The sequence below is a fragment of the Megascapheus bottae genome, chromosome X (assembly GCF_031878675.1).
Source record: "Megascapheus bottae isolate mThoBot1 chromosome X, mThoBot2.hap1, whole genome shotgun sequence".
Lineage (NCBI taxonomy): Eukaryota > Metazoa > Chordata > Mammalia > Rodentia > Geomyidae > Megascapheus > Megascapheus bottae.
Window position 1 is genome coordinate 36,552,985 of NC_143547.1, and position 119,140 is coordinate 36,672,124.

The window sequence follows — 119,140 nt, forward strand, 5'->3', positions numbered from 1 at the left end:
TATTCAAGTGTGTTTTGCAGTTCTGGTTTAGTAGTCACAAATTTCGTTAGCCTTCATTTATTATAGAAGGATTTTTTGGGGCCGGGAGTTTGGCCTAGTGGTAAAAAAGATAGCTGTGGTACCCATGCCCCCAGAGTCCCACCTGCCTCTAATGGCTCCTATTTGGCATTGCTCAGCAGGGAAATCCCCAGATTCCTACACTGCCAGGAAGCCTTTGTCATCTCAACAACCTCTAAGGACACCTCCACTGGCTGTTAGAAGTTGCCATTGAAAGACCGGAAGTTTGGCCTAGTGGTAGAGTGCTTGCTAGCATGCACCAAGACCAGAGTTTGATTCCTTGGTACCACATACATAGAAAAAGGTGGAAGTGGTGCTGTGGCTCAAGTGGCAGAGTTCTAGCCTTGAGAAAGTCCAAGGACAATGCTCAGACCCTGAGTTCAAGCCCCAGGACTGGCAAAAAGAAGTTGCCATTGTACTCCTCTGTAAGTGAATGCAATGTCTACTACACTAATGCTTCTTCTGTGATTTGGCAGGAGCCAGTACTGTCAGGCTTCCTAAGGCATTGCCCCTGGCACCTGAGCTAACAATATAGCTTTCTACAGTTCAAGCTTCTCTTTGAGGTTCTGATTTTCTTCCCTCCCCTCAGCCACTCTTAGAACTGACTGAAACCCAAATTCAATGGCAAAGTGTCCTGTGATTTGTTAAGCTTGATTGCTTCAGATCCCAGAGTAACTGAGTCTACAACAATATGTTCTCTCAAGAAAATACTTGCTGTTGCACTCCTAGATAAAACCAGTCATATAATGTCTTTCTTCACCAAGGCTAGCCTCCCACACTTTATGTACATGCTGCCTAACAAATCCCTGTACCAAGGTTAATGTCTAAGTGATCTGTGGGCTAGCATTAACAATCCATTTTACCTTGTATTGGAGCCTTCAATTTTCTTTCCCGCAGCTGGAAGAGCCAGCCAGGAACTAGCTCAGAACACCTGGCTGTTTTTCTTCTGCTGGTTTTCTTTCTCTGTAGGTGTCTGCCTTCATGCCACCTTCTTTGTGCTTTCTGCTTCTTTCCTCCTCTTCAGAATGGAGTCTCTTCTATGTCATTAAATTCTTCTCTTTCAAAGAGTAAAAATGGCAGATGCTTCCAATTCCCCATCTTGTCCCTCCTTCTGCATAGTATTTTTGGAAAGCAACTCAGCAGCTTGTTAAATTTTTTTTACTGTCTTGAGGATTAAATTCAGAGCACTGGGCCTGCTAGGCACACACTACACCACTGAGCTATACCCAAAAAGCTAAAAGTCTGTATTAAAATGGAAAAGAACAGTACCCCATGACCAAATAACATACCTTTGAGTGTCCACATAAAGAAATACACCTGGCCACAAAGTGGCCCATACCAGTTTTAGCCCTATAAATGTGAAAAATTAAAGCCACTTTATCCTTTAGGGAAGTAGAAAAATCGATTTAGATTTACACAAATGAAGCAATTCTCTGAAGTGGTTTAAAAGGAATGGTTTTGTTTGCAATGGAAAAAAGAACTCCAAGGCATCTTGTCAAATGAAAAAGACAATTGACCATATAATATGATATGATCCTGTTCCTGCAAAAATTGCAAATTGCACATTATAGTCCATATTTGTTTTATTGTCCTGTATCTGGTTTCTCCATACTTCTCCCTACACACAAACACACACACAAACACACACACACACACACACACACACACACACACACACACACACACACTACTAGTCTACTATTGAGGAAGATTATGGTTAGAATAATCAGGTTGTTTGAATGACTACCATCCCAGTTCACTTCACAATCACAATCAAGCGGAACTAGGAGCCTGCTAGGGGCTCTGCTCAAAAGAAAAAAGAGAAATAGGGGCAGTATAGTTAAAAGATTCTGAAATATAAGGTTGTTTCCTTTAAAGTATTTATTACTAGCTGGGTGCTGGTGGCTCACATCCTAGCAACTGAGGAGGCTAAACTTGAGGATCTTGATTCAAAACCAGCCCATGCATTACAAATCTTTAAGATACCCCCCCACTCTCACTGTCCATCTTTTCCTTTTCCTTTTTCTTTTCTATTTCTTTGACAGTCCGGGGCTTGAACTCAAGGCCTCAGCACTATCCTTGGGCTTTCTTAAGATTAGAGCTCTACCACTTGAGCCACAGCATCACTTCTAGCTTTTCCTATGTATGGGGTACCAAGGAATAGAACCTGGGTCTTCATCCATGTTAGGCAAGCACTCTACCACTAGGCCAAACTTCCGGCCCCCTCCCTCTTTTTCTGTCTCTCATTTTATGTGGCAAAGCTAGGAGTTTAATAGGGAAATAGAAACAGAGTACACCCTTAAGGGAAATGATGGCTTGAGAAATATGGCTCAAAAGCAAGGTTAAATTACAGACAGAAAAACATTTCCTGCTTCCCTGCAGGGATATGGGAGTTAACAACTCCCTGACTCTTATCTCCAACTAGCAAAACACCAGAAATGGAGGTGTAGCTCAAGTGGTAGAACCCCCCCCCGCCATTAGCAAAAAAAAAAACTTAAGGACATGGAACTCTGCATTTAAGCTTCACTACCAGCACAAAAATTAAATATTTTGGCCCCGTAGAGTGCTTGCCTATCATGCTCAAAGACCCAGGTTGGATTCCTTGACACCACATACATAGAAAAAGCTGGAAGTCCCCAACAATAAAAAAAAGCTGGAAGTGGTGCTGTGGCTCAAGTGGTAACCGCGCTAGCCTTCAGAAAGCTCAAGGACATTGCTCAGGCCCTGAGTTCAAGCCAAGACCGGCAAAAAAAATTAAATCTTTTATTACTTGTAGAATGTTATAGAAGTGAAATGATATGTTGCAATACCTAACCAACTATAGTACACTATTTAATCATCTATAACATATTTGATTTATTTTATATAATGCAATAAATATGTGGTTATTGTGATACATTTAGCATAATAATTTTCTGGTTTGCTTTTCTGTAAATTCACTGTTATCATCATCATCCAACTTTATATTTTAGGAGCTTCAGTTATTAAACTGATGTAATTGGAAGCAAGATCATATGATTATATTTACATAATTGGTAGCAACATCCTATGATTATAATATTTGTTGTTGGGACTCTACTACTTAAGCCACGGCTCCATGTCAGTTTTTTTCATATAATTTTTATTGTAATTAATAGAAGGGTTGCATTACATTCGCCAGATGGAAGGTGCATTACTTCACATACATTGATACCCTTTCTCATGTCTTGGTCCCCATTTCCCTCCCCCCCATGTCAGTTTTTTTATGATTAATTGGAGATAAAATTCTCATAGCCAGATGCCAGTGCCTCATGAATATAACCCTACCTACTCAGGAGGGTGAGATCTGAGGATCATGGTTCAAAGCCAGCCTGAGTAGCAAAGTCAATGGGACTATTATCTCCAGAAAACTAGTAACAAAACCAGAAAGAACCGTGGCTCAAGAGGTAGAGTGATAGCATTAATAGAAAAAAAAATCTCAGGGACAGTGCCCAAGCCCCAGGATGGCACAAAAAAGAGTCTCATAGACTTTCTTGCCCAACTGGCTTTGAATCATGATCCTCCGATCTCAATCTCTTGAGAAGCTATGATTGCATTTGTGAGCCACCAGTGCCTGGATGGTAAACACATTTTATTTCTATTTATGATTCCTATTTCCCAGGCAATGGATATTGGTTTGCACTGTTGTGCCAATCAAAACCAGAGGTTTCAAACTCTTAAAGAATTGTAATAATCTCATCATGTACTCTTGTACTTTACTGCACTAACCATGGATATATGTTTGACTTAGTAATAATTTCTTTTCAAGGTGTACTGAAAGATCACAAGTAGTTCCTGTCCCAGAAACCAGGCCAGAGAGTTTATCTTTGTACACATTCTTCAAGGCAGTCACTGGTGACAGAATCACAAGACTGTTTGTCATCTTAGCTCCTTTCTTGCTTGTATTGACCCTCCTCTCTCCTAAGGCTATAGCTACTGCTGCCTATTTGGTGCTTCTAAAGTTGATGTTTCTCATCTAATGTCCCCTTTGGGGCCTACTGGTGCTCTCGTCTGCCTCAAATGTGCTAGGGCATACCAGGGTCTGGTCAACTGTTCAGAACGAACACTGCCTGCAGTGCTCACAGTCCATGTCACCCACCCTTTAGTGTATCCCTTCTGCTCAAATGAATGTTCCATTGTCACATTGGACTAGACTACTAAAACTCAAATTCAAAGATAAAATTGTTAAGGACTTCAAGGCAATGACAGCAGTGTATTAAAGGAAGCCAGGTCAGGCTCAGGCTTAGTGGCTCATGCCTGTAATGCTAGCTACTCAGGAGGCTGAGATCTGAGGATGGCCAGCCAGGGCACTAAAGACCATGAGACTCTTATCTCCAATTAACTACTAGAAAAGCAGAAGTGGCACTGTGGCTCAAGGGGTAGAACAGTAGCCTTGAGCTGAAGAGCTCAAATACAGTGCCCAGGTCCAAGGTCCAACCCTCCCCCCCCTTCCGCCACCGATTAAAAAAAAAGGAAGGCAGAAGCCCCTTTCCCTTATAGGAACAGAGCTCTTACAGGAAGCACGTCTAGGAAGCTGGCTCTTGGAGTAGATTGGTGTTCTTAGCTGACTATCCTACTAGTTTTTATTCTAAGAGGGTACAGGTATATTGTGGGGAAAAAAAGAACCTTGCTGAAGCTAGGTATCCTGATGGCTCATGCCTGTAATCCTAGCTACTCAGGAGGCTGAAATCTAAGGATTAAGATTCTCAGCCAAGGCAGGTAGGAAAGTCTATGAAAGCCTTATGCCCAATACACTACCAAAAGGCTGGAAGTGGAGTTGTGGCTCAAGTGGTAGAATGCTAGCCTTGAGCAAAAGAATGTTGGACATAGCACCCAGGCCATGATTTCGAGTCCCAGGATAGATAGATAGACAGACAGACACACACACACACACACACCTGCCATTGATACTTTCCTCTATAATTGTTGTTTTTTTCCACCAGTGGTATAATCCAGAAGGTTGACTCTGGGCACGCATTACCAGAAGCCCTAGGTTGGATCCATACTACCAATGATGACCTAGAATATGTGAATTCAATTCTTTTTAGTCAGCTTCCTCATCCATACTATGGAGATGGTATTTATACCTACCTCACATCGATGCTAGAACTATTGAGTTAAATGCATGTGAAGAGTTTATAACTAGTAAATATACAATAGAACTACAGATAATGTAATCATTATTTTCTCTTTTGCATTCACTGTCTGTGCTTCCAAGTCTGTTTTGGAGCAAGCCTGTTTCTCATGCAATCATTTTCTTTTTTTTTTTTTTGCCAGTCCTGGGCTTGAGCTCAGGGCCTGAGCACTGTCCTTGGACTTTCTCAAGGCTAGAGCTCTACCACTTGAGCCTCAGCACCACTTCTGGCTTTCTTCTATGTATGTTGTACCGAGGAATTGAACCCGGGTCTTCATGCATGCTAGACAAGCACTTTAACCACTAGGCCAAACTCCCGGCCCCCTCATGCAATCGTTTTCTTTCTTCTACATTTTCCCCGTAACTCATCTTATTGTCATGTTGTTTTTTTTTTTTGTACTCCACTTTAGGCTTCATCTTTGTTTCTGCTCTCAATAGCTAGATTTCTCTGCAGAGAAATGGATTAGAAAAGATCCTGTTAAATTTCATTCTAGGGGGTACAACAGCTGTCAGGAGGAACAGCCTATCAGATTGAAAGCTTACAACATGAATGTATTTAGTGTTAAGTGTATAGTTAAAATTAAATATTTATAGCCATTTCCTGATAGCTCATGCCTGTAACCCTAGCTAGTCTGGAGTCTAAGATCTGAAGGATTTTGTTGTTGTTGTTGTTTGTTTTGCCAGTCCTGGGGTTTGAACTCTGGGCCTGAACACAGTCCCACAACATTTTTTTTTGGGGGGGTGGGTCAGTCATGGGGCTTGAACTTAGTTTGGGCACTGTTCCTGAGCTCTTCAGCTCAAGGCTACTGCCCTACCTACCACAGTGCCACTTTTGGGTTTCTACTGGTTAATTGGAGATGAGTGTCATGGACTTTAGTGCTCAGACTGGCTTTGAACCTCGATCCTTATGTCTCACCCTCTTAAGTTGCTAGAATTACAGGTGTGAGCCACTGTGCCCAGCTAATCCCATAGCTTTTATGTTCCAGGTTAGCACTCTATACTACTTGATCCACAGTGCCACTTCTGGCTTTTTTTTAAACCGGGCCTGGGGCTTGAACTCAGCGCCCAGGTGCTGTCTCTGAACTTTTCTGTTCAAGGCTCTTTACCACTTTGAGCTACAGCTCCACTTCTTGTTTCCTAGTTATTTATTGGAGGTAATAGTCTCACAGATTTTCCTGCCTGGAACGGCTTCGAATTGCGATCTTCAGATCTCAATCTCCTGCATAGCTAGGATTGCAGGCATAAGTCATGGGTACCTGGCAGATCGGAGGATCTTGGTTCAAGGAAACAAGCAGAAAATTTCATGAGACTCTTACCTTCAATAACCAGCAAAAAGCTACAAGTGGAAGTATGGTTCAAGGCAAAGAGCTTTACACAAAACAGTCAAATGAGAAAATGAGGATTCTGAGTTGGAGCCTCAGTATATGAACAAAAATAAATAAATATTTATCCCTGCTAGGTGGAGGTGAATAGTAGAGGATGATTTCCAAGGCAACCTTGGACTATGGAGGCAAATTCAGTGCATCCTAGAAGATACCAATCCATATATCTTCCAGAAACAGGGGTAACAGTCTCTCGACCTTGACAATGGAAGGAATTCCTTTATCAGTAACTGTGACTACTTCAGATTAGCTTTGTATATGTTTTTTTGCTGTATACGATTTTGTTATTTTATGTGTCAATTTTTTATTTTTATTGTTATTATAAAGGTGATATACAGAGAGGTTATAGTTTTATAAGTCAAGAAATGAATAAATTTCTTTTCAGATAACGTAACCCCTTCATTTGCTCTCTCTTTCCTGTATTCAAAACCTTTGCTGACATAAACACAGAACAAATTTGAAATAATGTCTCCTTTTTTATTACCAGTCTGGTTGCTCATACATTTCAGATCACACTCAGGGCTTGACGTTGTTCAGCCTTGTCATTAATTTTACCTTGTCTTCTTCACTATATTGTGTACTCCTGAAGGGTACAAACAGGGTCTCTTACTTATGTCTACAGACTATAATCCAGTCCTCACTTGTACTAGTCTGAGTCTGTCCTTCACTATTTTAGGGTTAGTATACTTTTTTTTAATTAAAGAATTTATTATCGTTGATTTTTACATCATATTTTAAATGACAAGTTTAACAAACAAGTGTTCAAGAAGGGAATCTCTACAATCACTGTGACTTAGTATTTAGAACTTAATCAAAATTAGGCTAAGGGTTTGTATGTCATAGAAACATATTAATTTATGAAATAAAACATTATGTCTATAGAGTCATAGGTTTTTATGTATATAGAGTTATGTTTATATTTCCATTAGGGTCAGTATACTTTTGATTCCTTGGTCCCTTCCCTTCCCTTCCCTTTCCTTCTCCTTCCTTCCCTCCCTCCCTCCCTCTTTCCTTCCTTCCTTCCTTGCTTCCTTCTTTCCTTCCTATCCTCTCTCTCTTTCTCTTTGTATTGTGCCAGTCCTGGAGCTGGAAGTCAGGAAATTGGCTTTGTTCCTTAACTTTCAGCAACAATCCAGGTTTACATTTTTGCTAGACCTGGGGCTTGAACTCAGGATCTGAGCACTATCCTTGGGCTTTCTCATTGGGAGAGCTCTACTACTTGAACCATAGCATAACTTCCAGCTTTTTACATGTATGTGATACCAAGGAATTGAACCCAGGTCTTTATGAATGCTAGGTAAGCACTCTAATACTAGGCCAAACTCCTGGCCCCTACAATCCAGCTTTTTCTTTTACTTTTAGTGTTTTTTTTTTTTTCCTTGGTTGTGGGGCTTGAACTCTAGGGCCCGGGCTCTGTCCATGAACTTTTCAGCTCAAGGCTACGGCCCTACCCCTGGGCCTGGGCATTGTCACTGAGCTCTTTTGATGTATCCCTTGGGCCACCGCAGTTTTCAAGTGGTTAATTGGAGATGAGTCTCTCCGTCTTTAGTACCTGGGTTGGCTTTGAACTGCAGTCCTCTGATCTCAGCCTCCTGAGTAGTTAGTATTACAGGCATGAGCGACTGCACCAGCTACAATCCAGCATTTTCTATAATTTTTATTTTATTTTTATTTTTTGGCCCCCTTCTCTTTCTGGCCCCGCTCGCTCCTGGCCCCGCTCGCTCCGGTCAGGCTCGCTCCCTCAGGCTCCTGGCCCCGCTCGCTCCAGCCCCTTCTCGCTCTGGCCCCGCTCGCTCGGGCCTCGCTGGCTCTGGCTCGGCTCGCTCCCGTACGCTCCGGCCCTGCTCGCTCCGGCCCCGCTCGCTCCGGCCACCACTCGGTTGGGCTCCGCTTGCTTGCTTTCACTCTCTGTCGCTTGTTGCAGTCTCGTCTCTGGCACTTCCGGCTTGGTTGTGTATGTGGGATACCGAGGAATCGAACCCGGGTCCTTGTGCATGCTAGGCAAGCACTTTAACCGCTAGGCCAAACTCCCGGGCCCTAATTTTTATTTTTGTCAGTTATGGGGCTTGGACTCAGGGCCTGGGTGCTGTCCTGAGCTTATTTTGCTCGAGGCTAGTAGTACTCTACCACTTTGAGCCACAGAGCCACTTTCGGTTTTCTGGTGGTTAATTGGAATTAAAAGTCTTACAGATTTTCCTGCTCAGGCAAGCTTTGAACCACAACCCTCAGATCTCAGCCTGCTCAATAGCTAGAGTTACAGGGATGAGCCATCAGTGCCTGCCTCTCTCTCTCTCTCTCTCTCTCTCTCTCTCTCTCTCTCTCTCTCTCTCTCTCTCTCTTTCTCTTTTGGCAGTACTGGAAATTGAATTGAATTCAGGGACTCCTGCTTGCTAGGCAAGTTTTCTAGTATGTTTTGAGCCATGCCCAAAGTCCTGCTTTTCACTTTTTTGTATGTTCTTAGCTAGGTCTTCTTGTTAGCCAAATCACAATTCTTAGGGTATCTTCTTTGAGAGATCTTCATTGGTTACCCTATCTAAATTTCTCTGTTCTCTCTCCAATCATTATCTTATCATTTGTCTTGTTTCCTGATAACACAGTGCAATCAGAAATTAGATTAGTTGATGGGGAAAGAGGGAGACATAGAAGGTATTATTCTGATTAAAATATCACATATGCATTTGCCATACCCAGGACCCGAGTTTCAAGCTAACAGAGGCGTGTGCACACACAGGAACCATGAAACCCTACAGCGTCACTTCTGTTTTTCTAGTAGTAAATTGGAGATAAGAGTCTCACAGACTTTAGTGTCCGGGCTGGCTTTGAACCATGATCTGCAGATCTCAGCTTCCTGGGTAGCTACGATTACAGGTATGAGACACCCACCAGGCTGACAAGGATTAATTCTTATTTAGGGATGGTGACATCCTTGGAAAGAATGTAGAGTGAACACATCAGTAAAATGGCATCATGTGAAGCTGCTCATTCCATGCAAGTTCTGAGATTCTTCATCATGTAAATAATTTCCATATCTCCCTTTTATAATAAACTGATGGTAACTAAAACAACAACAACAGAAAAGGCCAGAAGTTGCACTGTGGCTCAAGTGTTAGAGTGCTATCCATGAATAGAGAGAGTCTCAGGGACATCGCCACCCTGAGTGCAAGCCCCAGGACTGGCAAAAAAAAAAAAAAAGATTGCAAGGCCCTGAGATCAAGCCCCAGTATAATACAAAAAATATTTAAGAAAATCTCTGGAGTTTTAAACTGAACATTAAAGTCTTATAATGGTGCTGTGCCAATAAAGTATGCAAAAGGCTTTGTACAGAGAGGTAAATTGTAAAAATGGTCTTTTGTACTGGTACTAGAGCTTGAATTCAGGGCATTATACTTTCACTTGTCCCTCCCCTCCTCCTCCACCTCAAGATGGAGTTCTACCCCTTGAGCCATACCTTTATTTCTGGGATTTTGCTGGTTAATTAGATATAAACATCTCGTGGATTCACCTTTCTTGGTCATATTTGAACTTGGATCCTCAAATCTCAGCCTCTTGAGTAGCTAGGATTAGAGACATTCAATTTCCAAGTGATGAAATATATTAACCTCTTCACCTGTAACTTGAAATCAAAACTATTAGATTCTGTGGCGTGCTGGAAACTCATGGCTAAAATCCTGCTGCTCAGGAGGACCAACAGTTCTATTTCTCCTCCTCCTCCTCCTCCCCCTCCTCCTCCTCTACACTTAAACTTGGTACCCAATGCTTTTGTTCATTGGCTGGTATTCTAGCAACTAAGCTATGCATGTAATCTCAGGACCACAGTTCTAAACCAGTCAAGACAGAAATATCAAAGATTCTCTTATCTCCAATTAGTGACAAGCTGGAACTGGAGTCATAGTTCAAGTGGTAGAGCCCCAATCTATGAATCTATGAGAAAAATGTAAGAGCTCCAGGTCCTGAAATCAAGCTGTGGTACCAGCTGGACAGGCTCACATGCATGTGTGTGTATGCATGCATGTGTGTGTGCACGCATGCACACGTGCACACACACTAATTTTTTTTTAATATTTTTGCACCAGTACTGAGGCTTTAACTTAGGGACATGATACTGTCCTGGGAGGTTTTTTACTCAGCTGACCACCACAGCTCCACTGCTGATTTGTTGTTGTTTCATTATGTTTTGTTTTGTTAAATGGAGATAGACTCTCACAGACTTTCCTGCCTGGGATGGCTTCAATCCATGATTTTCAGATTTCAGTTACAAGCTACCAACATCCTGCATTAAAACTGTAATCATTTGGGCCAGCAATTTAGCCTAGTGGTAGAGAGCTTGCCTCGCATGCACCAAGACTGGGGTTTAATTCCCTGGTACCACATACAGAGAAAAAGCCAAAAGTGGGGCTGTGGCTCAAGTGGTAGAGCACTAGCCTTGAGAAAGCCTTAGGACTGTGCTCAGGCCCTGAGTTCAAGCCCCAGGACTGAAAAACATGTGGATCAAGGTCAAGGCCAGCTCAAGTATGCAATAAGTCCTTTTTCCAGAATCCTTCTCCTACCCCAACCCCACCCCTATAGAAAAAACTATTGTGCTAATGAGTGCACACCTTTTAACATATTCCAATTCAAAGTTATTCTATTCTTTCCCACCAAACCTGCTTTTCAGCCTCTGAATACTGGCTCAGTCATCAGCCACTATGACATTCAACCCAGAAATAAACTCATATCCTTTTCCCTTATTCACCCAATGTTTTCAATTACTCCACAAATGCCACCTATTCAGCTTCTAAAATATCCAAATTACCTGATGATTTTCTATCCCTTGTGCAACTATTCTGGTTCCATTTCTTTCTTTTTTCCAGATTAGTGAAAGAATATCCTTTCTCCTGTCTCCCTGTGAAACTAAAAACTAAAAAGCTTAAGCTGCAGGGCTTGTCACATGCCATATGGTCATGTGGTTGTATATTTTAAAAATTTGCAAAATATGTTTAAATCTCAGTCGATTAAAACTGAGAGCCTGGTCACTTTTCCCTTGCATTAGGAGGTATCCAAGCTGCCTCAGCTCTTTTTCATCCATTTAATAAGAAGCTGATTGGGGGGGTGCATTTAATTTGGATTTCATGGGATATTTATATGCAGCTTGTATTATTTCTAGTATAGGTCATAGTTATTACCCAGTGGCTTCTAAAAATATCTGACCACCTTTGGCTCTAATCCTGTATTCATACATCTATATTCTTTTCTGTATTCCCTCCCTCACACACAATGTTCTTGGGTTTGTCCTCAGGGCCTGGCTGCTGTTTCTTAGCTTTTTCTTTTCTTTTTTTTTTCTTGCCAGTCCTGGGACTTGAGCTCAGGGCCTGAGCAATGTCCTTGGGCTTTCTCAAGGCTAGAGGTCTACCACTTTAGCCACAGCACCATTTCTGGCTTTTTTTCTATGTATGTGGTACTGAGGAATCAAACCTGGGTCTTCCTGCATGCGAGGCAAGCACGGTACCACTAAGCTAAAGTCCTGGCCCTTCTTAGCTTTTTCATTCAAGGCTAGTGCTCCACCACTTCAAACAGCTTCACTTCTAGCTTTCTACTAGTTAATTGAAGATTAGAGTCTCACAGACTTTTGCTGCCTGGGCTGGCTTTGAACCATGATCCTCAGATCTCAGCCTCCTGAGCAGCTAGGATTGCAGGTATGAAGCACCAGTACCTGCCTTCGTTTTCTTAGAGAAATACTCCGTCCTCACAGTCCCAGAGTATTAAATGTCAGTAAAAGTCAGAGACATTTACTCCTTCTCAAAAGTCTTCAGTGGTTTTTTATTCCTTACAAGATTAAATGTAAACTTAAAAAAAAAGAAAAGAAATAACCAAAGCTGGGCCGGGAGTTTGGCCTAGTGGTTAAAGTGCTTGCCTAGCATGCATGAAGACCCGGGTTTGATTCCTCGGTACCACATACATAGAAAAAAGCTGGAAGTGGTGCTGAGGCTCAAGGGGTAGAGCTCTAGCCTTGAGAAAGTCCAAGGACAGTGCTCAGGCCCTGAGCTCAAGCCCAGGACTGGCAAAAAAAAATAACCTCCATGGCTCCCTGAAATCTTCCTTAGGATAAAAAAACCTGATTCTGAGGTTCACATTTTTTTGCCAGTCCTGGGCTTGGGCTCAGTGCCTGAGCACTGTCCTTGAACTTTCTCAAGACTAGCGCTCTACCACTTGAGCCACAACACCACTCCAGGCTTTTTTCTATGTATGTGATATGGAGGAATCAAACCTGGGTCTTCATGCATGCTGGGCAAGCACTTTACCGCTAGGCCAAACTCTCAGCCAGGTTCACGTTTTTTTCCTTTTCTTTCCATCCTCCTTCCCCTCCCCTTTTTATGATAGTGTCTTGCTACATAACTCAGGCTGGTCTCAAGTTTGTTATCCTCCTTCCTCAGTCTCCTGAGTTTTTCCTTTTCCTTCCACCCCCTCTCTCCCATTAGAACTCAGGATGTGGACTCTGTCCATGAGCTTTTTTCCAACAAAGGCTTGACACTCTACCACTAGAGTCACGTCTCCACTTCTGTCTTCTTGCTCGTTTAGTGGCGATAAGTGTCATGGACTATCCTGCCTAGGCTGGCTCCGAACTGCAATCCTCAGTAGTTATGATTACAATTCTGAGTAGTTAGGATTATAGGCATGAGCCAATGGCACCTAGCCTAATCCTTCTCTTTTAAGAGCGCTCTCATTGATGCTCAGGCTGGCTTAGAACTCCTGCCTTCAAGGAATTCTCCTTGTTCAGCCTTCCAAGTAGCTGGGACTACAGCTGCATACCCCCCATGTCCATCTTATTTTACACTTTATAGGAGGTATCTGTGTGCTTATAGGCCTTGTGTTCTATGTGAATTTTTTTTTCTGTCAGTTGTGGGACTTGAACTCTGGGCCAATTAGGGCAGTGTCCCTGAGTTCTTCAGCTCAAGGTTAGTGTTCTACACTTTGAGCCACAGTGCCACTTCCTCGGCCCTGTGTTCTAATTGTTACTTGTCCACTGCCCTAATTGGTGATTTTCTGCTGTAGCCTTTTTCATCTCTCTGTGCCTAGCCCCTAATCCATGTATGTGGTACCAAGGAATCCAAACCGGGTCTATGTGCATGCTAGGGAATCACTCTGCCACTAGGCCACGTTCTTGGCTTGCTTCCTTCCTTCTTCTTTCCACCTCCCCACCTCTCTCTCTCTCTCTCTCTCCTCCTTTCCCCACTCCTTCCTCTTTCTTCCTCATTCCTTCCCTTCTCCCCATATCTTCCTTGTCTTTCATTCTCCCTTTTCCATCTCTTTTGTGCTAGTGCTGGGTTTGGTACTCAGGTCTTGGTCTCTGTTCTTGAGCTTTTTTGCTCCAGATTAGTTCACTACCATTTGAACGATAGTTCCATTTTTGGCTTTTTTGGAACTTACACGAACTTACATGGTAAGAGCAGCATGGACTTTGCTGCACCGGTTGGCTTTGAACTATGATTCTCAGATCTCAGCCTTCTGAGAAGCTAGGATGACAGGGTGAGCCACTGGTGCCGGTCTCCTTCAGCCTTTTGGGTCAAAGCTGGCAATCTATCATTTGACCATCAGCTCCACTTCCAGCTTTTTGGTGGCTAAGAGGAAATATAGAGACTTTCACACTTTGTTCCAGCCCCTAGCAAAACTTCCTTTATAAGTCTCTCTCTGTGTGTGTGCTGATACTGGGGTTTGAACTCAGGCCTTTGAATTCTCACTTGGGTTTTTTTCCATTCAAGGCTGTTCTACCACTTAAGCCACCCCCGACTTCTGACATTTTTTTGCCAGTCCTGGGCTTGAATTTAGGGCCTGAGCACTGTCCTTGGACTTTCTCAAGGCTAGAGCTCTACCACTTGAGCCTCAGCACCACTTCCGGCTTTTTTCTATGTATGTCGTACGGAGGAATCGAACCCGGGTCTTCGTACATGCTAGGCAAGCACTAGGCCAAACTCCCGGCCCCTTGTGACATTTTTTTAAAAGGTAGGAATCTTTAAGAAAGTGATACATTATAACTAATGACTGGAGAAAGTTCTAGAATGTTCAAGGAAACCAAAGCCATCTTCCAACCTATGAGTAGAGGCTGCATTCCACCTCTCCCTCTCCCTCTCCCTCTCCCCGCACTGAAGCTGTAGAGGGATCAACATCTTGGGAAAGCAGTACGTGAAAAATCCATGAACGTGTGTTTGTCCAGGATTGAACTGACATGTCCAAGGTAAGCAAAGCGTGTTGTGAGACGTGAGCTGTTCTATAGGAGGGACTGGCTGCAGTCGTTGGAGGGGGGGTGGTGGGTGTAGTATGGGGTGCAAGGTTCAACTTCGCAACTCCCAAGTCACAGTCAGCAGCTTTTAAAAATGTGTACTCTCCTTTGGGGATAATCGCAATTTCCCTCACAGCGTGAAGGACAAAACAACTCACGGACCTTTGAAAAGAGCTTTGCTGCGGAAGGGACATAATGAAGGGGAGCGAGCTAGCCTCAGTGAGTATTCCTGCCTCTTTCAGGCTGAAACCCGCCCTAGCGGCCACCCTTTTATTTTGCAGTTTAGAGTCAGAACAATTCACCTGCTCTCACAGGAGGTGGCCTAGAGGGGAGCGAGGGGAGGGGAGGGTGTGCAAGGGGGCGTGTGTTGTATGCGGTGTGTTGTGCGTGTGCGTGTGTGTCTGTCTGGGGGGAGGGAGGTTGCTTAACTCCTTGTTAGCCCGGAGGCGGGGGGAAGAGGGGGAGGGACTGAAGGAGGTGGAGGAAGAAGGGGAGGGAAAAAAGACTGGGAAGTTTCTGGACCCACTCAAAATGGAGCTCAGCCCCTGCCTCGCCTAAGATGGCGGCGTCTCCACCTCCCCACTCAAGATCTCCGGCGGTGATTGGATGCCTTGAAAAGAAGAGCGGGTCCAAAGGTTGGTAAGTTCCACCCCTTCCCCGAGATGTCGCTCCGCCCATTACTGGCGTCACGCGGGAGGCAGCAGCTGGCATTTGTTACCCTCCTCCACCACGCTCACCTCGTCTGCCCGGTCCTCATAAGATGGCGGTTAGCTCGTCTCTCTGAGGTAGCGCTGCCACTCTCAACATGGTACCTGTTTATCCCTTATTTCTCCTCCCCTCTCCGCCTGAACTTCCTCGTTATTTTGAATAAACTTTATTGACTACTTCAAATTGCTTACGGCCGCTGGCGAGCTTCTCGACGACTTTTTGGGACATCCGTGTTGGTTTTTTTCTTCTTGTAATCTGCCGGCTGGTTCATCTCGTTCCTCCATGGTTTTGCTCTTGCTGGCCTCACCAACGACGACGTTTTGCTCGTTCTCTGGGGGCAGCCACTGGACTAGGCCTGGGCTACAGTTGTTCTCGTAGGCCCAAACGGGCAGACTGGGAGAAGTACTGTGGCGAAAGCTGCCCAGAAGCCCCCGTGGGGCAGTGAACACGGCACGACCCCGCGGGGGTCTCTGAGGAAAAAGCCAGCAAGGTTCGCAGCTTTTTAGTGACATTCCCAGAATTCGGCGCGCGCCGCCGCTGGGGCCGGAACTGCCGGGCAAGCGGAGCCTAGGCGGAGGGACGCGCTGGGAGGCGACGCGCTGCCCCTGAGCGAGCCCAGCCGCCCGCGAGTGTCTGCAGCTGAGCTCCGCAGGCAAGAAGAGATCTTTACAGCCTTTGGGTAATGAAGAAGTCTTTATTAGGGGTCGACAACGAGGACATTTCTGGGCAGGTTTGGGGAGCGCCAAGGTTTCTGTCAGCTAGGGAGGCGTAACAAGATTTTCCTTTAAGTTTTTTTTTTAAGGGGGCCGTAAAGGAGAATTAGTCTTGTCAGTTTTGGGGCGGGGGCTGTCTAAGATTACATCGCTGCCAGGTGTATGGGGGGGGCTACCGTGATCAGTTTGCAAGAAACTGCCTGCCATTTCTAAGCGGTGGAAAAAGAAATATTTTGGTTTGCTTTGGTTTTGTTTTTTTAGTTTTGGGAGTGAGGAAATTCTCAGCAGGTAGGGCGGATGGGGGGAAGAGCTTAAGCACCCCCCCTTTTTTTTACATGGAAGGGGTACAAGGAGAATCCTGTTAGCTTTAGAATAAAGGGCGAAATTGTGGGTTCTTTTCGAGTGTCTGTGTATGTGTGTGTTGGGGAGGGGGGAGCAGACGAGACTCCTGACTGGCTGGGGAAAGAGTGCTATCGGGAGTGACGGAGAGGACCATTTAAACTCTCCCGACTCGAGCACCCAACTGTGATTTGAGTTGAGCACCTTAGTCTCGTCTGCCTCCATCCTGAAGGCTCTGAGGTAATTTTCAGGGAACCTCTAAGGTGGTGGCGCTTTTTTTTTTTTTTTTGGCGCGAGAGGTGATGATGGCTGTTTCTAAGGCACCCCCCCCCACGGGTGCGCTCGCACCTCGGTTTTTGTTTTTAAGGCTTTGCTTGGCGTCGTAATAAACAGAACCGGGAGCCCTAGGAGGCAAGAGATCAGAGTTAGGGAGGGTTCACTGACGGATTCAAGCTGCTTTCTGAAAGGTGACTAATATTTTTTGAAGCCTGGAAAGTTGTCACCGACTACTCAACCCCAACGTGGTAGGGGGTGAGGTGAGCACCTCATAGACTGAACCCAATATTTGCCTTTTTTTATGTGCAAGTAATTCTTAACGCTTGCGAACACCTTTCTGGGGTTGTCCACTAAATAGCCTCACCAGCTGTGTTGATTTCCCACCGAGGGAACGTCTTATTTCAGCACTGTGTGTTGATGAGGGCACTGGATGGGATGGGACCATGCACCTTATTCACTCTGTAAAAAGTGCTGTTTATATCCAGCCTTAGAGGGACAACGCTTGCTGCCTCTAGCTGCACTTAACACCGTAAACCTGGCTTACCGCAGAAAGCTCCTGGACCCGCTGAAGATGGCCTCAGTGCCTGTTTATTGTATCTGTCGGCTGCCTTATGATGTGACCCGCTTCATGATAGAGTGTGACACATGCCAGGACTGGTTTCATGGCAGGTAAGAAGACCAAGCTTGAAACAGGATGCACTGACCAGCCATCTTCCCTTGCTCTTTTACTCATCTCTGTTTTAGATTCCTGCTCAAAAACCACCTTCCTTCCCAACTTAATTCCAACCTACCTACCAGACCAGATATTTCCTTTGCACCTTTATAGACCAGCGTTTAGCTGACATTGGCTTCACTGGCTTCTTCTTTTTCAGTTTTCCCTTACATATTTCCTCCTTGGATTTTCTTTTGAAAAAAATAAGCATGTATATTTATGTGCATATATATGTATATATCTGTCTGAATTGATATATATATATATGCATAGAGAACTTTTGTTTTCTGGCAGTTAGGTTGCCTCAAACTCTGATTCTAAGGAACACAGTACTAAGTTTTTGAGATATGTGTCGCATGGGCGTGGATTTCTTTGCTACTTGCTATCAAAGCGGCCTTGGGCAAGTTACTTTGCCTCTTTGAGCCTTTTTGTCTTCAGGTATAAGATAGACCAAATACTTCCTTTCTGACTGTAAAGCACTTTGCAGGGATTCTACAGATGGGGGCAGAGATAGAATAGCATGTTATTTCTACACTATCTGTAGAACCATCCAACTAAACTGAATTAAGCAGAAGCGATATTTGGTAAAACAGCTGGAGTAAAACCACTAATGATTTTTTTTCCAGTTTAACCAAGTGTGCACATAAGCACCTGTCACTCAGGATTCTGGAGAGTTTACTGTGTGGAATAAAACTTAATTTTATCCCCTTATTGGGACTTAACTCTCAGCTGTGGAGAGACAATTGTGAAGGGGATTTGTATGCTAGAATACAATAAAACAATGTCTGGTACCCTCTTCCAGTTATATTTTAGAATTTTCTCTTGTTACTAGTCTTCCAGAGGAACTCTTCCTGTTCTGTGCAAAATTAAGCTAAAGGTGTCTGTGGTTTCAAAGTCCTCAGGAGACTTGAAGTAGGAGGCTTCAAAAGCCATCCTGGGTTACATAGACCCTGTCCCAGAAAACAAAGGATTAAAGGTGTAGCTCAGGTGGTACAGCCTTAATAGTGAGAGTTCCTGAGTTCAAACCTTGGTACCAGCACAAGAAACAATAACAACATTTTTTGCTGAGCACTAGTGGCTTATTCCTATAATCCTGGCTACCCAGGAGGCAGAGATCAGAGGTTTGTAGTTCTAAGCCAGCCCATGAAGAAAAGTCCAAGAGATGCTACTTTTTAACCATAAAAAGCTGGACTATAGGCATGGCTGAAGTGGTAGAATATCAACCATGAATGGGAAAACATATAGTACCTGCCTAAAACGAATACTTTGCCTTGGAAATGAACTGCCCCCATATAGCACATCCAGATTTATATTTAGCTGATTTTTATTGAATATTTATTGTGGGCCAGATACAGACTTTTATTTGGTGCCAAAAGTTAATTACTTAGAGAGTAAAAAGTCTTTTCCTTTGCCCTGAGGATTAAGATGCTTTTAGGATTCCTAGTGCTCAAGTCTTCCTCAGCTTGAAATTTTTCAGAGGCCAAGCACTCCTGTGGCCTACTCCTATGGTCCTAGGTATTCAGGAGTTTGAGAGCTGAACTTTGAAATCAGCCTGGGAAGACACAAATCTGAAATTAACCAGCATAAAAAGCCATCAGTGGAGGTTTGGCTGAAGTGGTAGAGCATCAGCCTTGAGTGAAAAAGCCAACCAAAGCAAAAGGCCTTGAGATCAAGCCTCAGTACCAGCACACGAAACAGTTCTTTCAGTGGTCCACTTAAAAGCTGAAATTCAGATCTTATGTGATGTACTTGCTACTTGTTCCCACTTTTTTTTTCATTTTTCTCTTATTTATTCTGAGACCAGGACTCAAACTTTGAACCTGATGCTTTCACTCATTGGCTAGCTTATTACCAACTGAGCCATGCCTCCAACCCCCGAGTCTTAGTTCTCTTTTTACTTTTTCCTTCTTATCAGAGACTGGGACTCAAAATGGGTACCTGATGCTTTCTTTCACTCATTGACTAGTGTTCTGCCAACTAATCTATGCCTTCAACCCCTCCCTTTTTTGTGTATGTTGATCAAAGGGCTTTAAGTCAGAGCCTGGGGCACTCTCCTTCAGCTGCTTTTCCTCAAGGCTAGTGCTCTACCACTTGGGCCACAACTCCACTTCCACTTTTTGCTGGTTAACTGGCTGGAGATAAGAGTGTCACTTTCGTGCCCTGTTGGCTTTGAATCATAATCCTCAGACCTCATTCTCAGTAGCTGGGATTACAGGTGTGAGCCATTGGTGCCCAGTTTCCTTGTTCTTTACGTCCAGCAAAATAGTTTTATGAAAAAGTTATGCAACTTTTTATCTCTTTGTCTTTGCACATGATATTCCCAGTGGTGTTTTCTTTACATTTCACGGAACATCTCTTATGTAAAACACCCCCTTCCTCTGGGTTCCCATTGCACTTTATGTGTATCCTTATTTTAAAATAATTATTTCACTTATTAATTAATTTATGTAACTGTAACCACTCAGTACATAACCTTTATAATAACCATAAAAATAATTATTTCAGTGGGGCACTGGTGGCTCATGCCTATAATCCTAACTACTTGAGGCTGAGATCTGAGGACCAAGATTCAAATCCAGAGGTAGGAAAGTCTATGAGACTTTCTACATCCCCTTAACCACCAAAAAGGCAAGTGGAGCTATGGCCTACCTTAGGGAAAAAGCTAAATAACAGTCCCTAGTTCCTGAGTTTAAGCCCCAGTACCAGTACACAAAAATTTTTCATATCTGTGCCATTCATTTAGATAGCACTCCCTAAGGGCCAAGATACCATCTATTCATTTTTGGTTTCCTTGTACCCTGGTTCTATGCCAAACATATTAATAGATGCTGAGTATATTTTGAAGTGAATGAATGAATCTTCATAAAAACTATTGCCTGTGACATTTAATTTGTATTCTGCAGAAAGTATGTAAGTGCATACTTGGAAAATGGCCTTCTGCTCATGATATAGGGATCTTAATCCTATACTCTGGGAACAGAGAACAAGAATACTTTCTGAGTACTTACTCTGTCAGACTCCATGATAGGGATTTAGTGTAAATTGTTTATACAGATACATAATCTTGTCCCAAATTAGACTTTTAATTAGACTTTTAAAAATAAAATGTTTTCTTATATTTTCCTGAGACAATTAATTGTAGAAAATACAGAAAAACAATAGAGAAATGGAAATCTCCTATGAATCTACTATCAAAAAATTTTGTTGTATTAGCTTTGATCTTGACTTAAAAACATAAATATAGGGCCTGGAGCATGGCCTAGTGGTAGAGTGCTTGCCTAGCATGCATGAAGTTGTGGATTCAATTCTTAAGTACCACAAACACAGAAAAGACTGTGGTGCTGTGGCTCAAGGGTAGAGGACTAGCCCTGAGAAAGCCCAAGGACAGTACCCAAGCCCTGAGTTCAAACCCCAGGACTGGCATAACAAAACATAAATATAAGCCAGGGACAGGTGGCTCACATCTATAAACCTAGCTTCTCAGGTGGCTGAGATCTCAGAATCCCAGTTGAAAGTAGCCCTGGTATAAAAAGCCTTGAGGCTAATCTCCAGTTAATTAGCAAAAAGTTAGAAGTAGAGTTATTGTTGTGCAAGTATTATAGCACCAGCGAAAAAGTTAAGGGACAGTGTCTAGGCCCTGAGTTCAATCTCCAGTGCTGGCATAAATAAAAAAAGACATTTTAATAGAGATTGTATTATGAGTAACATTTTATAACCCATTTTTATTCCTGTTTAATGTACATGGATATTTTTTACGTCTCCAAATATTCATCTAAACCTGAATTCTGATATCCTGTTGTGTGTATTTGTCACCAGTTACTTGGTCATTTCCTTTATGGCTATTGTACACCTACATATTTTGTATCATTTTATAAATAATGCTTTTGTGATGAAACTTAGAGGATTCTACAAAGATTTTCATCTTGATAGTTTTCTTTAAAACCAAAAGAAAAACATTATGATGATCATCTTTGCACAGTAGGCACTTGACATTTATAAGGAACACCACTGAGATCTTTACAGATTTCAGACTTACAAATATGGAGATATGTTTATGGGTAAGGCCCCTCTTTAGTCACATTGTCCATGGAATATTCTGTGTTTCAATGTATACCCTGACACAAGTAAACTGCCTTAATTTTTTAATGAAAGAAACCATTTAAAATTTTTTTCCTTTGGTGTTTCTATGGGCTTTCAGAGAACAAGGAAACTAGCTGAGAATTAGATCTTTGGTGGGTGGCTGCTCTTGCTTACTCAGTACATTTCTCCCTCCCTCCCTTCCTCCCTCCCTGTCCCCCTCTCTCCTTCTCTCCTTCCTTCCTCCCCCCCCCATCAAGCTTATAGAATTCCATTTAAGTTTATTTAAGAACAATTGAAAATTACTAAGTATTATGGGTTATGGACTTTTCCATAGTTAACACAAGTTTTACATCCATAACTACTGAGTGGTGTTAGAAAATATATTCCCATTTCTGGTAGATTTCTTGTTCCGTTAAGGGATTATGTTGTATAATGCTATCTGGAGAGGTTGTTACAAGGGTGATGACTGACTATTCTATTGCTGATGAGAATCTAGAACTCCTGGAGGCTAAGTGACTTTGTGAATGTGGATTTGAGCTTCTTTTTGTTTGTGTGTGTGTGTGTATGTGTGTGTGTGTGTGTGTGTATGTGTGTATGTATATATGTATATATGTATATGTGTACATACATATGTATTTGTGCAAGTGCCGGTATGGGGGCTTAAACTCAGCCTGGGTGCTGTCTCTTATTTTTTCACTCTACCTCTTGAGCTACAGCTCCAATTCTTACTCTTTAGTGATTAGTTGGAGATGTGTTTCCTGGACTTTCCTGCTTGTTCTACCTTTGAACCTTGATCCTTAGATCTCAGTTTCCTGAGTAGCTGGGATTACAGGTGTGAATCAGCAGTACCCCAGCTTGGTTTAAACTTTGAATTATCCATTTCCAAGAGCCCAGAATCTCAAACACAGGAAAAATATGGTGTAGTTTTCTTTCTCCTGAGAGAGGCTGGGTTTTACAAAAATACAAAAAAAGGGGCCGGGAGTTTGGCCTAGTGGTTAAAGTGCTTGCCTAGCATGCATGAAGACCTGGGTTCGATTCCTTGGTACCACATACATAGAGCTCTAGCCTTGAGAAAATCCAAGGACAGTGCTCAGGCCCTGAGCTCAAGCCCAGGACTGGCCAAAAAAAAAAAAAAACAGAAAACAAACAAAAAAACCAAATATTTATAAAGAAGTTTTTCCACAACTTTTAAACTCACTTGGAAGACCTGTTTTAAGACAGGATAGGTGGACTTAAGCCTTGATGTTTATGATTCAGTATGAGAATGGAGCTTACTTGATTTCTTCCCCTTCTGTGGAGTGTAATAATGTCTGATACTGGGGAAATGAATGAGCTAATATATCATAATTGCATGCCAGTCATTTTTTTGCTAGTCCTGGGCCATGAACTCAAGGTCCTGAGCACTGTCCTTGGGCTTTCTCAAGTCTAGAGCTCCTTCATTTGAGCCACAACACCACTTCTGGCTTTTTTCTATGAATGTGATACCGAGGAATTGAACCCAGGTCTTCATGCATGCTAGGCAAGCACTCTACCACTAGGCCAATCTCCAGGCCCCTTGCCATTCTTAAAGAGCTATTAACTGGCAATTTTTAAAGTGTTACATATTTTATTGAAGTTAACATCCTATAAAGTCATATGCAATAACAAATTCTAAAAATTCTAGACATGCAGTCTGTGTTAAGATACCATTTGACATCTTCAAATGTCAAAAATATACTTTTTGTTTGTGTTGGTACTGGGCCTTGAACTCAGGGGCCTTGCACTGTTATCACTTAGCCTGAGGCTAGCCCTCCACAACTTGAGCCATATCCCCACTCCAAAAATATACTTTTTTGTTACTCACTCAATACTACCACTTGGACCCACCACTTCCTTTCTAGTTTTCTGGTGGTTAATTCGAGATAAAAGTCACATGGACTTTGCTGCTCAGGCTGGCTTTGAACATCAGTTCTCAGATCTTAGCCTCCTGAGTAGCTAGGATTACAGGCATGAACCACTGATTCATGACAAATATTTTGGTTGTAAATTACATCAAAGGTCTTTGGAAAGTCAGATGTACTGTTTACAATTTATGCTAAAAAGCCCTGCTTGTTTGTATGCATCGCAGCACTGTGTGTGTGTGTGTGTATGTGTGTGTATGTGTGTATGTGTGTGTCATGGGGCTTGAACTTGGCCTGGGTGCTATCCCTAAGCTATTCAGCTCAATGCTAGAGCCCTACGCCTGGGTGTTGTCCCCGAGATCTTCTGCTCAAGGCTACCACCGTACCCTTGACCCAAGTCCCACTTCAGTTTTGTAGAGATTAATTGGAGAAAAGAGTCTCAGGTCCTTTTGTGCCCAGGCTGGCTTTGAACCTTGATCCTCTGCCTCCCGAGTAGCTAGGATAGCTAGGATTAGAGGAGTGAGCCACTGGCCCAGCAGCACTCTTTTTTTTTCTTAGTATTTTATTTTATTGTAATTAGTAAAAGGGTTACATGGTATTTGCCAGATAGAAGGTGCATTAATTCACATACATTGACCAGCAGCACTCTTGTATTGATCCTTTTGTTGCAGTTACCCATAGGAGACTCCCATCTTGATTTCTCAGTGTTGAGGATCCATTTTTTTTGTTTTTGTTGGTTATGGGACTTGAACTCTGGCCTGCATGTCCCTGAGCTCTTCAGCTTTAGGCTACCACACCTACCCCTGGAGATACAGCGCCACTTCCTTCTGATTTTCTAGTGGTTAATTAGAGATAAGAATCTCACAGACTTCCAGTTAGAATGACCATGATCAAATAATCCAATAACAGATGCTGGTGCTGGTGGGGATGTGGCCAGGAGGGATCACTACTACACGGTTGGTGGGAGTGCAAACTCTTTCAACCACTATGGAAAGGAGTATGGCAGTTCCTTAAAAGACTAAACATAGAGCTCCCCTATGACCCTGCAATTCCACTCCTTGGCATCTACCCAAAAGTCCAGAAACATACTAAAGTCCAGGACATACTAAATCCACTAGCACAACGATGTTCATTGTAGCACTATTTACCATAGCAAAGACATGGAACCAACCCACATGCTCCTCAGTTGATGAGTGGATCAACAAGATGTGGTATTTATACACAATGGAATTTTATGCTGCTGTCAGAAAGAATGACATTGCCCCATTTGTAAGGAAATGGAAAGACTTAGAAAAAAATCATATTAAGTGAAGTAAGCCAGACTCAAAGGAACATAGGTTCAATGGTTTCCCTCATTTGTCATAATCAGTAGAAACCTTGGGCTCTCCTAGCAGAGATTTACAATAGAACAAAACCTACATACATAAGGCCATGTAGTATGATGCTAAATGCAAGGACGTCAGGATATAGAAACAAAAGCCATATAATGAGTGATTGTTGTCCTTAATGTACTATATTATCTCTCATCTCTTTTGCTGTCCCTTGGTTATCTCATATTGTTACAGTATTTTACCTTGTTAACTTATATATTGTATATATGTGTATTTGGTTATATGAAATCGGATAGGGAAAGGAGGAAAACAGGATGAGGGGTAGGAGTGGGGTGAGGGAAATGGGGACTAAGACATGAGAAAGGGTATCAATGTTTGTGAAGTAATGCACCTTCTATCTGGTGAATATAATGTAACCCTTCTATTTAATACAATTAAAAAATATGGAAAAAGTGAATCTCACAGTCTTTATGCCCGGGCTGGCTTTGAACCTCAGTCCTCAGATCTTGGCCTCTTAAGTAGCTGCGATTATAGGCATGACCAGCCTCGCCAACTTAGGATGCTTTTTTTAAAAATCTGGGACTGGGACTGGAACTTTGTATCTGCTTGCTTTTGCTCAGTGGCTGGCACTCTACCACCTGAGTCATTCCTCCTACCCCTATTTGACTCTTATAGCTGCCTGGGTATAAATGTTCCCATCAATGTCTGCCTTTTTATTCTCTCTGGAGATTCACATCTTCGCTACTTCAGGGATAAAACTCTTAATATCTGTCTTTAAAATGGCATACCTATGACAAAAACTATGTTCAGGGAGGTGATAGAGTTCCAGCCTTGAGTGAAAAGGCCAAGCAAGACTACAAGGCTCTAAGTTCACCATTATGGACTCACAAAAATAACAAACAAATGCTCTTATTTGTTCAGAATCATCAGAAACTAAACTAATTTTGTCTTGGAAGTTACGAGTACCAAATATGGGACCTTGTTTGCACATTCTGCTTCCTCATCCCTGAGTTTTTTAGCTGAATCAGGCACTTCTTAACCACACTGAGTTATGCCCTTGTTCCACTATACCACCTCTGTAAGTGAAGATTTGAGACTCTTGGCTTGGCTGCTCTGGAACATTCTCTGCCCTTAGCTGTAGCTGCCCCACTCATGAGCTTCTGGAAGGCCCAAGTGCAGCTTCTAGTTTTCCAAGCATATTTTTGGGTTGAAACTGGGCTTATGCAATCCATTTTTTCAGCAAATATGTGATTCAGATGTACTCTAACCTTTGAGAACCATTGCTGTGCACTGGTGTTGAAAACTATTTTGCACATATTTGCTGTTCTGGAGTTTTGGCAAAAAATCTCATGCTGTTAAAGTTTTCCTGTTTTTAAAATTAGTATTAACACTGGATCATACATGTTAACCTAACTTCTCAGTAGGCTGAGCCCAGGAATATATCAGTTCAGAGCTACCAAGGTAGAAAATCTGTGATGTTCGGTCTCAAATTAATAAGCAAAGAGCTCAGTCGTAGTGGCTCATGCCCTATAATCCTAGCTACTCAGAAGTCTGAGATCTAAGAATTGTGGTTCAAAGCCAGCTCAGGCAGAAAAGTCCCTGTGATACTCTGTGTCCAATTAAGCACTCAAAAATCAGAAGTGAGCCAGGTGCAATGGCTAACACCTATAATCCTAGCTACTCAGGAGGGTGAGATCTGAGGATCACGGTTCAGACAGAGCCAGCCTGGGCACTAAATACTGTGAAATTCTTATCTCCAATTAACCACTAGAGAACTGGAAGTGGTGCTGTGGCTCCAGGGATAAGGCCGTAGCCTTCAGTTGAAGTGCTTAGGGACAGTGACTAGGCCAAGAGTTCATGCCCCACAACCAAAAAACCCAAAACAAAACAAAAAAACAGAAGTGGAGCTATGGCTCAAGTGGTAGAGTACTAGCCTTGAGAAAAAAAATGTGTCTAGGTCCAGAGTTAAGCCCTATGACCACCACCAACAACAACAAAATTAATGAGCAAAATGTGAGACTTGAGGTAGAGCTAAAATGGTAGTGTACCAGCCATTAGCAAGAGTGTCTAGGGAGAATGCAAGGCCCTAATTTCAAGAACTAGTACCAACAAAAAATGTTGTATGATAAATCCCCAAGGAGGTTGTTGTGATATAATGCTCTGAGTTCAAGCCACAGTACTGGCACCAATATAAAAGAGGCAGGGGAACTGATACATCACCAAAGAGATGTCTATGACATAAATTTAGGTACTGATATGAGGTCTGAGTTCAGATTCTGACTTTTGCTCATTAACAAAGGATTTCATCTTAGGCCTGTTTTACAGAGAATGGTAATAATTTTTTTTTGCCGGTCCTGGGCTTGAGCTCAGGCCCTGAGCACTGTCCTTGGACTTTCTCAAGGCTAGAGCTCTACCACTTGAGCCTCAGCACCACTTCCGGCTTTTTTCTATGTATGTGGTACCAAGGAATCGAACCCGGGTCTTCATGCATGCTAGGCAAGCACTTTAACCACTAGGCCAAATTCCTGGCCGAGAATGGTAATAATTTAAAGTGAGTTCTAGGCCGGGAGTTTGGCCTAGTGGTTAAAGTGCTTGCCTAGCATGCATGAAGACCCAGGTTCGATTCCTCAGTACCACATACATAGAAAAAAGCCGGAAGTGGTGCTGAGGCTCAAGTGGTAGAGCTCTAGCCTTGAGAAAATCCAAGGACAGTGCTCAGGCCCTGAGCTCAAGCCCAGGACTGGCCAAAAAAAATAAAAATAAAAAAAAAATAAAGTGAGTTCTAGTTCTTGTTTGTTTATTTGTTTATTTATTTTTTGTGGGTCATGGGGCTTGAACTCTGCCTGGCCACTGTCCCAGAGCTCTTCAGCTCAAGGCTACCACCCTACCTCTGGGCCTGGGCATTGTCCCTGAGCTTTTCTGCTCAAGTCTACCACCCTACCTTTGAGCTAAGCCCCACTTCCTATTTTCTAGAGGTTAATTGGAGGTAAGAGTCTCAGGTCCTTTTGTGCCCGGGCTGGCTTGATCCTCAGGTCTCAGCCTCCTGAGTAGCTAGGATCACAGGTGTAAGCCACTGCTCCTGGGCTCCTGCTATAGTTCTTGTTTATTAAACATCCTCTAATGTTCCAGTTACCCTGCTAAAATACGATGTCTATCTTTATTCATCTTAGAAATTTCAGATTCATGAATTTTATTAAATAGCTATGCTATTTTTCATTGCATTTGTTTTAATACTTTTTTTTTGCTGGTCCTGGAGCTTGAACTCAGGGCCTGGGCACTGTCCTTAGACATTTTTTTTGCTCAAGGCTAGCGCTCTGCCACTTGAGCCACGGCACCACTTCTGGCTTTTCCTGTCTATGTGGTACAGAGGAATCAAACCTAGGGCTTTGTAGATGGGTAGGCAAGCAATCTACCACTAGGCCATGTTCCCCCCCATCCTTGTAATAGTTTAAACTTTGTAAGAATTAATCACTTAAGTTATCAAATTTACATTAGTATAATAGTTTCTATCCTTTCAACACTGGTAAGCTCTATAATAATATATAATCAAGGACATTAAAAATATGTGCCATGAGTCAAGTGGCTCATGCCTGTAATCCTAGCTATTCAGAAGGTTGAGATCTTAGGATTGTGATTCATAGCCATCCTGGCCAGGAAAGTCTCTGAGATATTTTGTGAGTGTGTGGGTCTTATGGCTTGGACTCTGGGCCTGGGCACTGTCCCTTAGCTTTTCCGCTCAAGGCTACCGCCCTACCCCTGGAACCACAGCACCACTTCCAGTTTTCTGGTGGTTAATTAGAAATAAGAGTCTCACGGACTTTAGTGCCTGGGGTTGGCTTTGAACTGTGATCCTCATATCTTAGCCTCCTGAGTAGTAAGGATTACAGGCATGAGCCACTGCATTCCCAGCTTGTGAGACTATTCTGTCCAATAAATTACTCAGAAAAAGCCAGAAATAATGCTGTCTCAAGTGTTAGAGATCAAGCCTTAAGCACAAAGAGTCTCAGGGACAGTGCTCTGGCCCTGAGTTCAAGTTCCAGGACTGGCAAAGAAAAGAAAAAACTGTCATAGTGGGTGCCAATGGCTCATTCCTGTCATCCTAGCTAATCAGGAGTCTGAGCTGTGACAGTTATGAGGTTAATGAACGTCCCTGAAACCTTTATCTCCCATTAACTACCAAAAGCCACAAGTGGATCTAAAACTAGCTTTAAGCACAAAATCTCAAGGACAGCACCCACGCTTTAAGCAAGTCTCAGGACGGGCACAAAAAAATCTGTGTCTTATGAATTATTGTTGGCAAGCTAGGTATTGGTGGCTCATGCCTGTAATTCTAGCTATTTGGGAGGCTAAGACCTGATATAGTGGTTGAAAGCCAGCCTGAGCAGAAAGCACTGTGAAACTCTCATTAACCACCAGAAAACTGGAAGTGGTACCTTGACTGCAAGTGTTAGAATGCTAGCCTTAAACACAGAGGAGCTCAGGGACAGCACCCAAGCCAATCCTGGGGCTTGAACTCAGGGCCTGAGCACTCTCGTAGGGATTGCTCAAGGCTAGAGCTCTACCCCTTGAGCCACAGCACCACTTCTGGCTTTTTCTATATATGTGGTACTGAGAAATGGAACCTGGGTCTTCATGCATGCTAGGCAATCACTCTACCACTAGGCCATACTCACAGCCAATAATATTTTTTTTTACTTTTTTATGCTAATTCTTTTTAAAAGATATATTATTAATTAATAGAAAGGTTATATTACAATAATAAGTTTTTGATTGCAATACTAAGGTTTATACTCAAGAGACACATACTTGCTAGGTGGGTGCTCTAACAACTGAGCTATATACCCCATAGCCATTTTTTTTGCCCGTCATGGGAACTGAATTCAAGGCCTGGGCACTGTCCTTGGACTTTCTCAAGGCTAGAACCCTTACCACTTCAGCCACAGCACCACTTCCAGCTTTTTGCTATGTATGTGGTACTGAGGAATCGAACCTGGGTCTTCGTGCATGCTGGGCAAGCCCTTTTACTACTAGGCCAAATTCCCGGCCCCATTTTTTACTTTCATTATTTTTGGGGTAGGGGCTAGTAGGTTTTTCCAGGGCTAGTCTCTATAATCCTCTTACCTATGGCATCTTACATAGTTTGCATTGCAGGTGTACTCAATCATACTTGTCTTATTCATTGAGAGGAATCTCAAAGGTTATTTGCCTCAGGTAGGCTTCAAATCCTTAACCTCCAATCTACTTCCTGAGTAGATAGGATTATAGCTATGTACCACCTTGCAGGGTCCCCTCACCCACCTTTTTTTGTCAGCTTTGTTATAGATTTCTCAGTTTTATTTTCCTGTTTTCTTTTTCTTTTTCTTTTCTTTTTTTGCCAGTCTTGGGCTTAAGGGCCTGAGCACTGTCCTTGGATTTTTCTCAAGGCTAGAACTCTACCACTTGAGCCTCAGTACCACTTCTGCCTTTTTCTAAGTATGTGGTACCAAGGAATCGAGACAATCACTCTACCACTAGGCCAAACTCCTGGCCCCTTTTTCTTTTTGTTTCAAACATATCTTTTTTTTTTGCCAGTCCTGGTCTTGGGCTCAGGGCCTTAGCAGTATCCTTGGGTTTTCTCAAGGCTAGAGCTTTACCACTTCAGCCACAGCACCATTTCTGGCTTTTTTTTGTATGTGGTACCAAAGAATCTAACCTGGGTCTTCATGCATGTTAGGCAAGCACTCTACCAAATTCGTGGCACCTCTTTCTTTTGTTTTTTCTTTTTTAATTGTATTTTATTGTCTGGATCCTCTTTTTTTTTTTAGGCTAGGAATTTCTTTAGCCAGCCAGCAACTGCAGATTTCATCTATCTCTACACTTTACTATTTCATTTGTGTCTGCTTTCATTGGGATTGTTTTTCTCTGTTTTATCTAGTTCTTAGATATTTGTGTGTGTTGTGTTTATGTGTTCAGGCCCTGCATGCTGAATGCTGGTACTAAACTACTTGAACCACACCTCTTCCATCTTTTTTCTTTTTCAACAAATATTAAATATTCTTTTAAATTGTCAACTTTCATTTTTTCTTATTATAATGGTGATGCACAAAGGGGTTACAGTTTTATTTTATGTAATGAGTATACTTTCTTTTTGGACAATGTAATCCCTTCCTTCACTCTCTACCACTTTGAGCCACAACCCCACTATTGTTTTTCTGGTGGTTAATTGGAGATGAGTGTCTCTTAGTGTTTTCTGCCTGGACTGGCTTTGCATTGTGATCTGTAGATCTTAGCTTCCTTAGTGGCTTGTATTACAGGTGTGAGCCACCCGCTCCTGGCTTGAATTTTATTTTATAGTCCAGGATTAACCGAAAAGGATGTATATATTTTGTCATTGGGCGGAGTGTTCCATAAATGGCATTAAGTACTATTTGTTTATGATATTTCTGAATTTTCTCAGTTTATTTTTTGTGGGTCATGGGGCTTGAACTCTGGGCCTAGGGCTGCCCTCAGTTCATCAGCTCAAAACAACCACCCTAGCCCTGGGCCTGGGCATTGTCCCTGAGCTCTTTAGCTCAAGGCTACCACCCTTCCCTTGGAGCTACAGCCCTACTTCCCATTTTCTAGTGATCAATTGGAGATAGGAGTCTCATGGTTTTTATTGCCCAGGCAGGCATAGAACCATGATCCTCAGATCTTAGCCTCCTGAGTAGCAAGGATTACAGGTGTGAGCCACTGCCTCCAGCTTTTCTGGTTGTGTGTGTGCGCGCGCGCGTGCGCCTGTGTGTGCCTGTGTGCACATGTGCACATGGCTTAATGATAGTTTATCTTATTTAATTTTTGTTTTGGTGTCATTCCTGGGGCTTCAGTTCAGGGCCTGGGCCCTGTCCCTGAGCTTTTGTGCTTACAGTTAGTGTTCTACCACTTGAGCCACGGAGACATTTCTGGCTTTTTGGTAGTTAATGGAGTCTTACTGTACTGGCCATGAATCTTGATCTTCAGATCTTAGCTTCCTGAGTAGCTAGGATTACATGTGTGAGCCACCAATACCTGGCTTCTATGGTGTCCACCCCTCCCCTTCCTGGGGCTTGAGCTTAGGGCCTGGGCTCTGTCCTTGAGCCTGTTTGTATTCAAGGCTTTCACTCAACTATTTGAGGCACAGTGCCACTGTGCTGGCTTTTTTCTGGGTAGTTTATTGGATATAAAATTCTCATGGATTTTTCTGCCAGGACTGGCTTGGAACCAAGATGCTCAGATCTCATCCTCCCTGAGTAGCTAGGATTATAGGTGTGAGCCACCAGCACCTGCTGAAACTTTCTTTAAATTCTTTTTGTCAGGTGTGGGGCTTGAACTCAGGGCCTGGACACTTTCCCTGAGTTCTCTTCCTCAAGGCTAGCATTTTACCACTTTCAGCCACAGCACCCCTTCAGTTTCTGGTGGTTAATTGTTGGGAGCCAGAGTGGAATCAAACTGTACCTTGATTTGCATCAGACAATGGCTTTATCGTCTTATTGTTTTCTGGCCTTATTCTGTCTAAATGACCTGAGATTTACCATATGAATGTAACACCTGGAAGTTCCCTGGGTCTCAAGGAGGGAAGAAGCGGGAGTGAAAAATAAACGGGGCAGTCTTTACCTGGACTGCAGACATCCCGGACCCGGTGTGTCTGTCTCTCTTCTATTTCTTCCTAGTCCTTGCCCCCTATTTCAGGAACCCCAATCTGCGAACCCTGGTTTGCTGCCGGTTGGCAGTTAATGGGAGATAAGTGTCTCCTACCCATGCTGGCTTTGAACCTTGATCCTCATGTCTCATCCTCCTGAGTAGCTAGGGTTACAATCGTGAGCCACCAATGCCCAGCAATATTTAAATTCTTTTATAAATAGTTCTCCTTTGTACATTGACCAATGATATCTGAGGCATCATTTTTTTGCTTCAGCCATCAAATATCATTTAGAAAACTTAAAAGGATAAAGAAATTATATTGTTCTGATAGTTTTCTGTCTATCCTGAGCTCTTACACAGCTTTCTTGCTGTATTCTTACCTCCAGTCCAGATATTTTGCTGGTTAATTGGAGATAGAGTGAAACTTTTCTTCCTGGACTGGTTTGAACAATGTTTTTCCATGTCTTAACCTTCTTAGTAACTAGGATTATGGGCATGAGCCGTATGCCCTGGGTATCTCCTTGTAGGTTTTTCTTCTTTCATCATTTCCTTTTAGTTGAGAGAGCTAATTTTCCCCATTCCGTAGGATTGATCTATTAACAACAAATATGTTTAGTTCTCTTTTATGTGAGAAAGTCTTCGATCCCCTTGAATTCCTGGAAGATCTTTCCACTTGATATCAATTCTTTTCTTTCAGTACTTGAGTGATGTTTTACTTTCTTTTTGGCTTCCTTGGTTTCTAATAACATTCAAATTGATGTTCTTTAGGTAATACATTATTTTTCACTTAGGAGTTTGTGAAGTCATGTCTTATTATGGATTCATTTAGATTTTTCTTTGTTTTAGTTCTATGGGTTACTGAACTTTTGTAAATTTTGGAAGGAGGGAGGCTGTTCTAGACACCACATGCTAGGCAATGCTCTACTCCAACATTATACATTATTTTTCAGTCTGTTTACTTACTGTTGCTCATATTGGGTTAGTTCATTGATTTCTCTCCAAAAGCGTTTGTAGCCTAGATTGGCCTTAAACTCAGGATCCTTTTGTCATAGCCTCCCAAGTGCTGGATGTAAAAGCATATGCCAACACACCTCTTTTTAATTACTGAATTTTTTTAGATCTAAAACAGTTCTATTGAATTCATATATTTATGTATCTTTTTATTTACGGAAACTTCTGTTCTTTCTGGCATTATCTCTTTTTGAAACAGGGCCTTTCTCTCTCAGCTCCCTAGAGAGTTGGGATTATAAGTGTGCATTGGTATACCTAGCTGGTGCTGCTGCTGCTTTCTTCTTTTTTGTCTTTTGCCTGCCTGCTTGCCGGCCTGCCTTCCCTCCTGCCTGCCTGCCTGCCTGCCTGCCTGCCTGCCTGCCTGCCTGCCTGCCTGCCTGCCTGCCTTCCCTCCTTCCTTCCCTCCTTTTCCTCCCCTTCCTCCCTCTCCACCCTCCCTCCCTTCTCTCCCTCCTTTCTTCCTTTCCTCTTTTTCTCCCTCTCTTTTTCTCTTCCTCTCATTCTCTTTCTCTCTCATTTTTCTCTACTTCAAAGTTTTTTTTTGGTCAGACATGCGACTTGAACTCTGGGACTGGGTGCCATGCCTGAGTTCTTCAGCTCAAAGCTAGTGCTCTACCACTTGAGCCACAGTGCCACTTCTGGTTTCAAAGCTTCCAAGTTTTATTGCAACTCCAAAAGTAGGACTTTCCCACACAGCAGTAATCAATTTGCTTTTCAAGGTAGTTCCTTCTTCCCCTCCTCTACTCTCCCCTCCACTCCAGATTGGGGGGTATGGATATTTCTTTCCTTTTGCTAGGTATCAGCTATTCCCTCTTTCTTTCATTCCCTCTCTTCCCATCACTACCCATGCACTGCTTAGTTCTGTTTCATCAATGTCTAATGCAGTTTCTAGGCCCCGATGCTGAACTTATTCACCTGCTTCCCGCTAATTCTGTGCCATCCTCCTACTTTCCCTCAGGTGTGCTCATGCATACACCACATATAAAGTAAAGATATATTCATCTAAAAACGATATGACAAATTAAGAAGGAGTCCTTTGTTTCCTTATCTTTGTTTTTTTATTCTGTATATTATTTTATGTACCTATGAAGAGGTGCTTAGGTATTACACTCTGGTCAGCACTTTTTCTTTCTGATTATTTGTCTAGTAGGGTTTTGTGTTTTTCCCCAGGCTAGCCAACTGCTCTTCTCTATTTATGTCTCCTGCAAAGCCAGGATGACAGGCATGCCTTTCCCATGAGCTTGTTGTTGACTTGGGGTCTCACTAATTTTGTCAGGGCAAAATTGCCATGTACTTATCTCTGTCTCCTGAGCAGCTGGGGTTATAGATGTGAGCTACCACGCTTGTGTTTGTTTGTTTGTTTTTTGAGATGGTATTACTTTGTAGCCAAAGCTGTCCTCCAACTTGACATCCACCATCCTTCTGTCTCAGCCTCCTAAATGCTGAGATTACCATGTGTCAACCACACCTGGCATTTATGAATGTTTATAGTTGTTCATTGTAGCATTTTTATGAGAAGTTCTTTTAAATGCTTACAAGATAATTCTATTGTGTCATCCCAGTATTGACATTTTTTTTGCCAGACCTGGGGATTGAACTCAGGGCCTGAGCTCTGCCCTTGATCTTTTTCAAGACTAGAGCTCTATCACTTGAACCATAGCACCATTTTCTGACTTTTTTAAATGTATTTGGTACCAAGGAATCAAACCTGGGTCTTCGTGCTTGCTAGACAAGCACTCTACCACTAGGCCACACTCCCAGCCCCTCAGTATTGATATTTGATTTTCTTCACTCATTTAGTTTATGGTTTTCCTTCTTCTTTATTTTCTTATTTAGTTTTATTTTTGGTGTCAGTACTTCAACTTGAGCTGGCCTTTCATTCTCTCTCTCTCTCCTTTTTTATTTTTATTGGCAGTAAAGATCTGGATATTGTCTCTGTGCATTTTTGCTAAAGGTTAATACTTTGCTGCTTGAACCACAGTTCTCTTTTCAGCTTTTTTGATGTTTAATTGGAGATAAGAATCGCACAGATTTTTCTGAGCTGGTTTCACATTTCAGCTTCATTAATAGCTAGGGTTATAGCTTGTTGCCTTTCTCTTTTTCTTAACTTTTTTGTTCAAGTCTGATGTTCTGCTACTGCAGCATACCTCTATTTGTAGGGATTTTTCTGGTTAATTGGAGTTAAGAGTTAGGATTTATCTTACTGGGATGGTTTTAAATCTCAGTCCCCAGATTCTAACCTCTCAAATAACCAGAACTACAAGCATTAGCTATTGATGCCCAGCAAATCTCATTTTATGTGTTCATCTTATGTGTGTGTGAGTGGTGGGAATGTACTGGAGCTGGAACTCAGTGCTTTATGCTCAAGCCCAGAGCTCTTAGGTTACACCTCTAGCTTGCTTTTGATATAAAAAGTGATCAATTATGTCCTGGACTTTTTGAGCATTTTTTTATTTTATTTTGTTTTGTTTTGCCAGTCCTGGGGCTTGAACTCAGGGCCTGAGCACTGTACTTGGGGTTTCTCAGGGCTAGATCTCTACCCCTTGAGCCACAGCACCACTTCTGGCTTTTTCTGTGTATGTGGTACTGAGGAATTGAACCCAGGTCTTCATGAATGCTGGGCAAGCATTCACCTGGCCAAACTTCCAGCCCCAAGGATTATGATAAAAAATACTTTGTATCTTATATGAAACTTTTTTGGCGTATAATCTTTTACTGAAGAACACTATCAACATAAATTTAGTAAAATAAAAAACTGAGAGGATGTATCCGTAACATGTCAAAGTAACAGAAATATGAACATAATATTATTACAGTTAATTTGTTGAGCTTTCTATAGGCAGGAACTAAACACTGTCCTATGTGTTTTCATTTAGTCCTTGACAACCATTTGAAGGAATGTACTATTATTCCTCCTTCATAAACAAGGTATAAGAAAAGGAGGGAAAAGGCTAGTGTCCCAAAGCAATCACATGTCTAAGATTTAATACAATACAGAAAGTGTGATTTCACTGAAATCTGTTGAAAAACGTAAAAGCTTCTCATAATCAAAAGAATGAGATCACTTAAAGCCATTCAGTTGGCAAGAATAAAATGCAGTACTGCTAATAATTGAAAAGACATAAAAGAGACAGTCATATACTATTGGAAATATAGGCAAATACCATTTTAGAGGACCATTTCTTGACCTGTTAACATTTAAAATATACATCCTTGTTCAGATGACATTACTGGAAATCCTCTTTTTTTTTGTTTCTATGGACATTTTTATTTAATACACAATGGATATTTAAGACTTATTGATGAAAAAACATAGGATATAACTTTAATTCCAATTTAAAATTGCTTGTATGCTGGCATGAAAAAATTTAGACATATTGGTTTAAAGGAAATGTATTATTAAAGCTAGTTATACATATTTCTTTTCAGTTTATATTTGCCTGTTACAGAATTTAAACTTATATGGCAATCCTCTTATATGAAACTTTTAATGGCATGTACCATCTGGTAGAATATGAGATATTGCTATGACTATTTGCTTTAGTTGCGTTGTTTTCTTTCTCCCCACCCTTCAGAGCCTTTAGTATACTTTGCCCATAGCACTTTGCAGGCTAAATTGTTACAAGCTGGAGAAGGTAAAGAAAATCAGGGTTTATAAAGTCATCCATGTTTTTGCTTCAAGTGAAACAAGGTTAAAATGAACAGCCTCATTGCTTTTTGTCTTTCGTTCCTTTTTTGTGGGTCATGGGCTTGAACTAGGCCTGGGCACTGCCCCTGAGCTCTTCAGCTCAAGGCTACCGCCCTACCCTTGAGCCAAACCCCACTTTCCATTTTCTAGAGATTAATTGGAGATGAGATTCTCAAGTTCTTTTGTGCCTGGGCTGGCTTTGAACCTTGATCCTCAGATCTCAGTCTCCTGTGTAGCTAGGATTACAGACCTGAGCCACCGTGCGTGCCGGTTCCTTTTGTTTGTTTTTTTGTATTGTTTTTTTAAATATATTTTTATTGTAATTAATAGAAGGGTTACATGATATTTGCCAGATAAATGGTGCCTTAATTCCCACACATTGATACCCTTTCACATGTCATGGTCCCCATTTCCCTTCCCCGCTCCCCCACCCCTCATCTTGTCCCCCCCCCCCCCCCCCGTTCCCTATCCAATTCCTTTTTTTTTTAAAAATCACTCTTTCTGTTTAGCTCAGGACCTTGCTTTTGCTCACCTGATTTATTTGCTTGCCTGCTATTCTACCACTTGAGCCATGCTTCCTGTCTCTTTTTTGTTGCAGGTCCTTGGGCTTGAATTTAGGGCCTGGACACTGTCCCTGAACTTTTGGTTAAGGCTAGCACTTTCCTCCTCAATTATCCTACCCCCCTGGTCCTTAGGGCTTGAACTCAGAGGCTGGGTGCTCTCCCCTGAGCTCGTTTGCTTAGGGCTAGTGTTCTAGTGTTGAGACACACCTCCACTTTCAGCTTTTTGGTAGTTAATTAGAGTCACAGGGCTTTAGGATTATAGACATGAGCCATTTGCACTTGGCATATTCCTCATCTTTTGGGCCCTACTGCAAATATTTCTGTTTAGTTTCATGTGTTCTTGTTTGTTTTTGCATATCTAGATTCCATGTATTAGAAAAAAACATACTATATTTGTCCTTTTTTGTCAGTCGTGGGACTTGAAAGCTGAAACTTGCTCTTCAGCTCAAGGCTACCCACCTTGAGCCACAGCACCACTTCTGGTTAATTGGAGATAAGAGTTCCATGGACTTTGTAGTGCCCTGGCTGGCTTTGAAACTGCAATCCTCAGATTTCAGCCTCCCGAGTAGCTAGGACTACAGGTGTGAGCCACTGTGCTCAGCATATGTATTTGTCTTTTTTTTTTACTTAATATGACAATCTCCATTTCTGTTCATTTTCCACAAAGTACATGATTTCATATCCTTTATGGCAGGATAATACTCTATTTTGTGTGTACACCACATTTTGTTATCCATTCTTCAGTTGATGAGCATTTAGGCTGATTCCATAAGACCTGGAATTTTTTTTTGTGACAGACCTAGGGCTGGAACTGAGGGCCTAGACATAGTCCCTGTGCTTTTCTGCTCATGGCTAGCTGTTTACTACTTGAGCCATAGCTCCACTTCCGCCTTTTTGTGGTTAAGTGGAGATACGTCTCATGAACTTTCCTGCCTAGGCTGGCTTTCAACTTTCAGCAACAGATGTCAGCCTTCTGAGTAGCTAGGATTACACTAGGATTACAGACATGGCCACTGGTTCCCAGGTACGTGCGTGCGTGCGTGCGTGCGTGCGTGCGTGTGTGTGTGTGTGTGTGTGTGTGTGTGTGTGTGTGTGTGGTGGTGGTGGTGTTGTTATTTGTACCTCTACTGGGACTGAACTCTTGGTTGGCTTTTTCCCATTTTGTTTCGCTCACAGCTGGCATTCTGCTTTAGCCATGCTTCCAATTCCTGAACCACACCTTCAGTTCCACTTTTTTTTGCTGATTAATTGAGGATAAGATTTGTCTGCCTATGTTGGCTTCTAACCTCAATCTTCAGATCTCAGACTTCCTGAGTAGCTAGGATTACAGGCAGAAACTACTGACACCTAGTTAAGACCTAAATTTTAATCCTATTTTTCTACTTAGTAGTTTTATATGAATAAGGATTTTTTAAAACTATACTGGGGTTTGAACTCAGGACCACATACCAAATAGACAGGTGTTTTACCATTTTAGCTATGCCCTGAGCCTTAGTTACTAGTTTTGTCACTGTCAATAATTTACATAACCATTCTCACTCAACATTTCTCATGTGTTATGTTAGAATAATATTGGTGATGATAGCTAATATTTATCATGTGTTAGATACTATAACTCATTGCAATGTTAATTGGCTACTATTAATACTTCCATTTCATAGATGGCAAAAACTGAAATATATTGATGCTATGTAAATTGCTCATGTTCACACAGTAAATGGTAGAAGAGTCAACCCCATACAGTTTGGCTCTTAAGCCTCCTTAGGATTATAAGTGTGAGCCACCAGCACCTGGCTAAACATTTTTTTCTTGTGTTTTTGTTTGTATGCTATTTTAACTATGGGCTCTGAACATGTCATGACCTACTGGCCTCAAAATCCTGAGCTGAAGATGTCTTCCTGACTCTGTAAAGTCTAAAGTTATAACCCATATGTTCTGTACCTCCAAATACTAGGCAGAATGTTATGATTTGTTGTGGAGCTGTAACATGATAACTTACATAATTAATGTTTATAGCTCAGTTCTCTTAACTCCTTTTGTACAGGCTTCAGATTTACTCATTCACTTACCAACGTATTTCCCAGATTTGTTTACTTTATAGCTCTTGTGGAATCAGTACTGCTTGCCTCTCTACCTGTGGGATTTTTATTCCATGAAGACAGTATGCGTATATAATCAATACTTGTTGATTTATGTATTCGCTTTGTAATTATTATGTGTTGGACTGTGTGGTACATACTGGAGATAATGCAGTCTTAAGACCTAGAGGTAAAACACTTGTCTTCTTCACTAAGGAAGCAAAACAGTATTTACTACTTTGGGTTCTTGGTGATAATTACTGAGGCAATATATTTAGATGCCTGATACTCATCTGTGCCTCCATCATCTGAGGGATTATCTAGCCTAATACATGTTTCATAAATTGAGTTGAATGGTAAAAAACCAAGACTGAGAATTGGAGGAGGTAATGGTTTTTGCTGAAGAGAATATATGATCTACTACATGTAGTATGGACAGACAGCAAGAAATGAACAATTGATGATCTGCATAGGAGAAGCTGAAATAGGAATATTGTGTATTGGGGAAGACAGGGGTGGCATAGCAGCAGCAAGGAAGAAGAGCCTCAGCAGAAGCCATGTGTGATGAAGATCAGAGGTTAGAATTTTTTTTTCTGTACCCTTCCTGGGGCTTGAATTTAGAGGGGCCTGCACATTGTCCTTGATCTGCTTTATTCAGCTCCACCTCTAACTTTTTTGGTAGTTAATTGGTGGTAGTGTCTCATGGACTTTCCTGCCTGGGCTGGCTTTGAACTGTGATCTTCAGATCTCAGCCTTCTGACTAGGATTACAGGTGTGAGCCACTGGCATCTGGCCCAGCTGGGTTTAAAAAAATGTCCACTCTCCCTCTCCCTCTCCCCCTTCTCCCCTTTCTCCCCCCTCTATCCCCTTCTCTCCCCCCCTCCCCATGCTGGGAATTGAACTTAGGGCTTTATGCATACTAGGCTACTGTTCTACCTCTGAGCCATATGCCAAGCCACAGGCATGTGATCAGTATAGGTGAATAATACTCTACATTTGAGGTTTTAATCCCTGCTGCTGTTGGCCTGAAAGTCTTAATTTTTCTTTTAAATTTGTGGGTTTTTTTTATGTGATCAGACAACAGAATATAGAAAATACAGGAAAATAGAGCCTTGACTCGTTTGTGATCCTAACTTTCATTGCCATTTTGCCTCCCTGAACAGGTTCTTAGTTGGCTGCCTAGGGCACTTGGCTCAGGAAGGTTTTTTTTAAGGGATTCAGGTCCAGTGCAAGTACCTTGTGTACTACGGTGAGGGCCCCAGGGTGCCTGGCAGGGCCTAAATTCACTGCTTAAGCAAATAGCAAATAAAAGCCCATGGTAAGCCACAAGACCATGGATAAAGGAAAAATATTTTTTTTCCTATTTCTGAACAAGTGTTCTTGCTTTCTATTTGCACTAAGCTCTCCAACATGAAGCAGATGCTATGTGAGAGGGGCAGGAGAGGAAGGCAGAGAGGAAAGAGACAAGGCCTTTTCAGAAAAAAGCAGGGAGTCTGTGGGGGGCTGTGGGGCAGGGAGGAGTGTGCACATATGTGTATGCCAGTTCCTGGGGCTTGAACTCAAGGCCTGGGCACTGTGGGATCTTCTTTGCTCAAGGCAATTTTCTACCACTTGAACCATAGCTCTACTTCTGGGTTTTGGTGTTTAGTTGGAGATAATAGAGTCACAGATTTTCCTGTTCAGGGTGGCTTCTGACCTTGATCTCAGCCTTCTGAATATTCGCATTTTTTTTTGCCAGTCCTGGGCTTGAGCTCAGGGCCTGAGCATTGTTCTTGGATTTTCTCAAGGCTAGAGCTCTATCATTTGAGCCTCAGCACAACTTCTGGCTTTTTTCTATGTATGTGATACCAAGGAATTGAACCCAGGTCTTCATGCATGCTAGGCAAGCACTAGGCCAAACTCTCGGCCCCAATATTTACATTTTTTATTAAAGAATGTATTAACGTTAATTTTTACATCATATTTTAAATGACAAGTTTAACAAACAAGTGTTCAAGAAGGGAATCTCTATTTATAATCACTGGAACTTAGTATTTAGAACTTAATCAAAATTAGGCTAAGGGTTTGTATGTCATAGAAACATATTAATTTATGAAATAAAACATTATGTCTATAGAGTCATAGGTTTTTTATTTCTATATAGTTATGTTTATATTTCCATTACCATGTCCATAGCATTGGGTATGCAGATATTGAGTCCTCGCTCTTGTATTCTTTGCAATATTTGCATTTTTTAATAATGACTTTTATTGTAATGTGGAGAAATACTGGATGGGGACATTGTAGAGACCTGGATTCCAGTTGGGAAAGTAGAATAATATTCACAGAGATCATAGTGTCCTGCATTAGGTCAAGGGAAATAAAGATGATAAAAGGATACAGTTGATGGCTAGGAGATACAGTTGATAGGATATCATGTTAACTTGGGTTATAATAACAAACATGTAGTTTTTAGTATGTCCTTGGCAACATTCTAAACTACAAATATATGATGTATATTATATATGATATATAATTCAATTTTCATTTATTGTACAGTTTTAGAGTTTAAGGGCCTTGGGTTTGCTAGTTAAGTAGTGTACCATTTGCGCCACCTATGTCTAGGATTATAGGCATATACCATAATGTCATGCTTGTTTGTTGAGATGGAGTATATTATATATAGTAACTTTTTTCCCTAGGCAGACTTCAAACATGGATCTTCCTATTTTATGCCTCTTGAGTAGCTGGGATTGCACCATGAGCCACTATGCCTGATAGGATAGTTCTATACTTGTAACCACCTTGTGAAGTGTAGTTTTTATCCCCACTTTGCACATGAGCAAATTGAGACTTGAGAAGTTAAGTAATTTGCCCAGGACCCCACAGCTAGTAAGTAGCATAGCCAAAAATGGTATGTCACTAACATCTGAGTTATTAACTTGATGTTAAATAATCTACTTCACAGTATAATGAATGGATATGATGAGAGGTTATTAAAGGATAGTTGCCAGATTTCTGGCCTAAATACCTGGTGACATTATGGTGTCAATTGCTGATGTAGGGAACCTAAGAGAGGGAACAGACTTAAATGGGAGAAAATTGGGTTTGTATGTACTGAAACATACAAATAGTCTATCTAGTAGCAATACTCAGGAGACATTTAGAAGCGTCTGAAACTCAGTTGAAAACTCTTTTTTGGAGTTATACTTGAATACATATAGCTACATGATCCCTAGGGTTGGGATCAGTGAGATGGTTAGAAAGGAGCATCCAGGCAACACTTTTGGATTGGGCAGGAGAAAAAGAGTTCATTGGGAAACACAAGGAGGATCCAGAGACATAAATATGATTGATCATTACATCCCTACCCATAATCCAGTTATTTACTCAGAAAAAGCCAGAATTTTTAACAGGTTACAAACCTTTACTGCATGAGTCTTATTACCTTCCTGATTCATTACTGTCATCCTTGTTCTCCATCCAAAGCAAGCTGCAACTTTTATTAGTTCTTGATTATTCTAGACATGTTCCTGCTGTGGGGTTTTTGTACTTACTGCTCTCTTTAATTGGGATATTGTTCCTTTATATCCACATGGCTTGCTTCCTTACTGCCTTCATATTTTTATTCAGAAATCATTTTGGCTAGGATCATGACTATAATCCTAGCTACCTCAAAGGGTGAGATCTGAATGACTATAGCTGGAAAGTTAACCCAGGCAGAAAAGTTCAGGAGATTATATCTCCAAATGACCAGCAAAAAGCTGACAAAAAAGCTCAAGTGGTTGAGTAAGAGCCAAGGGAGCAAGCTTTGAATTCAAACCCTGATATCAGCTACCCCACACCAGCATAATTTGTCAGTCCTTCTGAATTTAATATTCTATCACAGCAATCATTCTTTTTTGACTCCTATTAGATATATATACTTATATACTGTTACATATAGGTTGAAAATTCCTAAAATGAAATATTTTGAAATCCAGATTTTTGGATTATACGTGCTCAGCCATTAAAGTCTATGCCAGTGTTCCAGAATATGTAATTTGAAACACTTTCATTCCTTAGCATTTCAGTAAAGGGATATTGCAACCAGGGTGTGCATGAATACGTGCATATATATATATATATGTATGTATATACACACACATAGCAAAGATATGGAACCAACCCAAATGTCCCTCAGTTGATAAGTAGATCAACAAGATGTGGTATTTATACACAATGGAATTCTATGCTGCTGTCAGAAAGAACGATATCGCCCCATTTGTAGGGAAATGGTAAGACTTAGAAAAAATCATATTATGTGAAGTAAGCCAGACTCAAAGGAACATAGGCTCAATGGTTTCCCTCATTTGTCATAATCAGTAGAAACCTTGGGCTCTCCTAGCAGAGTTTTGCAATAGAGCAAAACCTAGATACAGAGGCCATATAGTATGACGCTAAATGAAAGGACCTTCAGGATATAAAAACAAAACCCATATAATGAGTGATTGTTGTCCTTAATGTACTGTGTTATCTCTCATCTCTTTTGCTGTCCCTTGGTTATCTCATATTGTTACAGTATTTCACTTTGTTATCTGATATATTGTATATATGTGTATTTGGTTATTTGAAATCAGATAGGGAAGGGAGGAAAAGAAGATAAGGGGTGGGGGTGGGGGGGAAGGAAATGGGGACCAAGACATAAAAATAGATGAAAAAAGAAATATAAATAACCTTGTATAAATCGTGTTTGTTGTTTTTTTCTTTTCCAGTTGTGTTGGTGTGGAAGAAGAGAAGGCAGCTGATATTGATCTCTACCACTGCCCCAATTGTGAGGTCTCACATGGGCCATCTGTCAGTAAGTATACCTTAGGTTTTTCATAAGGTGGTCCAGAGAAGAGGCAATGCAAACTTGATAACTTTTGCCAGAGTGTTTCAATTGTCCATCTTTAGGAAATAGCAAAGGCCTAGGCAGGCCCCATAGGCCACAAGATGCCTCACTTTAAGGGCAGAAGTGCATAGCTTCACTTTCTTCACTTCCTAGAGATTGCCTAGCACACTGGGAACTTAGCTGAATCTGTGAAGGACTTACTGACATCAGATGCTGCAGGGGTAGTTAAATTGGAAGGAAAGCGTCTACTAAGTCTTTTATTTTGGAACCATAGCTCATGGCCATCCTGACTCTCGACCTCATATTATTTTCTGGCTTAGTGAAAAAACGTCGTGGATCTTCAAAAGGACAAGATGCCCAAAGGGGGAAGCCAGTGAAGACTGGGAGCCCTATGTTCATTCGAGAGCTTCGGGGTAGGACTTTTGAGAGGTAAGAATTCCTATCCCAAAGAGGTGATGAATTCTAGGGATTTAGGAGGCTGAAACTCTGCTTTATTTTCCCTCCAGCAGTGCCATTAGGTGCTGCCTCCATTTGGGGACCTCATATGGGCCCTGCAAGTTCTCTCTGGGGTGGGAAATTCTGTTTGGGCCAGTTTGTGAGACATGGTCCCTGGAATTTTACTTCAAGCATATTATGGTCAATTTATAAAGACTGTGAGCCTCCCTTCTCCCTGAGGCTCCCCAGGTCCTTTTTCCAAAGTCAACTACAATATCCCTTCTTTCAAAAATAATTTTTGTATAAGGAAACATATGTTCTTTTTATATATGCAAACATATGTTTCTTTAACTTTTTCATTTTAAGGGTTTTTTTTGGCTATTCCTAAGGTTTGAACACAGGTCCTCTTGATTGCTAGAAAGGCTCTATATCACTTGAACATTCCACAAACCCGTTTTGCACTGATTTTTTTGAGATAGATTCTCCTTTCATGCCTGGACCAACATAGACTGTGATAATTCAAATTGTGCTTTCCCAAATCACTGAGATAACAGGCATGCATCCTTGCTTCAAGCTATTGTGCTTCCTCTATAACTGGAATGGTAGCCCACCCCATCCGCAGCTGGCTTGGAAACACAGTCTTCCTTATCTCTACCTCCTTGTAGGTAGATTGCAGGTGTGAGCCAGGTGTATGCCTGGATCTTTTGCATTTTTTGACACAAAGGAAGACACTGTTCTGAATCTTATTTTTGTATGTGTGCTGGTACTGGGGCTTGAACTGAAGGAGTCTCATCATTGCTCAGCTTTCTTGGTTAGGGCTGGAGCTTTACCACTTGAGTCATACCTCCAGTTCAGCTATTTTTCCTGGTTATTTGGATATATTTTTCTGTCCTGGTTTTGAACCTCAACCTTCAGATCTCAGGCCTTTCTTGAGTAACTTAGGATTATAGCATGAACCATTAGCACTAAGCTTTGCATCTTACTTTTGTTTTAAACCTAAATTATATATACCTATAGATGTTATCCATTCTTTTTCAAGGCTATTCAGCATTACATTGTATGAATAATTAACCAATGCTTTATTGATGAATATTTAATTTTATTCCAATATTTTGCCACTAGGAAAGGCACTGAAGTGCCTTTGTACTTATGTTTTTGTGTATGTGGCAGACACATACATACATGCACATGTACAGACATACTTTTTGCAAGCTATGTCAAAGATGCTTTTTAAATATTTTTAAACATTGCCAATTATTTCTGTAGTGGTTACTATTTCACAGTCCCACAGACAATTTGTGAGGTCCCAATTTTTCTGTATGCTTGCTAACACATTATTTAGTATTCATCTTTTATGTCTCTTCATTGCGATAAGATAAAATCTTATTTGTACTTGCAGTACTATAATTATGAAGAAAATAAATGTTCATATATTCATAATGATCTTTATTCTTTCTTAAGTTTGTTACTGTTACAGCCTTTCTTACAGAATTTTATTTTTTGTGGGTCATGGGGGTCAAACTCTGGACCTGGGCGCTGTCCTTGAGCTCTTCAGCTCAAGGCTACCACCCTACCCCTTAAGCCTTAGCCCCACTTCACGTTTTCTAGAGGTTAATTGGAGACAAGAGTCTCATGTTCTTTGGTGCCTTAGCTGGCTTTGAACAGTGATCCTCAGATCTCAGCCACCTGCCTGGCTATTACAGAAAATTTTTTTTTGCCAGTCCTGTGGCTTGAGCTCAGGGCCTGAGCATTGTCCTTGGACTTTCTCAAGGCTAGCACTCTATCACTTGAGTCACAGCACCATTTCTGGCTTTTTCTATGTATGTGGGATGCTGAGGAATCGAACCCAGGTCTTCGTGCATGCTAGGCAAGCACTCTTACCACTAGGCCAAACTCCCAACCCCTTTTATGTAGTTGAATTTAGTTCTTAGTGTAGTGGCAATTAAGACCTAACTATATCTTGTATATTATATCCTGTGGGCTTTTTTGGGGGAGGGGTCCATTGTGGAGCTTGATCTCTGGGCCTAAGTGCTGTCCCTGAACTCTTAAGCTCAAGGCTAGGGCCCTATCACTTGAGCCACAGTGCCACTTGCTTCTGTATTTTTCTCTATTTTTTTCTAGTCCTGGGGCTTTAACTCCGGGCCTGAACCATGTCCTAAGATTCTTTTGCTCAAAGCTAGCACTATTACCACATGAGCCACAGTGCCACTCCCAACTTTTTCTGTTTATGTGCTACTGAGGAATTGAACTCAAGGCTGCATGCTAGGTAAGCAGTCTACCACTAAGCCTCATTCATAGCCCCTATTTTTTGTAGTCTAATTTTTTTTTGTTCGATTGTGGGGCTTGAACTCTGGGCCTGGGTGTCATCCCCGAGCATTTTAGCTCAAGAGCCACAGCACCACTTTCGGTTTTCTGGTGGTTAATTGGAGATGAGAGTCTCACGGACTTTCTTGTACCCAGGCTGGCTTGAACCGTGATCCTCAGATCTCAGCCTCCTGAGTAGCTAGGATTACAGACGTGAGCTACGAGCACCTGCCTCTAAAATGCTTTAATTTTAATTTTTTAAAATTTTTGCATAAAGGTGATAGACAGAGAGGTTATAGTTATATAAATCAACGAGCGTATATTTCTTTTTGAACAATGACAACCCTTCTCTCACTTTCTTCCAGTTAATGCTTTTATATTTTACCTTTCTTTTTTTTTGCAGGGGAGTGCTGTTCCTGGAGCTTAAACTCAGTGCCTAGGTGCTATGCCTGAGTTTTCTTTTGCTCAAGGTTACCACCCTACCATTTGAGCCATAGTTCTTCTTCTGGCTTTTGGTGCTTAATTAGAACTACGACTTTCACAGATTTTCTTGCCCATGCTGGCTTTGCATTGTGATCCTTGAATGTCGACCCCCTGAGTAGCTTGGATTAACAGGCTTGAGTCATTGACACACAGCTATTTTTAACAATTTAATTTCTGGATCATCTATAATTATATAAAGAGGAAGATAAACATTGAGCTTATTATATTTGTCCCAACAAGACTTTTCAAATACTCTGTGTGTTGAGTATTAAAACTAGGTCCTTCTGCATGCCAAGGAAATGCTCTTGACATTTTAGCCAGTCTACATTTTAGTCAGTTTTTCTCCAGCATAATTTATTTTTAAAAATTTCCATTCTGGTGCTAGGAGTTTGGGCTAGTGGTAGAGTGCTTGCCTAGCATACACAAAAACCCTGGTTCGATTCCTTGGTACCACATACATAGAAAAAAATCTGAAAGTGGTGCTGAGGCTCAAGTGGTAGAGCTCTAGCCTTGAGAAAGCCCAAGGACATTGCTCACGCCCTGAGTTCAAAGCCCAGGACTGGTAAAAAAAATTCCATTCTGTAGTTAACTAAACGTACGTATTGAAGGAGTAGTTATAAATATTGTTATCTTTTAAATCAGTCTTTTTTCTTTTTTGCCAGTCCTAGGCTTGAGCTCAGGGCCTGAGCACTGTCCTTGGACTTTCTCAAGGCTAGAGCTCTACCACTTGAGCCTCAGCACCACTTCCGGCTTTTTTCTATGTATGTGGTACCGAGGAATCGAACCCGGGTCTTCATGTGTGCTAGGCAAGCACTTTAACCACTAGGCCAAACTCCCGGCCCAGTCTTTTTTCTTTTTATTTTGTCAGTCCTAGGGCTTGAACTCAGGGCCTGAGCACTGTCCTTGGGTTTTCTCAAGGCTAGCGCTCTACCACTTGAACCACAGCACAACTTCCAACTTTTTCTGTATATGAGGTATTGAGGAAGCAAATCAGGGTCTTCATGCATGCTAGGCAAGCATTCTACCGCTATGCCAAACTCCCAGCTCCTCTTTTTTCTTTTCTTTTTTGCTAATATTTAATTTGGAAGTGTTCCTCTGGGTTAGACCAGATCAGCCAAACTTGTCAGATATGGTTCTTCTCTCTACGTAGTTTTTTAATGGATTTTTTTTGGTTTGACTGTCCCTGAGCTCTTTAGCTCAAGGCTGCCACCCTACCCTTGAGCCACAGTGCCACTGCTGGTTTTTTGGTGGTTAATTGGAGATAAGAGTCTCATAGACTTTAGTGCCAGGGCTGGCATTGAACTGCAATCCTCAGATCTCAGCATTCTGAGTAGCTAGGAATATATTCATAAGCCACCGCACCCAGCCCATTTTTTTTGTCATCCAGAGATCAGCATCCTATTTGCTGGCTAATACCACCTCTGCCAGTGACCTTGCCTCTTATGTTAGATTGGTAATTTCGTTGCTGGCACATGAGGTTTATACCATTAGTTTGTCAGCCCATATAAAACTTCCTCAGGAAGCGCTACCCCATAAGAGAAAAGCAAACATTAGTAATACCTCTGGCTGGCAGAAACGTAAGCTCATGATTTGTCTTCTGTGTCCCATACAGCTCAGATGAAGTGATTCTGAAGCCCACTGGAAGCCAGCTGACAGTGGAATTTCTGGAAGAGAATAGCTTCAGTGTACCCATCTTGGTGTTGAAGAAGGATGGATTAGGGATGACACTGCCCTCACCATCATTCACTGTGAGAGATGTAGAGCACTATGTTGGTGAGAATACTATAGATTCTCTTAACTGTGACAAATTACATATTCTGTCAGGACTAGGATTACAGGCATGAGCCACCATGCCCAGCTCCAAGTCTCTTTTTCAAGTGTTGTCATTGGGCCTTGAACTTGGTGCTTTTTGCCCATTTGGTGTTTTTGTTCAAGGTTAGTACGCTGCCACCTGAACTATAACTTCCTGAACCATACTTCATTTCTGGCTTTATGCTAGTAAGCAAATCTCAGGGACTTTTCTGACCCAGCTGGCTTTGAACCACAGTCCTCAGATTTCAGTACTCAAAATAGCTTGGTTTGTAGACATGAGATATTGGCACATGATATTTCTCTCCTCTTAATAGGCTACACAAAATTAGGTTGAACCACATTTTTTTAGCCTGAGAAATATTAGGGTTCATGGTCTAATTTTGTCTGTTGAGATAGGAAAGTCTTTGACTCTTAATCTCACATGCTAATTGTCATTTGGACATGAGCTTTGGAGGAGACAGGAAAAGATGAAATATAGAAGGAGGACTCGGGCAGGTAGAATGTACTATGTGAGTCTCTGTCAGATAGTTTCATCGCCTTAGCAGGTCAAGACATTCTACAGTGGTCTGTGGAGAGTATATTTCTTACCCCCTTACATGCAGATACAGTATATGAGGATAGACATTTTGAGTAGAAAGTCATTTTAAGAGACTAGTGAAGGGAGAAGAAAGTCTTCTCAAATTTGTGATACTACTTCGTACCAAGCACAATACCTTTTTTAAAACGTCACTTTTAAAAATTGTCATTCTAAAGGTGTTATACTGAGAGGTTACAGTTTCATAAGTCAGGTAATGAGTGCATTTCATTTGGGACAATATTACCCCTTCCTTCATTCTTTCCAAGTTCAGAAACTATTTCTTCATTTTAGGTTCTGACAAAGAGATTGATGTGATTGATGTGACCCGTCAAGCTGACTGCAAGATGAAGCTTGGTGATTTTGTGAAATATTATTACAGCGGAAAGAGAGAGAAAGTCCTCAATGTCATTAGTTTGGAATTCTCTGATACCAGGTAGGAAGCATGGGTAACAACAAAGCTCAAGAAAGTGAGTGTTGTGATTGATAAAGTAAGTGTATATATTCTTGGGGGATGGGTGGTACTGGGCTTTGAACTTGGGGCCTCACTTACGTTAGCAGACACATACTCTATTATTTACTTGAGCTATGTGTGTAGCCTTTTTTGGCTACTTTTCAGACAGGGTCCTAATGTTTTTGAATGAGGCTCCCTCAGACTTATTTGTCCTCCATAGCTGCAATCATAGGCATGTACAACAATTCCTACCTTGTTGGTTAAGATGAGGTATCACTAACTTTTGGCTCAGGTTGCCCCTCCAACTATAATCCTTCTGTTCCTATCTTCTGCATGCCTGAGATTGCAGGCATGAGTCACTGTGCCCTCCTAATTAATGTATGTTTTGTTCCTTTTTTTCCCCTGGTGGTTTCTTCCTTTGGGATGAGAAACTGGTTTATATTTTCTAGGGTACTTACTAATATAACAACTAAGTCATTTTTTCCTCCTCTAGTATTTAACATTGGACAGATTATACTGTATCTATTTTTGTTCATGTTCTGTGTATGTGGTAATGAGGAATCAAATCCAGGGCTTCATGCATATTAGCAAGCACTCTACCACTAGGCCACACTCTTGGCTCCTCAAGGTGTTTAAAAACTAGTGTATTTATGCGTCACCTCATCCTGAGAATCTATTCTAGGTAGCTTATGCTGAAATGGAACAAAAAGATACAATTAGAACAAGAGGAAATAAAAGTGGGACAATAGGGTTTATCTGGCAGTTGCTGTGCACATAAATAGATGTATGAATCTCTGGATATTTGGAGTATTTTCATTGAATTTCCTCAAGATGGAACAAAGAACAGGGCAATGTGGTAACATTTGTAGTTTTATACAAGAATAAATACAACCAGATGTTTTAATGAAACACTTATTTACCTAGAACTGAATCCAAATAAGTTTCTCCATGTTTCCTCATAAACAAATCTCTATGAGATGAAGATGATACTTATAGTCTAACTGCCTTGTTAATAGATGGGTGCAGTAGAGATTAGATTGGGGCAAGAGTATAAATATTTCTTGGAGGAAATGACTACCTTCTATTGGGAAGAGCTGTGTAGCTGGGAGTTGGTACTTTGGGGAGTGAGTGGAATAAAGATGATAATTAGTCTTACTGAAACAAGTGTCCTGTATGCCTTTGGGGATTCTATGGAGAAACCTTGTTCTATCTTACCTGATTGTTTCTGAAATAGAGGGTATTTTTTATTCAGGTTTCAATTCCCTGTTAGCTGACATTTGCCCTTTGTTTCTTTCTTGCTAGGCTTTCTAACCTTGTGGAGACACCAAAGATTGTTCGCAAACTGTCATGGGTTGAAAACTTGTGGCCGGAAGACTGTGTTTTTGAGAGACCTAATGTGCAGAAATACTGTCTTATGAGTGTGCGTGATAGCTATACCGATTTCCATATTGACTTTGGTGGCACCTCAGTCTGGTACCATGTACTTAAGGTAGGAATGGATATGACTTCTGGAAGCACTCAGACCATGGACCTTTCTGCCCATGGTCTCTGAGTAGCCTACTCGGGTCCATCTGCCTCCAAGATTCTATTTGTGCAACAGTTCTACATAATTAACTCTATTAGGATATCTTACTTGTTAGATGTTTCATATATATTGACTATCTCTATAGTTTTGGTGTTTAATACAGAATTTTAAATTAACAGCAGATATCTTAGATTTTCCCTATTATCTCCTTAGGTGAACCAATTTCTACTTACTAATATTTCTAGAAATATTTACATTAGCAGGATGTGATGCAGTAGCTCACACAAGTAATCCTAGCTACTCAGGAAGCTGAGATCTGAGGATCAGATCTCAGGCACAATAGGACCTGAGACTCTTATCTCCAATTAACCTCTAGACAGGGGAAGTGAGGCTCAAGGGTAGGGTGGTATCCTTGAGCTGAAGAGCTCAGGGACAATGCCCAGGCCCAAGGATAGGGTGGTAGCCTTGAGCTGAAGAGCTCAGGGACAGCACCCAGGCCAAGTTCAAGCCCCATGACCTACCCAAAAAAAAGTTTCACTGACATTCCTGCCTGGGCTGGCCTTGAACCTCAGTCCTCATATCTCAGCCTCCTGAGTAGCTAGGTTAGTAGCCATGAATCCCCAGCACCCGGCAAGGGTCAATACTTTAAATTTTAAATAATTTCATTAATTTTCATGGACAAACTGCAAAAATAATGAGAAACATTTTTTGGATGCCTTTCACCTAGATTCTCTACATTATATATTATTATATTTTCTCTTTCTCTAAAGTAGACAGAAAATAAACGGTTATGTTTCTGAAATATTTGAGAGTGATTTCAGAGTATCTCCTCTGTTGTAGTAATTCATTGTATAGCTCTTTTTAAATTTTTTAAATTTTTTTATTATTAAAGAATTTATTAACATTGATTTTTACATCATATTTCGAATGATGTGTTTAACAAACAAGTATTCAAGAAGGGAATCTCTATGTACAATCACTGGCACTTAGATTTTAAAACATAATTAAAATTAGGCTGAGGGTTTTTATGTCATAGATACATATTAATCTATGTAATAAAATATTCTGTCTATAGGGTCATAAATTATTAGGTCTGTATACTTGTGTTTATATGTACCATGTACATAGCATTGGGTACACAAATATTGAGTCATCGGTCTTGTAATGTTTGGATCTAATAGCCACAGATTAAGGATACTATGTGCCTTTTGTTCCTTTGGTCTTGTTTAAATTTTTTTAATTTTAAATTTTATTTTAATTTTGCTAGTCCTGGGCTTGAACATTGTCCTTGGACTTTCCTCAAGGGTAGCGCTCTACCACTTGAGCCACAGCATCACTTTCAAATTTTTCTATGCATTTGGTACCTAGGAATTGAATCAGGGTCTTTGTGCAGGCTAGGCAAACACTCTACCACAAGGCCAAACTCCCAGCCCTCTTTCTTATTTTATTTTTTGCCAATCCTGGGCATAAGCTCAGGGCCTGAGCACTGTCCTTTGACTTTCTCAAGGATAGAGCTCTACCACTTGAGCCTCAGCACCGCTTTCAGCTTTTTTCTATGTATGTGGTACTGAGGAATCGAACCCAGGTCTTCGTGCATGCTAGGCAAGCACTCTACCACTAGGCCAAACTCTCAGCCCCCAGCCCTCTTTTTATTTTTATTAAGATTTTCTTGTCAAGGCAATATACAGATGGGTTACAGTTACATACATAAGGTAGTGAGTACATTTCTTCTTGAACGTTGCTGTGTCCTTCCATATTTTTTTTGCCAATCTTGGGCTTGAGCTCAGGGCCTGAGCACTGTCCTTGGACTTTCTCAAGGTTAGAGCTCTACTACTTGAGCCTCAGCACCACTTCCGGCTTTTTTCTATGTATGTGGTACTGAGGAATCGAACCCGGGTCTTCATGCATGCTAGGCAAGCACTCCACCACTAGGCCAAACTCCCAGCCCGTCCTTCCACATTTTTCTCCCACTTTCCCTACCCCACCCCCCAAGTTGTGAAGTTTGTATAATTCTTAAAACTGAGATATTTTCTATAAATGCAATAGTTACAAAATCAAGAAGATAACGTTGATATAATGCTATTAACTAATTTATAAAGCTGTCAAATCTCTCCAGTTGTATAGAAAATATTTCCTAGTGTTTTTGTTTTGTTTTGTTTTGGGGGGGGGATAAGGAAGGGCTGGAGCTTGAACTCAGATTTGTGTTTGCCTATGCAAGATGCCTTGCCACTTGAACATGTGCCTCTAATCTGTGTTATTCATTTTCTATGTTGGAATTTATTGTTGTGAAGTATTGACTAAACTATCAAGCTAAGGTGTCATTGTGCTAGTGGATTTTTTTTGTTTCTTTATTTCTCAAATTATCTGCCTGATGAATATCTAGTCAAAACACGATTAGAAAGTAAAATGTTCTTCTAAAAGATAATCACCTAACATATACTGTTTAAGAAATCCTTAGGCGATTACTGAACTTTTAAATTTTTATTAGCTTTGATTTCAAGTCTGAAAAGAACACACTGTAAATGACATTTAAAAGAAAATTCAATTTTCTTCATCAGTAAAGTGGCCTCAAATTTTCCTAGGGCTAGTAATATTGATCTCTCATCTAGGGACCATTTTTCATTTGGCAGAGTATCTAAAATAGTAGTATCTCATGTGCATTTGTCCAAACTTTAATAATTTGTTTCTAGAAATGTTCCTTCCAAATTGCTTTTGTCAGATTTATAGAAATCTAAAAGTGCAAGTGCAAAAACAACAACAACAAGAAGCCTGTTGAAGTTTTTCAAATTCACATAAAAATGATATTTTTTTTGTCAGTTGTGGGGCTTGAACTCTGGTCCTGGGCTGTCTCCCTAAACTCTTCAGCTACTGCCCTACCCCTTGAGCCACCGCACTACTTCTGGTTTTCTGGTGGTTAATTGGAGATAAGAGTCTCAGGTCCTTGGGCATGGAATTTGGCCTAGTGGTAGAATGCTTGCCTAGCATGCACGAAGACCTGGGTTCGATTCCTTGGTACCACATACATAAAAAAAAACCCAGAAGTGGTGCTGAGGCTCAAGTGGAAGAGCTCTAGCCTTGAGAATGTCCAAGGACAGTGCTCAGGCCCTGGGTTCAAGGCCAGGACTGGCAAAAAAAATGTCTCAGGTCCTTTTGTGCTTGGGCTGGCTTTGAACCATGATCCTCAGATCTCAGCCTCCTGAGTAGCTAGGATTACAGGTGTGAGCCACCAGGCAAAAATTTTTATTTTTCATTATTAAGTAGTTGTGCAAAGGAATTGCAATCATAAACATATAAAAATGATTATAGTTTTTTTTTCCTTCGCCAGTCCTGGGGATTGAATTCAGGGCCTGAGCCCTGTTCTTAGGGTTTCTCAGGGCTACAGGTCTACCACTTGAGCCTCAGCACCACTTCTGGGTTTTACTGTGTATGTGGTACAGAAGGATCAAATCAAGGGCTTCATACATGCTAGGCAAGCACTCTACCATTAGGCCTAACTCCTGGCCCCTGATTATAAGTTTAAGAAAGAATTCTGGCATGGATGTGGAACATGGGAAAGAGACTAGGTCTTTTGGAGCCCTTCTGAATAACTTTTCTTGAAACCTTTGGTATTTTGGTCACTTAACTTTCTTTTTATTTCAGGGTGAGAAGATCTTCTACCTGATCCGCCCAACAAAAGTTAATCTGACTCTCTTTGAGTGCTGGAGCAGCTCCTCCAATCAGAATGAGATGTTCTTTGGTGACCAAGTGGAAAAGTGCTACAAATGTTGTGTGAAGCAAGGACAAACACTTTTCATTCCTACAGGTCTTCCTGGGCTTTTCTGGGGGTAGGGAGATTTAGAAGGGTGGAAAGGAGGGAATTTGTGACACTACAGACAACTTTTTCCCATACATTTTTTTAGTTTTTGTTTTGGTGGTAATAAGGTTTGACCTCAGGTCCTAAAACCTGCTGGGCAGGCACTCTACTTCTTGAGCCACACCCCTAGCCATCACATATATATATATATATATATATATATATATATATATATATATATATATATATATGTAGGTATCTCATATCAGCTGAAACTAGATCTCAAGAACATTCATTTGGTGTCTATTGGGTAGCATGGGATCTTAAGGAAGTCACAGAAAGGAAAGCAAGAGAAAGCTTGATGGACCCTTTTGCCCTGGTTGTATAGATCTGGAACTGGACTCTCAGCCCCAAAATTCTAGGGAGAGTAATGGGTAGCTGACTTAGAGTAGGAATGAGGCATGTTTTTCCCCTAATACATGTCTGAGTTTCACACCTAGGGTTCATAAGCCTGATGTGGAGTCTGAGTATATGTGTTTTGAAAAATAGTTGAAATTTTGGCTATGTTCACGAGTCTGTCATAAGCACAGTATTTTTCTCCATATGTTTACGTGTTTTTCAATTTAATCTGAATGTTAAATTTTCTGGAAATGTTTAGTAGAATCCTCTAGTGAAACTGGGCATTGGTATACACTCATAATTCCAGTTACTCGGGAGGCTGAGGCAGGAGGATTTCAAGTTCTAGGCCAGCCTGGAAACATAGTGAGACCCTCATCTCAATGAAAAACTTTTAGCAAGGGGCCTGGAGTTTGGCCTAGTGGTAGAGTGCTTGCCTAGCATGCATGAAGACCCGGGTTCAATTCCTAGGTACCTCATACATAGAAAAAGCCAGAAATGGCCTTGAGAAAGCCCAAGGAGAGCACTCAGGTCCTGAGTTCAAGCCCCAGTACTGGCAGAAAATGAAAGTTGCTAATGAAATATACAGATCTAAAGATTTACTTTTTGGGGAAGTTTAAAAATTATATTTAATTCATTGACTCTTTAAAGTTAACATTATTTCCTATTAGATACAGCAACTTATGCTTTCTGGGAATTGGTCTGTTTTCTTTAATTTTTCAGTACTCGGTATTGAACTCAGGGTCTTACACATACTTGGCACGCATTTGCCATAGTTCCACCCACAGCACTATTTTATTTATATGTATATACTGGATTTGGTGACATATATCTATAGTTCCCATCTATTCCTGAGGCTAGATGAGAGGATTGCTCGAGCTCATGAGTTGTAGACCACTAGGTAGGACAACATTGTGATAGCCTATGTCAATTTGTTTGCCAGTGATTCATGGCCTACAATTCTAGTTACTTCAGAGGCTGCGGTTGGGAGTTCAAGGCTATTGTGCTCAAAAGGTTCTCAGACTTCTTCTTAACCGACAGGTGGACATGTTGATGTTGTGCCTGTTATCCCAGGTACATGCGAGGCTGAGATCAGGAAGATCCCAGTGGCAGACCAACCCAGGCAAAATATTCTCTAGACTCCTCAGCAGAAGAAGTTGGGTGTGGTGGCACATTCCTGTCATCCAAGCTATGGCAAGGAAGCATAAAATAGGAAGATTGTGGTCTAGTCACCTGGCCAGGCAAAAGTGAGACTCTTTTCAACCAGTGGAAAAAAAAGGGCTGAAAACCATGGCTTAGCAGTAGAGCACTTGCCCAGCAACCTCCAACACTTGAATTTAAACCCCAGTGTTGTAAAAAATGTTTTCCTTAAATTTTATGGCTATTGAGTATTTCCTTAGTACCCTTTTGGAGGTTTCTGGATTTCAAGTGATAACATTCTGTTTCAGTCCTGAGGTTAGTTACTTGTGGTTTACTTATTGATGTCAGTCTTGCTAGAAATTGGTCAGTTGTATTTAATTTTTAGGTGGTTTTGTGGATTGAATTCAGGGCCTCATGCTTGCCAGACAGGTACTTTACAACTTGTGCCATGCCCCTAGCTATTATTAATCTTTTAAGAATACTTTTTATTTTCATTGGTCCTGACTTTGGTTTAGATTTTTACTTTTCCTTCTGCTTGGTTTGGGTTTATTTTGCTCTCTTTCTAGTCTTGAACTAGATTAGATTATTAATTTTAGACTTGACTTTTTTGTACTTATGAATACTTAGTACTATAAATTTCCTACTAAGCACTGATGTTATCACTGTCACACAAATTTGGTGATACAGTTGGCTTAAATGTGCTTTTGAAAAAAGAGTTATAATTTATACACCATAAAATTTACCACTTTTAAATTGTTTTCTAGCTGGATATCAGTAGTGCTTACATCTATAATCCTAGCTATTCATGAGGCTCAGATCTGAGGATTGAGGTTTAAAGATAGCCAAGGCATAAATGTCTGTGACAGATTTTTATTTCCAAGTAACCAGAATAAAGGCAGAAGTGATAGGGCACCATTTGGGTGCAAAAAATAAGCCAAATGAGAGCTCTAGGTCCTGAGTTCAAGCCTACTACTTGCACAAAGAAATAAAGTTTTCTTTTCCCCCAACTACTAGGGCTTGGATTTGAGGCCTTACAATCATTTGGCTTTCTTGCTTTTGCTTGACACTCTACCACGTGAACAACACTTCCAGCTTGGCCTTTTTTTGCTGGTTAATTTGAGATGGAGTCTCCTGAACATTTTTACCTGAACAGGCATTAAATCTCAGCTCCCTAAGTGGCTGGGGTTATAGGCATGTGCCACCTGGCTAAAGGGTTGTTCTACTTATATTTATAAGGTCATGGAACCATTTGAGCTATCTTAATTCCAGATAATGCTCACAAAGATATTTCTTGAAAAGAAATCTTGGCCCCAATTAGCAGTTATGTATTTCATCCCTCTTCCCAGACCCAGCATTTCCTTATATATTTTTCTTTGTATATGACATTGCCTCTTTGGGATATAGTTCATGTAAATGGAATCATGTAATACATTGTCTTTTGTTTCTGGCTTCCATTATTCAAAGCTCATTCATGTTATATTTAACAATGTTTCATTCTTTTTAAGAGCTCAAGGATATTTTTTGGCCAGTTGCTGGTGGCTCATGCTTATAATGCTACCTGTTCAGGAGGCTGAGATTTGAGGTCATGGTTCAAAGCCAGGTCCAGCGGGAAAGTTTAAGAGAGGCTTATTGCCAGTTAATCAGCAGAAAACTGGAAGTGGAGCAGTGGCTGAAAGTGGTGGAGCACTAGCTTTGAGTGAAAAAACTCAGGAACAGCACCCAGGCCCTGAGTTCAAGCCCCACAACCAACCAAAAAAAAAAGAATATTTCTTATTTGTTTATCCATTCATCAGCTGATAGACATTTTAGGTGTTTCTACTTTTGGGCTATTGTGAATAATGTTGCTATGAACATTCATATACAAATTATTATGTCATCATAACTGGTTGGGCATACCTAATATGAAAACCTTAATTTATCTAAAATCTGTAACTTTTGAGCACCATAGTGATGCTGCAAGTAGAAAGTTAGTGAGCAAAACATGGATGCAGGCCAGTGTGGGGTTCATGATTATAATCCTAGCTATTTGTGAAGCAGATAGCAAGATCACAATTTGAAAGCAACCAAGGCAAAAAAGTGAAACTACTATCTGTAATTCTAGTTTTACAGGGAGGTGTGGGTATGAATATCATGTTCTATGGTTAAGAAAAAAGCATAATATCCTGTCTGAAAAATAATAAATCCTAAAGTACTGGAGGCATGGTTCAAACTATAAGTCTAATCCACAGTACTGCCAAAAAATAGTATTATATATATTAGACTTGTGTGAATAATAAATGAATTTCAGGTTTAGACTTGAGACCTATCCTCAAGGTAAATCATTGTGTGCATATCATATTCCAAAGTCCAAACAAACCTTTGAAATCGGAAATATTTCTGGTCTCAAGCATTTCAAATAAGGAATGATCAACTTCCATTTTTAGGTCTCCTGGGTTATGTACATAGAAGGAGAATTCCTGAGTCATAACTCTGTGATTTACCTTCTTGAGGAATTGCCAAACTGTTTCTAAAATATCCATCTACATTATTTACATTCCTGAAAGCAGTATATATCATTTCTAATTTTTATACATCTTATCCAACATTTGTTATTTTCTTTTAGCTATCCTACTGAGTATAAATGGTATCTTACTGAGGTTTTGATTTGTGCTTTTTTCCCAGTCCTGAGGCTTGAGTTCAGGGCCTGGGTACTGTCCTTGTACATTTTTTGCTCAAGGCTAGCACTCTGCCACTTGAGCCACAGTACCACTTCTGGCTTTTTCTGTGTTTGTGGTTCCAGGGAATTTGAACCCAGGGCTATGTGCATGCTAGGCAAGCACTATACCACTAGGCCATGCTCCCAGACTGATTGGTGCTTTTCTTAATGACTATTCATGTTGGTTGTCTTTCCATGTCCTTGTTGCACATTTTATGTCTCTTTTGTTTGGTAAAATATCTATATTCACATCTCTTGCTCATTCTTTGTTTGCATTGTCTTTGTTGTTAAGAAGTAAACATTATATATTTTGGATATTTGACCTTTATTATATATGTGATTTAAAAATATTTTCTCTCGGTCTAGGGATAGACTTGGTAATATACTATGCAGCACAAAAATTAAGAATTTTTCTTACGTTATTGGTGTCTATTTCAGTATTGCTTGGTATAGGGTCATAAAGACATTTATGTTTGTTTTCTTAATATTTTGCAGTTTTAGTATTTGCTGGTTTAAGTCAGAGTCTTAAATGTGTAACTCAGGCTGTGCTTAGGCTAATTAGCTAGTACTGACCTTGAACTCAGAATCCTTCTTCCTGCCTCATGCTCCAGAGGAAAGGGATTACAGATGTGTACCACCATACCACCTTAGGTTTAATTCTTAACCATTTATAGTATGTACAGATGAGGTAAAGTTACAGTTTTATTATTTTGCCTGTTTCAGACTATTTGAAAAGAATATTCTTTCCCCATTGAGCTTTTTTTGGGGGCGGGTGGGAGAGTATATGTAGTTTGAACTCGGCCTGGGAATTGTCCGTGAACTCTTCAGCTCAACTACCACCCTACCCTTGAACCAAGCCCTACTTCCTGTTTTCTAGAGGTTGAATGGAGATAAGAGTCTCAGGTCCTTTTGTGCCTGAGCTGGCTTTGAACATTGATCCTCAGATTTCAGCCTCCTGAGTAGTTAGGATTACAGGTGTGAGCCACCATACCCGTTGAGTTTTTTTAACATGTCTGTCAAAGAAAAGTCAACTGACTATAAATGTATGGTCCTTAAATTCTGTTCTGTTGACCTGTTTTTTTTTCTTTTACTATCATGTCATAATTTCTGTGCACATGTAGTTTTGAAATTGGCAGTTGTTCTCAAGGTAACTTTGTCTATTCTGGAACCTTTGAATTTTCATATGAATATTTAGGTTTAGCATTTAGATAGGAATTTTAGTGGTTTCTGTAGTTACTTTTCATTTGCCTTCAGTAGTGGAGATTGAACCCAGAGTTTTACACTTGCTAGACAAACAAGTACTGCTTGAGCTATACCTCAAGTCCTTTAATTTTATTTTCAAGATAGGGTTCTATTAACTTTGCCTGGTCTGGTCTCGAATTTGTGATCCTCTTATTTCTACCTCCCAAGTAGCTGAGATTATAGGTGCGAACCACCATACCTGGATTTGCTATAATTATTTTCTTTGCCAGTCCTGGGGCTTGAACTCAGGGCCTGAGCACTGTCCTTGGGCTTTTTCTTCAAGGCTAGCACTCTGCCATTTGAGCCACAGCACCATTTCTGGCTTTTTCTATGTATGTGGTACTGAGGAATCGAACCTGGATCTTTGTGCATGCTAGGCAGGCACACTACCACTAGGCCAAACTCCCAGCCCTGCTATAATTATTTTTTAGTGATTTCTGTGGTGCTGTGGTGATTAGCATTTATGGATACAGTATATCATGCTTTACTGGTATTACTATCCCTTGAGATAAAGGTTTTACCTTCTCAGTTTCTCTGAAAAAGTCTCAGGGAGCCCAAGATTGCTCTGAACCAGACCAGTAGTATATGAACCAGTTTTGGAGGCTGTTTCAGTAGGAAAATAAGAGATCATAAATTACTACAATCAAGGGATAAGTAGGACATAGGGGTAGAGATGATTATATGTGAGATTTAAGGGGAAAAATAAATTTGCTAAAGGAAATAAAGGGTAAGTGGAATAAATTGCATTCCAGCTGGATTAATGTTTATAGCCAACATGTAAAGCAGATGTTTATGCAGGAAATAGTAAAATTTGAACCCAGATGTGTCATGCACAATTACTCTTTTTGTGTTGCTCAGGGTAGAGTTAAAAGGAATAGTTATGGCAAGTTGTCCATAGAGATGATAGAAAAGACAAGTAAGGCAACAAAAGGATTTTTGAATTAGGGAGTTAGGAAGTAGAAATTTATTAATAAGTTGTTTCATAATTAGTTTTGTAATGATAGCACACTAGTCCAGGTTGGGTGTTGACAAAAAAAGAAATTACAGTAGACAAGCCTTAACTTAAGGAGTTAAGGTTGAGCTGGACAGGCAGTGAGGCTCTATCAGAGAAAGAGACAGCCCTCATAGCCCTCTGTCAGCTATCATGTTTGCCTTGTTCTCCTTTAGGATGGATCCATGCTGTGCTGACCCCTGTGGACTGCCTAGCCTTTGGAGGAAACTTCTTACACAGTCTTAACATTGAAATGCAACTCAAGTGAGTCCTGAAGTTGGTTGTTGCTGTCTGCTGTTTGAGGATCCTGATTCTTGATGATCTTCAGTTTTAAAATTAACACTTTTTTTTGCTATTTCTGGGGCTTGAACTCATTGTCTAGCCACTGTCCTTGGGCTTTTTCAAGGTTAGTATTCTACCAGTTGAGCCATAGAACCACTTCTGGCTTTTTCTGTGTGTGATACCGAGGAGTGGAACCCAGGGCCTCATGCATTCTGAGCAAGCACTCTACCATGCTCCTGACCACTAACACCTTTTTCCTACTTTGTAGTTTTGTGGCTTTAAGGAATCATTTTGAGCCCAAAATATTCCTAGCATAGAGTAAGATCTATGTGAGGTTTTAGAAATAGTGGACATATTGCCTGCAGCATAATATCTGATAGATGAAAGGTGTTTGGTAAATGGTTCATTATTATTGTTGTTTTGTCTCCTTCCAGAGCCTATGAGATTGAGAAGCGGCTCAGCACAGCAGACCTCTTCAAGTTCCCCAACTTTGAGACCATCTGTTGGTATGTGGGAAAGCACATCCTGGATATCTTTCGAGGTATAAAGCCTTTTACCAGCTATTATTCCTTTTTCTGAGCGGGGGTGCGGGGGAGAAAATAAGAGAGCATGCCATGCATCAGTCTCATGTATCATTATGTTGGCCAAGTATGATAGCTCGAACCTGCAATCCAAGCTGTTTATGAGACAGAGATCAAGGGAATTGGCTTAAGGCCAGCCAGGGCAAAAACATTCACGAAATTCCACCTCAGACAGTGGCTGGATGTGCACTTGTTATCCCTGCTACAAAGGAAGCACAATGATTGGGTGTAGTGATGTGCCTGTGCCTGCTATCCCCAGCAACAGAAAGCAGTACAAACAAGTAGGAGGATTATAAAGCAATACTTTACCTCAAACATAATGTTAAAAGGGTCAAGAGTGTGGTCTACTGGTAGAGTGCTTGCCTAGCATGCACGACTGCTGGCAGGACTGGTGGTAACAATAACAACAACAATGATAATTTTAATAATAGTATCAAAAGAGCCTGAAGGTGTGGCTCAAGTGGTAGAGTGAGTACCTGTTTTGCAAGTGCCAGGTTTTGCATTCATTCACCAGTACCACACACAAAACAATGTTGTGCAGGGGCCGGGAGTTTAGCCATTGGTAGAGTGCTTGCCTAGTATTCATGAATACCTGGTTTTGATTCCTTGGTACCACATACATAGAAAAAGCTGGAAATGGTGTTGTGGCTCAAGTGGTAGAGCTCTACCCTGGAGAAAGCCCAAGGACGCTGCTCAGGCCCTGAATTCAAGCTCAAGGACTGGGAAAAACTACAAAAACAAAAACAAAAAACAAAAAAAGCTGTGTACCTTAAATAATTAGGACTTTGGCAAAGTCTCCCTAGTGCTACTCCATTATATCATCACACTTTTGTTCTTTCACCGTCCATAACTTGAAAGTTACTAATCTATTTTCCTTTTCTATAATCAATTTTGTCATTTAAGAATGTTATATAGCCTATAATTCTAACTACACAGGAGACTGAGATCCAAGAATGGCAGTATAAAACCTGCCCTGGCTGACAAATCCAAGAGACTCTTTTTCTTTTGGACAGTCCTGGGGCTTTAACTCAGAGCCTGGCACTGTCCTTGAGCTTTCTCAAGGCTAGTGCTCCACCACTTGAACCACAGCACCACTTCTGGCATTTTCTGTCTGTGTGGTACTGAGGAATTGAACCCAGGGCTTTGTGCATGCTAGGCAAGCACTCTACCACCAGCCACGCCCCTAAGAGACTCTTATTTTCAGTTTATCAACAAAAAGAACTGTAAGTGTGGCATATGTGGTAGAATACTACTGCTTAGCGGAAACACTAAGTATAAATGCAAGATCTTGCGCACCATTAACAGTGGATAGAAAAAAAGAATATTATGTAAGTAGAATCATATAGACTTTTTGGGGGATTTGCTTTTTTATTCAACAGGGAACAGATAAAGACCCTTTTGTTTGTGTAGCAGAAGTGACTGAGAAAATTATATCACAATGAAATTATCCCTGTTTCCTGCCCATTAAGGTCAAGAATTAGTTTAAATCTGGATTAGTTTAAAAGTTTTCTGGACATGCCTCCTAAGGGCATAAGGCTGTGGCACATTATGTTGATGCCTGGGCATCAGCCCAAATGTAAGCCAATTTACTGGGCTTCTTCTTTATTAATTCGCTCCAAAATAAAGTGGATTCCATGCTTGAACCAAGATTTATTGCTAAAGGAGACTTGACCAGAAGGAATCAATATTTTAGGATTGCAAATGACCTCACAACCCAGTGAGTAAGTCTCTTCCCCAGCCCTCAAGCCCTTATTCTGATAACTACTCATATAAGTGTTCAAAGAGTGGATAGCCACCTGCAGTCCTGTTCTGAACAGGTTTGTTCGATAGAAAATTCTTTATAAAACCTAAATCTGACTGTTCATAGTAGCTTAATCATGAAGCAAGATGTCGAACATAGCCAGTCCATCATATATATTAATGGCCCATCCAATCTGGGTAAGTAGTGTTTATGACCTTTTGTGTCTTTTTAAAACCCAGAGGCAGAGTAAACAAAAGGAACTTCTTTGTGAAAGGAGCTCAGACCTAAATGGATATAAACTCACTCAGTGCTTTAGTACTTACTGTGTGTGTAGCCTTGGTCAAGTCTGACTTTTAATTCTTGAACTAAAAGTTCACTCTAACTTTTAGTTCTTGAACTATGAAATGGAGATAATAACACTTGTCTTCCAGTGTAGGTATAAAGACTAAATAATATAATGTAAACCAGGTCGTTTATTGTAGTGGCTTCCTTGTGTGTGTATGAGTACATGTATGTGCATACGTGTGTATGTGTGCCAGTACTGGGGCTTGAACACAGGGCATGAGCACTGTCCCTGAGCTCTTTATTTATTTATTTTTTTTACTTAATGGTAGTACTCTGTCACTTGAGCCACGACTTCTTTCCTTTTGGGTGGTTAATTGGAGATAAGGCTTTCATGAACTTTCTTAGCTGGGCTGTATTTGAACCATGATCTTCAGATCTCAGCCTCCTGAGTAGCTAGGATTATAGGCATGAGCCACTAGTGCTTAGCTTTTTCTTTTTTAAATCTCATGGCTAGCATTCTGATATTTGAACCACAGCTCCACTGTGGCTTTTTGGTGGTAAATTGTAGATAAGAGTCTCACAGTCCCCCCCCCCAGGCTGGGTTGGAACCATGATTCCCAGATCTCAGCCTCTTAAGCAGCTAGGATTACAGATGTGAGCCACCAGCACACAGCTCGTGGCAGTTTCTTAGTCACTACTACTAAAATAACTGAGAATCTAGAGTTGTGCTCAAAGCCCTGAACACTTTTTCTGTTTGCCTGACAAAGGTTACAAGTGCTTCATTTCCTCTATTTCTTCATTGACACTCTGCTTTCTTCTTTTCCTCTTTAGGCTTGCGTGAGAATAGGAGACACCCTGCTTCCTACCTGGTCCATGGTGGTAAAGCTCTGAATGTGGCCTTTAGAGCCTGGACAAAGAAAGAAGTAAATATGCTTATTTCTGAACCTCTGCAGAGTTCTGCCCTCCATTAGAACTGCCTGTTGTGGGCCGGGAGTTTGGCCTAGTGGTAGAGTGCTTGCCTAGCATGTACGAAGACCCGGGTTCAATTCCTTGGTACCACATACATAGAAAAAAGCTGGAAGTGGTGCTGAGGCTCAAGAGGTAGAGCTCTAGCCTTGAGAAAAGTCCAAGGACAGTGCTCAGACCCTGAGCTCAAGCCCAGGACTGGCAAAAAATAGAAAAACAAAAAAACTGCCTGTTGTAGATGCTTTGGAGAGAAGGAAGAGACCCAGAGGGGTTTAAGGCTCTGGTTTCTGTAGAAGACTGGCCTAAAAGTATTTGGACTATGCTTTTAAACCTTTCTTTCTGATTCTAAGAAGTAGTGCTCTTGAGAATTAGGAAAAATGTAGAAGAATATAAAAAAGAAAAAAAATCACTGTGAATTTTAACTGTTAGAGATTACTGCCATTACTGGATGCATTTTCTTCTGGCCCATTTTTTAAAAATGGAGCTGGGCACTAGTAGCCCACACCTGTAATCTTATCTACTCAGGAGCCTGATATCTGAGGATCTTGGCTTATAGCCAGCCTGGGCAGGAAAGTCTGTGAGACATACCTCCTCAAAAAAGGCCCCATGTAGTGCTGTGGCTCAAATGGTAGAAAGCTAGCCGTGAGCTAAAGAAGCTCAGGGACAGTGCCCAGGCCCTGAGTTCAAACCTGAGGTGTGGCACACAGAAAAAAACAGTGTCGAGGGCCGGGAGTTTGACCTAGTGGTAGAGTGCTTGCCTAGCAGTACACAAAGACCTGGGTTCAATTCCTCTGTACCACATACATAGAAAAAGCCAGAAATGGTGCTGTGGCTCAAGTGGTAGAGCTTTTCCATTGAGAAAGCCCAACAAGAGTATTCAGGCACTGAGTTCAAGCCTCAGGACTGGCAAAAAAAAAAAGAAAGACTCCCAATTTAACCTTTCAAAAAATGGTGTTGATGTGGGTGGTTGAATGTAATGCCTTTGCTTTCTAGATAACCACTCATCACTTGAACTATGACCTTAGCTCATATTTTGATTTTGTTATTTGGGGGATAGAGTTATTTTTTGACTAGACTGTCCTCTGACTATGATCACATACTTCATATAGCCTACATAACTGGGTTTGTAGGCATGTAATTCCATGCCCAGTCTTTTTGCTAAGAAGAGGTCTTGCTAACTTTTTGCCTGGAATGTCTTCCAATTGCAGTCTTCCCAGTGTCCATTTCCTAAGCAGAGAAGATTTCAGGTGTGAATCACCACATCTGGCACTTTACTCCTGTTCTTTACTCTTCTTTTTGTATGTAATCCTGGACAACTATGCATGCTAGACAACTATTTTATTACTGAGTTACACCTCAGCTCTCATGTACATTTCGAAAACATAATTCCTATTTCCCAATACAATTTATGTATTTGAATATATTGGCATATCTTTAATTTTCCTGTGTCAACAAGAAATGTTTAATAGTTACACGATATACTTTTGCAAGAATGTGCTATTTTTACTTAAGTACTTACTTATCTTTCCCTCCATAATATTTATTTGGAGGAATGTAGTTATAGAGAATATTACAATAAATATCATATCTTGATTATTCCTTCAAGATGGATTTTTGGAGGAGCATTTGATGGATTAAAATGTATGGGAAAAAATGTAGTTCTTGATGTGTACTGCTAAAATGGCCTTTTAGAATTGTACCTGTTTCCATTTATCCAAATGGATACTAAGTTATAAAAGACAATAAGAAATCACTCCATGTGCTAATTGGGAAAGATTCTAGAATTTCTCAAGTAACAGTGTAGAATGCTTTCTGTGTAAGCTACATTACATGTAAATAGGAAATAAGAATTACATTTGGGTTGGGTATGCTGGTACATGCCTGTAACCCCAGCTATTGAGGAGGCAGAGATTGGGAAGGGCATAGTTTGAGACCAACCCAGGCAAAAAGTTAAGTGAGACTCAATTTCAACAAACAAGCCCATAGTAATGATTCATAGCTACCATGGGAAGAGTCGTTGGAAAGATTGCAATTCTCATCGGTCTAGGCAAAAAGTACAAGACCCTATTGAAAAATAATCAAAAAGGTATTGGGGTTGTAGCTCGTAAAAATATAGCATGTCAGTTTAAAAACACAAGTAGCAGATACTTACCATAGTTGTTGTTGAGTTAACAGTAATTGTATAACTGTTCAGTCAGCAGTAAAGTTCTGTACTCACAAGTGGAGCAGCTGGCTTGTCCCAATTGAGCTCCCTGAAGTCCTTGACTTCATGAAGGATGCGGACAAAGCCCACAACTGAGTTCCTCACACGTTTCTTAATATACTGTCCTTTACAGGATATATGTTTTGTACATATTTTTTCCCTAAATATGTGGCTTGTGTAAAATAGCGGAGGTTTTTCAGTGATGAGTTTTTATCTCTGTTGTGTAGTTTAGCCTCTGGGCTCATGCTCTTTGTATCTTGATTTGCCTGATGAAAGATCACAAAGATTTTCTTCTTCTAAAACGTTTATAGTTTTCGGTTTTACGTTTATATCTGTGATCTGTGTGTGCATTTTAAGAAATGGATTGTTGGTGGGTTTTTTTCCTCATGACACCTGTGAAAAAGATGACCTTTTGTTTATCAGTTTGTCAAATTTAGTTGTGTGCTTCTATTTCTCATACTGCTTGTTTAACAGGCTCTGCCAGACCACGAGGATGAGATCCCGGACACAGTACGGACCGTACAGCTCATTAAAGATCTGGCTAGGGAGATCCGCCTGGTTGAAGTAAGAAGCATGGGAGGAGGGAAGGCATTTGGGAAGGGCATGAGACTTATGTGTCAGATGAGACCTTTTTAGTTAGAATACAGCTCAGAGCAAGGGTTGGGAAGACCCTAAGACCCTACCAAGTACCCTCCTCATTCCTTTAGTAATTAATTAAAATAATAATTACATCCTGTAAGTGTGTGCCATACATTGGACTAGGTTTTCAGGATACGTGAACGAATCCCCACTAAGAACTCAAAATTTTGTACAAAAAAAAAACTCTGAACAAAATTAACTTTTCAGGTCATAGTTTGATCATCTCTAAAAGAGACTAATGGTACCTTCTCAGTGTTGTTAAAAGACTAAAAAAAGTAATGGAGCTGGAGCATAAAGTATAATATTTGGCACGTAGTAGTTGGTCAATAAATTCTGATGGTGGTGGGGGGTAGTGACAGTAGTTGTAGTTGTTGTTATTATTTTAATTCAGTCTCTGCATTCTACAAAATGACAGTTCTCTCATACTGAAGATGATTACAAAGCCCTGTCTTAACAGGTGATACATATCACAAGGCAGTAAGGTGTAGTGGTAAAAGACTCAGAAACTTGTGCTCTGTGTCCTGCTCTTTGACCTGAAAGACTTTCAGAGCCTCAGTTTCCTCATCTTCAAAATGGGGGCCAACTTTACCAACATTTTAGACATTTGGTTAGCTATTAAGAGTTAATATGTGTAGAGCCCCTGGAACAGTGCCTGGCAGAGTAATTACTCAATAAATGTGAGATACCGTTAATAGACTATGTAGCAAAATGAGAAATCAGCGGGGGCTGGTAAAGTAGCAGAGGCACCAGAGGAGAATTAGACTTGAGAATGTTTAAACTTTTAAACTCAGGAGCTGTAAAGTTCTTTATTGCCCAGGATGTATATCCATGCTGAAGGATAATCAGGTAAACTACAAGATTGGCTTGTAGCCTTACTTCATGAAGTATGTTTCACTGTCTACACCATAGCTCATAGTGTTACCTCCTACTTCGTTTTCCTTTATTCCAACTGTTAAGATCCTTCAAAATTTAGTTTATGGCCTTTCTTTTTCCTGCTCTTTTCAGTCTTATACACCCAGACCTTTGGGCTGATTGGAAGAGAACTTAGAACATATCTGGTCCATTGGCTTTCATATGTTTTAAAGCTATGGCATTCATTTCAAATAAGATAGTGTACTGAAGCCTAACATATAAAACAAATCAAAGCCAATCTACTTTGAACAGGATGAAGGTGGAAGGCCCGGGGTTCCACTTGTTCCTCTTGTCTGCCTTCCCATCTGCCTTTAATTCCCTAGGCTTTGTCCAAACAGCTGCACTGAACATCTTTGAAAACTACCTTTCCAGTCTAGAGCTTTAATTTTACATTTGAGAAAACAAACTCCAGAGTGGTCTGATAGCTTTCCTGAGGTAGCTAGTAGCAACATTAGTACTGAAACCTCTCACTTAAATCCTGTAGTCAGAATTTGAACTGTACAGTCTAGTACTTATTTTCTGTTTTATGTCAGATAGTCTTGGGAGTCTTTTCTCTCCAGTTTTTTCCCCTTGATGCTGGGGCTTGAACTCAGGGCCCAGATACTATCCTTGAGATTTTTTGCTCAAAGCTAGCACTCTACCACTTGAGCCACAGCCCCACTTCTGGCTTTTTTTTTTAGTGATTAATTGAAGATAAGAGTCTCATAGATTTTCCTGCCCAGGCTGGCTTTGAACTGTGATCTCAGCCTCCTGAGTAGTTATGATTACAGGTATGAACCACCAATGTCGTCTTTTCTCTCCAGTTTGACAGCAATATCTTCCTTTGCTCGTCTTCTCCTTACTTGTCAATGGCTGGGTAAAGAAAAGCCATCCAGTAAATTCTTGATGACTCACTGTGAATAGACTGGAGTGTACATTTGTGGAGCATCTATATAAGCTACTTCCATGGCAGTAATGCCACTTCTGGGAACAGACCTCTGCTCTTAGCATAGAGGGAACGCTTGAGTTAAGCTCTAACCCCCTCGTGTACTACCATTCTTATAGGATATCTTCCAACAGAACGTTGGGAAGACGAGCAATATCTTTGGGCTGCAGAGGATCTTCCCAGCTGGCTCCCTTCCCTTAACCAGGCCAGCCCATTCCACATCAGTATCCATGTCCAGGCTGTCACTGCCTTCCAAAGGTGGTTCAAAGAAGAAAGGCCTGAAGCCCAAGGAAATCTTCAAGAAGGCAGAGCGAAAGGGCAAGGAGAGTTCAGCCTTGGGGCCTGCTGGCCATTTGAGCTATAATCTCATGGACCCATACAGTCATCAGTCACTGAAGACAGGCTCTTCCCAGAAAGCAAAGGTGGGTGCTGGCCCATGAGTTCAGCCCAATCTTTTTGGGTCCCTTGGAAGAGCAAAGTTTCAAGAGGACAGGCTATCCTGTCCTGTTCCCACCTCCCTTTGGGCCCCTGGTATTTGGCTACCAGTCCCACTCATTTAACAGGCATTTATTGAGACCTTTTCTATGCTGGGCACTGATAGGTGCTGTGAACGTAACTCAAGAGGCTGATAGGCTAGTGAGAAAAATAGGAATAACAGCAAAAGAATGCAACCAAAGTGTTGTGGGTACCACAATCAAGAGGATGTGTGGGACCCTGAAACACAGGCGGATTGATTCTAAGTAGGGGAAATGGTCAGGAGCTTTTCTGAATACATGACACTTGAGCTGACTTTTGACATGTTTGGATAGGAAGGAGGCTTGAACACTTAGAGTCTTGAACAGGTCCTTAAAAAAAGCCACCCCCACCACCAAGTCTCTACCTTGATTCTGGTCCCTTCCATGGGCATATAATGATGATGCCTCTCTTTTTCTTAGAGAACATGATTCATAAGATTTATAGGTTTCCCCTGAGGCAGCCATATGTTCTCAACCTCCAACTCCTCTGATCATTGTGGGTAGAAATTATAAGTGAAGTATGATCAGGGCTTCTGACAGTTTTGCAGTAAAACGACAGGGAATTGGCCCTCTTGATTCACCTGGGAGTCCCAGACTGGTGACAAATGAGCCTCCTTCTTCCACAGTTGAATATCAGCGGTGCCGGCTTGAATGATTCAGATGATGACTCACCAGACATCGACGTTGAAGGGACTGAAAACCCACTGTCTCTGCTGATGGCTAATGGCAGGTGAGGTAGAAAGATGAAGCACAGTGATAACAGGGACTGTCAGTGGCAGTGTGCTACTAAAACTGGGCATGGAACTGGGAGTTAGGTGTGGGATATGGTTGGATGAGGTGCTGTACTTAAGACAATACCCAAATAGTATTAGCTTTCATTGCTGAATTAGAATTACGGTAGCTTGTGAAAAAGAGGTCTTGAATTTGGCATTGGTAAGAAAGATCTTGTACAGCCAGGAACATAGCCTAATGGTAGAGTGCTCACCTAGCATGCATGAAACCCTGGATTCGTTTCCTTGGTACCACATACTCAGAACAAAGCCAGAAGTGGTGCTGTGGCTCAAGTGGCAAAGCACTAGCCTTGAGCAAAAAGTGTCCAAGGACAGTGTCTAGGCCCTGAGTTCAAGCCCCAGGACTGGCAAAAAAAATCTTGTATAACTTCCAGAATTTAAGCACATCAGTGAGGCACAACCATTGGAAGAAAAACAGTAATATAGTACACTGATTAGGAACAGTTTTTTGTATAACTTTTAACTTGGGATTTATTGCTTGGGAATTTAGTTTACATAAATCCTTGTACAGACATGTAAGGAGAAATGTCCAGTGCTTATTGCATCATTGTAACAGTAAGTCACTGAAACTATCCATGTTTTTATCACTAGAGGTTAAATTATGGTACATCTTTAGAATTCAGTAGTATCTAGCTGTTAAATAGAATGGAACAGTTTAATAGCTGTTGATACCGAAGGATAGCTGAGATATGTATGATTTTTTTCTTTAAGATGATGTTTTGTTACATTATCTAGGCTGATCTTGAACTCCTGAACTCAAGATGCCCCTATTTCAGCCTTCTGCCTAGTTGGCACTACACGTATAGACCACTATGCTTGGCTTCAAAGACAGATTCTTTATTTCCCCTTGTGTTAGTATTTTTAATAGTGTGTATGTTAAATCATAACAAAAAGACAAGGATAACAATATGCAGTCCCTAAAATAGATTTTTTTGTATTTCACAGTTCTAGAAATTGAACCCACTATCTTACACATGATAGACAAGCACCTATCATTGAAATACATTGATCAATGATCAGTCTACCCTTGATCTATACTGATATACATATATGCATGTATATATAATACAAAAATATACAATGTGTATAGATATTTATACAATATGTATCGATATACATACTTGTGTGTACTTTATTTTTATTTGCATCTTACTCTTAATAGGTAAATGCCCTATTTCTTTGGCCATACTGCTAGCTGTTTTTTGTTTTAGATATTTTACCTTAGATTTTGTGTTGTTTTACCTCAGGTGACTGTCCTACAGATGCTCAGAATTTCAATTTTATGCTACCATGCTGGTGTGGTGGTTGACATGTGATTATGTTAACATTTTTATTTGGACTGCCCCTGAAACTATGACTGTGATTACATGCAGACACAACCAGCTCAGGCTAGATTCTTTTTGTGGGATATTGGTATTGCACAGGGATTTAAAATGCCTTGAAGCTGGTAGGAAGACATACTTCCTCTGAGCATTTTTATTTTGTATTGGCTATTTCGAAATAGTCTTATTTCCTATTAGTGCACACCTGGACTACAGTCCGCCTATTTCAGGCTTACCCTCTTGTAGCTAGGACAGATGCACACCACCATAACTAGCTATCTTAAGTGGGGGGGGGTCTTATGATCGTTTTGCACAAGTTGGTGTCAAACCACATCCTTTCTATTGCAATCTCCCAAGTAGGATTTCAGTTGTGAGTCAACAACATTTGCAACCAAGATACGTTTTCTTTCCCGTGTTAGGCCTGGGAATTGTTCCTGAGATTTTTTTTCCCCTTCAGGACTAGTGCTCTATCACTTGAGCCAGAGCTCCACTTTGGCATTTTTTGGTAGTTAATTGAAGATAAGTCTCACAGGCTTTTCAGCCCAGGCTGGCTTTGAACTGTGATACTAGGTTTCAGCCTTCTGTAGCTAGGATTAACAGCACCAGGTTCCAAGATATATTCTTTTTTTCCTCCAGTCCTGGGGCTTGAACTTGGGGCCTGAGGTACTGTTCTTGGGATTTCTCAAGGCAAGCACTTTACCCTTCAGCCACAATACCACTTCCAGCTCTTTCTGTATATGTGGCACTAAGGAATCAAACCTGGGACTTGGTGCATGCTAGGTGAGCCCTCTATCACCAAGCCACGCTCCCAGACCCCAAGATACATCCTTAAGTGAAACAAAGAAGGTTACAAAGTAGTATAGAGAAATAATGCTATATTTATCTTTTCAAAAGGAACATTTACATACATATGCATAAATATAGAAGAGCAGTATATAGACTTTATTTCTGTTTTTAATTTTTAGACGTATAAACTTCAATTTACAACATTAAAAAAATTTTAAACTATGAAAATGCACACAGTAAAAAAATATTGTTTTTATCCCTTCCCTGTTATCCACATGAAAACAAACTTCATTGACTTTTTCTAGAAATATTTATGTGCATTCAAGCAAGTAAGTATATTGCCATTTTATACTATTTACACAAAATTATAACAGCAACTATCTCTGGAAGTAGGATAAAGGAAGGTGATAGAAAAGTCACTTTAGTAGCATTTGAATTTTGTATAATGAGCATATTTGTTACTTAAAATAATTTATTTGTGTGGTGAGGCTTGAACTCAGGGCCTGGACATTGTCAATGAACTTCTGTGCTCAAGGCTAGTGGTCTCTCACTTGAGCCACAGCTGCACTTCTAGCTTTTAAAAATATTTTATTATTTAGGTAGAGGGATTATTATTTATAAGTCAAGTAATGAGTATATATATTATTTGGAAATTGTCATCCCTTCCTTCAGTTTTCCCCAGTTTCTACCTCAACTTCCAGCTTCTGCTTTTTTTGGTGGTTAATGAGAGATAAGAATCTCATGGGGGCTGGGAGTGTAGCCTAGTGGTATAGAGTGCTTGCCTAGCATGCATGAAGCCCTGGATTCAATTCCTGGGAATCACATGCACAGAAAATGCCAAGAGTGGAATTGTGGCTCAAGTGGCACAGCTCTAGCCTTGAACGAAAAGTGTTCAAGGACAGTACCCAGGCCCTGAGTTCAAGCCCCAGGACTGGCAAAAAATAAGAATCTCATAGACTTTCCTGCCTCTGCTGGCTTTGAAACGTTATCCTCAGATCTCACTCTCCTGAGTAGCTAGGATTACAGGCGTGAGCCACTGGTAGGCAACACTATGAAGTTCTTATGGCATACACATTGTATATGCTTAATAAATGATAGCCTTTATAAATCTTTGGTAAAGATGGAGATTAAAGGGTGATGGTTTTAAGCTAAGTAGGTCAACAGTTAACGGTGAAATATCTGGGACATAGGCTGAAAAAGGCAGTAAGGGTTATCATCTGTACACTCAAAATGCTGCACAGCAGCCATCAAAACCCAAGTATAAGAATACCTTAATAACTTCTTAGTAGGAAAATGTTTTCTTCTGATCACAAGGGTGAGTATAGTAGGTCCATCTGACTGGGCCTGGGCGCTTTCCCTGAGCTCTTCAGCTCAAGGTTACTGCCCTACTACTTGAGCCACTGTGCCACTTCTGGTTTTCTGGTCGTTAATTGGAGATAAGAGACTCACAGACTTTAGTGCCCGGGCTGGCTTTGAACCACAGTCTTCAGATTTCAGCCTCCTGAGTAGCTAGAATTACAAGTGTGAGCCACCGCACCGTGCTGGGCATACTAGAAGCTTAACTGTTTTGTATTGTTTAGCATGTGAACTAGGATTAAAGCTCACTTTTGAATTATTTTTAAATTGTATATATATTTTTGATATATAATATTTGTGCATATTTATCAAATAATGTAAAGTTTGGTTCATAATGTACTGGATAGTAACCAAGTCATTATTTTTTATAGTTTGTGCATTCAAGTTCTTCATGTAATGCATTATTGTTAATTGCCCAGAAACACCAGAATTTATTCTTTCTGTATTTGCTGATTGAACGCTGCCCTTTCCCCCTCCTTTTCTATTCTCATTCTGATAACCACTATACCATTCTCACTCAACTTCTATGAAATCAACTTTTTAAGATTTTACTTGTGTGATCTCTTTTAGATCTCCAATTTACATGTCATAAAATTAATAAATCTACAAAATTTTTGCATCTATTATTACAGACCAATTTTAGACCACATCTGTTACATTCATTTATTTTATACTCATTTACATCCTAGCTTCAAGCAATCACTAGCCTACTTTTTTATTTTTTATTGTGATTAATAGAAGGGTTACATTATATTCACCAGATAGAAGGTGCCTAACTTCACAAACATTGATACCCTTTCTTATGACATGGTCCCCATTTCCCTCCCACCTTCCCCTCACTTATCTTGATTTCCCCCTTTCCCTTTCTAATTTCAATTAATCAATTAAGCACATATAAAATATATCAGATAACAAGATGAAATATTGTAATAATATGAGATAACAAAGGGATGGCAAAAGAGATGAGAGATAACATTAAGAACAACAGTCACTCATTATATGGCTTTTGTTTCCTTCTCCTGGAGGTCCTTAAATTTAGGGTCATACTATTTGGCCTAATGTCTCTAGATTTTGTTCTATTGTAAATCTCTGCTAGGAGAGCCCAAGGTTTCTACTGATTATGACAAATGAGGGAGACTATTGGGCCTATGTTCCTTTGAGTCTGACTAGACTACTTTTTATTCATTTATTATTTTTGTTACATGTTTCATTTTATGGATATGCGGCTTTTGTCATTTATTATTAGGCCAAACTCCCAGCTACTCCCTCTGTTTTATTGATTATGTATATTACACTACACTTGAGCTACACACCCTATATCTAGTCTTTTTTTTAAATGATGATTATAGCTCTAAGCCACTCTCATTACACAAATACTCTACATTAAAAAAATAATGTACGGACTGGGAGTTTGGCCTCGTGATAGAATGCTGCCTAGCATGCATGAAGACCCAGGTTCCATTCCTCAGTTCCACATACATAGAAAAAATGGGAAGGGGTGTTGTGGTTCAAGTGGTGGAGATCTAGCCTTGAGAAAGTCCAAGGACATTGCTCAGGCCATGAATTCAAGCCCCAGGAATGGTAAAAAAAAATGTAGTTTGGGCCCAGGAATTTGGCCTAGTGTCAGAGTGCCTGCCTAGCAAGCACAAAGACCTGGGTTCGATTCCTTGGTACCACATACATAGAAAAGACCAGAAGTGGTGGTGTGGCTCAAGTGGTAGATCTCTAGCCTTGTGAGAGCCCAAGGACAGCACTTAGGCCCTGAGTTCAAGCCCCAGGATTGGCAAAAAAGTATTTTCTTTTTTTTTTCTTTTTTTTTATTGTAATTAGTAAAAGGGTTACATGATATTTGCCAGATAGAAGGTGCATTAATTCACATACATTGATACCCTTTCACATGTCTTGGTACCCATTTCCCTCCCCCCCCACACCCCCCACCCGTCTTGGTTTTCCCCCCTTCCCTATCAAATTTCAAATATCCAAATACAAGTAAATTCAATATATCAGATAACAAAGTGAGATACTATACCAATATGAGATAACCAAGGGACAGCAAAGGAGATGAGAGACAACATAGTACATTAAGTACAACAATCATTCATTATATGGCAAAAAAGTATTTTAAAGTTTATTTTCTTCCCCATGGCTGGGAGAAGAACTTATTAACCAACACTTAGGCTAGCACTCTACCAACTCCAAATCTGTAATTTGTTGGATTGTTTCTACTTTGGAGCTCTACTGAATAATGATACTCTTAGCATCTATATTCAGTTTTGGGTTTTTTTGTTTTTGTCCATCATGGGGCTTGAACTCTGGGCCTGGGTGTCATTGCTTAGCTCTTTAGCACTAGGCTAATCCTCTACCACATGAGCCACAGTGTCATTTCCAATTTTCTGGTGGTTACTTGAAAATAAGAGTTTCAAGAACTTTTTGTCTTTTTGTGTCTGTGCCTAAGCTAGCTTTGAACCATGGTCCTCATATATCAGCCTCCTGAGTAGCTAGGATTACAGGTGAGCCACCAGCACCCGGCTAAGTATTCAGGTTTTTTATGTGGACTTTAGTATTTTGCTCTCACATTGAGTAAACTTATTAGGGCTATGTGTAGCTTTTTAAGAAATTAGTAAACATTTCAGTTGCTACCATTTTATATTTCTTCATACAGTCATGAGTTTCTCGATATACTTGGCTAACACTTGTATCTTTTTTATATTTTTGCCAGTCCTAGGGGTTGAAATTGGGCTGGGTGCTGTCCCAGACATTCTTTTTCTTTTTCTTTTTTATTTCTTTGCCAGTCCTGGCACTTGAACTCAGGGCCTGGGCACTGTCCTTGGACACTTTTTGCTCAGGGCCACTGCTCTGCCACTTGAGCCACAGCGTCACTTCTGGTTTTTTGGTGATTAATTGGAGTAAGAATCTCAGGGACTTTCCTGCCTGGGCTGGCTTTGAACCTCCATCCTCAGATCTCATCCTCCTGAGTAGCTAGGATTACGGGTGAAGCACTGTACCCATCGACATTGACATTCTTCTTCTTAAGTCTCACACTTAGTAGTTTGTTAGAGATAAGACCTTCCTGCCCAGGCTCACTTTTATTTGTGATCCTCAGATCTAAGCCTCCTGTATGGCTAGATGTAAGCCACCAATGCCTGGCTATGTTCTTGTTTTATTTTCTGATTATATTCATTCAAATGGGCATAAAGCAATATCTCTTGTTTGTTTCTTTTTGATTAAAATTTGGAAATTCTTGTAGTGTTAGGGATTAAACCAAGAGCCTCATGCATGCTAATGCTAAGCAAAGAATTCTACTACTGAGCTATACTCTAGCCTCTTAGATTGTGTGTGTGTGTGTGTGTGTGTGTGTGTGTGTGTGTGTGTGTGTGTATGTATGTGTGAGTGTGTGTTTACACACATGCTTGCACATGTACTGGAAACTTGTACTCAGGGCCTTGTGCTCAGATTGCTTGCCCATTGCTGGTACTCTACCACTCAAGCCATACCTCCAGTCTGGCTTTTTGCTGGCTGTTTAGAAATATAGTCTCAATCTTCTGACTAGGAATCAAGGCCTCATCTTCTAATCAGGATTATAGGCATAAGCCACTAGCATCCCACTTCAAATTCGTGTCTATTTAAGATGTGCAATGTGATTTTTACTTTGATATCTCTCTATTTTAGGAAATGATATCTATTTCATATATTTCATATAGTTGCTATTTTGTGAAGTAAGGATGATTTGACCTACTCTCTTAGGAAACTTCAAATATGCACATTAGATCTCTAGAATTGACAAGTCCCACATAACTGAAACATTGTACCATTTGACTCTACTAGCTTCACTTCATCCTTGAAAACCACCATTATACCCTTTGAGTCTATGAATTTGTCTTTTTTTTTATTCCACATATAAGTGAGATCATGCAGTATTTTTCTTTCTCTGTGTGGCTTATATCACTTGACCTCCAGGTTTATTCATGTTGTCAGAAATGGCAAGATTTTGTTGTTGTTGTTGTGTTTTGTGGAAATAGTTCATGTAACCCAGGCTGGCCTTGGTCTAACAGAAGACCTCTTTCTTGCCTCAGCTTCCTGAGTGCTGAGGTTAAAGGATTGGGCCACTATGGCTAGATCAGCATAATTTTCATTGCATTTCTCTAATGATTCATACTTATGTCAACATCATTTTATATGATGATGGCCATTTGCATATTTTTTTTGAGAAATCGGATCGTTTGCTTTTTTTGTGTGTCTCAGTCCTGAGACTTGAACTCAGGGCTGTAGCAATGTCTCTTAGCTTTTTTATTCAAGACTAGTTCTCTACCATTTGAGCCACAGCTCCACTTCTGAGTTTTTGGTGGTTAATTGGAAATAAGAGTCTCATGGACTGCCTGGCTTCAAACCACTATCCTCAGATCTCAGTCTCCTGAGCAGCAAGGATAACAGGCGTGAGCCACCTTTTCCTGGAAGTCTTTCACCTTTCTTATACATTAGCTCTTTTTTTGTCAGTTCTGGGCTTGAACTCAGGACCTGAGCACTACCCTTGGGCTTTCTCAAATTTAGAGCTCTATTACTTGAGCCACAGCACCACTTCTGGCTTTTTTATGTATGTGGTACAAGGATATAAACCCGGGGTCTTCATGCAAGCATTCTATCACTAGGCCGAACTCCTGGCCCCTTACATTGGCTCTTCTTGTAGCTAAATGCAAAGAGTCATTTGAATATTCTGAGTATAAATGATAAATAATGTGAAAGCTTTCCCTTCCTCTCTTACCCTTTCCCTTTTTTTCTTTTTTTCATTTTCTTTCTGTTTCTAAAATATACTGGCCTTAAATGTCAGGTTCTCTTGCTTCAGTTTCCTGCTGAGATTACAGGTATATGCCACCATTCCTGGATTTTCTTCATGGTTTCTTTTTTTTTGCCAGTCCTGGTCTTGAGCTCAGGGCTTGAGCACTGTCCTTGGACTTTCTCAAGGCTAGCACTCTACCACTTGAGCCTCAGCACCACTTGCGGCATTTTCTATGTATGTGGTACTGAGGAATCAAACCCAGGTCTTCGTGCATGCTAGGAAAGTACTCTACCACTAGGCAAAACTCCCGGCCCTCATAGTTTCTTTTGAAGCACTGAAGTTACCTAATCCCAGGCCAGAGAGGAATTATCTTTTGTTTCCCTCTAGCAGTATTCTAGTTCTAGTCTTTATTCTTATACTTATTATGCATTTTGAATTAATTTTATGTATGATATGAGGTTGAGTTCCCCATTCACTTCCCTCCCTCCCTCCCTCTCTTTCTCCTCCTTCCCTCCCTCTCTCCCTCCCTCCCTCCCTTCCTTCCTTTTTTGTCAGTCATTGGACTTGAACACTGGGCCCAGTTGCTGTCCCTGAGCTCTTCAGCTCAAGGCTACCACCTTTCCCCTGGACCTACAGCACCACTTCCAGTTTTCTAGTGGTTAATTGGAGATGAGTCTCATGCACTTTAGTGCTGGGTTGCCTTTGAACCTCGATCCTCAGATCTCAGCTTCCTGAGTAGCTAGGTTTTCAGGATGTGCCACCACTCCCGGATTCACATTCATTTCTTTCCATTTGGATTGCTAGTTGTCTGTGAATCATTTGTTGGTCTTTAATAATTTACTTCAGACTCACAGTTGTGTTCCATCAACATCACATTAGAAAAATTTTATTGTTAGAAAGGGGTTGTACTAGGGGCTACTATTGCATAAGTCAGGTAATGACTTATTTTGGACAATATCATCCCTTTCCTTTCATTTCCTCTAGTTTTCCCCTCTCATCCATGCCCACAAGTTACATAGGTCATTTTCCACATAGTGTATAATTGCATTTTTTCACTTCCTTCCCTTTCTGTATGTAGTAAGCTTTGAACTGAAGTTTAATTTTTGACTTTGTTCTTTTTTTTTGTTTTGTTTTTCTTTTGCCAGTCCTGGAGATTGAACTCAGGATCTGGGTACTGTCCTTAAACAGATTTTGCTCAAGGCTAGCGCTAAGCCACTTGAGCCATAGCATCACTTGGCTTTTTCTAAGTATGTGGTTCCAAGGAATTGAATGCACGGCTTTGTGCATGCTAGGCAAGCACTGTAGCACTAGGCTATGCTCCCGGCCCAACTTTGTTCTTTTTCACGGCAGTTATGTTGGCTAGTTTAGTTTTTTCCTTTGTTCGTGTGTGTGTGTGTGTGTGTGTGTGTGTGTGTGTGTGTGTGTACAGAGATATATATGTATATATTTTACTATTATTTTTGTCAATTAAAACTGGGAAGATTTTGATAGAAATTAATATGAATTTATAGAGCAATTTGAAGAGGTTTTCCAACGTACTATTTTTATTTGATGGTCAGCATTACACCTAGGTTTTTGTACATTTCTAGCATGTGTTTTATCAAAGAGCTACACTCCTAGCCTTTTATCTTTATATTTCACATGACCCTTTTTGTTTCCTCCCTGTTTGCTCCAGTACCAAAAAAATGAAGAACTTAACAAAATCTCATAGAGCAAAAATTGCAAAGAAGGCAGGCAAGTCAAAGCTGGTGACAGAACAGGTGATGGAAGATCAGTTTGACTTGGATTCAGATGATGAATTGCAAATTGATGAGAGACTGGGAAAGGAGAAGGCAGCCCTGATACTAAGACCAAGTAGGTATCTCTTCTTTCTGCCCTGACCATTTTACATTTATATTTTTATTTTGCATTCCATAGACTCAGACCGTATCCTTGAGCTTTTTTTTTGCCAGTCCTGGGCCTTGAACTCAGGACCTGAGCACTGTCCTTTGGCTTTCTCAAGGCTAGAGCTCTACCACTTGAGCCACAGCACAACTTCCAACTTTTGTCTGGGTATATGGTACTGAGGAACCTAACCCGGGTCTTCGTGCATGCTAGGCAAACACTCTAACAGTAGGCCAAACTCCCAGCCCCTCCTTGAGCTTTTTGATATTAGGTTTACCAAACTATATAGACTTCTATTTTCTCTTTGCTTTAAAATTTTATTTTTGTTAAGTCTCACTACTGGTTGTCATTAGTTTCAAGAAAATTGTAATCTTCCTTTCAGTGATTCACTTAGGTGCTAATTTTAACTTTCTAATAATTATATTCAATTGTGTTTTAGAATTTCCCCGGAAATTGCCCCGTGCAAAACCTTGCTCTGATCCCAACCGGGTTCGTGAACCAGGAGAAGTTGAATTTGACATTGAGGTAGGATGCTGCTTGTATATGATCTTCTGATCCTGGAGACAGAAGATAGATTTTCCTTCTAGTTGAGGAAGAAGTTAAGGCGTCCTGTGGATTCAATTTCTAAAATACTACTTTAAAAAAGCACTGCATACTAAGTTCTATGCAGCATATAAATGGAAGATTACAATGTAGTTGAAATATTTTAAGAATCCTTTAATGTGAAGAACAGCATAAAAGACAGTATGATTAAACAAAAAGTATCTGATTTGAAATACTGGTCCAACCTTACACAAACTATTTACTTTGCTGAGATCTCAACCAAGTATTATTTATCTGTAAAATAGGTGGTATACTTTACAAAGATGCTGTAAAGATTAAGATGAAAGAATAGTTGTTCTGGTTTCTATTTGTTCTATACTTGGTTCTCAGAAGATACTAGGAGTTTTACATCTAGATATTAGACATTATTAGTCCTAATTTGGAACTTTACTAAATCAACCCTGAGCAACTGCAGTAATAGGCTTTTTTTCCCAATAGGAGGACTATACAACAGATGAGGATATGGTAGAAGGGGTTGAAGGCAAGCTTGGGAATGGAAGTGGAGCTGGTGGAATTCTTGATCTACTTAAGGCCAGTAGGCAGGTTGGGGGACCTGACTATACTGCCCTCACGTGAGTATTAGCTTTTATTTTGTGTTTATAGGCTGTTAGACAACACTGCACTCCTCCTATACAAAGGACAACATCAATCAGCAGATACTCATTGAGCCATTTTGTTTACTTACTTATTTATGGTCTCATTATATGTCTCAGGCTGTCCTTAAACTCAAAGTTCTCCTGTCTTAACCTTTCTAGCATTGACATTACAGATATGCACCACCAAGTTTGGCTTATTGAGAGCCATGCAAACAGACCAAGCATCACATAAGACATTTGGCCTGAAAGAATAAGATAGACATGAAACTTGTTTTGAGAAATTTAAGATCTGGCACGGAGTGAGTGCTAGAAGTTGGAAGAAGAATGGGAAAAGTAAGAAAGAGAAATATGTAAGAAGATGGCATAATGAAATCCACCTAAATCTGCTTGTAAATGGGGAGGAGCTGGGGTGCTGGTGTTCCACAACTGTAATCCTAGCTACTCAAGGGGCTGAGAATCATGATTCAAAGATAGCCCTAAAAGGAAAGTCTGTAGGACTCTATCTCCAGTTAACCATCCAAAAGCCAGAAATAGAACTATAGATACATCACTGGCCTTGAACAAAGATGTTTGGGGACAGTGCCCAGGCCCTGGCTTCAAGACTCAGGTCCAGCACAAAAGAAAAAAAAATGGGTGAGGAGAGATAGCAAAAAGATGGAAAATAGATGGGTCTAGTATGATCCAAGTGTAATATATACATACATGTATGGAAATTCCAAAGTGAAACCTCTTTGTTGAAGTAAAATAAACTAATAAAGTCCTTTAAGGAAGGAATGGATGCACAGAGATGAATAGAAAGGACAAATACCCAATTTTATGCCATGTTTGCTGCTGTTTATAGAGAGACTTGAGGTAAGGAGGACTGTATTTTTGGAAAACAATCTTTGATACTGTCTTGATCGTTTTGCTTAATTTCTAGTTTTCCACCTTAGATGTCTACTTCTACATTGGTCCCTATTGCTGATATTCCTCTTCCCTTATTATTCTGATAACTGGTTTCTTCCCAGTAACTACAGAAGTTCCTTCAGTATTTCTCCTCTGTCCCTTACAGTGAGGCTCCAGCCTCCCCCAGCACTCAGGAGGCTATCCAGGGCATGTTGTGCATGGCCAATCTTCAGTCCTCATCATCTTCCCCAGCTACCTCCGGCCTGCAGGCCTGGTGGACTGGGGGGCAGGAACGAAGCAGTGCAAGCTCCAGTAGTGGTCTGGGTACTGTGTCTAGTAGTCCAGCTTCCCAGCGTGTCCCAGGGAAGCGAACCATCAAGCGGCCAGCATACTGGAAACCTGAGAGCGAGGAAGAGGAGAATGCCAGTCTGGATGAACAGGACAGCTTGGGAGCATGCTTCAAGGATGCAGAATATAGTAAGAACAGCTAATTACATGTAGCCACCTAAAAAGGATCCTGTTACTCCCAGTATCAATCCCAATCCCAGCCTATAAGGAACCTTAACTCTGATCATTTCTTTTACCCATGTTTTCTTATTCTGTAATTGGGGATATCTCATAAAATGGGTTGATGTAAGCATCAGAGATTATGCTTACAGAGCTCTGGACACACTGTCTTGCTCATGAGATGTCTAGAACAGTAGCTCTTTAATGAGCTCTAATCTGTGTTTAGTAATATCCAATTCTCACTTTGATGACTCCACTTGCTTATTTTACTCCTATCTCCTGTATTGTTTATGTACTTTGTCAGCCAAAAACCTGCAGAGGTATACAGTCAGCTTTTACACATATTTGGGAAAAGTTATATCTTTACTGAACATGTATGGACTTTTAACTTGTCACTTTCCCCTAACCAAAACCATTTTATAACATAGTATTTAATGGGGCCGGGAGTTTGGCCTAGTGGTTAAAGTGCTTGCCTAGCATGCATGAAGACCCGGGTTCGATTCCTTGGTACCACATACATAGAAAAAAGCCGGAAGTGGTGCTGAGGCTCTAGTGGTAGAGCTCTAGCCTTGAGAAAGCCCAGCGACATTGCTCAGGCCCTGAGCTCAAGCCCAGGACTAGCAAAAATAAATAAATAAAATAAAAAAAAACATAGTATTCATTTTATATTAGGTATACCATGTGATCTAGAGATGATTCTAAGTATACAGGATTATGTATATAGGTTATATGCAAATATTATACCTTTTTTTCCAGTCCTGGTGTTTGAACTCAGGTCCTGAGCACTGTCCTTGGACGACTTTCTCAAGGCTAGAGCTCTACCACTTGAGCTACAGCACCACTTCCATGTTTTTCTCTGTATGTGATACCAAGGAATCAAACCTGGGTCTTCGTGCATGCTAGGCAAGCACTCAACCACTAGACCAAGCTCCCGGCCCCCAGACATGAAATCTTTTGATGCTTTGATCTTAGCATTTTAAGCATCTCTAACTATGGGGAATACATTTCAGTTATTGATAAGACACCTAGTTCAAACAATTTAAGGTTTTTTTTTTAGCAACTGACAGTCCACTGCAATTTAATTCAAATTTTAGGAGGAACTTTTCCATTTCTACAACAATGTTCAATAGGATTTTGATAATCGTGTTGTATAGTATTGCCATCTGAAGAATATGAATACAGTTCCTGAGCATGAGTCTATTGGTGTCTTCTTTAATTTCTTTTAACAATATTGAATAGTTTTCAATATACATATCTTATGTTTACATGGTTAAATTTATTCATACTTATTCTTTTGATATTACTGTAAATGGAACTGTTTTCTTAATTTCCTTTATGCATTATTTATTGCTAATATATAGAAATAGCTCTACAATTTGGCTGTAGCATAACTAGTTGAATTGGTTTGGGGGGGATGGTTTCTTTAGCATTTTAGTATACAGATTAAGATAATCTGTGAGTGGAGATAATTTAAATTCTTCCTTTCCAGTGTGGATGTATTCTTTTCTATTCTAGCACAATTGCTCTGGGAAGACTTTTCAGTACAATATTAGAGAGCAGTAGTAAAAATGGATATCCTGTTTTATTCTTTTTGTTTTGTGGTACTAGCTAAGATAAGACCTTGCATAAGCTAATAAGCAAGTATTCTACCACCTGAGCTGTATCTCTAGCCCATCTTAAATTCTTGATCTTAGAGGAAACCTCATCAGTCTTTTACTATTGAATGTGATGTGGGTTTTATAATTGTCCTGTGTCATGGTAAGTGCATTGTATATTGTGTGTCCTTGGACACTTTTTGCTCAAGGCTAGTGCTCTGCCACTTGAACCACAGTGCCAATTTGGCTTTTCCTGTGTATGTGGTGCTGAGGAATCGAACCCAGGGCTTCATGCATGGGAAGCAACAATCTACCTACCACTAGGCTTTGCTCCCCACCCCAATGTATTTTTTAAGTTCCTTCCTTCCTCCCTTCCTCCCTTCCTCCCTTCCTCCCTTCCTCCCTTCCTCCCTTCCTCCTTTCTTTCTTTCTTTCTTTCTTTCCTTCTTTCTTTCTTTCTTTCTTTCTTTCTTTCTTTCTTTCTTTCTTTCTTTCTTTCTTTCTTTCTTTCTTTCTTTCTTTCTTTCTTTCTTTCTTTCTTTCTTTCTTTCGTGGGGCTTGAACTCTGCGCTTGGGCATTGTCCCTGAGCTCTTCAGGCTCAAGGCTACCACCCTACCCCTTGAGCCACAGTGCCACTTCTGGTTTTCTAGTGGTTAATTGGAGATAAGAGTCTCATGGTCTTTAGTGCCTCAGCTGGCTTTGAACCACAATCCTCAGATCTCATCCTTCTGAGTAGTTAGTATGAGCCATCACATCTGGCTTTAAGTTTTTTTTTTGTCTTCATTTTGTCAAATGCTTTTTTACACTATCACATGTTGCTTTTGCTTTGGTTCCATTGTTCTACTAATATCTATTATATTGAGTTTTCTCTTGTTGTTGTATTTTCAATTCCTAGGATAGATCCCATTTGCTCATAGTATATGACACTCTTATTTTAGGTGGAACGTTCTGTGCCTTGAGCCATATACCCAGTTCTTTTTCCTTTATTTTTCAGAAAGAGTCTTGCTTTAACTTGGGGCTGGTCTCAACTGTAATCATCCTATCTCCTATCCCATGTACTTGACAGCACACATGAATCACTATGCCTGGCTTGTTCTTTGAGATAGTTTCACTAACTTTTTACTTAGTCTGGCCTCAAATTTCAGTCTTCCATCTCTCCAAATAACTGGGATTACAGGCCTGAGCCACTGTACTTTGCCATGGCTTTATGCTGCCAAATTTGATTTACTAGTATTTTATTGTAAATATCTGATTCAGATTAAGAACATGAAGGAAGGCTTCTTAAAGGGAGAAATTCTAGAGCTGAATTGTACAAGTTAACTCAAATACTCATTCACCAGATAGTTATTTGATGATTGAATTAAACCTATATACTCATGGCTCTTACCTGTAATCCTATTTGGGAGAATTACATTTCTACGACAGACTGTAAAGAAAAGTATAAATGACTCCATCTCAACAAAAGGAATCTGGATGTGATGGTGGGTGCAATGACAAGGAGCCTAAAAAAAGACAGTCAATGTGTGGGTCCAGGAGGTGAGCCTTATCTAAAAAATAACCAGAATTGGGTTGGGAGTGTAGCCTAGTGGTAGAGTGCTTGCTTAGCATGCACGAAGACTGAGATTTGATTCCTTGGTACCACATACATAGAAAAAAGCTGGAAGTAGTGCTGAGACTCGTGGTAGAGCTCTAGCCTTGAGAAAGTTCAAGGACAGTGCTTAGACCCTGAGCTCAAGCCCAGGACTGGCCAAAACAAACAAAAAACCCAGAAAACTGGAAGTGGTGCTGTGGCTCAAATGGTAGAGCACTAGCCTTGAGCTGACGCGGTCAGGGACAGCATCTAGGCCCAGAGTTCAAGCCCCACAAGCAACCAAAAAAATAACCAGAGAAAAACAAACTTTAGGCAGAACACCTGACCAGTAAGCACAAGCCCTGAGTTCAAATCCCAATAGTACCAGAAAAAATAAAGTAAAATAATTAGGCTAATGCAGAGGTATGATTTTTGCCTGAAAGGGTACAAAATTAATCATCATATATGTATGTGTGATACATTCATGACCTCCTTCTTGAGTGTTAGTAACATAAAGGAAACACTTGGACAGGAATCAGAAGAACTGAAATATATATTATTCTGTCCTTCCTTTTGGATGGAATCTTAATTCTGTTTTTCTACTCTCTATAGTATATCCTTCCCTGGAGTCTGACGATGATGACCCAGCTTTGAAATCTCGACCCAAGAAAAAGAAGAATTCAGATGACGCTCCATGGAGTCCTAAAGGTGACCCCATTATTCTAAACCTCAAGCTCTGCAGGATAAACATTTGTCTAGCTTATATATTATATGCTAGAGCTAAAATGTTGTGTGATGCACAGTTTTATAATCAGAATTAGGGGCAAAGGAACAGGTTGCTTTTGATATTTTATGAGTGGAGATGAAAGGAGAAGGGCCCTGAGCAGATTTCATCAAGTATATCCTAGGACTTCTAAGAGCCTTTTGATAACATCTTGCCATCCCTCTGGTAACTTTGTTATCACAAAGAGAATTATGCTGTTTTTGCTCTGCAACTGTTAAAACTATTGAGAAGTCATTTCTGAGGAAGGAGTAATCACTAAAGTAAACATGGAATTTATGGGGGGATGAAGTGATTTCCTTCATCTCATTGCCTGGGTGATTTTTGTATTGCAGTGTATGTTATTGCTGCTTAACTGACTATGCAAAATTTAGTTTCTTAAAACAACACTAGTTGGGGCCGGGAGTTTGGCCTAATGGTAGAGTGCTTGCCTAGCATGCACAAAGACCCGGGTTCGATTCCTCGGTACCACATACATAGAAAAAAGCCAGAAGTGGTGCTGAGGCTCAAGTGGTAGAGCTCTAGCCTTGAGAAAGTCCAAGGACAGTGCTCAGGCCCTGAACTCAAGCCTAGGACTGGCAAAAAAAAAAACACTAGTTGATCATTTTTCCTGGTCTGTCGATTGGTTGAATCTTTATTCCAATCTGAGCTAGCTTATCTGGGGCTGCATGGTATAAGATCTCCCTCAGCTATCTGGGGTCTGATGTAGATTGATAGGACACTTTTCCATATAGTCTTTTCCAAACATAAGCTTTTTCACAGCACAGCAGAGGGGTTTACAGTGGCAAGAAAGGACAGGCCTCCATATACAAGTATATTTCAAGCTTCTCTGTGTATCATATTTGTTCTTTTCCCATTAACTAGAGAAAGTTACATGGCCATACCCTGTTTTCAGGGCTGGAAAAATAGATTGTATCTCTTGATATGGAACTTTGGAGACAGTGATGAGAAGACACATGCACAGGGTAATGTGAGAAACTGAAAGTCTGCCATAGAGGATGCCGAGACCTACGGTATCCAGGAAATAAAGGGTCTTCTGTTCCCATTCATCCTTATTTGGCCTCTCTAGTGTTAGCTTAGATGTAGTTCTTTTCAATGACTTCTGATATGCCTTTTCCCTCATCTACGAAGACTTCTGACTTTCTTTGGTAGTTAATTGGAATAGTCACAAAGCCAGCTAGCTTTGAACCATGATCCTCAGATTTCAGCCTCTTGAGTAGCTAGGATTTTTTGGTGCCAGTCTTAGCACTTGAAATCAGGGCCTGATTATTGGCCCTGAGCTTTTTTGCTCAAGCCTACTGCTTTTCCACTTGTGCCACAACTCCTCTTCTGGTTTTTTGGTAATTAATTGGAGTTGAAGCCATGGACTTTCTTGCCAGGGCTAACTTTAAACCATGATCCTCAGTAACTAGGATTATAGGCATGAGCCACTGAACCCAGCTTTAATGTATAGCATGTAAACTTTTGTGGAATTTTCAGAATTAGTGATAACATTTGAAGTAAGTTTCTGATAAGTGAATGTATTTATTATAATTTATTTTAACTTAACACCTTAAAAGGTCATTTACTTCTCAAAAAGTTAAATACTAGTTAAGTAAAATAACTTTAAAAAACTCACTAGAGGGTTTGAACAGCAGATTTGAATAATAATGAATGACTTTGAACATAGTCTAATTGAGATTATGTGTTTAATTTTTTTAAGAGCAAAGGAAAATGAACAGACCTAGAGATAGTAGGAATCTTAGAAGTTCAGATAGAATACAGAAGACAACTTGAAGAAATAAGGGTATCACTGAGGCATAGCTGGGGTATAGCTCATTGGTACTGTGCTTGTCTTGCATGCCCGAACACAGAGTTTGACCCCTAGAACTAACAAAAGAAAAATAAAGGGGCTGGGAATGTGACTTAGTTGTAGAGTGCTTGCCTAGCATGCATGAAGGCCTGGGTTACATTCCTCAGTGCCACATAAACAAAAAGCCAGAAGTGGTACTATAGCTCAAGTAGTAAAATGATAGCCCTGAGCAAAAGAAGCTCTAGGACAATACCCAGGCCTTCAATTCAAGCCCCAAGACTGGCAGAAAAAAATAGAAAAAGAAAACTAAAGAAAATAGTGGTTGAGGACTCTCCAAACTTGATAAACTGAAAACTTGAAAAAACTAAAAAAATCACACGTCATAATAAAGAAAAAACTAAAGTCAGCCAAGTGTTGGTGTCTCATGCCTATAATGCTAGCTAATCAGGAGGCTGAGAACTGAAGCACTACTGGCACCAACCCCACCCCACCCCAAAAAAAACCTGCCACTACGTGCCAAAAAGCTGACTTCACCAAAAACTAAAATAGCAGTAAAAGATTCTCTTTAAAAACACACCCAAGCTGGGTGCCCGTGCCTCATGCCTGTAATCAGGAGGATCACAGTTTGAAGCTAGCTTGAGAAGGAAGTGAAGCTGGGCCCTGGTCACTCATGCCTGTAATACTAGCTACTCAGGAGACAGAGATCTAAGGGTCACAGTTCAAAGCCAGAATGGGCAGAAAAATCTGTGAGACTCATCTCCAATAAACTACTCAGAAAAAGTCATAAGTGGTGCTGTGGCTCACGTGGTAGAGTGCTAGCCTTTAGCAAAAAGAGCTCTGGAACAGCACTCAGGCCCAGAGTTCAAGCCCCAGGACCAGAAAATAAATAACAGGAAATTGAAATATGGCTCAAATAGCAGATTACCAGTCTTGAATGGAAAAGCTAGGATGCAGGACCCTGAGTTCATGTTCCACTTCCGGAACATGTGTGTATTGAGAAGTGGAAATTTGTAATGCTGTGACAGCTCTGGAGACCAAATTCTCCTCACTCTGCTCCCAAGGGTTCGTTGTTATTGTTTAGTGATTTTATAACTAACTGTAGAAGTCTACATTTTTTTGTTGTGACATCTGCACTCAGCTTAAGAGTCATTTAATGATTTGACAGATTTTTTTTTGGTTGATTGTGGGGCTTGAACTCAGGGCCTGAGTACTGTCCCTGAGTTCTTCAGCTCAAGGCTACCATTTTGGACCACAGTGCCATTTCTGGTTTTATGGTGGTTAATTAGAGATAAGAGTCTCACAGGTATTCTGCGGGCTAGCTTTGAATCGTGATCCTCAGATCTCAGCCTCCAGAGTACATAGGATTACAGGCATGAGCTCCAGTGCTAGGACAGTTTTCTTTAAATGCTGGAATCTCATAGTGATTTCTAAAGATCTCTTGTAACAGTACCTATTGGTGCAGAACTTCAGTAGTCAGCTAGATAGTTTACAAGTTCGCCTTAGCTTTCATTTCCTTCTGTGCAAAGCCTCTACTAAAAGTGTGTACTTAAGGTCTTGTAACGTCTTTCAGACAGCCCTTACATACAGGGGCCCAAATTTATGTGGGAGCTTCAAATATCTTGTGACCATTTCATTCCTTAGCTTCGTTTCAAGCATGGGAATTCATCTATTGTTTGCTACAACTGTTATGTATCACCTTTAAGTACTTGCCTTTAAGCTTTGTCTTATAAATCCTCCCCAGGGAAAGACTTTTAACACTAGGCTTTGAAAGAAATCTCCAGCTCCTTTTACTCACTACATCACTGGAAGTGTAGGCTGTTATTTTTCAAGGCAGTCATAAAGCTGAGGAAAAGTAGATATGTCTACAGCAAATTAAAATGTTGCGAAGTTCTGAGAGTCACTTGTTATTCTTGTATAAATGCTGTCTACATTTTCCCAAGCCTTTAATAAGTGTATTGAAAAGCTTATTGTAACAAATTCTGCTGATTTTCTCATTGTTTTTTTATTGAGAAATACATTTTCAAAGGCCTTTACTCTTTTCTAATGGTCACCTGTTGTGACATCTCAACCTCAGTACTTTAGTATGCGTCTCTAAAAAAATGGTATCTTCTTCTGTAACCACCATACCATGTATGACACATGAATAAACAATTATATTTTCTTAATATCATCTTATGCCAAATTTTTATTTCCTCTAATAATAGCCAAATTTCCCCTTATAGCCAAAGCACATGTTATAGTAGTTTATTCAAACCAGGATTCATTCAAAGACTGCACATTACATTTGGCTGTTAAAAACTCTTGGTATTATTCCTTATTTTAAATTTTTATTATTAAAATCAAAGCAGAATTAAATGAATTGAAGTCCAAAAAAACTATAGAAAGAATCAACAAAACAAGGAGTTGGTTCTTTGAAAAAATTAACAAAATTGACAGACCGTTAGCAAATCTTACCAAAAAAAGAAGGGAGCATACCAAAATAAACAAAATCACAGGCGAAAATGGTAATGTCATGACAGAAATTACCAAGATCCAGAGCATCATGAGGGAATACTTCTCAAACCTTTACGCCAACAAATTTGAGAACCTAGAAGAAATGGATGAATTCCTAGCCAATATTAACATACCCACACTGAACCATGAAGAAATAACCCAACTAACAGGCTATTTCAAGCACTGAAATAGAAATGGCAATAAGAGACCTTCCACCTAAGAAAAGCCCAGGGCCAAATGGATTCACAGCTGAATTCTATACGTTCTTCAAAGCAGAGCTCACACCAATACTCCTCAAGCTCTTCAACGAAATTGAAAATGAAGGCTCTTTACCAAACACATTCTATGAAGCCAGTGTAACCCTCATCCCCAAACCAGACAGAGATTCATCAAAGAAAGAGGACTATAGACCCATTTCTTTGATGAACATCGATGCAAAACTTCTCAACAAAATACTGGCCAACTGTCCACAACAACTCATCAAAAAAATTATACACTATGTTCAAATAGGATTCATCACAGGGAGGCAAAGCTGGTTCAACATACGCAAATCAATTAATATAATTCAGCACATCAACAGGAGCAAGGACAAAAATCACATGATTGTCTCAATAGGTGCAGAAAAGACATTTGACAAGATCCAACACCCCTTTATGTTAAAAGCTCTAGAGAAACTAGGAATCCATGGAACATTCCTCAGTATAATAAAGGCTGTGTATGACAAACCCACAGCTAGTATTATACTTAATGGCGAAAAGCTAAAGCCATACCCTCTAAAATCAGGAACGAGACAAGGATGCCCATTCTCTCCACTCCTCTTTAACATAGTATTAGAATTTCTAGCCAGTGCAATAAGGCAAGAAGTAAGCATAAAGGGGATCCAAATAGGGAAAGAGGAAGTAAAACTATCCCTCTTTGCAGATGACATGATTCTGTATTTAAAGAATCCTATAGACTCCACGCCCAAGCTCCCTGAGCTGATTCAAAACTTTGGAAGGGTAGCAGGGTATAAAATTAACCCTCAAAAATCAACAATCAGGAAATCAACTCTTTTTGCCTCAAAGAAAATAAAGTACCTAGGAATTATCTTAACTAAGAATTTAAAGGACCTTTCTTTTTTTTTTTGCCAGTCCTAGGCTTCAGCTCAGTGCCTGAGCACTGTCCTTGGACTTTCTCAAGGCTAGAGCTCTACCACTTGAGCCTTAGCACCATTTCCAGATTTTTTTCTATGTATGTGGTACTGAGGAATCGAACCTGGGTCTTCATGCATGCTAGGCAAGCACTCTACCACTAGGTCAAACTCCCAGCGCCCGTAAAGGACCTTTTTGATGAAAACTTTAAAACCCTGAAAAAGGAAATTAAAGCAGAACTGAGGAAAACTCCCATGCTCCTGGATTAGAAGAGTCAACATCGTGAAAATGGCAATCGTGCCAAAGGCTATCTACAAATTCAACGCAATACCCATCAACATCCCAATGTCATTCTTTAAAGAAATAGAAGAGGCAATCCAAAACTTCATATGGAATAATAAAAGACCAAACACTTCTTAGCAGAAAGAACAGCGCCGGAGGAATTTCAATACCAAACTTTAGACTCTATTACAGAGCTATAATTATCAAAACAGCTTGGTACTGGCACAAGAACAGGCCTGAAGACCAACAGAATAGAACTGAGGACCCAGATATTAAACCACAGACCTATGGCCACCTAATCTTTGACAAGGGAGCCAAAAAAATAGAATGGAAGAAAGACAGCCTCTTCAACAAGTGATGCCTGCAGAACTGGTTAAGCACCTACAGAAAACTAAAGTTGGATCCTTCTTTGTCACCCTGCACTAGAAGTAACTCCAAATGGATCAAAGACCTCGAGGTAAAAGCCAACACACTGAAAACTTTACAAGAAGAATAGGAGACACACTAGGCCTCCTTGGCACAGATCGAAATTTTCTTAATAAGGACCAAGAATCACAACAAATCAGAGAAAGGCTGGATAAGTGGGACTGCATTAAACCGCAGAACTTTTGTATGGGAAAGGACGTAGCTAATAATTAGGAAGTCTACAGAATGGGAGAAGATCTTCACCAACCATACAACGGACAAAGGCCTCATATCTAAAATATATCAACAAATCAAAAAATTGAATCACTCCAAAACTAATCTCCAAAGTAACAACCATCCCATTAAAAGATGGTCCAAAGACTTAGAGTCTTCTCTGAATAAGAAGCAAAAATGGCCTATAGACACATGAAGAAATGCTTGACATCTCTGGCCATAAAAGAAATGCAAATCAAAACAACTCTTAAGATTCCACCTCACTCCAGTTAGAATGGCCAGGATCAAGAAAACTAATAACAACAGATGCTGGAGGGGATGTGGCCAGGAGGGATCACTACTACACTGTTGGTGGGAGTGCAAACTCATTCAACCGCTATGGAAAGCAGTATGGCAGTTCCTCAAAAGGCTAAACATAGAGCTCCCCTATGACCCAGCAATTCCACTACTTGGCATTTACCAAATCATCCAGAAACAAGGACATACTAAATCCACTAGCATAACGATGTTCATTGCAGCACTATTTACCATAGCAAAGATATGGAACCAACTCAGATGTCCCTCAGTTGATGAGTGGATCAACAAGATGTGGTATTTGTACACAATGGAATTCTATGCTGCTGTCAGAAGAATGACATCACTCCATTTGTTACGAAATGGAAAGACTTAGAAAAAATTATATTAAGTGAAGTAAGCCAGACTCAAAGGAACATAGGCTCAATGGTTTCCCTCATTTGTCATAATCAGTAGAAACCTTGGGCTCTCACAGCAGAGATTTGAAATAGAGCAAAACCTAGATACATAAGGCCATACAGTATGATGCTAAATGAAAGGACCTCTAGGATATAGGAACAAAAGCCATATAATGAGTGATTGTTTTCCTTAATGTACTGTTATTTCTTATCTCTTTTGTTGTCCCTTGGTTATCTTATATTGTTATAGTATCCCACTTTGTTATCTGATATATTGGATAAATGCGTATTTGGTTATTTGAAATTGGATAGGGAAGGGAGGAAAAAGATGAGGGGTGGGCGTGGGGGGGAGGGAAATGGGGACCAAGACATAAGAAAGGGTATCAATGTATGTGAATTAATGCACCTTCTATCTGGCGAATATAATGTAACCCTTCTATTAATTACAATAAAAATATATGAAAAATTTGTTATGGAAAAATTTATTTTTTATTTATGTATCATGTATTTCCATACATGCATATACTATGCTTTTAAAATGATCTATTGTTAAATATATATATATATATTAAAGTAAAACATCCATATTATCAATAACTGAATTCTTTTATTATAACTTTTTACCATCATTCATTCATCTATCTATTCTATCTGGGTATTGTAGTTTTTCCTGAGCCACTTCAAAGTAATACACAACAATATCACAACATATTTTATCCATTTATACTTTACTATTTTTCTGAAATAAAAACACCTTCCTATTTTTCCATTTAACAATTTATAAGCTGATGCTGTGGATTTTCTTTAGTACCATATCAGAAGCATATGATCCCATACTTCTCAGTTATTAATGACACTGATGTTAGTACTTAGTTGAGTATACTACTTAAGGTGATGAGACTGTGAAGTAATATCATTGACTTGCAAACTAGAGATACCTTTATTAGCTGGCATTCTGCAGTAAAAACCATTCCTAATGCTCTGGGGCTATATACTTCCTATTGAAAATAACTTTTTTGTTTCAGTGTTAAAGGATTATAAAACAGTTTGTAAACAACATAATTTTTAGGAATTCATCGGCCAGTGTGTCGACCACATAGCACCCATTGACATAAATGAGATAAAGTTATATGTGCTATGTTTGATACATACAGGTTATATGTTCTGAAGAAAAAAAAATTAGTGGGACCAGAGAGCTCCTAAATGCTTTACATAGGAAATTACTGTCAGGGTACTTTTGGAAAGTGGGAATAGGTGAACAAAAGGGAAGATGCATACTCTAGGCAGTGTTGATGATGAAGATGATGCCATTGGGAGAAGGGATGAAGTATACATACGTGGGGAGTTTAATAAGGAAAGTGTCTGGAAGAACTGAAAATACTCTTTTAATCTATTTTCTGCTGCTATAACAATATCATAGACTGGGGAAATTCTAAACAAATTTATTTGTCTCATTGTTCTGGAGACTGGAAAGTCCAGCTGCAGGATGCTGGCACTGTGTAAAGGCATTGCTCCATCATTCTATAAGCACAAAATATCATTTGATGAAACGGGGGGAAGGAGGGGAAAAAGAGCTGTGAAATCCTTCTGTAACTCACTACTCCAACAACAGGTTTTATCCAATCTTTAATTTGTTTGTTTGTTTGGGATTTTTGGTCCCAGTATTAGAGCTTGAACTCAAGGCCTCATACTCACATATGGCATTTTTTGGTCAACTCTGGTGGTCTACCAGTTAAGCCAAATATCTGTCCAGATTTTTGCTAATTCGTTGGAGATAAGGATCTCACAGGCCTTTCTGCTTGGGCAGGCATTGAAACCCTATCTTAGCAATTAGCTTGCATTTCTTTAAAGATTTTTAAAATGGGGTCAGAATCTTGGCCTATAATAGAGTGCTTGCGTAGCATGCATGAAAACCTGGGTTCGATTCCTCAGTACCACATACTCAGAAAAAGCCAGAAGTGGTGTTGTGGCTAAAGTCGCAGAGCGATCGCCTTGAGGAAAATGCCCAAGGACCATGGGATCCTTGGTTCAAGCCCCAGAGTTGGCAAGAAAAAAAAGTTTGTTAAAATGACAATTAGATTTCCTCTTGAGTTTAATGGGACATTCAAACATGGGAAGCAGGAAGACTAATCAAGACTACTTGGCTTGGGTGGGTAGGGTGGAGTAGACTTTGAGCTGGAGGGTAGTTGTTCACACCTATAATCCTAGCTGTTCAGAAGGCTGAAATAAGAGCATTGAGGTTCAAAGCCAGCCTATGCAGAAAAGTCTGTGAGACTATTATCTCCAATAAATTACCACAAAAAAGCCAAAAGTGAAGCTGTGGCTTAAGTGGTAGAGAGCTAGTCTTACGCAAAAATGCTCAGGGACAGTGTTAATGCCCTGAGTTCAATCCCAGGACTGGCATGAATAATAAACATTAAAGAGACAAAGGGTATGACTCAAGTATTAAAATACTTGCTAGATTGCTTCGTAGTAAGCACCAGGCTTTGAATTCAATTCCCAGTATTTGGATAAATATCTTAGAGGGTAACACCTTGTACTGTTTCCTTTGTAGCACGTGTGACACCAACTCTACCCAAGCAAGACCGTCCTGTGCGTGAGGGGACCCGAGTGGCTTCCATTGAGACAGGTTTGGCTGCAGCAGCTGCAAAGCTGGCACAACAGGTAAGGGCTGCCACCTAGGCATGACCTTATTAGCGATCCCAGTGTCCTATAGAGCCTCAAAGCTCAGATGTTCTGGCTAATAGAAGTCTCAGGTAACTGTTAATCTTTTTCCTTGGAAGTATACCATCCCTTTCAGCAACTTACATAGGTTACACAGTTGACATGATTTAGAGCTAGACTATAGAAACATGTTGCAAGTGGGTAGAGTACCTCATACCATGAGTAAGAAAGCCAAACAGGAGCTCCAGGCCCCGAGTTAAGCCCAGGTATCAACACATGCACGCACACGCACACGCACACTCATGCATGCACATGCACACAGACACGCACACATGCGTGCGAAAAAAAACCCTCTGATAAGTATTTGATCTGTCCTTTTTCTTCAGTTTTGAGGAAGTGGTTCAGTTGAGTACACTTAAGTTCTCAGCTACCACCTAGCCATTGTGGTGCACACTATTAATCCTAGCTACTTGGGAAGCAAAGGTGAGGAAGATTTCAGGTCAAAGACAGTCTAGACAAAAAGTTACTGAGGACTCACCCTCCCCATCTCAACAATAGCAATAGCAACAACATAGTCTTAGCTATGTGAGAAGTATAAGTTGTAGGATCACAGTCTAAGGCCCACCCTGGGCAAAAATATGTCTATATGGAAAATGACTAAAGCAAAAAAGAAAGCTAGGGATGTGGCTCAAGTGGTAGAGCAGCTACTTAGCAAACATGAGGCCCTGAGTTCCAACCCCAATACCATAATATAAAAATTATCAACCACCTACCAGTATTAACATTTGGTATAGTTGGGCACTGGTGGCTCACACATGTTATCCTAGCTATTCAGGAAACTGAGATCTGAGGATCAAGGTTTAGAGCCAACCAGGACAAGAAATTCTGTGAGACACTTATCACCAATTAACCACCAGAAAACCAAAATTGGTACTGTGGCTCAAGTGGTAGAGTGCTAGCCTTGAGCTGAAGACCTCAGGGACAGTGCCCAGGCCAAGAGTTCAACCCCACGACTGATAAAAAAAAAATGGTGTAGTAGTAAGTTTTTCTTCTCCAATTTTTCTTTCTCAAGAGAAAGTTATCCACTATTTTTGTCCTAAAGTCTAGAATCATTTTTTTTTGGTCGGTGGTCTGGCTTGAACTCTGGGCCTCGGCATTGTTCCTGAACTCTTCAGCTCAAGGCAAGTACTCTACCACTTTGAGCCACAGTTTCATTTCCTAGAATCATTTTATTTTTGCCAGTCCTGGGGCTGGAACATAGGGCCCGGGCACTGGGCTTTCTCAAGGCTAGCACTTTTTATCACTTGAGCCACAGCTCCACTTCTTGCTTTTTCTGTGTATGTGTTAATGAGGAATCGAATCCAGGGCTTCATACACGCTAGGCCAGCACTCTACCATTAGGCCACACTCCTGGCCCCTAGAATCAATTTTATCTCTCACACTATTAAGTTGTCTTCTCTTTTTTTTTTTTTTGCCAGTCCCTGGGCTAGAACTCAGGATCTGGGCTTTCTCGAGGCTAGAGCTCTACCACTTGAGCCACAGCACCATTTCTAGCTTTTCTGTGTATGTGGTACTGAGTAATGGAACCCAGGGCTTTGTCTATGCTAGGCAAGCACTCTACCACTAGGCAACACTCCCAGCCCCAACCCTTTTTTTCCCTCCCTCCCTCCTCCCCTCTCTCCTGCTCTCCTCCCTCTCTGTCTGTCTCCCTCTCCCTCCCCTCCCCCTCTCTCTTTCTTTATTGTGGTAGTGAGTCTTTAACTCAGGGCCTGTGGGCTGTCCCTAAGCTTTTTTCTTAAGGCTAGCACTCTGCTACCTTGAACCATAGCTTCACTGCCAGTTTAGGGTTGACTAATTAGAGATGGGAGGGAAAAACTGAGAGAGGTCAATGGAAGAGGAAACATGGTTCAAAAAGTATTCTCATTGATTATCTGATTCATGTAACTGTAACTCCTCTTTATTTTTTATTGTAATTAATAAAAGGGTTACATATTTGCCAGATAGAAGGTGCATTAATTCACATACATTGATACCCTTTCACATGTCTTGGTCCCCATTACCCTCCCCCCCACCCCCCTGTAACTCCTCTTTAATATCAACTCCACAATAACAATTTTTTTAAGGAGTTGCATTGACTTTTCTGCCCTGGATGGCTTTGATCTGTGGTCCTCAAATCTCAGCCTCTTGGATATAGCTCAGATTATAAGTGTGAGTCACTGGCACCTGGCTAAGTTGGTTCTTTTCTTTGTCAGTGTCTCCTTAGCTTCTCATGCCACATCCTACAGCATAGAGCATTATTGGGCATCTGTTTCATGTTAAACCCTTTTATGTATAATGCTTAATGTAATATGGCCAGTACACTTGCTCAATAGATAATATTTTAATTATTTTACAGGTGAACAAATATGAAACTTACTTTAAGTGACTAATCCAGGATAAGGCACCAGTAAATGAAGGAGAGAAGATTCAAACTCATATCCTCTAACTTCACATTTCATTATTCTTGATATTTATATCAAATGGAATAGTTAAATGTGTATATATTTTATATGATGTCCTATGGAGCTGAAATTTAAAAATTCGGGCCGGGTGTTGGCCTGCCTGGTGGTAGAGTGCTTGCCTAGCATACATGAAGACCTGGGTTTGATTCCTCGGTACCACATACATAGAAAAAGCCAGAAGTGGTACTGTTGCTCAAGTGGTAGAGCTCTAGCCTTGAGAAAGCCCAAGGATAGTGCTCAGGTCCTGAGCTGAAGCTCAGGACTAGCAAAATAAAAATAAAAATTCTTGAGACTGGGAGTTTGGCCTAGTGGTAGTGTGCTTGCCTAGCATGTGCAAAGACCCAAGTTTGAGTTCTCAGTACCACATATATAGAAAAACCCGGAAGTGGGGCTGTGGGTCTAGGGCTAGAGCTCTAGCCTTGAGAAAGCCCAAGTACAATGCTCAGGCCATGAGTTCAAGCCCCAGGACAGGCAAGAAAAAATTCTTGAGAGCTGGGAGCATGGCCTACTGGTAGAGTGCCTGCCTAACATGCACAAAGCCCTGGGTTTGATTCCTCAATGCCATATAAATAGAAAAAGCTGGAAGTGGCACTGTGGCTCAAGTTGTAGAGTACGAGCCTTGAGACAGCCCAAAGACAGTGCCCAGGCCCTATGTTCAAGCCTCAGGACTGGCAAAAGAAAGGTCTTGAACTAGCAGATACCAAACAAGCCAGGTGGTTCTTTGATTAGAACTTCTACTATGTATATCTTAGTGTTACATATAAGCTATAACTTGAAAAAAATGGTCATATTGCTTTAAAAATAAACAGATAAATTGATTCCAGTTCTGAAAACAGCACTTGGTGTGTCATCTGAGGAATAACTTCAATTTGGGTTGCTCAGAGAGTACTTCAAAGAAGAGGTTTTGGAAGCAAGACTAGGTTAGTGTTACTGAGAGAGGGCAAAGAAATGTAATTACTGATTTGATCTGTGTGATTATATAGCACTTTAAAAACTGTTTTTCCAGCTTCTCAGAGTTCCAAATGTCTATTATACAAGTAGCCAATATGCCACAGATAGTTGATCTATACAGCAATACATAGATACATGAAATCCAAGATTTGGGGAAAAGTGACATAACTCTGTCCTGTCCAAAACTGATTCTTTTAGACCCAGCGGCTTACAAAGATTTCCAAGTCCTCTTTTAGACAAACAAGACCATCAAGAAAAAAGGCGTAAAAATATAGAATAATCACTTGTTAAGTTACTACCATTTGCTATGACAATAGCAGATATTCATTTACCCCTTTTACAGATCAAGTAACGGAGATTCAAGAAGATTAGGAACTTTGACTAAAGTCACCTAATTTATGGAATACAACCCTGGATTTCAGCTCAGGTTTCTCTCATTTCTTTTTTTTTTTATTTTGGCCAGTCCTAGGCCTTGAACTCAGGGCCTAGACTCTATCCTGAGCTTCTTTGTGCTTAAGGCTAGAGCGCTACCATTTGAGCCACAGTGCCACTTCTGGCTTTTTCTGTGTATGTGGTACTGAGATATCAAACCCAGGGCTTCATGCATTCTAGACAAGCACTCTACCACTAAGACACATTCCCAGCCAGGTTTCTCTCATTTCAATACTAATAATCTTTATACTCAAATTTGAAAATTTTTCAGGGTATGTTTTCAAATAGACCTGGTTACGTTCTGGATCTGTGAGGCTGTGAGGCTTTGAAGACAAGCTACTTAATATTCCTGCACCTCAGTTTTTTAATCTGTAAATGAGGGTTTTTCTCTGTTAAGGATGTTATGACAATGTGATGAGATAAATTGCCTCAGCTACTGGTATAAATTTAGTTGTAATACTATCAAAAAGTCCACAGTCTACCTAATTAGTGGAAATTCTACGACCAAAGGCCAAATCTCTAAACTCATTTTCAGTTCTTTTGCCACTGTACTGTTAAGTGGCACTGCTGGTTTAAGGATAGGTGGTATCAAAGAAATGACTCAGATGAAAGATCATGTTGTGTTTATGTACAGGCTAGACTTGGATAGGAAAAAGTAGCAGGTTTCAGAACTATGTTTATCATTGTCTTGTTCCTTTGGGGAAAATTATTTTTTCTCCACTTGTGATATTTTTGCCCACTTGGCTTGTGTTTCAGGAGCTTCAGAAAGCCCAAAAGAAGAAATATATCAAGAAGAAGCCTTTGTTGAAAGAGGCAGTACAGCCTCGCCCTCAAGAAACCAATGTTAATGTGACAATACCAGCCCCAACACTGGCTACTGCACCCCAGGAGCTCACATCCTCCTCACCCTTGCCTCCTGAGCCTAAGCAAGAAGCTCTGTCTGGAAGTCTTGCTGACCATGAATACACAGCTCGTCCTAATGCCTTTGGAATGGCCCAAGCAAACCGCAGCACCACACCCATGGCCCCTGGTGTCTTCTTGACCCAACGGCGTCCTTCAGTTGGTTCCCAGAGCAATCAAATCGGACAAGGTACATGGGTCATATAGTAGTAGAAACAAGGGAATCTTAGGGGAATCTCCTCCAAATCCTGTGGGCCCTAACAAATGAGACTACCGAGGAGAAAGACACTGAAGGCTTGGATGTGAGCTCATGGGACTTGGAGAGATTGATTGCTGTTTAAGTAGAGGTTTAGATTTAAGTTCTTTCAGTGGTTAGAGTGGAGGGTGGATTAAAATTGGGAAATAGTTTGGAAGGAAGCACATACAAAGATTTAGGCAGAAATAAAGAGAAGCTGGAGCTCAGACTAAAGGAAAGAATAAATTGAATATATTAATAATTAGGACACAGGAGGTTCATTAATGCGTGGGGAGAGATAAAAGAGGTGGGGTTAGAGTTTTCCTTTCCCCTCACCCTCAAAACCTAGCCCCTAGAATATACAGCTCAAGGACACTTAGGTGGGTATGATAATAAGGATTTACAAGGATGGAAACATCAGGAAGCCTAGGTTGTATATATTAACCAGGCAATTAATCAACCCTGGTGAGCTGGATAAGAGGACTTAAAAGCACATTCATTTTCCGGAAGAAATTTTAGAAGGAAAAGGATTTGGAACCAAGGAAAGAAATTAGTGGGAAAGACGAACTATAACCAGGGAGTTTACAGCTGCTGCACCAGGTCAGAGGAGGAAGAGCCAAGGGGTATGGTATTGGATAAAGGGCTTCTTGCCCAATATGGCCCCAGGATGAAGAAACTTTGTGGAGAAAGAAACGGAAGGGGAAATGACCTAAGGACAGTTGATGTTGCAGAGTTGCCAATAAAGCCTTTTCCATACCCTTTACTTACTTTCCCCTTCCCTCACAGGAAAGCGTCCCAAAAAAGGCCTGGCTACCGCAAAGCAGAGACTCGGCCGTATCCTGAAAATCCACAGAAATGGCAAACTACTTCTGTGAACTGAACCCCTTTGTGCCCCACCCTTCACCCCCATTGCCTTCTCCGTTGTTAACTGTTGGGGCACTCCTGGATCCTGTCTGCCCCGGACAAGGTGCTGAGGTGCACTGTCCTGCTTTCTGGGGACTGACCAAAGGCACGGACTTTCCCACAGACCCCTTCAATGACTCGTTTTGACTATCTTTCCATTTCCCTATGAGTATTCTGTTTTCTTTCTCCATTATCCCAAGTAGCAGGTAAATGGAAAAGGTTTCCGACTGATGAGAATCCATTTTTCTGCTTCTCTAGCCTCCTCCCTTTTCATATGTGTTGTCCTTTATATTTGTGTCTCCCCCTTCCCAATCTAGAGGGCAGAATGAGAGAGGCATTAGGAGAGCCTGGGCCCCTTAATATGCGTGGCCTTGAAATGGGAGGCCCAGTGCTCCAAATTGTCCACAACTCTAGCCCTTTCTCTAGAAGTCTTCCCATTTGTACCTACACTTCCCTACCCTTCTTCCCCTAAATCCAGTAGATGTGCCCCACCTTCAGACTTGGTCCTGGAAGAAGGCTGTGTTCACTGCCTCCTCTTGCCAAATAATTCTTCGATTAAAAAAAGAACAGGGCCCAAAATCTCCTTGCTGTCCCACTGTGGCCTTTCTAGTTGGCCTAGAAAAGATGACCTTACTTATCCTTGGGCAGAAAGGAGATTTTTGTTACTCTTCAAGATGGCAAGAGAACAGACATCCAGGCCTTCTAGGCCTTTGATGTCCTTTGACTGTGTCTTTGACAGGATACAGGAAGAGGATGCTACTTTTGACTGGCTACACATGAAGTGATTTGGCCCCTAGTGATCTCTGGGGAGTTACTTGGATCTGGAGGTCCTGTGGAACATGAGTATGCATGGCTGCAGATAGGCCCTGGCAGATAGAAAACTGTGTCTCAGAAAGTTGAAATCACCTACCACTGAAGCAGATAACAATGGCCCTACAGCCTACTTTCTTCATCTACCTATACCACAGAACACAGTCTGGACTTTTCAGAGAGGGTATGGTGGGACAGCCACCTCTGGGTTCTTCATCGGGAGCCTCCATGCTTCTTTCCCTACCTGAGGTCTTAGTCTGAAGAAGACCTCAAAATTCATATCTTTACCTCTGGGTCTTGGCACCTCCAGACCACAGGCCAGCGTTCAAGCAGAGAGAAGATGGCCCATGTCTAAAAGAAGAGACACACATCTGGGAAGGAGCAGACCATCTGATTTAACCTTCATTTTTCCTTTTGATTGTCTCCATTGTCCAGATAGTGCCCCCACTTCCTTCCTTTTTGTCTTGCCTCACTGGCAATCCATACTTGATATAGAATGCCTCCTCCCCTACTCCATTTTGGCACTGCCTAAATGGAATGTATCTTTGTCCTCTATCCTCCACTCCAACTTCATCCCAGCTTGCTTGATGCTTCTGGAGGAATTTAACAGCTACCATGCAGGCTACAGGGAGTTTGTGAGGCTTCCTTTGTCTTCACTGTGTCTAGTTTGCCTTTCCTTTGCCTATAGACTGACCTTTACTGTCCTTCCTTGGAATCAGGGGTCCCTTATCCTTTTGCTTTCCTATCTTGGGGACCCCAGGGGCCAAGCAGTCATCCATTTAGCCACACCAAAGGCAAAAAGCCTAGCTACCTCCCCCCCTCCCAGAATTGAGGTCCCTATTCCCAGTCCCTCTTTTCTACCCAGCTCTGCTTATCTTGGGGATTTCAAGACAGCAAGGGGTTGTGTGGGGGAGGGCAGAAGAAACCTCTGTCCTTGTGTAGACAACTGCCTGACTAGACACTGACTGCTGTCACCAAGACCAGGTACCCATACCTTTTGTCCATTAACACCCCTTTTTGATCTTTCAAAGGCAGCTAATTGCTAGCAAATCCCCCTGGTTCCTGACCTCTTTCTTCTGTTTCTTTGTTAGAAATTTCTATGGAACTGAACCCAGCCTCCATTTGACTGGGTTCCTTTAGTTTAGTTGGGTTCCTGGAGCCTTCTGTTTGTTGTTTTTTGTTATTTCCAATGAAAAGCAAGTTTACCTTCAGAGTTATGCTTTTCCAAAGAGGATAGTGTGTTTTGTTGTTTTGTTTTTGTTCTTTTAATGTTTCAGGTTCTAAGTGAAGTGAGTTGGGGAGGGGTTAGGAGTGGTAGCAACCAAGGTTTAGAACATGGTGAGATAGTTACCTCTGATCTCCAGTCCCCAGCAAGAGTTGGGGGTGGGATAGGGGCAGGGAGAGAGGATTTCTATTCACCTTTAATATATTTTTACAAAAAAAGCAAACAATTTAAAAACAAACCCACCGCTTCTGTACATGTTTAAATATATTTTTAGAAGTGGGTAGGATTGTGAATTTCTGATGCAGGGCCTTTTTATAAATAGGTTAGAGTAGCATCATCTGGATTTCTCTTGTTTTTGCCCTTGTTTTTCTTATGTTGTGTTACTAATGTAATTTATATTTTTTTTAGATCCTCCCTTTCCTATAGATATAAAAGTGATTTATCTTGGCAATTGCTTTGCTTGGCATTCTTTTCTGGCGGCGGCGGCGGCGGCAGCGGCGGCGGCGGCGGTGGTGGTGGTGGTGGTGGTGGTGAAGGTGGTGAAGGTGGTGAAGGTGGGGCAAATGCATGGGGTTTAAGATAATGAGAGATTCTCTTTGTGTTTCCCTTAACTTGTTATCAGTGGACATTTATCTGATGGCCAACCTTCTACCTGAGAAAGTAAAGGGACTGTAACCTACCTTTAGGAAGAACACAATGCTCAATTCACATATCTGAGCTCCATAATCAAAAGTACAGTGAGCAAAAAGGTTACAGAAATTCAGAGGGGCCTATAAAACCATTTTTAATAACTTCCATTTGACTATTTTTGGGGTTTTTTTTGCCAGTCCTGGGCTTGAGCTCAGGGCCTGAGCACTGTCCTTGGACTTTCTCAAGGCTAGAGCTCTACCACTTGAGCCTCAGCACCACTTCCGGCTTTTTTCTATGTATGTGGTACCGAGGAATTGAACCTGGGTCCTCATGCATGCTAGGCAAGCACTTTAACCACTAGGCCAAACTCCCGGCCCCTGGTTTGTTTGTTTGTTTTTTGTTTGTTTGTTTGTTTTTAAAGGTCCTCGGGCTTGAATTCTGAAACTGGGCACTATCCCTGAGCTACTTTTGAGCAAGACTAGCATTCTGCCATTTGATCCATAGTACCACGTCTGGTTTTTTCTGTGGTCAGTTGAAGATCACAGTCTCATGGACTTAACTGTCCAGGCTAGCTTTGAACCCCAGTAATCAGGTCTCAGCCTCCTGAGCATTTAGCATTACAGCTACAAACCACCAGTTTCTGGCTCATTGGGCTATTTTTATTGGCTACACCTGTGACTTACTTTCTGCAAGTAGGACTTTTTTTTTCTCCTTTACTTTTTTTTTGTGGTGCCAGTCTTGTACGGGGCCTGGCTGCTATTCCTGTTTTTTTTTGGGGGGGGGAGGGTGGGCTCAAGGCTAGCACTCTACCACTGGAGCCATTGCTCTACTTTTGACTTATGATAGTTTATTAGAGATATTTAAAGTTACATAGATTTTTCCTGCCCTGGCTAGCTTCAAACCATGATCCTCAGATCTCAGCCTCCTGAGTAACTAGGATTACAGGCATGAGCTACCTGTATCTGGCTCCATTCTCTTTGATACTTTCTCCATATACTTATGGTAAGACTCGTGCAAGAAAAAGAATATAATTATGAAAACTAACAACAGACTTGTATCCTTGTGTCAGACACTACTGTTCCCAGGGCAGCATCCTCATCCTACCAGTGAGAAAAGTTCTGGGACAAGCCCATAGAATCTCTATTTTATGTGTGTGTATATATATAAATGGTGCGCATATATGTGCATGCATACCATGCATACCAAGGCTTGAACTCGGGGCCTAGGTGCTATCCCACAGCTTTGTTCACTCAAGGCTAGCACTCTACTACTTGAACCACACCTCCACTTCCAACTTTTTTTTGCTTGAAGTCAGGGCCTGAGCACTGTCATTGGGCTTTCTCAAAGCTAGCGCTCTACCATTAGAGCCACAGCACCAGCACCACTTCCAGCTTTTTCAATGTATGTGGTACCAAGGAATTGAACCTGGGTCTCCATGCATGATAGGCAAGCACTCTACCACTAAGCCAAACTCCTGGCCCCTACCTCTAGCTTTTTGGTGGTTGATTAAAGATAAAAGACTTGGGGAATTTTCCTTCATGTGCTGACTTTTCAACCGTGACCCTCAGGTGCCAGCCTCCTGAGTATTAGCTAGGAATATTGGCATAAGCCAGGCCACTGGTGTCCCGCTCTAGAATCTGTATTCTTACTCTTTTATGCCACCTCTCACTGATAATCATTATTAAGTGCCTTTTGGTGCTAGGCATCAGGGCAGAGATATTTTTTTGTCAGTCATGGGACTTGAACTCTGGGCCTGGGTGTTGTCCCTGAGCTCTTTAACTCAAGGCTACTGCCATACCCCTTGAAGCACAGCACCACTTCCAGTTTTCTGGTGGTTAATTGGAGATAAGAGTCTTACATACTTTAGTGCCAGGGCTGGCTTTGAACCTTAATCCGCAGATCTCAACCTCCTGAGTAGCTAGGATTTCAGGCGTAAGCCACCATGCCTGACTCAAGGCAGAGATTTTTAACTAGGATATTCTCAGTGGAATTCCAGTGATTAATTTGCCCTGTTTTTAGTTAATACTGAAGCTTTTCATGGTCCTCCACAATAGGATCTGATGTCAAACACGTACGTTTCCCCTTCATTGTGTTAGAAATTCGTTTGAGGATTAATTTATTGAGCTTCTGTGCAATGTACACCACTGAGAGCTGTGTCCTGGAGTGTTGCCAAGGTAATGTTCAGAATCTCAGTTTCCAAGTTTCTATCACCCTGACTAGTCTAGTGCACACTTCTTATTGTAGTTCACCTACAGCATTTTAAAGCCTATCAAGATTCATTGTAGAAATTCTACTTCTGTGGGTCTGGGATGAAGCTGTTTGGGTTTGGCACCTACTAGCTAAATGGTCTTTGATTTTCTTAATCTGACTCTCAAGTATTAAGCAGTGTTTGGATAAAGAAAGTTTTCTCCTGTCCTACAGCGTACTATATCCTTGTAGATAGGCAAAAGGAGGAAGAATATCATGGTCTTTGCAGAATAGTGCCTGGCTTTTGGTTAACAACTCCCACCCTCCTCTGTGAAAGGACTGAAGAACTGTCATCAGCCTTACCTCAGGATTAACTAGAGTTTTGATCATCTTATTCTTCAGTATAGGCAAGAGGTACCATCAAATCAGTGGCTCTGTGTTAAGGGTAATGAACAAGGCTTATATACCTTATATAGAGTAAGGGCAATGCAATGGTCTTGTTGCTTAGAATTATCATATTCAGTGACTACAAATTATGTTTTGTTGGAGTTTTATAGTCTTGTGTTATAACAAAATGATTATAGTATGCAATTTGTAAAGAAAAAATGTTTATTTTGGCTTATAGTTTTGGAGGCTGGGAAACTAAAGATCACATGGACAATCTGCTGGTTGAACACATGGTAGAAAAGGAAACCAGCAAATAAATGATGATGTATAAAAGTGAGAAGCAGTGCCAGGTTTGTTTTATTACCTGCTCACTAGAGAACTAGTTTACTTACCCAGTACTAATACATAGTTTCTCAAGAATGATTTCCCCTTCAAACACTGCTGCATTGATAACCAAGTCTCAACATGAATTGAAAATGAAAAAACCACATTCAAACTATAGCAGAAAGAATGAATGTCTTGGTCATAGTCATTTGCTAAATGGAATTAATTATGAATCCCTCTACAAGCTTGACTGTCCCTAAATGTTCTGGATAGTATTGATTCCAAACTGAGTCCTCTTTCCCCAATTTTTCCTGAGCACAAATCCCAGCTTACACTTGCTCATATAGTGTTGTGCATCAGCTACACCATTCCTCTTCACCAAGAGCTTGTTTATACCAAGTTGACTTGAAATGGTACTTGCTTTCCAGTAAGTTAAGAACACTACATAGTACAATACAGTGATATGGATGAATATGAGATATTGTACAGGAAATCCTAAGAATGAAGGGAGATAGGGAAAATGTCAGATGATGTCTGAACTGAAGGGTTCCCAGTGTTAGGAAATGGTGGCTTGTGTGTGTAATCATAGCTACTCATTCTGGAATCTGAGTAGTGTGGTTCAAAGCCAATATAAGCAGAAAACTTTGTGGAACTCTTATTTCTAATTAACTATGAAAACATAGGGAGTGGAGCTGTGGCTCAAGTGGTAGAGTGTCAGCCTTGAGCAAAAAGCCAAGTGAGCAATGAGCCACTGAGTTCAAGCCCCAATAATAGCACCAAAAAGGAGGGAGAAATAGAACCATTGAGGCGAAGAAGAGTAGGAAGATTGTTCCAAGCTAAGATACTATTATGAATGAAAGTGGGAGGGTAGGGGAGAAAATGTGAATGTAGAGATGGCAAGGCAATTAAAATTGCAGCTGTGGCTTTCAGGGGGCCAGGGAGGATAAGCAAGGCTGTCTAAGAAAGAATGTATAGTTTTAGAACACGTAGGATAAAATATTAGGTTTAAAGCATAATAATTTTAAACCTTTGATAATAGAGGATAAGTAACTTGACATTTGTTGAAAGACCTAATTATTTTATGAACAAAACCATTAAAAGATTTTTAAAAGAAAATGGCATGATCTAACTTATTTGTAAAAAAGAATACCTTTGGGAGTAAGATAGAGTAACAAAGCAGAGAAGCCAATGAGGAATTTACTGCTGGAGAGATTAAGAGGGTACCATCTCATCTAATTCCACATGAATACCATTTCCCTAGAAAATCCAGCTGTCCAACTTTAAGCTATTCCTGGATGTCTGAATCTGATAAAATACTGGAATACCAGAACATTTCCAAAAGGCAGAATCATGGAGTTGGCCAATCATACAAAACACAGAAGATGGACTCTTCATCCATTTCTCAGCTTTTAAAACTCAAAATAATTAAAATATATCTTCCTAAGCCATTTTATATGACAGTACTCACCCATAAGTGTGATAAAATAACAATACTTGCTTTACGTCTTATTGGGTCCAGCAACCTCCATATCCTATTCCATTGTCATTCATTTTGTGATCATCCATGTCTGCTTAAGAACATTCTGTTCTGTCTCAATTCTACCTTATTTAACTTTCTAGATTTCAGGGCTCCCCATCATCTGGCCCAATATGGAAAGAATGGGTTGTAATGGAAAATAAGTCAGATGCAGTGATTTGATTTGTTATGCCAACTGTGCAACCTTGATCTGGTTGCTTATTTCCTTGCTTCAAATTCATTGTGTATCAAACTACCTCAAAGGTTATTGAAAGGAACTATAGTATTTAGTGACTTAATTCAACTGGGCACTGGTGGCTCACACTGGTGGTTGCTACTCAGGATGCTGAGGTCTGAAGATCACAGTTTGAAGCCAGCCTGGGCAGGAAAGTCCATGAAACTCTTACCTACAATTAACCACCAAAAATCCAGAAGTGGAAATGTAGCTCAAATGGTGAAAAAAACAAAGGGACCCTGAGTTCAGGACCTAAGAAAAACACACACACACACTCACACTAAATTCGGTGTCACTCGAGTGATCAGTCAATATAATTTAATTTTTCTAAATTTGTTCATAAGGACCTATAAAGCTTATCTAAAAGTACAAGGTAAAGCTTAAGGAATTGAGATTCTTTCAAACAGACAAGAAATTAAATTTATAAGGAAGATAACATTTGAAGCAGGTAAGTGGCCAAGTCAGTGTGGGTGGTGGCCCTTATACTATGAAGCTGATCAAATCTGACACAAAGGTGCCAGAGTATAAACCATGCTGAGTCAATAGTAATGGTGGTTTACAAGAGCCTCTTATGTTGGACCTTATACATTTCATTTGTAGGGCTTGACTTTCAAGGAAGTGCATACCTATAATCCTAGCTATTGGGGAAGCTGAGATCTGATGCTCAAAGTTCAAAGCCATACTGGGCAGGAAAGCTCATAAGACTCATCTCCAAAACTCCAGAAGTGGAGCTGTGGCTCAAGTGGTAAAGAGTTAGCCTTGAGCAAGGGGGGGGGGGACTCAAGGACAGCACCCAGGCTCTGAGTTTAAGCCCCAGGACCAGCATAACACAAAGGAAGTACATAGATGGAGACATACATGGTGCACCCTGAAGAGGAGGAAAGGATTCTGGGAAGAAGTACCTCCTACTTCAAAAGCCATTAATTGTAGAGCCGAAGAGAGAGGACTGAATTGGAATAGACTATTCCAGGAAAAAGCAAGAGCAAAACCAAAAATAGTCTAGTGTGTGAGTACAACTACAAGTCCTGGGGTTGAGCTGGTGTGCAGGATGTAAAGTGCTTAAGGAAGTGGCACTGTGGCTCAAGTGGTAGAACGCTAACCTTGAGCTGAAGAACTTGGGGACGATGCCCAGGCCCAGACTTCAAGCCCCATGACCGACAAAAAAAAATTGCTTAAGTTTTGGGGTATGAAGCTGGCTGGATGGACAGGGACTGGACCATACTATTTGTCACTGACAAAATTCCTGAGAAATATCAGTGTTATTTTTTGCTTGTGGTCAATGCCATTACTTTCAGCCTATGATGAACCATCATAATAGAAGCACATGATAGAGGAAAACCTCTTTATTTTGTGGCAGCTAGCATATGGAGGAAAAGAGGCTGTATTCCAACCTCCCATTTAAGGCTATGTTCTCAGTGATCTTAACTTACTCCCACTAGGCTCCGCCTCCTATAGGTTCTATAGCCTCTTAATAGTTCCATAAGCTGACAACCAACACTTTAACATGGATTTTTTTTGTCAGTCAAGGGGCTTAAACTCTGGGCCTGGGCACTGTCCCTGAGCTCAAGGCTAGTGTTCTTCCACTATGAGTCACAGTGCCACTTCTGGTGCCTGATAACATGGATTTTTAAGGGACATTCAATATTTAAATCAGCAATGTGATGTTTCCATGACCCTTGAGTGTAAGGTCATAGAGGCCAGTTTGAAAGTGGTTGTAAGATTCTGGATAATCTATGAGGCCCAAATCAGGGCAAAAGCTCTGGAGATGCCCCAGATGTTATCCTATATCCCCTATATTTTCCCTTAATATTATTTACAATGATCCTTTTCAGCATTTAGGCAGTCATAGTAGTGAACACTGACATATCCACTAACCAGATTCTATACTGAGCATTTGACTACGCTTGGAATTATTATATACATGTATCAACCTATATGTTCACATTCTGTCGCTATAACTTATGCAATTAAGCTTATAGTTTTGGACATCTAGCCAGTAAATTATTGATACTGTTGCTTTGGGCTTGTAATAGTGCTTAGTGGTGGAAGTTCATATAATAATAATAATAATAGATTTTATTAAGAGAGATAATGGGCTGGGGTCCCATTATCCCTTTACAGGATGTAGCCCCAATAACCAAAAGACCTCCTGTCTTAAAAGTTCTGCCACCTCTCAGTAGGTCCACAATCTGTAGATGAGGCATTTAAAACATTGAATTTGGCAGATTCCTTTCAAAATGACTGTTTTCATATCTCTTTTAAACACTCAGAATGTATGACACTTATTACAGTCCAATATTTTTATTTGTTTCATGATACTAGGAATCAAACCCAGGTTATCATGCATGCTAGGCAAGCAAATGAGTTACATCTTTGTCCCTCTTGGTCTTTTTTTTTCTGGTCCTGGGCCTTGAACACAGGGCCTGAGCTTCTTTTTTTTTGCTTAAGTCTAGTGCTCTGCCACTTGAGCCACAGTGCCACTTCTGGCTTAAGTATATTTACATTTTTAATTTTAATTCCTAAATATATTTATACTCACAACTATAATCGTAGTTACTCAGAAAGATGAGATCTAAGGATCATAGTTCAAATCCAGCCTGAACAGGAAAGTCTTTGAGATTCTGGCCATGAGTTCAAGCTTCAATATCAGCACATATAAAAGTATATGTACATTATTTTGCCAGCATGATCACTATGTGTGTGTGTGTGTGTGTGTGTGAGAGAGAGAGAGAGAGAGAGAGAGAGAGAGAGAGAGAGAGAGAGAGAGAGAGAGAGAGAGAGAGAGAGAGAGAGTAGTGGAGTTTTAACTTGGGACTTTAAACTTGCTAGCAATTTTTGCTTTAGTTATTTTTCAATAGGATCTTGCATTTAAGCCTGGCCAGCCTAGTCTGGTATTCTCCTATTTAAGCTACAATAGAGCTGGAATGACAGGCACATCCACCATGCCAAAATATTGATTGAAATGAGAGTCTTATGAACTTTAGTCTGGGTTCCCTTGACCCAAGATCCTCCCATTCTGCTACAAAGCCAGGATTGCTGGCATGAGGCACTGTACCTGGCATGATTCTTTTACCTTAAAAAGTCTACAACAGTACTGTGTGTGTGTGTGTGTGTGTGTGTGTGTGTGTGTGTGTGTGTGTGTGTGTGTGTATTTATCCTGGGTCTTGAATTTAGGGCCTGGGTGCTATTTCTCTGAGCTTTCTTGCTCAAGATTAGGTCTCTACCACTTGAACCACAACTCCGTTTCTAAATTTATTAGTGCTTAATTGGTGATGAGAATCTCAAGGACTTTCCTGCCTGGGCTGACTTCAAATCTTGTATCCTTAGATACAGATCTTAGATCTCAAACTCCTGAGTAGCTAGGATTATAGGAAAGAGCCACCAGTACACAACTATTTGTGCGTGTGTGTGTGTGTGTGTGTGTGTGTGTGTGTGTGTGTGCAGGCATTAGGGATTGTGCTCCAGTCCTGGAACTCTCAAAACTGACACTCTACTACACCTGTACTTCTAACATTTTTTTGCTGGTTAATTGGAAGTTAAGAGTGTCCAACTGGGAGCCAGGAGTGTGGCCTAGTGGTAGAGTGCTTGCCTAGCATGCATGAAGACCAGGGTTGCATTCCTTGGTACCACATACACATCAAAAGCCAGAAGTGGTGTTGTTGGTCAGGTGGTAAAGACCTAGCATTGAGAAAGCCCAAGCACAGTGCTCAGGACCTGAGTTCAAGTCCCAGGACTGGCAAAAAAGAAAAAAAGAATGTCCAAGTGGAGACTTGCTTCACACTTGCTTCTTAGATCGCAGTTTTCTGAGCTGCCAACATCTTGTCTGAGCTGAGGGTTTGGGAATTTTTCTGTTTATTTTTGTTTTTGTTTGTCGGTTGTGGGGCTTGAACTCTGGGCCTGGATGCTGTCCCTGAGCTCTTCAGCTCAAAGCTAACGCCCTACCCGCCACTGAGCTACTTCCGGTATTTTAGTGGTTAAATGGAGATAAGAGTCTCACAGACTTTAGTGCCTGGGCTGGCTTTGAACCATGATCCTCAGATGTCAGCCTCCTGAGTAGCTAGGATTAAACCATGATCCACCACACCTGGCTTTTAAGCTGAGTTTTTTAAAAATATTTTTTTGCCTTGTTTGCTTTCTTATGATTGAGTTTTGAGAGCTTTTTACATGTAAGGACACAAATTCTATTAGATATGTAATTTACAAATATTTTCTCCCAGTCTATGCTTTGTCTTTTTTTTTGTTCTTTTGTAGAGCTAAAGCTTTTTCATTTTGAAAAAAATTCAAATTATTAATTTTATGGATTGTCCTGCTTATTTTTTTTTGCTTCACTCTTAAGTCATGGAAAATTTCTCATATTCTCTTCCAAATATTTAATTTTAATATTTTTAAAACCTATGATCTATGTTGAGAAAACAAATATGGTATAAAAGGTTTAAATCAACATCCCTTGAGTTTGGTTTATGAAATGTCCAATTGTGTGAATATCATTCTTAGAAAAAAAATCTAGCCATTAAAGTACCTTTGCCTAAAATCAAATGAAGGAATTAGGGCTTTGGGGATTATTTTTAGATACTTGTCCACGCTGATCCTAACCTCACAATCCTCCTATTTTACCCTCCCAAGTGTATAGCCATATGCTACCATCTAGGAATATATATTTGTATAGGTCAACTTCTGTAAATGATTCTGTTACATCAGTTTGTTTAGTGTTGTGGGGTTTTTTGTTTGTTTGTTTTGTGCCTGTCCTGGGGTTTGAACTGTCCTTGAGCTTTGTTGCTCAAGGCTAGTGCTCTGCCACTTGAGCCACAGCTCCATTTCTGGCCTTTTGTTGGTTAATTGTATATAAAACTCTTTCCAATTACCACCCAAGGCGGCTTAGAGCCACTGTCCTCTTCTCAATCTCCTGAGTAACTAGGATTTACAGGGGTAGGCATCCACTGCCTGCCCTATGCCATTTTTTTATATGGCTTTTCTTCCACCAATACGTCTCTATTTATTATGATATTTATATGGTAATCCTTAATATCAGGTAGAATGATCCCTCCTACATTATTCTTCCTTTTCAAAATTGCTGCACTACTTTAGAATCTGGGCCTTTTCATATAAATTATGTAATAAGGTTTTCTATGCTTACCCCAACTCTGCTGATATTTTGAAATAACTTCTACCAATTTGACGGATGAATTTTGGTAGAATTACAGTGTTATGGACTACTTTTAAAAAACTTATATTCTGTTTTGTTTTTATGTTGGTCATGGGGTTTGAACTCAAGGCTTGGGCTCTGTCCCTGAGCTTTTATGCGGGGCTAGTCCTCTACCACTTGAGCCACAGCTACACTTCTAGCTTTTTTGGGTGGTTAATTAGACGTAAGAATCTCATGGATCTTCTTGGCCAGGCTGACATTAAGACACAATCCTCTTATCTCAGTCTCCTGAATAGATAGGATTACAGGCATGAGCTTACAACACTCAGCATATTTACATACTTTCAAATTGAATTGTAATCTGCATATACAGAGGGCTGGAAAATTTAAATGTATAGATTAATAAATTGGGACAAAGTAAACATATTTGTATAATAATCACCCGGGTCAAGAAGTACAAGACTCATCTCCAATTAACCACCAAGAAATATGGGACGTTGGCTAGGGCAGTAGCCTTGAGCTGAAGAACTCAGGGACAAAGCCCAAGCCTAGAGTTCAAGCTGCACAATGAATCAAAAAGAGAAAGAGAAAAAGAAATGCAGAAAGTAGAGCTATAGTTCAAGTGGTAGAATGTCAGCCTTGAACAATATAGCTTAGAAACAGAGCCCAGTCTCTGAATTCAAGTCTTAAGACTGGCACTCTCAAGAAAAGGTGATGGGAGAGAGCTCTTGAACCCATTTGAAATGAGGAGTCTTTTAATGAGCCATACCTGCAGCAAAAAGCCATCGAAAAAACTTTACTAGTGAAGTGACACTAGTAACTTTGACCTAGGAGCTCTGTAGTTGAGTTTTACAATGATTTGTAGTTCAAATCTAAACTACCTATTTGGCCTTACAACCTACAGTTTGTGAAATTAACATAAAAATCTTTCCAGGGCACTGGATAAATACCAGCCCACTCATGGAACATCTTATCAGCCAGGTTGAAAAGGATTTTCATCACCTACCCCCAAATTGAACATAAATGAAATAATGTATAATAACCAAGAAGTCATTAAATGTAACAAACAGCAGGAATAAAATTCCATGAACCGCAGAGAGTAAAAAAAAAATCATAGACATAATAATGGGTGCTCAGGACCTCTAACTCAAGTCTGTAAATCCCAACTACTCAGGAGGCTGAGATCTGAGGCTCATGGTTCAAAGCCAGCCTGGGCAGAAAAATCCATGAAACTCTTTTTTTGGCGGGGGGGGGGGGGGGACAGTCCTGGGGTTTGAACTCAGGGCCTGAGCACTGTCCTTGGGCTTTCTCAAGGCTAGAGCTATACCACTTGAGCCACAGCACCACTTCCAGATTGTTCTGTGTATGTGGTACTGTGGAATTGAGCCCTGATTTTCTTGCATGCTAGGCAAGCACTCTACCACTAGGCCAAATTCTGGCCCCTCCATGATATTCTTATCTTCAATAAAGTACTTAGAAAAAGCCAGAAGTGATGCCATGGCTCAAGTGGTAGATCACCAGGACCATGAAAGACCCCATGTTCTGAGGTCAAGCCACAGGAACAAAAAAATAAAGCATAACATAATGATAAGAATGTGTGTTAAAATAATTAAAAACAGTGGAGTTTGGCCTAATGGTAGAGTGCTTGCCTAACATACACGAAGACTGGGGTTTGATTCCTCAGTATCCCATATACAGAAAATCCAGAAGTGGTACTGTGGCTCCAGTAGTAGAGCTCTAGCCTTGAGGAAAGCCCAAGGACAGTGCTCAGGCCCTGAGTTCAAGCCCTAGGACTGGCAAAAAATAATAGTAATTAAAAGTGTATATGACATTTTGAAATGAAAGAATAAGACCATTTTTAAGAACATATTTGGGGGGCCAGGAATTTGGCCTAGTGGTAGAGTGCTTGTCTAACATGCACAAAGACCCAGTTTTAATTCCTCGGTTACCACATATGTAGAAAAAACTGGAAATGGTGCTGTGGCTCAAGTGTAAGAGGTCTAGCCTTGAG

At 40.7% G+C, this 119,140-nt stretch overlaps 1 protein-coding gene across 3 annotated transcripts; it reads left to right on the plus strand.

Moving 5' to 3' along the window:
* The first annotated feature begins 16,173 nt into the window (after positions 1-16,173).
* Positions 16,174-107,152, plus strand: Phf8 (PHD finger protein 8). 3 transcript variants are annotated; one of them, XM_090326599.1, is made up of 22 exons: positions 16,174-16,232; positions 17,367-17,550; positions 44,596-44,681; positions 45,035-45,143; positions 49,549-49,709; positions 50,617-50,758; positions 52,079-52,265; positions 55,941-56,103; positions 62,735-62,822; positions 63,275-63,381; positions 66,279-66,370; positions 69,091-69,180; positions 71,212-71,514; positions 72,234-72,337; positions 82,312-82,490; positions 82,960-83,045; positions 83,562-83,695; positions 84,771-85,081; positions 88,890-88,985; positions 98,641-98,750; positions 103,391-103,724; positions 104,556-107,152. In XM_090326599.1, exons 2-22 carry the CDS (start codon positions 17,453-17,455, stop codon positions 104,642-104,644), a joined length of 3,069 nt encoding a protein of 1,022 aa, XP_090182725.1. In that variant the 5' UTR covers positions 16,174-16,232; positions 17,367-17,452; the 3' UTR covers positions 104,645-107,152. The 3 variants fall into 3 exon arrangements, with proteins under 3 accessions (XP_090182725.1, XP_090182726.1, XP_090182728.1); XM_090326600.1 differs by lacking the exon at positions 71,212-71,514; XM_090326602.1 differs by lacking the exon at positions 16,174-16,232 and having other exon boundaries at positions 17,380-17,550; positions 103,391-103,447.
* Positions 107,153-119,140: the final 11,988 nt, after the last annotated feature.

Excerpts from the sequence above, each read along its gene's own strand:
- Phf8 (XM_090326599.1), top strand. The coding sequence starts at position 17,453 with ATGGCCTCAGTGCCTGTTTATTGTATCTGTCGGCTGCCTTATGATGTG. Across the intron at positions 52,266-55,940 it reads TCTGGTACCATGTACTTAAG|GGTGAGAAGATCTTCTACCT; the intron begins GTAGGAATGGAT and ends TTTTTATTTCAG. Across the intron at positions 82,491-82,959 it reads AGCCCTGATACTAAGACCAA|AATTTCCCCGGAAATTGCCC; the intron begins GTAGGTATCTCT and ends ATTGTGTTTTAG.